Below are 130077 nucleotides of genomic sequence, written 5' to 3' on the forward strand. Positions count from 1 at the left end.
CTGCACCCGGCTGTCCTAAAACTCGATGTAGCCAAGGATGACTAACTCCTGATCCTCCTGCCTTTGCCTCTCAGTGCAGGGATAGCTGGTGTGTGTCAGGATGCCAGGTTAATGAGGTGCTGGGGGTGGAGGCCCAGGCTTCATGAAAGCTAAACACGCTTTGTACCAACCGTTTCCTGTTTCTGTTCCTGTGAGGCATGGCTGGTCTTGAACCCCTAATCACCCTGCTCCCACTTCTTTATGGGGTTATCAGAGTGGGCCACTATGCCCAGTTAGCTGGGGGGGCATTTCCCTGGAAGCCTCTGGGCCCTTGAGTGTGCACTGTTTTGCCTGCTGTGGAGCCGGGATGGGAGTCAGGTGGAGGAGGAGGATGGATACAGGCATCCCAGGGATTGGGGGGCTTACAGGGGTCCAGAGATTTGCAGGAGGCATGTGACAGGAGAGGACTTCCTGAAGAGAAGATAAAGTGCAGCCCCATGCAAAGGTCATTCTCCTGGTTTCACAATTACTGTCCGGTGTGACAGGAATGCTAAAACAGCTTTGAGAGTCAGGCCATATAAGCCTTTCTTCTGAGGCTGATGGGTAAAACCTTGGCTCCAGAGGCCCGGAAGATCACTGCAACCTCCTTCAGACTGGCCAGAGAAAGGGGGAGGAGGGCTGTCTCCCAGCATGACCAGTGGCACCCCCTCACCCCATCCCTACCCAGACTAGCCTCTACCCACTGGACAGTGGCAGAACCCTCCTTCCCCAGCCCCCACCCAGCATTCTTGGGATTTTGTTCCAGGCTGATTTGGCTTGTGAGGACCCTGGAGTAGTGATCTGTGATCCCTTACTTTGACCTGTGACCCTCTCTTCCACCCAGTGGCCCCAGTGGCCTGATCACCTTCCCTCCTCCACTCACCTGCCCCTAGCCAGCCCACGTCTCCTCCCCTCCCCCCAAGGTGGGCAGGGAATGGCGGGGAGAGAAGGGAGGAGGAAGGGGGGGTGACATTCCTTGGATTCCCTGGATGGGGGGATGTGAGGGAGTCAAGGAGAACACAGCAGATCCCATCACCAAAGAGGCCCAAGAGGACCTGGGAATTGAAAACCCATTACAGACAGGATTGACCCGACCAGTTCCAGGCCACTGCTCAGTCAGAGGAAAGACGCTTCCCAGCGTGGTGGCTCTAAAGGGAGGGCATCCTAGAGCACCCTGGGAAGAGCCAGTCATGCAGGACATACTACAGACAGAGGCCACACAGGCAACTAATTGTACCAGGAACCGCTGGTAAACAGCAACAGTTCACAAACCAGAGATGGTGGGCACCCTTGTAATCCCAGCACTTGGGAAACGGAGGCAGGAGGATTGCCACGAGTTCCAGGCCAGCCTGTCTCCAGCTACACCTGTCTCCGAAACGAAAACAAAGCAAACTAGCAAAAAGATCTACCTGCAGCTGGTGGGGGATGGGAGTGAGGGGTGGGGGTGGGCGGGGGACCCTTGCCACCATTGAAATGAGCCTCGAGGCCCTGAAGGGGGCCAGGAAGGAAGGGAGTGAGGGTCCCTGCGGTGTCCCTCAGATCCCAGCTCTGGGCACTGGCTAGACTGGCCGGTCAGGCCCCCGGGCCACGGAGGACAGCCGCGGGCGTGGGTTGGATAAGAGCGGCGCGCGCGGCGGTGCCGGCAGAGCCGGCGGGTCCCCGCGCGCGCGGGTGGGAGGTCCTCTCTGGGCAGTGGGAGGTCTTGGCCTTGCGCCCAGCCTGGGGATGGGGGGTGGTGTGGGCGTGGCCCTGGGCGTGGCCTCCGCTGCCAGCCTCACGGCGGCCGAGAGCCTCACCCGGGCTCAGTCACCGCCGCCACCGCCACCGCCGCCGCAGGGAACATGGAGCCCCCAGATGCCCGCGCAGGGCTGCTGTGGCTCGCCCTCCTCCTGGCCGGCCACTCAGGTATGGCTTGGAACTGAGAGCAGAGCTGAGACTTGGCGCTGGGATTTGTGGGGCTGGCTCCTGGGGTCCCCGGGAAGACGTGGGAACAAGCTCCCATCTCCCTAGGGAGAACAATCTAGGGATTCCCCACCCGAGAGGAAGGCGGGGAGGCCTTGGGATGTACCCGACTCGAGAGATGAGGACACCCCGACGCTGGAGCAGCGACCTGAAAACGCTGTCCCTTCCTGGCTCTCTGGGAAGTGTGCAATCTAAGCCCTGCGACCCCTAATAACCTTGGGTACCTGGCATCTGGGCTCTTAGTCCCTCAGACTCGAGTCCAGCCCAGCCGCCCCCCCATCCCCGCCCGTCCCGTCTCCTGCTTAGTGGAAGTAGTTTCTAGTAGCATACTGAAGATCAACATCCCAGAGCTGTCCTCTAAGTGATTAAGTTTGAGCTTCCTCGGGTAAACTGGGTCCTCTCCGGCTACAGCACTTCCTATAACGTGGGGTTTCCCCTCAATTCAGAGTTCAGGCTGCTTCTAGAGGACCCACCCTCTCTCAGAAAGGGAGTGTGAGCCTGGAGAGAACGTGGAACAGTGTTTCCGACTGAAAGGGCCCCTCTCCTGGGGCCTCTGATAAATCCACACACCTGCGTGTGGTGACAGGGGGAAGGAACAGGGGCTGGGGGACGCTGGGGACAGGGCGGAGAGGGATCAGGGAGGACAGAGGATAGCTATCTGCTTGCCTTGGGTGTTTGCAGCTCACATTAAGCCCTGGGTACCAGCCTGGCTCCACATCAGCTCCCCTGGGACGGGCTGGGGCCAGAGGTGGGTGCCTGAGAACCCAGGCTTCTGGCACAAGTGTGGAATATAGTTGGGGGGGTGGTGGGAAAGGAATACTGCCAAAATGCTATCCCAGAGGGTAGATTCCCATTGAGAACTATGCTACTACCCACCAGACCCTGCCAGGAGTCCAAGACCCAAACTTCCAGATCCCTAGGACCCAGAGGTCCATGTTTCCGGCATCCAGGCTCCGCTGCCCCAGGCTACTGGAGCCCTTTCTCCCTCAGGACCCAGGTTCAGTCCCTGCCCAGGTGACTCACTACCCTTTTCAAGCATCTCTTGTACAGAGATGGGAGGGGGGACATGGCCGGGAGCAGGTAGGGGGCTCTGGCGCCAAGCCGGGCAGGTCTCAGCCAGCCTGGCCCTCCCACATTCCTGAAACCTGCCCAGCCCTGTCCCCCCCCCTTGCCACTCCCACACACCCATTCAGCTCCTAGCCCAGCTGCAGCCCATACCCCAGCCCCCCACACATCAGAGAGCAGAAGGGCCCCAGGAGCAACCGGAAAAATTGGATGGGACTGAGAGCAAAGATAGCAAAAGACTTCTTCAGCCCCAGGCCACGTTCTGTCCTGGGTGCTGGCGGCCAAGGGGAGAGTCCGCCAAGGCCCTGGCTTGAGGGGATGTTTGCTATGCTGGGCAGGTGAGAAAAACAGGGCTTTCGCTTAGAGTGCTGGGGTAGGCTTGGCCTTAACCCTTGGAAGTCTCAGAGGCTGGGCCAGTGGCACAGGACTTTAATCCCAGCATTCAGGAAGCAGAGACGGCTGTTGTAGATCTCTGAGTTCAAAGCCAGCCCCTGCTTCACATAACTCAAACGTTATGGAGAAACACTGATGGGGCCCAGACTCTGGGAACCCAAGGAGGGAGAGAGGAGCTGCATCCGAGGGAGGAGGTTGGAGCCTAGACTCCTGTCTGAGGATGGAGGCAAGGATCTGGACCTCTGTCTAAAGGAGGAGAGCTGTGAGCAAAATCTTTCCAGTCTGCAGTCTGGAGGGCTCCCCCTGTTGGTAGCATTGGGTGGACACCTGACGCCTCCACTCCATCCTGCAGGTGCCCAGGCTGAGGTGCATGTGTCGGTGCCCCCTCTGGTGGAGGCGTTGCAAGGAGAGCTCATCACCCTGGACTGCAAGCCTCGCGAGCATCCTGACCATTATGTGCTGGAGTGGCTCCTTGTGAGTGCTCTTGGGGATCGGGATAATTCCGGGAGGAGGGAGGTAAGGACCCAGTGGCCTGGCCACATCAGTCCCACTTAGCTCTGCCTACGAAGAGCTGGAAGACCCCCTCAGGGAGCCGTCAAGAGCCCCGTTTCCACTGCACAGGTGAACAAGCCGAAAGCTAGGAAGGCACGGGACTCTGCCTGGTGCAAAGCCTAGCCCGAGGAAATGGTTCTCCTTCAGAGCTGGGCTCAGGAGAGGAAACCAGAGACAAGAGCAAGAGACAGCGAGACACAAGAGGAGGGCGGAGGAGGGACACGGGGAAGATGGGGAATAGGCCGGGACTTAGCAGAGGAAGATTGGCAGCAGAGAGATGAGAAAAATGGCAGGTGACAGGTGGCCGGGGCCTGTGAGCCCCGCAGGTCAGGACCGAAGAAAGGTCAGGTCTGTCTGCACTATGAAGTTAGACCTCATCGCTATATCCAAATTAAAGAGAAGGTTGAGGGGCTGGAGTGAATGCTTACCCCACATGGAGTCATCAAAACCCGAGCATTCTTTAGCACTTGGTTCTTTTCCTGAGGACCTGAGTTCAGTTCTCAGCACTCACAGGCTCCCAGCAGCCAATAATTCTAGCTCCAGAGGATCCGATGCCTTCTTCCGGCTGCCATGGATATGCGCACTCATGCGCGCGCACACACACACACACACACACACACACACACATATACATGCATATACACGTGTATAAATGATAAATACTTTCTTTTTTAAAAAAGATGGCTAGTCAAGGTGGTACACATTTTGAATCCCAGCACTCGGGATGCAGAAGCAGGTGAATTCCTGAGAGGCCCTCCTGGTCTACAGAATTCCGGGAGAACCAGGGCTACACAGAGAGAAACCGCGTCTCCAAAAACAAAAAATAAAAAGGATGAGAGTGTAGCTGGTAGAATGCTGGCCTAGAATCCCCAGTGAGGGGTTGGGGGTGTGGCTCAGTGGTAGAGCCCCTGTCTAGAATCCCCCAGTGAGGGGCTGGGGTGTGGCTCAGTGGTAGAGCCCCTGCCTAGAATCCCCCAGTGAGGGGCTGGGGGTGTGGCTCAGTGGTAGAGTGATGCTTAGCGTGTGGGAGCCACTAGGTTCTTTCCCTAGGCCCAGAGGATAAAAGTCTTGGAGGAAGACAGTAGTAAAGGGGGCTCACAACCCAAGCTAACCCTGTCCCCTGTACACACCCACAGGTTGATGCTTCCGGGTCCCGACATCACCTGGCTTCCGTGGAGCCGCAGGGCTCAGAGCTCCTGCGCACAGTTCACAACTCTCGGGGCCGCAGTCCCCCGTACCAGCTGGACTCCCGCGGTCGCCTGGTGATAGACAACGCCCAGGTGGGCGATGAGCGGGACTACGTGTGCGTAGTGAAGGCCGGGTCCGAGGGCACCTCCGAGGCCACCTCAAGTGTCCGCGTCTTTGGTAAGCGTCCCCAAAACTATACGGAGGAGCCACGGGGTAATCCGAGAAGGACCTCCTGACATGAACATCTCCCCAACAGCGATCCCCGAGGCTACGGAGGTGATGCCCAACAAAGGGACGCTGTCTGTGATGGACGAGTTTGCCCAGGAGGTAACGTGGGCTGGATGGAGACTCAGGGCTTTAAGTACGCCAGGCAGGTGCTCCCTGTCGTTGGGTATTTTCCTTGCTCTGTTTTTGTTTATGTTTGAAGGGTGACCTTATTATGTAGCACAGGCTACCCTGGAACTTTCTCTGTCGCGCTTGTACCTCCCAAGTACTGAGGTCCCAGGCGTGTGCCATCGTACCCATCTGTTTTTCCCTTGGTTTTGTTTCGTTTGCAACACTGGTCTCGTAACCAAGCAGGACCTCAGACCTGCTGTGTGGCTCTGAACTCCCGATCCTCCTGCTTGATTCGACTGCTAGCATTACACTCCTAGCTTGGGCTTGGGGTTGTGTGAAGTAGGGTGGCATGAGGCTCAGGCTAGTGTCGAACTGACGTTCCTATCTCAGCCTCTTGAGAGATGGGGTCACATTTGTGTGTCAACACGCCTGATCCGGGTTTATAATTAATTATTGGGGTGGGGCATGCCACAGCGTAAGTCAGAGGTCAGTTTTTAAGAACCCTTCCCTCCCATACCTCTACGCGGCTCCTAGGATCTGGCTCGGCTCTCCCATTCCTCCATGAGCACGCTTAGTGGCTGAGCCGTCTCACAGACCCGGGCTTTCTAGTGGAAGGAAGGGGAGCCAGTGAGTTCAGTGTCCTCTCCCGAGGAGAAAGAGCCCAGTGGACACGTCTGAAGGGGAGATCTGGGAAAGAGAACCAGGCTTCAGAGTCCTGGCACCAAGCCCAGGCCACGCCTGTCTCTTTCCCAGATCGCCACCTGCAGCAGCCGCAATGGAAACCCGGTGCCCCAGATCACGTGGTACCGGAACGGCCAGCGCCTGGATGTGCCGGTGGAGATGAACACAAGTGAGCCCGCAGTAGCCCGGGGAGGAAGGGGTTGGGGTGATGGCTGGCTTTGGAGGTTAGTCACCCCAACCTGCTGCCTTCTGCTCTCACAGAGGGCTACATGACCAGCCGCACCGTCCGGGAGGCCTCGGGCCTGTATTCCCTGACCAGCTCCCTCTACCTGAGGCTCTACAAGGAGGATCGAGATGCCAGATTCCACTGTGCCTCTCACTACAAGTTACCCTCGAACGAACACGGCCGCCTGGACAGCCCCACCTTCCACATCACTCTGCACTGTGAGTCCCCACGACCTCTGGCCCCGACCTAAGATCCTGTCCCAGCAAGGCCCAGCTCCAGTCTGTGGCCTCATCCTACCTTCTTACCTCATGCTGAAATGTAGCTGTGGTGGCCTGCTGACCTTTGGCCTCTGACCTCAAATAGTACCCCCAAACAATCGTACCGATTCTGACTTCAGCATAGGGCCCTGGACCCCATGGAATGCTCCATTCCTTCCCGCTGATTTGGGTCCCCATACAACACCTGGTCTTAAATCTCAAACTATACACTGACCTCTGACCCTTGAACCATCCTGTCAATTTACCTAGACCTCTGACCTTTGGTGTGTTCTGAGAGTGAGTCTGGACCTATCCGGTGAGGTGACATGTGTGCCCTGTCATCTCAGCACTGGGGAGGCTGAGACAGGAAGATGGAGAAGGCAAAACCTAGCTGAGCTACAGAGAAGGGGCCTGTGTCAAAATCAAACAGACGGAATAAGACATATACATCACACACACACAACATAAATCTAAATAAGACTTCTAAGTTTTAGAACTGTATCTCTTCCTTTAAAAGTAGAGCTAACAAGCCAGGTGGTAGTAGCGCACGCCTTTGATCCCAGCACTCAGGAGGCAGAGGCAGGTGGATGTCTGTGAGTTCAAGGCCAGCCTGGTCTACAGAGTGAGTTCCAGGACAGGCTCCAAAGCTACACAGAGAAACCCTGTCTTGGAAAAAATAAGTAGAACCGACCTTCCCCCTTGAAAGATGACCTTACTTCCTATCTTCCCACAGACCCAACAGAGAATGTAGAGTTCTGGTTGGGGAGTCCATCCACCACAGAAGGCTGGGTACGGGAGGGTGACGCCGTCCAGCTGCTCTGCCAGGGTGATGGCAGCCCCAGCCCAGAGTATTCCTTTTTCCGCATTCAGGTAACTTTGGACCCCACCTGATTCCGTGTCACAGTAACCTCGCCAACCTCTTATGTTTCATGGTGTGGGAGATGGACCCAGGGCCTACCTCACTGGGGGATTTTAGGCAGGGGCTCTGCCTCTGGCCCATACCACAGCCGCAACTGCTAATTTGACCCTGGGGATGCTTAGCTTCACAAGAACTCTTAATCTGAAGGATGTCTGACCCTGACTTAAGGTAGTTTGGAGGATATACCCACCTGGTATGACCCTTGACCTTTGGCTTGAACTGGCTCTAGCTAAGTATGACGCCAGCTTGGTGACCCCTGGGAGCCACCTCAGTTGCTCCCAGAACAGCGTCTAATTCTTGGGTCCATCCACTTACTCAGGGCCCCCAGGAGGAACAGCTAAATGTCAGCCTCAATGGGAGCTTCACCCTGGAGGGCGTGTACCGGAATCAGAGCGGAATCTACGGCTGCAGAGTAGAGGACTATGATGCCGGCGAGGATGTACAGCTTGTCAAGAAGCTGGAGCTGCATGTGGCCTGTGAGAGCTTTGTGGGGAGGGAGGGCAGGCTGGGGCAGGCTTCATCAGCCCAGGGTGCTCACCCTGGCTCCTCCAAGCGGCCTCACAGCTTCTCCAGAGTGCTAATTCCAGAGCACACACTTGGCTCTGCCCCCCTGTTTAGAACCTGCTGTGGCTCCCCCCAGCTTTACAGAGGAAGATCCAGATCCAGTCCCCTGTGCCCTGTGGAGGGAGGCTGAGGTCCCAGGCTCCTCTCTTCCTTGCTCATGCCTCCAGATTGTTACACCCGCTGGTTCTAACCTGGCTAGCCCCTGGGTTTTGTTTCGTTTCTTTTTTGATTTTTCAATACGGAGTTTCTCTGTGCAGCTTTGTAAGCCAGGCTGGCCTCAAACTCACAGAGATCCCTCTACGTCTCCCTCACAAGCGCTGGGATTAAAGGTGTGCGCCACCGCTGCCACCGGGCTGACCCGGCATTTCTAAGCACCTTCTGTGTTCACTCCTCTAGGAAGAAAGTGTTCTGTAGTGTGTGTGTGTGAGCTCATGTGCACACCTTCTGGGCTTGTGTGTGTCGGAGGCTAGAGGTCAATTTCTCTGGATTGACACTTTATTTTTTGAGAAGATCTCCTCATTGGCCTGGAGCTCTTTGATTAAGCTAGATTGGCTGGCCAGCCAGCATGCCCCAGAGATCTTTCTGCCTTTGCCTCCTTATTGCTAAGAATAAGCAACTACACCCAGCCCTTTATGTGGAATCTGGGGCTTCAGGGTGTACCTCACTGGGGGATTCTAGGCAGGGGCTCTACCACTGAGCCACACCCCCAGCCCCTCACTGGGGGATTCTAGGCAGGGGCTCTACCTCTGAGCCACACCCCCAGCCCCTCACTGGGGGATTCTAGGCAGGGGCTCTACCTCTGAGCCCACACCCCCAGCCCCTCACTGGGGGATTCTAGGCAGGGGCTCTACCACTGAGCCACACCCCTAGCCCCTCACTGGGGGATTCTAGGCAGGGGTTCTACAACTCTGGTTCCTATGTTTACACAGCAAGTACTATACCTGTTGAGCTGTCTCCACAACCTGGTGGTTGGTTTTAACTGAGGCAGCATCTCACGAAGCTAGCCTGGCCCTGACCTCATTATGTAGCCCCACTGCAGTAGCAGAGACGCACGGTAAGTGTTGAGCCAACCCCTTCTAGTCACATTAGTGACCACCATCGATAAGGTGGAGGTGGACTGTCACAGTCTGAGTTCCTGGAAGTGCCCGCAGCACCAGCTCTGCAGGGATTGTTTATGGAAAGTCTCCTGTGACCTGTGTGTTCAGAAGCAGCGGGAATGGGCAGAAGTGGGAGTTGGCTGTGATTTACACAAGGTCTTGGGGGGGGGGTGGCACTCCATAGTCATCTCCAGTTAGCATGAAGGACCTGTGCCTGTCATGCAGGGCAGGGGTATGACCTTGGGCAAGGGGTTCCTTGCAGTTGAGGGCATTCCCGAGGGCTGACAGCTGAAGGTTGACAGCTGCCAGCCCTTGCAGCAGCTGGGGGATTCAGTTGTTGGTGTTGGAAGGGAGATCCCCGAGATCCGGGTGTTCACAGCAGCGGGGGCTGGGAGGCCTCAGAGAGAGAGAAGGGGATAAGAAATGCAGTCAGAGAGCCGGAAGCCTCTGCTGCGGGCAGGGTGAGCCAGTGTGAAGGCCCTAGAGACGAACTTGGTTTTCTTGAGAAAGCTAAATCTAAAACCAGGGTCTCTGAGGCTAAGCAAATGCAGAAGTGTTCAAAGACTAGCTAGGCAGGCTCTTGTAGACTGTGGTAATTTGGCCATGGTGCCTAGGGTGCTGGGAGTCATAGCAGCATTTTTATGAGGAAGATGGACCAGTGCGTCCTCTGAAAACATCCTTTGGGATGCTCCGTGGAAGATGAACCGGGAAGACAAAAGTGAGGGTTGGGGCTGCCACCATGGCTCAGCCAGCCAAGGAGCTTGCCGCCAAGCCCAGTGGTCCAGCTGTGATTCTTGGGTCTCATGGGAAGGAGGGGGAGAATCAGCTGCAGCAGGTTGTCCTCTGACCTCCATCCACGTGCCATGGCACGCGTGTAGGCACTTGCATGCACACAATAAATGATAGGAATACAACTTTTAAAAAGTGAGGGATGGATAAGCCAGGCGTTGGTGGCGCACGATTTAATCCCAGCACTCGGGAAGCAGAGGCGGACAGAACTCTGAGTTCCAGGAGAGCCAGGGCTACACAGAGGAACATGGTTTTGGAGAACCAGAACGAGAGGGAGAGGGAATGAGTAGTGGAGAGATGGTAAGGATGGGGGGGGGGGGATGTGACAGATGAAGAGCAGTGGGCGAAACCCTTCTGGGGCAGAGACAGAAAAGTCGGGTCTTCTGGCCTCAGCTTGCCAAGGGCTGGGTTTACGGCCACAAACCACCAAACCCAGACAGAAGTTTGTGTTCTGAGGTGCTGGCATTTGGAACCATGCTAGACAAGCACTCTGCCTCTGGAGTTTACGCCCAGCCGTGCGCCCATCAAGTTGTCTGATCGTTTTGAATTATCCTTTCATTTTATTTATTTGTGCCATGCATGCATGTGTGGGTGTGAAGGTCAGACGATGGCTTGCAGGAGGGAGTCATGACCCTCTACCATGTGGGTCTAGAGGAGTAATACCAGGTTGTCTGGCTCAGTGGCAAGTGTCTAGTCACTGAGCCATCTTGCTGGTGCAAGCCCATCAAGGTTTATGGAGATGGCGTGAGGGTGGTACTGAGGAGAGAGAGAAAAATTGAGCTTAAGCTCAATGGTGGCATAGAGCTGAAGCAGAGCCCCTGCCTAGAATCCCCCAGTGAGGGGCTGGGGCATGGCTCAGTAGTGGAGCCCCTGCCTAGAATCCCCCAGTGAGGGGCTGGGGGCGTGGCTCAGTAGTGGAGCCCCTGCCTAGAATCCCCCAGTGAGGGGCTGGGGCGTGGCTCAGTAGTGGAGCCTGGCATGTGGCATCCTCAGCACTGTGAAGCCTCAAATAGCAGGTCTTTAGAGCAGCTCTCCTAGGTGTTGGCTGAAGGGCCTGGATGGAAAATGAGGATGTCACGGTATTGGGGAGGATTAGAAAGAGCAACACGGTGTGGTGTTGTCTGCCCCTGACTGGGCACTGGGCTGGGGAATGTGAGCGCGTTTTCTCCACTGCAGACCTGGACCCCTTGTTGCTGACCGTGCCCGAGGAGTTCTCCGTACCCCTGAACAGCAGTGGCACAGTGGTTAACTGCTCAGCCACAGGCCTGCCTGCTCCTGCTGTGCGCTGGACTAAGGTGACAGGGGACGGAGCTGTGGGGCCTGGGTGCTCCACCTCAGCCTCTCACGCACCACGCTCTTCCTTCCTGTCCCTTCCCTAGGATTCTGTGACCCTCACAAATGGCCCCAAGCTCTCTCTTGACTCTGTTACCTTTGACTCAGCTGGCACCTACACTTGTGAAGCCTCAACACCCATAGTCCCCCTCCTGAGCCGGACACGGAGTTTCCAGCTGATGGTCCAAGGTTTGGATTGTTGGGCGCCTTATGTGGGGACAGTGTCTGTCTTTAGTTTTCTTTTGTACGTGTGTGCATGTTTGGTGTGTGTGTGTGTGTGTGTGTGTGTGTGTGTGCGCGCGCGCGCGCATGCGTGCGCACCTGAGGCCAGAAGTTGACCCTAAGTGTCTTCTTCTATTTTTTGCTTGGGGTGGGGTGGAGGGGGTCGTGTTCTGAGACATGTTTTCTCGGGGTAACCCCTGGCTGTTCTGGAACTCACTCTGTAGACCAGGCTGGCCTCAAACTCACAAAAGATCTGCCTGCCTCTGCCTCCCGGGTGCTGGGATTCAAGGTGTGCACAGCTGTGTCTCGTGCTTATTTATTCCGGTTTGCAGTGACCAGAGAGCAATCGGCAGGTGCCAGTTCTCTCTCGTTCTGTCCTGTCAGTTCCAAGGATGGAACTCGGGTTGTCAGGCTTGGCAACCTGCACTTTTACCTGCTGAGCCTTCTTCTCCGCCTCCTCCACCTCTTTGAAAACCTGGACATCCCTGAACCGGAGTTCAGGGGACTCGGGGTGTCCTCCAGTCTCTGCATGTCCCCACCTGCGTGCTGCAGTGTGCACCCCAGATGTGCACTGCTGTGGATGCTCCTTAAGCTTGCACAGCAAGCCTTGTCCACGGATCCATCTCCCTAGCGCCCCCCCTTGGCAATCCTGTGTCTCTCCTTTCCCTGGAAGTCTGCTTCCTACTCACTCGGCTGTGGCCCCCCACCACCCACAGGGCCACCAGAGATAAAACCAAACGAGATAAAGCCTATATCGGGGAATAGCTGGACGGAAGGAGATGAAGTCATGCTGACCTGCTCTGCCCGAGGCTACCCGGAACCCAAACTCACCTGGAGTCAGCGAGGTGATACTGTAAGCGACATACCTTGCCACTCTGAGCCTATCCCAAGTTCCACAGGGGACCCTGACCCTCATCGATCCAAGCTTCGTATCCCCTATACTCTACCTCAGCCTACACCCCCAGCCCTTGATCCCTGGCCTGGCCTGATCCAAGCCTCCACAGCCAGCAGAGCCGCCCTTTGAGGGCAAAGGCTGGAGGAGCAGCTCGCTGATGGTGAAAGTTACCAGCGCCCTGAGCCGAGAGGGCGTGTCCTGTGAGGCCTCCAACATCCATGGCAAGATCGACCATGTCTTCCACTTCGGCTCTGGTGGGTAACGAAGAGGTGGGTGGACACGCAGGCCTCCCTGATCTAGTGAACTGAGTGTCTCCTTGCTGTCTTCTCCACACAGTGGCCCCCCAGACCGCCCAGGCTGGAGTGGCTGTCATGGCCGTAGCCGTCAGCGTGGGTCTCCTGCTGCTTGTGGTCGCTGCCTTCTATTGCATGAGACGCAAGGGGCGCCCCGCCTGCTGCCGGCGAGCAGAGAAGGGGGCTCCGTAAGTGTGGGCAGCCTTCGGGTCCTTCGACAGCCTCAGCCAAACCCTCCAGCTCTATTGCTAAAGGAGTCCCAAAGCCATCAGCTCCGCCCCCCACCTATCATCACCCATCTTCCCACCCAAGGATGGCTTTGCCTACCACCCAGAATCCCACCGAAGCCACCTTAAATCTCCTCCCCCCAGACCTAACTTCATCACGTCAACCCCGTGAGAAGTCTCTGTCTAACTGTAGCTCTATCCTTTTTTGTCTGAAGTATTGGAGCTGGAAACCAGACTTCACATCAGCTAAACAAAGCCTTTGTCCCTGAGCTATGCCCCTAGCAGGGTAGTGGTGCACTGTCTTTAATCCCAGCACTCGGGAGGCAGACGCAGGCAGATCTCTGAGTTTGAGGTCAGCCTGGGGCACCCAGGCCTACACAGAGACACCCTGTCTTGAAAAAACAAAAGAAAATGCCCTAGAGACTTGATCTTATGGAGGTATTTTCTCAGTTGAGGGTCCCTCCTCTCAACTATAACCTATGTTAAATTGACAGAACTAGACAGCACACTGGGGGATTCTAGGCAGGGGCTCTAACCACTGAGCCCCTCACTGGGGGATTCTAGGCAGGGGCTTTACATGAATCCCTAGTCTCTTTTTGACTATTCTGAGACAAGGTTACATTGAGTTGTCTAGGTTGGCCTTGATCTTCTTGCTTTAACCTCCCAAGTGCTGGGATTAGATCCCTGGTCCATGAAGCCCAGCTTCATCTCCAGTCTGTTTCTACCTCATTACTAGCCACACCCTGACCTGTTCCTTAAAGTCTCCTCCATCACAGATAGCCACATCCCAACAACCCATGTCTGCGTCTAGCCTCAAACCCAACTTCCTGAATGCAGCCTTCCCACGATTCACACCAGTAACCAACCATATCTATCCCCATCCTACCTCATCTCCAACCTCCCATAGCATCCTCAACTCTGCCCATAAGCATCAGGGACCTCTCTTTAAGGCTAGCCCGGCTTCTAACTCATCTCCAACCTCAGCAACCCTGCCCTTACCTCTTACCATAGAACCCAGGGCCATCACCACCCCTATGCCCACCCCAGTTCCATCTCTAACATTCTGCCATGCCACTGCCCTCCCCCAGGCCAGCCAGGGAGCCAGAAATGAGCCACTCTGGCTCCGACCGTCCAGAGCAGACAGGCCTCCTCATGGGTGGGCCCTCCGGAGGCAGAGGTGCCAGTGGGGGTTTTGGAGATGAGGTGAGTGATGCTCTGGGTGTCCACTGGGGAACCAGCTGAGTACAGAGTCAGCCTCGAGAGCTCAGCCTGAGCTGCCGGTTCTGTTACCAGTGCTGAGATGAAGACCTCCCAGAGGCCGTCTCTGGATCTGGAACTTGGAGCATCATCGGAGGACCGGCTCTGTGCACACGCCTCCGCCTCCTTCCTCCTCCAGCCTTGGCCCTCCCTTCCTTCCTCTGCCTGCTGCTGGATAGGGACCCATAGTGGCCAGCGGCCTCAGGGAGGGGGGCTGGGAGGGGGCCTTCCTCCAGGGAATGTAACTCTCCCAGGCCCCAGAATAGCTCCTGGACCCAAGCCCAGGGCCGGGCCTGGGACACAGCGCTGAGGGTCGGCAGGCCGGGTTATTTTTACCGCCTGCCTCCCTTGCTGGGCACTGCCCCCCACCTGGTAGCCTGCTGTGTAGTCGGACACTGGAATCCCCAGCCCACCCCCTCCCTGCCCATCTCCCCCAGCCCATCGTTTGTGGACACTGGATTCAGAAATAAATGCTGCCTGTCACATGGATACCTTCTTATGGTCAGGTGCTCTTCTGGGAGGGGTGGGGTAAAGAGAAAGGGAGGGTGTGAGCCATTTCCCCCTCCTCCTACTGCTGGCTGCCTGCCTCCTCACACACCCTCAGGAAAAGCCTGATGTCAAGGAGAAAGGCAACAGGCAGGAGCTAAGAGAGGGTGAGAGATGGCTGGCATGAGGCATAGCTGGCTGGTACTGAAAGAGTAACACAGGGGTCCAAGAACGAGCCTGGACTCTGTGGACCGTGCCCAGTGCCTGCGTAGGGGCGAGGTCCTGCCCCCTTAAGGAAAAATTCCCAGGTTCCCTAGGGAGCTGAAGCTAAGACTAGAAAAAACACTCCTGCCTTCCTGGAGGAGCTGGGGGCTCCCTGGGGAAGTAGGGTTCACAAAAGGAATGCAAAAAGGACCTGGGCAGAGTAGGGAAGCTGACAGGCTTGCTGTGGTCCAAAGAGATGGATTGGGGAGAAGGGCAGAGGCCTGGCATGGTGGCACGTGCCAGTCACCTGAGCGGTCTGGATGCTGAGGCTATGGCGCTGTGAGTTCCAGGCCAACCTGGGCTACATAGTGAGTTCCAGGCTGACTGGGACTGCAAAGCAAGAGCCGGTAAGATATCCTAGCGAGTAAGGGTACTTGCTACCGAGTCTGGTGACTCGAATGGGGTCATGCAGCCCAGGCTGGCTTTGAACTCACACTGTGTAGCTAAGATGGCCCTAAAATCCAGATCCTCTTGCCTCCACAAGTGGGCTGTGCCACCACACTTGGGCTTTTTGGTTGTTTGGTTTTTTCTTTTTTTGAGACAGGGCTTCTCTGTGTATCCCTGCTGTCCTAGAACTCACTCTGTGGACCAGGCTGGCCTCGAACTCAGAGATCCGCCTGCCTCAGCCTCCAGAGTGCTGGGATTAAAGGCATGCACCACCAACACCCAGCCTTTCAATTTTTTAATTTTGGGACAAGGGATTTGTCTCAAGATTCCAGTGAATTCCAGAAACATAGATACCACCAAGCATTATATACGCTGCACTTACACATATGCACTTACGGTAAGTCTCTCTTTACAAAGGTCAGTAAGAAATTAGTAGCTACTAAAAAAGCCAAGTGTGGTGGCTCACATCACAGGAAGCTGAGGCAGGAAGATTGCCATTAGTTCAAGCCCAGCCTGGGCTACAGTGTAAGAGCCTGTCTCACGAAGTTAAGGAAAGAAATAATAGAAAGAAAGGTGAACAATCATTGGTAAAAGCGGGGGGGGGGGGGCTGGGGAGACAGCTCAGTCAATAAAGTTTATTTTGCAAGCATGGCAATATGAATTCAGACCCTAGATCCCCACACAGAACACTAGATCCCCACACAGAACACTTTGGAAGTAGAGACAGGCTGGTTTGCTGGCCAGTTAGTCCAGCCTGTTTGGCAAGATTCCAGACCAGTGAGAAACCGTTTTTTAAAAAAGTTGGAACTAGAGAAGTGGCTCAATGCAATAGTTAAGGGTGTTTACTGCTCTTGCAGAGGTTTGGAGTTCTAGTACCAGTACCCACACGAGGCAGCTTACAACCTGCGGTAACTTCAGCTCCAAGGGATCTGGCACCCCCTTGTGGCCTCTGAAGTCATCTGCACTCATGTGCCCATACCCACACACAGACACATAAGTAATTACAAATAAAATATATTTTTAAAGTTTGATAGTGGCTGAGGCGCACCCGGGGTCCTCTGGCTTCCACACTCACACAGGCACACTATCACACACATGCACGCACACAGGTACACTATCACACACATGCACGCACACAGGTACACTATCACACACATGCACGCACACAGGTACAGTATCACACACATGCACGCACACAGGTACACTATCACACACATGCACGCACACAGGTACACTATCACACACATGCACGCACACAGGTACACTATCACACACATGCACGCACACAAATAGAATAAGTATGACACATAATGTACGGCATTGTTAAAAACAATGTTGTTTAAAATAAGTTATTTTAAACTTATGATTTATTTATATCTGGAATGTTCCATGAACATTTTTGAATGGAGGCTGACCATGGATAACTGAAACCATGGGAAGCGAAACTGGGTTAGGGAAGGACACCTCCTGTCAACAGACCCCAGGATTTGTTCCTGTCCCTCCCATGTCTGTCCCTGTTGGTAGAGCTCTCTTGTCCTCATTAGGGCAGAGTTGGAGATGGCAATTTTGCGCATTTGCTGGCTTGTTTGTTTGTGACAAGGTTTCAAGTAGCCCAATCTGGCCTCAAAGTCCATCCTCCTGCCTCACACTGCGGAATGCTGGGATAAACAAGCAAAGGAAGGTTGGGAGCTGCCCAGCAAGCAGGTAGGGATGCTTGTCCCCCAAGCTTGATGACCTGAGTTTGGTCCCCAAATCCCTCTTAGTAGAACAAGAACTACCTCATACAAGCTGCCTTTTATACAAGCACCTCGGCTCAATCACACACAATACTGAATAAACAAATACAGGGGGGAGTGGGATTTTCTTGTAGGTCCAGATAGGCGGCTGGAGAGATGGCTCAGTGGTTAAGAGCACTGGCTGCTCTTCCAGAGGACCTGGGTTCAATTCCCAGCACCCATGTGGCAGCTCACAACTGTCTGTAACTCCAGTTCCAGGGGAATCTGACACCTTCACACCAATGCACATAAAATAAGTTAAACAAACAAACAAAAAAAAAAAAACAGTCCAGATAGGCAACGATGGTTCACGCCTGTATTCTCAGTAGGACACAGAGTGAAGGCAGGACAACCACCTCAAGATTTGAACCAGACAGGGCTGTGATGCAGTGAGACCCAGTCTCAGGAAAAAAACAAACAAGGAAACACAGTGGTGCATGCTGGGAATCAAGCATTTGAGAGGCTAAGCAGGTGGTTCCCTGCAAATCCAAGGTTAGTCTGGACATGTCTGTAAGTGGAGTTCTTGGAGCTCCAGGCTAGCCAAGGCTACTGATTAAGACCCCCGTCTAAAAAGCACCCCCACCCCAATAAACTTTAAAAGTTAGATGTACAGCTGTGAGCTCAAAGGCAAACTATCTTCAGGCACAGTTGGATCCAGCAGCTCAAATCTACTTCCTTCCCTGAGACAATACCACTGATGGGGGTGTGGGGGGGGGTGTTGTTGCTGTGGAGCCTCAAATGCTTGCTTGACCAAAGGTAGATGGCTGCTGCTTCCTCTGTGCACAAAAGCAGGGTTGCTGGGCAGGTAAGTTACTTGGAACAGGAAGCCTTTGGCTTTGTGCCCAGCAGGCTTACCAGCTCTTGAGTGAAGCACTACCTCCGGGACTCCTTGACCCTGGAAGCTGACTTCATAGGCATGAGACCCACCCAGGCCTTTGTCAACAAACCAAGCTGATCTTAAGTTTTAAGTATGCCTCATAGGCATGTAATCTGGGAGCTCCACACTCCAGCCTGCACTCCACTGGCTTCCTGAGCCCGCCCTACCTACAAAGAGCAGCCAGGAGAGAGAGCCAAGCCCACTTGCTGGCAGACCAGAAGAGCAGGTGCAGAGGGGGTAAAAAAAGACCATCCAAAACACGGACTCTTTGACTCATGGGGGAAAGAGGGCAGGAGGAGGGAGTTTGCAAAGTCAATAGTGAAGCTGATGCTCACACCATAGACCTCCTGAATTCATCTTTAGCTGGGTTGGGATAAAACAGCCAGCGATGGTCAGCAAGGTAAAAGCTATGCCATGACCATCTTAGCTTGGTTTTTGGAATCATGATAGGAGACAATCAACTCCTTAAATCTGTCCTCTGAACCTCCAAGCATGCCCTCTCTACCATGAGAAGGAGAGAAGGAGTAAGAGAAGGGGAGGTATGAGGTATGGTCCGGACAGCTCAGCAGGTAAAGGAACTTACTGCCAAGCCCGACGGCCTGTGTTCAATCCCTGGGGATCAGAGACAACTGACTCCTGCAACCTGTTCACATGCTATGGCACAAAAACCCTTCCTAAACAAAAATTACTTAAAAATATAAATGCACATACACACACACACACACACACACACACACACAGACTCGATTGATGGTCAAGAGAACTCCAGGTTCAGAGGATCTGATGCTCTCTTCTGGCCTCCACAGGCACCAGGAACACATGTGGTGCACACACATACATGCAGGCAAGGCACTCTTATACATAAAATTAAATAAATCTCAAAAGTGGGGAAAAAATTATCAAGGCTCTGTGCATGGTTGCCCAGACTTTTAATCCCAGCACCCAAAGGCAGAGGCCGGCAGATCTCTGTGGGTTCAAAGCCAGTCTGAAGCTGCTGGTGGTGTCACATGCCTTTAATCCCAGCACTTGGAGGCAGCAGCAAGCAGATCTCTGTGAGTTCGAGGTCAGCCTGGTCTACAAAGCAAGTTTCAGGACAGCCAGGGCTACAAAGTGAGACTCTGTCTAATGGGGATGGGGGAGTAAATTCTTCATACAACTGACCTCTAGTCACACCTGTTCCAAGCCAGAGATGGCATCTGTCCAGGTTCATGCCTCATTCTGCTACTTCTTGGAAAGGTCCCATGCCTCAGTTTACCTTCCACCCACGGGGACCATTATAGTAGTGTCCCCTTATTGGGGCTCTTGTTTTGCTCCTTTTTTTTTTTTTTTTTTTTTTTAGACATAGTCTCTCTGTGCAGCCCTGGCTGATTGGAACTCACTCTGTAGACCATGCTGGCCTGGTTCTCAGAGATCCGCCTGCCTCTGCCTCCGGAGCTCTGGGATTAAAGGCGCCACCACCTCTTCCTGAGACTCTTGTGAGCGATGAATGAAGACACAGGGAGTTTTTGAATAGTGTCCATTCTGGACCTGCCTGTTTTGTAACTCTGACTTTGGGACCCAGTCACTTCCCCTCCCCATGACTCAGTTTCCCTACCTCCCCAAGTTTTGATGGGGGCATTATTTGCAGCAGGCTTAGTTGAGTGTCTGGTAGACAGAAAAGGTTTACAGCCTTTATAGTATCGTTAGTTAAAGGGATGTGAGGCAGCCCAGATTGGAGAGTGCTAGCTGGCCTCATAGTTCAATCCCAAACACTCCACATAGCCAGGAGTGTGACCCGGGCCTTGCCATCCTCGGCTTGATGGCTAGTTGCAAGCCAGCCAGGAGGACTACATGGGCCTCTATCTCATAAAAACCAAACCAACGTAGGCGGAATGAATGTCTTAGCAGGTAAAGGCGTTTGCCAGCAAGCCTGACCATCGGCACCCACTTCAGAAGCAGGCACAGCCTGCAAGCACACAAAATAATAAGCAAACAGACAAACGGTTTCCTTAACAAGGAGGTCAGAGGCAGCCTCCACTTCTTGGGCCGCTTGGGGGAGGCGATCCAGGTATGTTGCAGGCTGGAGAAGGGGCCCTGTTCCAGCCCAGGTTTCCCTCGGGTAGGAGCTGGATGTCAGGAAACCCCCGCAGCAGCTGAATCCCTTTCCTTTGCCTCCTGTACTCCTTCCTCACCCGGCCACAGGGACTTCACCAGCTCCCCTTAGCGGCTCTGGGAAAGTGAAGAGGCAGGTGGGTGGGGGGAGGGAGGACCGGAGCGTCCAGGAAGAGATAAAGGGGCCAAGTCAAAACCAGCCACTTAGAGGAGGCCGATGAGATAGAAAAAGTGGGACAAGGACATCGGGAGGGACTCATGGGGCCAGAGACCTGAATGACTGGTCCAGCCCCACCCAGCGGGGCTCGGCCTGTCGGGCTGGTCTGCGCTGCCCCCTGGCGGGAAGCTGCGATATAAAAAGGGATACTGGGTGGGAGGGATGCACGGACAGAATCGTTAAGAGTGACGCTTCGCTTCTATACAGAGAAAGCCACGAGGCAGAAAACAGAAAATGACTGGCGCCAAGAGAGATGCAGACAGACATTCAGACGCGCACAGTCAAAGGAACGCAACGAGACATAGGGACCAAGCGACACAGGCGCACGGACAAAGAAATACCCGAAGCAGAGCAACAGAGAAACACGGGGACTCAGAGATGATGGAGAGGGAGGTCAGAGGAGAAGGGCGGAAAGGAATGATGCGGAGGCACAAGAACCCAGCCGGGGCAGAGACCAGAAAGTGACCAAGTCCACTGAGAAGCGACCTCGACCGGCGACAGCAGCAAGGCTGGGGAAAGGCTGGGGGAAGTGGGTGTGGCCGCGCCGAGGGGCGGTGCCTCAGGAAGGGAAGCCCTATGAGAGCCCACATGCTCAGGCTAACCAGAGGGCAGGGGGGCGTGGTCTGGACGCGGAGGCGTGGCTTCTGCAGGTCGGAGCCGACCGGAAGTTTAGGAGGGGAGGGATGTGACCGCATCTCAGAAGAATGACCAGTAGGGGGCGCAGTGGGACTTTCCCGTGGCCTATGGGGGCGTGGTTCATTGACAGTGGGCGTGGCCGATTGCCGAAGGGGCGGTGCTTAATCCCAGGAGAGGGCGGAGATAGAATCGTGGGGACGGACAGGTGTGGGACTCGAGAGGGGTGGGGTCACAGCTCCGGGAGAGGGCGGGGCCTGAAGGCCAGGGTTGGCTTGGAGAAGAGGGGCGGGGCCGGTGACGTCACGAGTCCGGCCCGCTGGAGCTAAGCGAGGGGCCGGGGGGCGCGGATCCTGAGAGCCAGGCGGGGAAAGCTGGGCCAAAAGAGCTGATCCGGGGAGCCGTGATCGGCGGGAACCGGCCTGGAGCCGGGCACTTCAGGCCCCTGACCGCCCTCGCAGCCGATCGGTGAACGCGGAGTGGCCCCTAGGCACCCCCTGCCCGGGCCCAGTCCCTCCCCGGGCCCCCCATGGCCCGGGCCGCAGTCCTCCCGCCGTCCAGATTGTCACCGTCGCTGCCGTTGTTGTCGCTGCTTCTGCTCCTGCTCCAGGAAACAGGTGAAAACGCGCGGATGCCGTCCTCCGCCCTCAGAGTGGAGGGAGCCGGGGCATCGTCCCCCATCTCACTGCCATCTCCCCGAGGCCCCTTCCCTCGTGTCCCTTTCCAGGCTGGCCGTACTGACCCAGAGAGCCCCCCTTAACACACCCTGCTCCGACTCTGACTCTCCTAACCTCCCTCTCTGCACCCCCCTCGTAATCACAAGTGCCCATCCTAACCCGCGTTTCTCTGTCCCCCTCCACCTCCCTCGGGGTGGAAGGGGTTAAATCCTCACCACCCAGCGCCGATCACTTATCCGGAATCTGGATTTCCGTCTCTGCCCCCCCTCAGGAATGTGAAGAATGTTCCCCCCACTCACACTAGCTGGAGGGTCGTGACGGTGAGGAGGGGCGACACCCTCCCCTCTTTCTTTTCCTCTGGGTAGGCTGGGCGGCTGAGGCCCGGGGAGAATTGGGCGCGAGGGGGCCCACAGTCGAGGTCCCTTAGACCAAGGGTGGGGGTCTCGGGTCTTTGGGGGCCCTGGCAAGCCATTGGTGAGAGTTGGGGACACTGGGGGGGGTACTGAGTGCCAGCCTCAGGCCTCGGGGAGTTTACAGGCACTGACCACCCGTTTCTGGAAAAATTGAGAGCTGAGAGGTTCTGCCTCCAGAATCTCAGAAGACGATCCTAACCCGGATCGAGGTAGAACAGGGGGGAAAGGGGTTCAAACTTGTGGGTCTTGGGTTTAACTGTGCCCAAAGAGCTCTGTTCGCTGGGGGTCCAGGGACAGTTAGGGGCTGAGGCACTATCTTGGCAGCTTCAGATTTAACTGTAGGTAATGGAATTTAATCATCTTTGGCCTTCAAATAGAATCACAGGCTAAAAGGCTCTGCCTAGAACTGGGGACTTCGTCGGCTGTGTCCCAGGTAGAGTCGGAGTCTGGGAGGTTTGGGTTCTCCCCTTCCCCCTTCCCCCGTGAGCGCCTAGTGGCGACGTCCCTGGGGAAGTTTTCCGGGATCGCTTTCACCTAGTTTGGGAGGGGCGGGGCGGGGCTGGAGCGCTCCGAAGGTCCTACTCCCGGTTTCGGGACCTTATCTTTCCTCTGGTGACGCCTTTGTCCTCGAAGCACTTGGAGAGGTAAATGGGAGGAGTCTCCTCTCAGGCCCGCGCCCCTTCCCACCCCCAACTCCTGGAGGGGAAAGGCCCCCGGAGGAGGCTGGGGGTGGGGTGGCAGAACAGGTGTGCTAACCCCGCCCCGCCCCGCCCCTAGCAGGTGACCCAGCTGTTCCTTCCTCACTGCAAACTATGGTACTGGGTGATGGGAAGTTTCCCCGAGGGTTTCCTCAGGAAGTGGGGTCAGGGGGATCTTGGGAAGAATCGCTTCTTTGGCCTAGTTTTCCTTCCCTGATACCTTCGAGGTCATCAAACCTTGACCGCCATGCTCCCTGCCTGTCTCAGCGATAGATGGGATCAGAATCTGCCATTCTGGGTGAATTTTTCAAACCCGCCGTACCCTCCAGGCCAGGCTTTGATTTGAGTGAGCGTCTACAGAAGGTCCCACAGAACCCCAAAGCAAACTGTGCTCCTCTTCCTAGCCTGCAAAGTGGGGAACAGGAAACAAATAGTCTTTCCAAAGGTCCACTCTGTCCCTTGGAGGCCTTTGGAAGCCAGCAATGCAGTGGGCTTGCTAGGCAAGTTCCCTAAAGTACTTCCTGTTTCCTAGACCTAAGGCGATTGGATGGATTGAGCCCTGTCTGCAGGACCTCCAGGGGTTCCCATGCGCTGGGCAAACCCAGAGCAAGCTGTGAAGGGGACCTGGCTCTTCAGCGTCCCAACCTGCTCCAACCTCCTCTTCCTCATTCTCTCTCTCCCTCTTCCATTCACAACTCCTCTTCATCCCTTCCCATCTTAATCTCTCCTCTCCTTATCTCCCTCACCTTTCCCTCCATCTCTGGCCCCTGGCCGGAGCTCCTCAGCCTCCCCCTCCCTCCCCTCCCCTCCTGGCCTCCTCAGGGAATGGGGCTTTTCACCACCTGGACCTCTTGCCTGAGCGCCTCCCTCCCACCCCTCCCCATCTCTCCGCTCATCCACGGCTGCCCAGGCAGCCCCACACAGCGGCGGGGGAGGGGAGGCAAAGGGACTGCAGGCCTGGCTGTCTCTTCTTGTTAGGGAAGGGGGACTGAGCAGAAGAGAAATGGGGGGACAGGGACAGGATAGAGAGCAGGAGATAGGGACAGAAGCCAAGAGAGGGAGGGAGGGGACCGAGAGCCAGATCTGAGGACGGAGTCATGCACAAAGAATGAAGGAAGATCTGTGAGGGGGAGGGCAGAGGTGTAGGCAGGGGCACTGGTAGGGCCAAGAGGTTTGCTGACAGGAACGAAGGCCAAAAGACCCCCAGCCAAGGGACCGGAGATCCTGTGACCTGGAGAGGTCAGAGCACTGGCCAGTCTCAAGGCCAGCCTGTGTGGAGGGGCCACCGGGAGTTAAAGATGGGGAGCGACAGGGAGTCTGGCACAAGGGCCAGCTCCCCTGCCCCCGCCTGGGATGCTGTTACATTTTTAATGTCCCAGCAACGCTGAGACACGGAGCAGGAGGGGGAGGAGGAGAGGGACCCAGAGTGATGGCCCAGGCAGTGAGAAAGTGTGTCGGGAGATGTGGAGAGGTGTGGGTGCAGGACACGCGGGGACACGGAGATCCCAGGGTCACAGAAACAGAGACCTTAAGGTAGGAGTGCTGTCCGTTCACCTGTGACGCCAGCACGCGAAGAAGGCCGAGGCAGGGTTACAGCCCGTTCCAGGCCGGGCTGAGCCGCATCGAAAGACCCTGTCTCCAGAAATAGTGGTGGAGGCAGACCCGTAATCTTAGCGCCAGCACGGGGGAGGCTGAGGCTGCAGAATCTTGAGCCCCAGGGCCAGCCGTGGCCACAGAGCTGAGGAAGGAAGAGAAAGAAGAGAAGGAGGTGGGCTGGGTCGTGGTTCAGTTGTAGCCTGATCACCTAGCCCTGGGTTCCATCACCACTTCCTAAAGCAGGCCCGGTGGCCAAGACTGCAATCCAAACATGAGTTCAAGACTACATGGCTACATAGTGAGACTGAGGCCAGCCACAGCTACCTGAGACGTTCTCTCAGAAAAGCGGAGGGGGCGGAGGGGGCAGCGCTCGCCTAGCATGCCTGAAGCCTGGGGTTAGATCCCTAGCACCAAGTGAAACACCCTGTGGTGGTGTGCACCTGTAATCCCGGAAATGGAAGGTAGAGACCAGAACGTCAGAAGTTCAAGGTCATCTTTGGCTGCATTTGGCTACATTATTAAATTCAGGCCAACCTGTACGACAAGTGACCCTCTGTCAAAAAAGAAAAAAAGAGTCGTTATTTCGTGTTCTAGTGGCCTTTAATCCCAGTACTCGGGAGGCAGAGGCAGGCTGATCTCTCTGAGTTCAAAAGCAGTCTGGTCTAATCAGAGAATTCCAGGGCAGCTAGGCTCCCTGTGTGTGTGTGTGTGTGTGTGTGTGTGTGTGTGTGTGTTGTGCGTGCCCGCGCGTTCGCAGGAGTCTGGTACTATGGAGAATGAGAAGCCAAGAGAAAGGGACAGAATGCACAGATTCTGGAAGTAGGACCTGGACACAGGCGGAGACCGGAGTCCCCTGGGACTGATGGACGCTAAGGTGTCCACTCTCTTGGCAGGGTGTGGGAGTGCTCTGTCCCGAGGCCCATCCAGGAAGAGCCTTGGAGAGCTTCACCATGATGACTTTCCCCTTCACGAAGCGGTCCTCTGGAAGCTGAGCCCCTGTAGCCAAGGAAGGCTGTGCATCCAAGGGGCCAGAGGGACCCCGAGTAACCCCCAAGTGTTAAAAACCGAGGCCGCATGGAAATCCAGACACAGCCCAGGCCTTGTACATTCTCATGAGTGCTCCTATTCTCACCCCTCAGATAGGCTCCGGATGTCCGCCGTGGGGGTGGGAACCATGATTAATGTAATTAATTAATTAACCAGGTGGCTGAGGCAGCAGCTGATGCCAGTCTCAAATCACTCCGGCCTTGAAGGGCTTGTTCCAGGCCTGCCCCGCCCTGCCGCGGTTGGGGGTAGGACACACCAGGTTTTATAGGTGTGCAGGGACCAGCCGAGACTTGAGGAGCCAGCCAGGCGGGACTCAAAGAAGCCAGGGTCCAGACTCTTCACCTTACCCCTTCTGACCGGGCATATAGGACCCAGTCCTCCTCCCCCTAGGCTTTCCTTACGCTCTGACCTGCTGGAAGCCTGCTCTTCTAGTCCTTAGGGAGAGGAAGTGTGTTTGAGGACCCAGCTGACATCTCTGGAGCTGGGAGCTGTCACCAGTCAGCCCTGGAGGAAAGCAGAGAACCAAGTGTTCCCACGGGCCATTTTCTGGCCACTGTCTCTGGGGTGTGGTGTTGGCTGTGTCCCTACAAGGTCACGCCGCAGCCACCTGCCATGATGCCCTGTACGAGATGTTTCTCTTTGGTTTTTTGGAGACAGGATTTCTGTGTATTCTGCCAGGCTGTCATGGGACTCACTCTGTAGCCCAGGCTGGCCTTGAACTCGCAGAGATCTGTCTGCCTCCCCGTGCTGGGGTTAAAGGCGTGTGTCACCAACGCCCGGTCAGGAGATGCCTTTTTTTTTAGCCCCAGCCCTGGAATCTTCCTGCCTTCATAACTTCATCTCCCCTGCCTCCCCAGCGGACACAGAATCCCCACATGCCCCCACCCCACAGTCTTCAGACTCCCAGGCTCCACGAGTCTCTCTTCCTTCCCAAACCCAGTCTCACGCTCTCATTCCTGCTTGGGAAGAAATTTCCCGCCTAGATCCTTCCCCATCAACACAGCCCCTACACTGACCCAGGAACCTTTTCTTAAATGTCACTGATCTTTCTCAACTTTGGCCTGCCCCTTCCTCCCCCGTGTTTACGCTCCCGAGGCTCCCCACTAAAAGCCCATTCACTTCAATTCAGTCGAGGCCTGTGAGACCCAGCACAGTCTGCTGTTTGTAAGACGGATGTTCACTACGTAGCTCTTCCTGTATCAGTTACAGGTGTGTGTACCTCCATACCTGGTGGTCTAACACCGTTTTGACTGCCCATTCACATTTGCGCGTTTACAGAACACCTTCGGAGTACCAGGCACTGTTCCGGGCTCTGGGATGTAGGGATGATTGAAACAAAGACCTCTTGCCCTCGAGGCTCTGCTGGAGATAGGTGGTCGATGCTGTGTTGGGGTGAGGGAGCAAGTTAAGAATCCTTGTTATTACCGGGCAGTGGCGGTACACGTCTTTATCCCAGCCTGATCTACAGAGCTAGTTCCAGGACAGCCACAGTTGTTACACCTGTCTTGACCCCCGCCCCCATAAAGAATCCTTGTTATCAGTTATGGTGATCAGAGCTGACCTCGCTAACCAAGATAAGGAGGGAGTCTTGCTGAACTTCTGGGAAAGGGAAACAGTGCAGGGGCTAAGGTAGGACTTGTCCTCTGGGCCAGAGGACCAGAGAGGAGCCCCGATGGGAGGGGAGGGGCTACCGGCTACCGGAGTTCCTCTCTGGCTGTGTGTGGGGACACACCCAGGAGGTGACCCACGCAGGAAATGCTGGTCCAGCTGAAGATAAATTGTAAAGATGGATCCTACAGAGATGGGCTTCCTGGTGACTTTTACTCGGGAGATAGGAAACAATGAATCAAGCTTTCATCCTGTGCCTTCTACTGAGGTTTCAGATGGGCTACTCCTGGTGGTGGGAGTGTGGGTGAAACCACGTGACCCCAGGATCTCGAGTTCCTGGCCAACAGGGCCCCACCCATCTCCAAAAACAAAACTCTGGGCAGTGTCACCACGCGGCTCCAAGCCCCTCACTCAGGAGGCAGACGCTGTTCATCCCACAGACCCCATTCTTCCTTTTGTTTTGTTTTGTTTGTTTGTTACTGTTTTTTTCTGGGCAGGGTGTCTGTGTGGCCCTGGCTGCCCTGGAACTTGCTCTGTAGACCAGGCTAACCTCGATCTCAGAGATGCGCCTGCCTCTGCCTCCTCGTGAGTGCTGAGACTAAAGGCGTGTGCCACCACCGCCCTGCAGCCTGCCTGGTCTTTTACTTAGAATTAGAAACTTAGTCTGGAGGTCTCGAGGCAGGAAGATCTTTGTTATTTGTATTTTTTCCATTTATTACTGATTTGAGGAGACCTCCCTGTGTAATGCAGGCTAACTTGGAACTCTCTGGCCTTAAATTCAAATTCACCTTCCCCGTGTTTCTGCCTCCTTAGTGCTGGGATCGCAACTGAAGGCCTCGGACTAACTTTTAGCATTTATTTGGTGTGTGTGTGTGTGAGAGAGAGAGAGGTGTTTGCGAGAGAGCGCAACATGTGCAGTGGACAGAAGCCAACTTTCAGGAGTATGTTCTCTTCATCCGCTATGATGGTCTCGGGGTTCGTACTCAGGTTAGCAGTCTTGGCAGCAGTCACCTTTACCCACTGAGCCATCTCACCAGCCCCTCACTGACGCCGTTTCAAGGCCATTTTCTTGTCTTTAGTGTGCTTGCTGTCTAGCTCCCTGTTCCGCTATAATTCACGGTTGCAAGGATGTGTGATCCCGGTGCCTGGGAGGGTGAGGCAGGAGGATTGATGTGAATGCAAGGCCAACTGGACCTACACAGCGAGGCCCTGACTAAGTAAGCAAAGTAAAACCTCCGCCCTGGCTGAAACAAATGCAAACCCTGCCAGATGTGGCCGGTGGGGACAGGCACTGACCCCGTGACCTGGCCTGCAGAGTGTGTCAGGTCTTTTACTGGAATTGTCCCAGGGGACCCTGCAGGGTGGCTTAAATGTCTCCATTTTACACATGGAAGAACTTGGGCTTGAAAAGGTCATCCGGCCCAGAAGCAGCAAACAGCAGGAAGCTAGCCTCTATCTATGTTGGATTTCTGCTAAAAAGTACTTCTGCTCCAGCAGCCTGTCTGTGTTAGTGCTGAAACCCAGGGTTTCCTATATGTTATGCAGGGGCTCTACCCCTGACTCACACCCCCACCCCTAATGGGGGGATTCTAGGCAGGGGCTCTACCACTGAGCCACACCCCAGCCCCTCACTGGGGGATTCTAGGCAGGGGCTCTACCACTGAGCCACACCCCAGCCTCTCACTGGGGGATTCTAGGCAGGGGCTCTACCACTGAGCTACACCCTAGCCCCTCACTGGGGGATTCTAGGCAGGGGCTCTACCACTGAGCCATGCCCCCAGCCCCTCACTGGGGGATTCTAGGCAGGGGCTCTACCACTGAGCCACACCCCAGCCCCTCACTGGGAGATTCCAGCCAGGGGCTCTATTAACTAAGCTGTCCTCTCCTCAGCCTACATAGATCTGCTCTGCTGGAGAACATGGAGCCCTTTTGGTCGAGGTGGTCTGGGTTTGAGGGCATATTTGGAGATGGTGTGAGTCTTTTAAGCCTTCACTAGCTGCCACTTGTCCATCCTCCCTGGCACTGTGTATACACAGTATTGTGTTCTGCCAGATTCCCTCATCAGGCGTTCTTCATTAAAGGTTATTTTTTGAAGTGTTTTGGTGTCGTGCCTACACAGTGTCTGTACACCGGGTGCACCTAGCGTCTGAGGAAGAACCAGAGCGGTAGATGGTTGTGAGCCACCCTGCGGGCACTGGGAACCCAGCTCAGGTCCTCTGCAAGAGCAAGAGGTGCTCTTAACAGCTCTGAGCCATCTCTCTCCAGCCCCTGACACAGTCTCTCTCTCTCTCTCTCTCTCTCTCTCTCTCTCTCTCTCTCTCTCAAGCATTGGCTACCACACCTCGGTTCCCCTGGGCTCTTGTGTGTGAGGAGGGCCGGGACTGCACACACCCCTGCGTGAGGGCAGCTCTGCCCGGCTCTCTCCAGGTGGTTGTGAGCTGTTGCTCATGGAGACAAGTCATGAGCTGTGTCACTGAGTCCCCTACCCCCTGGCTCATTGTCAATGGCCGCTTGTAATTATCAGGCCTCTTTGTTTGTTTATCAAGGTCAAGTTTCCTGTGGACTTAGGCTAAAGTGCTCTTCGAGCATTCCTTGGTCCTCATAACACCCCTGGGGGTGCGGCACTGTCATTATGTCCTCGTTACACAGCTGGGAAACTGAGGCACAGGGATGTAAAGAGCCTGGATTTTAAGCCCACGTATTATTGTGCCCTGGGTCATCATGGAGTACTTCCTCCCAAAGCCAAGACACAGGCTTCCTTGTTTCTGTGTTTGTTCAAATTGGGGAGTAGGTACTGGCGAGATGGCTGGACAGTCAGAGAGGACTTGTTCCCTCTCCAGGACAACTGCCTGTAACTCGGGTTCCATAGGACTACTGCCCTCTTCAGGCCTCACTAGGTACCTGCACACACGCCACAGACACACACACACACACATAACGTGAGCATTTGGGGCTGGAGAGTTGGCTTGGTAGTTAAGAGCACTGGCTGCTCTTCCAGAGGACCTGAGTTCGAGTCTAAACACTCACATGGCAGCTCCGTTGTCTGTAACTCTAGTTCCAGGGGATCCAATGCCCTTCTCCGGACTCCACAGGAACCAGGCACACATGTAGTGTACAAACATACATGTAGGCAAAACACCCCGTACATGTCAAATGAATTTTTTGTTTGGCTTGGTTTTTTGAGACAGGGTTGCTCTGTGTAGCCTTGGCTGTCCTGGAACTTACTTTGTAGACCAGGCTGGCCTTGAACTCACAGAGATCCACCTGCCTCTGCCTCCCAAGTGCTGGGATTAAAGATGTGCACCACACAACATCAAATAATTAAAAAAATAAAATAAAAATAAAGTCAGGCACAGTGGCACACACCTTTAATCTCAGCATTTGCAGAGGCAGGTGGATCTCTGTGAGTTCAAGGCCAGCCTGGTCTACAAAGAGAGTTCTAGGACAGCCAAATCTATGTAGAGAGAGCCTGTCTCAAAAAGAACAAAAATGAATAAGTGGGAAAATAGGAGAAGGGTCTAGCAAGACCCCATTCTCAAGTTGATATTGGCAGTTAATGGTTGCTAAGGGAAGGGGAATCATTTTCTTGAGTGGTCTAACCTCAGACTTGTTACCTGTATCCGGGTAGATAACCCACTGCCCTGCTCATGCATGGAAATTAGACTTGATGGATCACAAAACAAAACACATCAATGTCATAGGAAGAGCCACAGGGGATGGGAATAGTTGCAGTAACCAAACTGCATTGTATACTCATGTGAAACCATCAGGGAGAAGGGACTGTAGCTCCAGGGATAAAACACTCACCTAGCATGTGAAGCCCTGCGTCAACTCTCCAGCAAAGCAAAAGTAGGCAGAGGGCAGCGCCGGGGAGACAAATCGATGGACATTTATGAAGAGTTTAATCTTCATAACCCGTGTCAAAAGCTAGGTACAGTGTTGGACATTGGGAATCCCAGCACTGGAGAGGCTGAGACTGGGGGATCGCTGGGATTTGTTGGCCAGTCTAGCTGAACCAGTGAGCTCAATTGTTAAGAGCACTGCCTGCTCTTCCAGAGGACACCTGTTGAATTCCCAGCAACCACGTAGAGGCTCAAAGCACCTGTAACCCCAGCTCCGTGAACTCTGTCGCCCCCTTCTGACCTCCACTGGCGCTGCATGCACATGGTGCACAGACAACACAGTGGCAAAACACCCATCAGATTAACTGGGAAAAAAATGTAAAATTTAAAAGACAAGGAGGGGGAGTCAGGTCTGGCGGCGTACAATTTTAATCTTAGTGCTAGGAGGCAGAGGCAGGCAGGTCTCTGAGTTTCAAGCAGTGTTGGGCTATAACATAATGAGACCCTGTCCTGGATGGATGGATGGATGGATGGATGGATGGATGGATGGATGGATGGAATCTCATCTCTGCTGCGGCACTTCGAGTCCAGGAGACTGCTGGCTCGTCCCCTCCCTCGGTAACTGACCTCTTTATTCTCTTCCCTAGGAGCCCAAGATGTGCGCGTTCGAGTGCTCCCAGAGGTTCGCGGCCGCCTGGGAGGCACCGTGGAGCTGCCGTGTCACCTGCTCCCACCCACGTCGGAACGCGTCTCTCAGGTGACCTGGCAGCGCCTGGATGCCACGGTCGTGGCCGCCTTCCACCCATCCTTCGGCGTGGACTTCCCCAATACTCAGTTCAACAAGGAGCGTCTGTCCTTCGTCAGAGCGAACCAGGAGACAAATGCAGACCTCCGGGATGCCACGCTGGCCTTCCGGGGACTGAGGGTGGAGGACGAGGGGAATTACACCTGCGAGTTTGCCACCTTTCCCAACGGTACCCGCAGGGGGGTGACGTGGCTCAGAGTCATAGGTGAGTGGGGGTCAGCATGAGAGCCCCTCCCCTGGCCCTTCCTCCTTGTCTCAGCTTCCATGTTGGCCGCCCCTGATGTGCAGTCAAATGGCTCTTGTTTCTGCTGATTGAGGTCTGTGTGTTTGTTTTATTGAGAATGGAAACTCTAATTAAGGCTGGCCTCAGACTTTCTGGTTTTTTCGAGACGGGGTCGGTTTCTCTGTGTAGCTTTGGAGGCTGTCCTGGAACTCCCTCTGTAGACCGGGCTGGCCTGGAACTCACAGAGATCCGCCTGCCTCTGCCTCCCGAGTGCTGGGATTAAAGGCGTGTGCCTGCCTGTGTGTGTCTGTCCTGCAGGGTGTGGCGGTCAGAAGACAACCTTTGGGAGTGTGTTCTCTCCTTATATCTTGGGGATCCTGGGGATCAGACTTGGGTTGTCCAGTGTCAGGTTCAGCAGCAATTTATGCTGAGGTGCTTGCTTTTGCCAGCCCCGGCCTCAAACGTCTATGTGATCGGGATGAGCTGGGGCTTTTGATTCTCTTGCCTCCATCTCTACCTCAGAGCCATGCAGGTAAGGACTTGAGCAAGCCAGATCAGTTCATTTGGTGCTGAGAACACAACCAGCACTTTGAGTGTGCTAGGCGAGTCCTCCATCAACTGACCTTAGCCCCAGTTGTCAACTGACCTTAGCCCCAATTTTATTATCCTTTGTTTTGTTTTGTTCTTTGTTTTGAGATAGGGTTTCTCTGTGTACCGCTGACTGCCCTGGAACTCGCTCTGAGGACCAGGCTAGCCTCTGCACCACCCCTGCCCGTCCCGTCTCCTCCCTTCCTTCCTTTTACGAAATGTAGCCCAGGTTGGCTTGAACTCTAGCCTGCATCTCCGAAGTGCTAGGATTACGGGAGCATGCCAAGGCTTTGATCAATGCTTATTTGTCACCTACTGCGCGGGACGTGCTTATTCTGTTTACCAAGGACAAGGCAGACAATAGCTTTTCTTTTTCTGCTTGAGTCAGGACTCAATGTATAGCTCAGGCTGAGACTGTGGGTCATTCCATTCTGCTCTGCCTTTGCCCTGAGAATGAGAGCTGTGGAGGTTCTTCTGAGCAAGCAGGGAGCTGTGATTTGGTGAGGTGTCGTCCTGAGCGTTGTAGACAGCTTTGGCTGCTGGGTGCAAGAAGTGGAGAGGTAAAATAGAGGAAGTTTTGTTTGTCCCCGGGATGGGGGACACCCATGGCGCTGAAAAGATGGCCTGGTGGAACAGAGCACTGGCTCCTATCTCATGGGACCTGGGTTTGATTCCCAGCACCCACATGGCAGATCAGTCATCAATAACTCCACCCCAGGGGACCCGTCACCCTCTCTTCTCCTCTGTGGAAACTGCAGACATGTAACACGCAGACACCACACCCATACGCACAAAGTAAAAGAGAGGGCTCCTCGCCTGCTGGCCTCGACAGCAGGCGACTGACACAGCCAGTTGGCACAATGGCAGAGATTTCTCACTAAAACTGGAAAATCCCCTGCACAGCACCATCCAACCCTCCAGACACCACGTAACCCCAGGTTACTTCCCCCTTTCTGGCTCCAGAGAGTTGGAAACCTCCCTGTACATTCTGGAACAGAAGGTTCCCTTTCCAAGGGAACACCAAAAGAGCTGCTTCCATAGTTCAAAACACAGCTCTTGCCAGTTCTCGGGAAGTAGGTCTGTCATCCCGTCACTCAGGGAGCTGAGGAAAGCCACAGACTGAGTGGAAGGCCAGCCTGGACAACTTGAGACCCATTCTCAAAATCACAGGATTTCACTGTGAGTTCCAAGATAGCCAGGGCTACACAAAAAAGGAAAATAAGTTCTTGCTAAGAATGAAGCTCTATCATCTGCCTAGAATCCCCCAGTGAGGGGCTGGGGTGTGGCTCAGTGGTGGAGCCCCTGCCTAGAATCCCCCAGTGAGGGGCTGGGGTGTGGCTCAGTGGTGGAGTCCCTGCCTATGATCCCCCAGTGAGGGGCTGGGGCGTGGCTCAGTGGTGGAGCCCCTGCCTAGAATCCCCCAGTGAGGGGCTGGGTGTGGCTCAGTGGTGGAGCCCCTGCCTAGAATCCCCCAGTGAGGGGCTGGGGTGTGGCTCAGTGGTGGAGTCCCTGCCTATGATCCCCCAGTGAGGGGCTGGGGCGTGGCTTTGTTAACAAAGTACCTGTCTGGCATGCAAAAGCAAGAAGAAGCAGGGCTGGAAACAGGCTTAGCTGATAGAGTGCTTTGTTTGATGTGATGTACAAAGCCCCGGGTTGGATCCCCAGCACCACACGAAACTAGGAATAAAGGCTCATGTCTGCACTCCTAACACTTGGAAGGTAGAATTAGGATAAAGAGAAATTGAAAGGCATCTTCAGGTGTATAAAGTGAGTTGAGGCCAGTGGGTCTACATGAGATCCTATCTCCCCCACCCACCCCTTCAAATAAAAAGGCACACACACTGCAAAGTCCTTCTCCCACAACTTATGAAGCTCTCTGTTCTTGTGCAGTAGGTTGAAGCTGGATCATGAGGCCGAGGCTAGCCTGGGCTACACAGCCAGACCCTGCTTCAATGCAGAAAATAAAATAAAAGGAAAGGAAAACTGGAGTTCTAGCTCTGGAGTTCTTGCTCAGCAGCTAGTACTTGCCTGGCATGCACAGGGTCCTCGGCTGTGTGTCCCAAGGCTGTGGAACTGAAATGACGGGCGAGGAGGGAGAGGAGTTTGGCTGTCATTAACAAGGTCCCAGGTTCCCTCGATAGTACTGAAAGATGGAGGAGGGGTCAGGCAAACTTTAGAATCAGTCAGAGCACAGGCGTCGTGGGAAGAGTAGCCTCTGTCTCTGTGGAAAGGCTGGGCCACAGAGCCCAGAAAAGCTCTATTGAGGAAGTTAGCCTCCATCTGCAGAAGAGATCTGGAGGGTATAGAACCCCCAACCTGGGGCCGTGCACCATAGTCAGGAGGATCTGGAACGGCCCTATGGCCACTGATGGACAGGTGCTCTCTGGTGGTCAGGGGAGGGGACTGATAGCTCAGGCAATACCTGTTCAGGTGGGTGGGTCCACTCGGATGCAGAAGACCCATGAGTCCCGGCTCCAGGGACAAAACTGGTTAAGAGACACGCAGGGAGTGTCCTTGCTGTCTCCTTGAGAGGTTTTCCCATGTTTTCTGGGCGGATAAGGTGAAAGGGAAAAAGTAATGAGCAACTGGGGAATCCCTGTTGTTGATGTGTCTTCATCCCGTTTAGGAAGCACAGTACAGTGGTGACCGCAGGGAACGAAATAGGACCCTTTGTCTTTTCCCTTCTAACCGAGCCCGCTCAGACCCTTACTGGGGGATTCTAGGCAGGAACTTTGCAACAGAGCCCAGCCTCTGTCTTTAGACTTTCCTCTCTCTCCCTCTCTCTCTGTGTTCTTTTGTTGTTGTTCTTTTTGAGACAGGTTTAACTGTGCTGGATCCTGATACTCACTCTTTAGACCAGGCTGGCCTCAAACTGAGAGACCCACCTGTCTCTGCCTCCCGAGTGCTGGGATTAAAATTGTGTGCCTGGCTCAAACTAGACTTTCTTATTTTTATTGTTCACATGAACCACCCACTACACTCCTCTCACTTCTTTTATTGATTCAAAGTCTGACTATGATGTAGCTTAAGCCAGCCCCAAACTCACCATCCTCCTGCCTCAGCCTTTCCGGTGGTGGGATCACAAGTATGGGCTACCACCCCTGGCCTGTGTCTCTTTCTGATGGGGCATTGTGGATACTGTAAAATGTCCTACACAGGGTTGGTGGTGCACACCTTTAATCTCAGCACTCGGGCAGAGGCAGGTGGATCTCTGGGAGTTCTAGGTCAGCCAAGCACACACGGTGAGACCCAGTCTCATCACAGGCTAGGATAATGTGTGCCAGCAGACAGGTCCTAACTAAGCACTGGGTATGTTCTTTGATCCATAATCAGTCCCGTGAGTGGGAACTTGGGCTACTCTGACACTAAAGAAAATGACTAAAATGGCCTGCCCAAAGTTGTGCACCTGCTAGACGTGGGAGCTGGGACCCCTACTGGGGCAGCAGAGCCTGACCGTGTCTCCATGCTCCATGGCCACTGCTCGGATCTTTGTTGAGTGACTGCAAGTCGTGAGTCACACGCTTCTTTGTTCCTCTCTGTAGCCCAACCTGAGAATCATGCTGAGGCTCAGGAGGTCACCATTAGCCCTGAGTCCGTGCCTGTCGCCCGCTGCGTCTCCACGGGAGGCCGCCCACCTGCCCGGATCACCTGGATCTCGTCTCTCGGTGGAGAGGCCCGAGATATTCAGGAGCCGGGGCCACAGACTGGCACGGTCAACGTCATCAGCCGATACTCCTTGGTGCCGGTGGGCCGAGCGGATGGCGTCAAGGTCACGTGCAGAGTGGAACACGAGAGCTTCGAGGAGCCGCTCCTGCTGCCGGTGACCCTCTCCGTGCTCTGTAAGTGTGCCAGGAGGTGGCTTTCCCTCGCCCGTGCTGGCCCAAGTACATCAGCTTGCACCAGCCAAATCTCTCCTGTTGCTTGTACTAGTTTCTGGGGGCCTCGTGTGTGTGCAGCCTCCATAGTCTACACTGGGATTCTTCTTTGTAAACCAGACTGGCTTGCAACACCACCTGCCTTCTGGCCTCCCAGGTATTGAGATTAAAGGTGTTCGCCATCACGCCAGGCCTACGCGGGCTTCTATGGGCTCCTGCCTTCCTGCCTGCCCGCCCCCGCGATCAAAGATAAGCTGAGAACCCTTAGGTTCACTTTGTTTCCAATCGCTGAGGTGTGAGGTCAAACGGGAAAACAGAAAAATGAGACGCATACGCTGTTCCACCTCCCAGACTGGGTTTGCCTGTAAACAGCCCCACCCCTCGCCCCATTGACTTCTGGTTACCAGGGACGCCAAGTGGCACACGGTCCCCTGATAGTCTTCATCAGCTATCCCGGGCCACGGGCCGCGTCCACGCTGACCACCGCAGCAATGTTGTCACACTGTTCGTCCATTGATTTACTTTTGGGGACAGAGTTTCACAGAACCGGGTTTATCCTCAAACCCCAGAGGGCTGAGGCTGACCTGCTCACCCGCAGCCTGCAGCCTGTGAGCTCCATCTCCGCCCCGCGGCTCGCCTGCCGAGTGCTGGGATCACAGGTGTGGAGCACAGGGCTTCCATAGGCGAGCATCATCCTCGTACCACCCCCACCTCCCCACCCCCGTTTAAACTGCCTCCCTGAAGCATTCCACTGACCCCTGCTCCGAAGTGTTATTTCCTTTGGGACCCTGGGGTTCCCCAGCCTTCCCAAAGTGTGCTGGGCTAGCTTCTTCAGAAACTGCCTACAATGACAACCCCAGGTTTATCTAGAGAGACACCCTAGCACTCTCCACACAATTCAAGTGGCTGGAAATCTACCTGCTTTGTTTTTGTTTTATTTCGAGTCAGGGTCTCGCTATGTAGCCCTGGCTGGTCCGGAACTTTCTGTGTAGACCAGGCTGGCCTCGAACTCACAGACAGATCCACCTGCCTCTGCCTGAGTGCTGGGATTAAAGGCATGCACCACTCAGCAAGGCTGTTTTGTTTCTTAAAGACTTATTTTACTACTTATAATTTTCTGTGTACCTGTCTGTGCATATGAGTGTAGGCCAGCGGTCTTAGATGCCCTGAGTTGGCAGTTGCCCGATGTGGGTGCTGGGAACAGAATTCTCAGTAAGAGCAGACCGTACAGTACCGAGTCACCTCTCCAGCCTTTGTTTTTTGAGAGGGGGTCACATACCTGAGGTTAACCTTGAGCTCCATGTAGCTCAGGATAGCTTTGCCCTCCCTCGACCCTCCTGCAGCCATCTCCTGGGTGCTAGGCTCTCCAGCACGAAGCGTCCCACAAAAACCTAGTATCTTCAGCTCTACTTTGTCTTCTCGGGGTGACAACTGACCCAGGGTTCCAGTGGAATAATTGTGCCCTCCACTATGAGGTAGAGTCCCCTGCCTCATCTGCAGTGACTCATTCCAGCCACATTTATAAGTGAGCCCCTGACTTCCCATCTGGATATACTGTCTCCGGTGCTGACCAATCTAGGCATGTTCAATCAGGAGCATGCGCATGCGCGCGCGCGATACCTGTAGTTGTTTTCTTGGCGACTTTCAAGTGGCTGCCTGGGTGGGGTCCACGCTGGTCAGAGCATACAGTGTGGCCTACTAACCTCAGTTCATTGTGACTGCTGGGTCTCCCGCCGCCTGTGCTGCTAACTTGTCCCCAGTTCCGGAGTCTATGTGTCTCTGAGTCAGCCGTCCCTTCCTCTCAGACCCTCCCGAAGTGTCCATCTCCGGCTATGATGACAACTGGTACCTCGGCCGCAGTGAAGCCATCCTGACCTGTGATGTGCGCAGCAACCCAGAGCCCACAGGCTACGATTGGAGCACGTGAGTGACGTGGGCCCAGGCTTGGGTGTGGGGAGAAAGCACTGGGGTCTGGACCCCTGGGTCTGAGGGGTGCAGTCTCCCGGGTGCCTGCAATGCTGCTGACCTCACCCCACACCCTCAGGACCTCGGGCGTCTTCCCAGCCTCTGCGGTCGTCCAGGGTTCTCAGCTACTTGTCCACTCTGTGGACCGGATGGTCAACACTACCTTCATCTGTACGGCTACCAACGCTGTGGGGACAGGCCGTGCTGAGCAGCTCATCCTGGTCCGAGGTAAGGAAGTCTTCGCATTTGAGTATCAAGCCCAGTGGTTTCTCCCTTTGGGGCTTGGGTCCACTTTGGGGTGTCGCTGATGCTGCCCTAGCATGGGAGGGAGTCAGACCGCCTCACTTGCGGCAGAGGAAGGTATACTGTAGCTTCTCCATTTTGGCCTGCAGGTGTAGGCTGTGAGCAGAGGCTGTAATGGGGGCAGAGGGGAGGGTTGGCAGAGGAGGCCTGCACTGGGGTATCTTAAAAGTCAAGGCCTAAGCTGGGTATGATGTGCGTCCATAGTCCCAGCATTTGTTCAAGAGACTGAGGCAGGAGGATTACAGTGAGTCTAGCCTGTGCTACACAGTGAGACCTTGTTTCAAAGCAAAAAAGCTCCTAAGTTCAGGGAGAGAAGGGAATCAGCCAGCAGGCTCGAGTCTGCGGTAGGATCAGGGTCTAATGATCTCTGTAGAACTTTGTCCCAGACTGCGTAGCATTAGTGTGCCTGGTTCTTGTGGCTGCTGATGTACAGACCCACACAGAGGGAAAAATAGCTTGCTCAGTCATGAGAACCACAGCCAAGACTCACAGGCTGGAGATGAACCCAAGGCTGGGAATTCTCTTGAAGTCACCCAGATGTAACCTTATATACTCACAACCATTGTCACCGAGACACACCCCAAGAAAGAATGGCACGGGCCAGGACCACAGGAACCAGGAAAGAGCTGTTCTTAGAAATACCCTTAGCCAGACCTGACGGAGGGTGAGGCAGGACAGTGACAAGTTCAGAGCCGAAATGGACTACAGAGTGAGTTCTGAGCTAGCCTGGGCTATAGAACAGAACCATAATCTCAAAAATAAGATAAACCAGAAAAGAAAAGAAAGCAAGAGGACTAAGGAAATGGCTCAATGGTAGAACACTTACTTAGAATCCCCCAGTGAGAGGCTGGGCGTGGCTCAGTGGTAGAACATCTGCCTAGAATCCCCCAGTGAGGGGCTGGGGCTTGGCTCAGTGGTAGAGCCCCTGATTAGCATGTTGGGAACCTTAAGTTCAATCTTTAATATCAAAACAGAAAAAGAAGCCTTAGAAGTAGGAGAGGAGACACCACATAGTTTGCCTATGCAAATACCCGAATCTGAAATAGTGACCCTACCAAGCAGAACTTGAGCCCCTCAGAAACACAACAAATGGCCTAGAGAGAAAATGAGCTAAGTAGCCCGATCCTGTGATGCAGTTGGACACACCCTTCTTGAGAACACACCCTTGCTGAGACACACACTTTTACCCCGACACCCAAAGGCAAACTGATTTGCCTGTAGGAAGAGAAGCTTGCCTTGCTCATCAGCTCTGAACCCTTGGGATATGTCCTTGGAGGAAAACACTTGTCAGACCACAGTTCACATACAGAAGCATACTTCCTTACACACCTAAAGAACATTCCAGAAGATGTCTCTGCATCTAGAAACTCCACTGCAGAGATTCTGAGTCACTGGGTCACCTGCTAAGCAATACATATTGAGGTTTCCTTAGTTCTTTAGTATCGGGGGTTTGATGGCCAACACAGAGGTGCAGTCTCCACTCTAAGTTTTACCCAGAGGACCCAGCTCTGCCCACTGGGAGACGTGCGTAGCTGGAAATACACCCTCAAGTCTCTACATAGACCCTCACACTCAGGAGGCTCAACCCAGGTTTGGGCCTGAGGAATACAGGGTACAGACGTTCTCTCTCTCTCTCTCTCTCTCTCTCTGTCTTACCCTTCAGATTTTTTTACATCAATTTTTCAGTTAGTTTTCATTGTTGTTATGAAGCAATGCTTGATGCAGTCTTCTTTACAAAAAGAGGTTTCTGTCAGCTCATGAAGCTCTTGCGGGTCTCACCTAGTCAGCCTTCTTGCTTAGACATTCAAAGACAGCTGGGCGTCACAAGGCAGAAATGAGGAACGAGGGTACATGTATGTTCCTTTCCCTCATGTTTTGCGACAGGGTCTGGGATGTAGCCCAGGCTATCTCTGAATCGCCCAGCCTCTGCCTCCAAAGTGCTGAGGTGAACTGCACCTGGCTTACTTAGGCCAGGCCTTGGTTAATAGATTGTCTGCTATATATATAGTGAGACACTCCTAAACCCCAAGCGCAGAGAGACGTACAGTTGGGTTCACGGCACCCATGTTGGGCGGCTAACCCCTGCTTCTGAACTGCAGCTACAGGGAGACCCTCCATTGGGTACTTGGCACACATGTGTTCATGCATCTGTATATACACGCACAGACACACACACAGTGTTAAAAATTAAAATCATTAGAAATCTCAAACAACCCAAGAAAAACTGCATTATAAATAAGTTACCCTTGTACAGGGAAACCCTGTCTCCAAAACAAAAACAAAAAAAAGTCACCCTTGACTCCCATAAAGGTAGCCATGGACCCACCTGTTGTGGGACACAAGAGCAAACATAGGGAATGGGCAGCACCACCACAGTCCAACCTGGTGAGCCCATGAGTGGTGCTGAGGTTACTTACAGGAGCAGCATTGACAGGGACAGACGCTGTGACATCCTACCTAGCCCACCGCAGCATGGGTGACAGCTCCCAAAGCTGGGGCCTGGAGCTCACTGCACAGCCCGAGGGCAGCTCAGCTCGCTCCGCGCAGCATGGGGAGCTCAGCAGGTCTGAGAGTCTCCCGGCCTTTCCTACCTCTTAAATATGCTTAGAGAGGGAGTGGGCGGCCTTTTCCCAACTTCCTGTAACCTTTGAGCAGTTTTTTTTACCGAGTCTAAGGCATTTCCCTGGGGATGGAATGCTCCGCCTCCTTTTTAACACTCAGCTGTGTGAGTCCAGAGCCTGTCTGTGCAGCCCGAGGCCCCTGTCTCAGAAAACCAAACAAGCTGGGTGTGGTGGGAAGGCCACCTGGGAGACACAGGCAGGAGGATTTCTTTGAGTTTGAGAACAGCCTAGTCAACATCGCAGGTTCCAAGCCAGCCATATCTTTTAAAAGGGGAAGAAAGGAAGGAAATAAAGCCATATGGCAGTCGTTGGAGGGGTCCACCGGCCGGGGGAAACCAGGCTTCTGGGCCCAGCTGCTCTCCAAGGTACTGACTTGTACAGCCTCAAAGCCCCGCCCCCCAGGCACGTACCCCATAGTTCCCACACACTCACGTTCTCACTATGGCATGGACTCTCTACAATGAAAACACAAATGGACCACGTGTGGCAGCAGCTCACATCTTTTGTTTTGCCTGGTTGGTTGGTTTTTGGAGACAGGGTGGATGCCCTGGAGCTCACTCTGTAGACCAGGCTGGCCTCAAACTCAGAGATCCGCCTGCCTCTGCCTCCCGAGGGCTGGGATCAAAGGTGTGCATTGCCACCGCCACCACCACTTTGCAGCTCTCAATCACTGAGTCACGTACAAGGGAGTAGATTCTGCCCGAGCTCCAAAGTTCCTCCCCACTTCATGGGTGCACCCACATTTCTGATGAAGACTGAGGGAGCGCACTGATCAGCACTCCGAGTTCTCTGTGCAGTGCTTAGAAACAGACATGGTGTCGGGGCCAGGGAGATCACTCAGCTGTTCTTCCAGAGGACCAAGGTTCAATCCCCAGCACCCACATGAGGGCTCACAACTTTCTAACTCCAGTACCAGGGCTTCTGACACCCTCATACAGATATACATTTAGGCAAAAGCACCAATACACATGAAATAAAAAGATTAAAAAAACAAAAAGAAGTCGTACTGTCAAAGTCTCCTTTCAAAGACCACCCCCACCCACTCACCCCTGCAGATGCCGGTCCTCATATAAAATAACATCCTGTTTGTGTAGAACTTCCACACAACCCCCCAAAACTGTTACTTTATTTGTATGTTTTTATTTTATTCAATATGGGGTTTTTTTTTTGTGCATGTGTGTTGTGTTGAGGCAGGGTTGTACTGTGTTGCCCTGGGTGGTGGGGAGCTCACTCTAGACCAGGCTGGCCTTGAACTAACAGCTCTGCCTGCCTCTGCCTATTGCATGCTGGAGTCAATAGCATGCAATAACTGCTTAGCATGACACCCTATTTGAAAACATTATTCAGAAACTGGGTGTGGTAACCCAGTCCTGTAATTTCAGCACTTGAGAGGATGATTTGAGATACATGGAACCCTCAAAAACCAAAACCAAATCCTGAAAGTAACCACACTGGCCAGGAGAGTAGCTAAGATGTAGAACCGCTGCCTAGAATCCCCCAGTAAGGAGTTGGGGTGTGGCTTAGTGGTAGAGCCCCTGCCTAGAATCCCCCAGTGAGGGGCTGGGGGTGAGGCTCAGTAGTAGACCCCTCTTCAGCATGAACAAGAGTGTGGATTCGATTCCTAGTGCTAGGAAAGAAAACCGGAAGTGTTGGCTGAAAAATCCAACTTGGTCAACACAGACTGGAGGTCTACTATGCAGCATCTGTCAGGGAAAGCTAATTGGTTACCTGGGAGCCAGCAGTTTTAACACCTGGCCACCAGCAGGCTCACTGGTCAGGAACCTTCAGGCCCCTGGTAGGTGGGCAGCAAGGCTTCCCACCCCCTGGACTGTTGATTTCCTGTGTGTTCCCCACCACGGTGGGGAGAGGACTATGGGAGGTGGGCACGAGGCTGCCAGAATGCAGGGAGCCCTGGGGAAAGCAGCGTGGGTGGGGGAGATGGCGCGAGACTCCCACACCAAGAAGATGCAGGGGTGGTCAGTGCCTCCTCCCATCTCCACGTTCTGGACCTAAGTGGGAGGGCGCAGAGAGGCTCTACTTACACCTGCCTCTCATCCTGCACCCCTGCATACAAGGGGCTGGGACCCCACTCCCCGACTATGCGTTATTGGTTTTTTTGTCTGTCGCTTGTTGTTTTGAGGGAGGGTTGGAGACAGCCTGACCTCAAATGTGTCATTTTACCTTGGTTTCCTCAGGTGCAGTTTCAGGTCACATAGACGTGGGTGGAACCCTTAGTGTTTCGTAATGGAATACGGGGCCTTGAACATGCTAAGCAAACAAAAGTTCTACCACTGAGTGTTACCTCCCTCACTGGAGGATTCTAGGCAGATGCTCTACCACTGAGCCACACCCCAGCCCCTCACTGAGGGATTCTAGGCAGGGGCTCCACCACTGAGCCACGCCCCAGCCCCTCACTGGGGGATTCTAGGCAGGGGCTCTACCACTGAGCCACGCCCCAGCCCCTCACTGGGGGATTCTAGGCAGGGGCTCCACCACTGAGCCTCTCACTGGGGGACTGTAGGTAAACATTTTACTGCTGACCACCATCCTCAGCCCAGCAACTTTTCCTTCTCAGAATTTTTAGATAGAGTCTCACTGTGTGGCCCAAGGTGACCGTGATGGCACCATCCTCTTGCCTCATCCTCCCAAGTGCTTGGATGGCAACCTTGTGCCACCACACCTTGCTGCGGTCTTCCAGGACACTGTGGGTGTAGATAGCTGTCCAGGCAGCATCAGCTGGCAGCGTCTCCTAAGTGAGGGTCATGCATACCCCTTGCTCTTCGTCCTTTCTCCTCCCTTCCCAGCCCGTCACCTCCTAAGTTCTGGTCACTAACCCGTGTCCTGGGTCTCCCCCATGCCCTTCCCCCCTGATGTGGCCTCTTGACTCCCTCTCTCTCTTTTTCTCTCTCCTTCCTTTCTCCTCAGACACCCCCCAGGCCTCCCGAGATGTGGGTCCGCTGGTGTGGGGGGCCGTGGGGGGAACATTGCTGGTGCTACTTCTGGCTGGGGGGTTCCTGGCCTTCATCTTGCTGAGGGGGAGGAGGAGGCGGAAGAGCCCTGGAGGAGGCGGAAATGATGCCGACAGAGGATCCTACGATACAAAGACTCAGGTGTTTGGGAACGGGGGTCCTGTCTTCTGGAGGTCATCATCTCCTGAGCCCATGAGGCCAGATGGCAGGGAAGAGGAAGAGGAGGAGGAGGAAGAGGCGAAGGCAGAGGAAGGCCTCATGCTGCCTCCACATGAGTCACCCAAGGACGACATGGAATCTCATTTGGATGGCTCCCTCATTTCTCGGCGGGCAGTTTACGTGTGACCCCCACGACATAGACACTGGACACGTAGAGAAGCCTATTCCCACCCCCACCGCCAACCACACCAGCGCCAGCCAGCAACGGGACGGCTAGGGACCGGTTGGACTGGTTCTTCTGGGGCACACTGGAGTTGGAAGGCCACCTCCCCCGTTTCTGGACTAAGGACAAGTGGAACCACACACCAGACTCCTGTCTCCAGGCCCTCGTGGATCCCCAGAGCGCCATGGTGCACACTCAGGACTCCTCAGAGCTTGCTTTCGGCCCCAGCCTGGCCCTGGCCCCGAAACACTCAGGAGCTAATAAATGCCTTGTCAGAAAAACTTGGGGGTGTTTTGTAATACATCAGGCCCCTTTCTTTGTGTCCTGGGGAGGAGTGGGTGGGACAGGGACCTCTGTCCTGAGGCTTGGAAAATTGGGACCCACACTGAGCTGTCACTCCACCTGTGCCCTAGATCTCTTGCAGCTTCCATAGCTTAGGGGGTCCCTGACTTTGAAGGGAAGGGGGACTTGAACTCTTGGGCCCCAGGACAGGTGGTTAGCAGACTAGCTTCAGATCTGAGCTCCTCAGGGAAAGGCTGTAACTACCTTGACCCTGGGTTCTAATGGTCTGTGGGGCGGAGGGAGCACACAGGTCTCGTTTCTGTGTGATGGAGGACCTCCAGGCTGTAGAGACCGGTGTGGGCAATACTCAGGTGACCCCACCTTGATGTCCTGTCCTGTGTGGCTGTCTGCCACCCTCTTATGAGGGTTTGGTCCCATGGGAGTTACCAGCAATTCTGATGGACCTCAGCACCCCCAAATCACACACACACACACCAAACATACATACATACACACACACGCACACACATGATCTTCCAGGTAGCAGTCTGATTCCAAGGGTCCTGAAGCATCAGCCCTGGGGAGAAGGCGGTGAGCTTCTGTGACTTCTCTGGACACTAGGATCAGATGGTGCCTTCTGGGTGGGTGGAGCAACTAGGAGGCCTGGATCCAGGCACTTCCTCAACCAGCATTTACAGATCCCAGAATGCCAAGCCTGCATCCACCATGCTGGGGACACACGAGTCACAACCCTGTCCTGTGGGAACATGGTCAGCCAGGAACAATGACAGGAAGGACTGAATGTTTGGGATGACCTTGTGTGGTGCACCCTAGCTAGTCACGCCTCCCCGGTGTGTGAGAGTGAGTGTGTGTGTGCGCACACACACTCACACACACTGGAACCTTCTGGAGAACACACCCAGCAGGAGAGCGGATTCTGACTGTATGCCCCGGGCAGCTTACCCTCCAAGAATGGGAAGCACACTAACCAACCTCACTGGTGACTCCTAGGGTTTTGCATCCTTGCCTATCCTGGGTGTTCGGGGTGAGGCCCACCATGTGCTCAGCCACGGAGGGTAGGGCGAGCAATTTGCTCGAATTCCGTCTGCACACAGATCCCCTCTAACATGCCAGCTGCGTGTCAGATCTGTGGCGATGGACGTAGAGAGGAAGCTGGTCTTTGCTCCAGGAACTCCGCCGTTAGAAGCACACTGGGCAACTGGGAAATAGGAAGCCGTGTGAGCTCTCGTGATAGGCCAGAAAGCATGACGTTCCCATAATAATAATGAGGGGTCCGCTCTTAACACCTCAGCCTGCCCTCCACTTCCTTCCCTCTTCACTCTGGCCCAGGATCACTGTCTCCTTGCTCTTCCTGTTTGTCTTTTCTTTTTAATGAAACAGTCCTCAAATGCTCACTGCCAAGGCTGAACTTCAACCTCTTCCTACTGCTTCCCCCCTGTGTGCAGAGGTTTTTGTTTTGTTTTGTTTTGTTTTAACAGTCAAAAAAAAAAACCCTGTAATGCTGACTGTCCTGGAACTCACTGTAGCCCAGGTCGGATTCATACTCTTTGGCAATCCTGCTTCAGCCTCCTGAGTGCTTTGGAATTATGAGTGTCTAAACTGTCACAACTGACTCTCCTTGTTCCTTAGAAATAGCCCGAGGCTGCCCCAGGACCTTTGCACTGCCTCTTTCTCTGCAGTACACCTAGAGGACTCAAAAAACGCCCCTTCACAGATAAGCCCTGGTGCCTGGCTTTGTAGGTCTGTCTTTCTGTCTCTCTGTCACTTCCTCGTCCCCTTCTCCACTCCGTACGTGTGTCTGTTCAGGCTTGACTTGGATAGGATCGAATCTGTTTGTTTGCTGTTAGCCAAGGCCAGCCTGTGCCACCGTAAGACCTGGAGCAGTGAACTTCTCAGCTCCATGAGGGTGGGGACTTGGTGCATGTATTTCATTTCCACATCTCTTCCCATCTGCACAGGACAGGTGCTCCTGAAGCAGGCGCACAGGGCAGTCGGATGCTGCAAAGCCCCTGGCCATGGTGGATTGTACTCAGACACAGGAGCACTTGCCTAGCATGCTTGCGGCCCCAGAGTTAGTTTCCTGCACAGCCGAAGGAAAGAAGCAGGAGGACAGAGGCATAGATTAAGCCTGGCCTACGTAGAGAGTTCCGGCCAACCTGGGCTACATGTGGAGACCCTGTCCTGTGAGGAGCAGGCTAGAAGCAGCAGCTGTGAGTTCTCATAATGAGCCCTGTGCTGTCTTTGTCCTAACAGAGTCACCCAGCACAGCAGGAGCAGGAGCCACAGGCGGCATCATCGGAGGCATCATCGCCACCATCATCGCCACTGCAGTGGCCGCCACAGGCATCCTCATCTGCCGGCAGCAGAGGAAGGAGCAGCGGCTTCAGGGGGCTGATGAAGAAGAGGAGTGAGTGACGGGCCCGAGGAGTGGGCGGGAGGAGAGGGGTGAGTGACAGGGTCCTGAGGAGTGGGCGGGAGGAGAGGAGTGAGTGACGGGCCCGAGGAGTGGGCGGGAGGAGAGGGGTGAGTGACGGCCCCCGAGGAGTGGGCGGGAGGAGAGGGGTGAGTGACGGGGCTCTGAGGAGTGGGCGGGAGGAGAGGGGTGAGTGACGGCCCCCGAGGAGTGGGCGGGAGGAGAGGGGTGAGTGACAGGGTCCTGAGGAGTGGGCGGGAGGAGAGGGGTGAGTGACGGCCCCCGAGGAGTGGGCGGGAGGAGAGCGGTGTCACAGTCCGGGAGCACAGGGAGGGGGCTGAAATCTCTGAGATGTCATCAGAGCCCAGGCCCCAACTCTCTTGTTACCCCACCTTCCCCTGAGCGTCCGCTCTCAAGGGCTGCTAAGTGTGGGTTCTCGGCACTCGGGTAGAAGTAAGGATCAGAAGTTCAACTTCATGCTCCCGCTATCACACGACGCTCTTGTCTCAAAATGGCGTATACCTTTAGTCCCAGCACTAGGGAGGCAGAGGCAGGCAGGTCTCTATGAGTTCGAACCTGGTCTACAGACTGAGTTCCAGGACAGGCTCCAAAGCAATACAGAGAAACTCTGTCTCGAAAAACCAGAAAAAGAAAAAGGTTCTACAGGAGCCAGGGAAATGAGTTAGTAAGAACTTGAGTTCTAGCTCTACAGCATTCGTTAAAAACAAATAATAAACCAGCCAGGTGTGGTGGTGCACACTTTTCATCCCAGCACTCGGAGGCATAGGCAGGCAGATGTCTGAATTTGAGGACAGCCTGGTCTATAGAGCAAGTTCCAGGACAGCTAGGGCTACACAGAGAAACATCATGAAAACAAGAAAAAGAGAGAGAAAAAAAAAGGTTTATTTTCTTCTTATTTATGTGTCTGTCTGTCTATCTCTGTGTATGTATGTGTATGTCTGTGTAACTATGTGTGTGCCCCCTCAGAGGCCAGAGGACCTTGAACCTGGGAGCTTGGGTTACTGACCATTGTGAACTTCCCCGTGGTGCTGGGAACAAAATAACACAGACAGGTTCTTTGGAAAGACACCAGTGCTCTTACACACTGAGCCATCGTTCTAGTATGCACGTGTGCGCGCGCATGCATGTATGTGTGTGTGTGTGTGTACAAGCATAATCAAGTATGTGTTACTGAACACATGTTTATACATAGAGCGGGCAGAGGACAACCTTGGGTAGCATTCCCCAGGCTCCATCCACCTCGGATTGTTTGTTTTTGGTACAGGATCCCACTATGTAGCACTGGTTGGCCTAGAACTCATCACTCAGATAGGGCTGACCTTAAACACAGAGCCCCTCCTTAGTCCTGGGATTGGCGGTGTGTGGCACATGCCTGACTCACTGCATGAGAATTCTTTGAATTCTTCCCAGAGGGGCCTGGGATGCCAGGACTGTGTATCACTCAGATTCCTCCCTCACTGGGGTGGGGGCAGAGATGTTGCTGAAAAACAGAGAAGAAAAGAAAAGAAAGCATTTTGACACTTACCAAGCGACCAGGGGGAGCAGATGAGGACAGGGTGGCTTACATTCCTTGATCTGACTCCTACCCCTGACCCTGCAGACTGGAAGGACCTCCCTCCTATAAGCCACCAACCCCCAAGGCCAAGCTGGAGGAGCCAGAGATGGTGAGATGTTAGCCCGAGCTACCCTGCCTCTCTTCCCACTTTTCCTCCCTGGGGCTGGGCCGGGATGGCTGTTGGGGCTGGGACAGGGCTGGCTGGGAGAGGTCACCATGACGGGTCCTGACTTAACCCTTATGTCATGCCACAGCCCTCCCAACTCTTCACTCTGGGGGCCTCGGAGCACAGCCCCGTGAAGACGCCATATTTCGACTCGGGTGTCTCTTGTGTTGATCAGGTGAGACTTTCCGGGTAAACCAGGGTGCGTTTAGGGCTGGGTTTAGGATCAAGGGTCAAGGCTGGGTAGAGTAGAATCTGAGTTGGCCAGGGGCTGTGCCTGCAGCAGAGATAACACCATGAAGCCATTGCTTTGGAGTCCCCTCTATGATGGAGACATCCCCCTGCGGGCCCCTGGATGGTCAGCTGTCAGGTAAGGACGACAAAGCATATTGAGGTTTGAGGACCTGACTGGCACTCAAGGTTAAATAATGATTGAGGTCAGAGCTTGGTAGCTCCTGTCTGTGATCCCAACAGTTGGGAATCTGAGGCAGGAGGATCACCATGAATTAAAATTGTGGTGGGTTCAACCAACCTGGGCTACATAGTGAGTTCAAGGCTAGCATGAGTTAGAGTGAGACTTTGTTTCAAAACAGCCAAGAGCCCTAGGATTGATGACGTGGTTTTGGACCAGAGCTGGAGTCTGAGGATGGAGTCACATACTAGGCATCCTCAAATACCTGTGACTCCAGCTGGGAGGGTCAAATACCCTCTTTAGGCCTTTGTGCTCACATGCATGTGTAAGTGCATCCACACACACACACACACACACACACACACACACACACACAGAGTTGGGAAATATTTTCAACAATCAAGAGAAGAGACTGAAGCCAAGCCTGGAGTGGGAATATACACCTGCAACCTCAGTACTTGGGAGACTGAGGCAGGATTACCACTGTTGGAACCCAGCCTAGGCTGCATAGTGAGACCCTGTGTTAAAAGAAAAAAGTCGCCGGGCGGTGGTGGCACACTCCTTTGATCCCAGTGCTCGGGAGGCAGAGCCAGGCCAATCTCTATGAGTTCGAGGCCAGCCAGATCTACAGAGTGTGTGCCAGGACAGCCAGAGATACACAGAGAAACCTTGTCTCAAAAAAAACAAAAAACAAAAAAAAAAAAAGAAAAAGAAAGAAAGAAAGAAGTCAAGTTGATGGCAAGAGTGCACATTTGTCCCAGCACTGAGGAAATGTAGGCAGGATGATGAAGAGTTCAAGGTCATCCCTGGCTACAAAGTGAATTTAAGGAGACCATATGCTATTTGAGACCTTGTCTCCAAACAAACCAAATGATTGAGGTCAGGCTAGGTTATAACTCAATTGGCACAGTTTTGCCTAGCATGCACAATGCCCTGAGTTCAATCCACAGGATTTTGTAATTGTGGTTCCAGACCTGTGCTTCTAACACTCAGGAGGCAGAAGCAGGCAGATAGATCTCTGTGAGTTCCACTCCAACCTAATCCACAACAGTCAGGGCTACATAGAGACTGGGAAATCAGAAGTTCAAGATCAACCTGGATACATAGTATGTTCAAGGTCAGTCTTCTATACAGGACACCTGGTCTTCAAAAAAAAAAGAAAGAAAGAAAGAAAGTCAGGTGGTGATGGCATATGCCTTTAATCTCAGCCCTGGGGAGGCAGAGGCAGGTGTTTCTGTGAGTTCAAGGCCAGCCTGATCTACAGATTTTGAGTTCCAGGACAGCCAGGATTGTTACCCAGAAAAACCCTGTCTCAAAAAAAAAAAAAAAAAAAAAAAAAAAAAAAAAAAAAAGGACTAGGAAATAAACCAGGTTTGATGGTTATGCCTTTAATCCCAGCACTTAGAGACAGAGGCAGGTGAATCTCTATGGTGTCTGTGAAGGCTGTGCTACTTATTGGTCAGTCAGGACTACACAATAAGACCCTAACTGAAGCAAAACAAGCCAACTATGCTGGCATATGCCTTTAGGTTCAGCACTCAGGAGGCAGATCTGAGTTCAAGGCCAACATGGTCTACATAGTGAATTTCAGATCAGCCAGAGCTACATAGTGAGACCCAGTCTCGGAAGGAATTAAGGAAGGAAGGAAGCAAGCAAACATACCACAGTAGAAGTCAAATGTTCTTGTGTAAGGATTTGGGATCAGGGAAGAAGATGGACAGGGTGAGGAAATCAAGCTGGGTAAAGGTGGCCATAGGGAGTGGGCTAGTTGGGTCTGTTTGGCACAGGACAAGGAGAGCCAGGAATCTTGGACCAAGGAGCAGATAGGGGAATACCATCCTGAGACTCGGGTGACCTAGAATTCCTTCTCGCTCTCCACTTCTAGGACATGCCTCGGTATCACGAGCTGCCCACCCTGGAAGAGCGGTCAGGGACCCTGCTTTTGGGGGCCACGGGCCTGGGACCTTCTCTTCTGGTACCTCCAGGACCCCCTGTTGTGGAGGGGGTTTCCCTGGGTCTGGAAGATGAGGATGAAGATGAGGAGGAGGAAGACTTCCTGGATAAAATCAACCCTATTTATGATGCCCTGTCCTACCCCAGCCCCTCTGATTCCTACCAAGGCAAAGACTTTTTTGTGTCACGAGCCATGTATGTGTGAGGCACAGGGGCTCTGACCTTTCACCCTTGGCCCCTCAGCTCTCCACCAGCGATCTAGGATGCTCTGACTTCCAGCCAAGCCAGGCTCAGCTATCAACCCTGCAATCCACCTGTGTGTGACTTCTTAGTAGTTCCACTATGACCTCCGACCCTGAAAAACCTGCATGACTGGGAACCTGGGAGGGAGCTGAGAGGAGCCTTCTGCATCACCTCTGACCCCTCAAGGACTCTTGAGGCTCCTAAGACTGCCACCCTCTAATCATGCCACTCACTACCAAAAAAAAAAAAAAAAAAAAAAAAAAGAAAAACAAACAAAAAAACCCAAAGAAGAAGGGACCTCGGACTTGTCCTCAGACAATAGAGTCCGCACAGGTCTGCAAGAACAGGGTCAGGGGCTACCTGCTGCTCAGACCTGAGCCCTCCAGGCAGCAGAAGCTCACCTGATCCCTCCCCACCCTCCTCCCCAAAGGTGAAAAGGAGAGGACTCCCCTGTGTCAGGTAGGACCTCCCCATCTCCACCCACTCCTGCAGGCAGGAAACTCAGGGTTCACACCCTCTCCTTATCACCCGGTACCCCAGTTCCTGTCTCCAGAGCATGAAGCCTAGGCCCAGTGCTGGAGGGGAGAGCCTAATGCAAGTGTGCCTTGCCACCCCGTGTTTGAGAGATTTGCTCTTATCTTGAAGACTACTGAATCCTTTTAACCCCTGCCCAGTGGGAGGAGAATTATACGACCCTCTTTAGGGGGTGGAGGGGGGTTGTGTGAGATGGAGCATTTGGGCATCTGGGTTGGGAATTTGGGCGATGTTATTTTGTAAGCATTTCCTACAAAATATGAGTTTATACTTTGATAAAGTCTTGTGTTTTCTGTGAGGAATTAAGGGATTGGGGTAGGACATGAAGGAAAATGAGTAAGGGCTGGAGCTTTAAGTACCCAAAGACTAAAGATACCCCAGAAATTGATAATAGGAATAAGCAAAACCACATCAACTAAAACAAAACGACAGGGATGCAAGAAGCGGTCTAACAAGCACGCTGCATTTAAAGCTTTATTGAAAGAACGGTTGCAACAGCTGCCAAATGGTTAACAGCTCAAAGTAATGGAATCAGAGACAAACACACCAGTAACCAGTCAAGAGGGGCTTAGGTTTAGTAAGTCAATGGCAATTAACAGGTGCTTGGAGAGGCTGTGGCAGAAAGATCACTCACAATTCAAGACCAGCCTGGAATAATTACACAGCGAGTTGGGAGCGAGGGTCATTAAAAAAAAAAAAAAACATCATGGGGAAAATATTTTCAAAGAAGCCCCCAAGGCGCGATGGGTAAGGTAGCTAAATGAATGAGCCAGAGATAAAGAAGAGACAAGGGCTGGGGTAATGGGAAGTAGCCAGGAGGTAAAAGATTGCAGGACGAGACGGTTGATCAGAGAAAGGCGGGAGGATGACGGTGGAAACGAACTGGCAGAGATGCGCTAAACCGAGCCGAGAAGAAGTGGCGCAATGAATGGGGGCGAAGAATGCTGGGTAATGGGAAAGGAATGAATGGGCCAGAGACGGAAGCCGCCGTGACGCGGGGCAGACGGCATCATGGGTAACGGAGGGGGTGGGCTCGAGGCAGCGGCGGCGTTAAGCGGGCATTGTGGGTAAGTCGGAGCGGGGCACTGTGGGAAGGGGCGGCCCTTCCGGCCTGGCAGTGGGCGACCCAGCCCCTCCAGCGCGGTGCCTGGTGGGGCGCGAGGCCTGACCTTGCTGCCTAGCAGCGCCTGCAGCGCAACGCACCTCTACCCACGTCCTTCGACCCCGGCACCTCAGCCAATGAGACGGCTACCAGCAACGTCACCGGGGCCGGCCAATCAGAGCGCGAGGGGGAATCGAAGCGCACCAATGGTCGGCGCGTTCGCCGGGGCGGGGCTCCGCTCCTCCAGGCGGGTGGGCGGGGCGATGGGCAGGTAGGCGTTGCAAAGCCGGCGGGGTCGACGAATAGCGAGGCAGTTCCAGACCCGCGGCGTCGTGAGCCAATTGGCTCGCACATCCCGAGCCAATGGGAAAGGCGGGGACGCCGCACGGCCCGGCCGCGAATAAGGACCAATAGAAATGGCTGTTTCAATGAGATGGGTGGTACTTCCTGCCAGGACTCCAATAAAATGCGTGTCTTCTTGGGCTGGTGGGCGGGGCCCGGAGGACAATTGACCAATGGACTCCACGGGGCGGGGAGACGGCCGCGGCGGCGGCGACAGTGGGTTCGGTTGCGCGTAGCGCACGGGGTAAGAGCGCAGCCCAGGCCGGGAAGAGGGGCCGCCGCCGCCGGTGAGGATCGAGGCTGAGCTGGGTGGGAGGTGGCCGGGGCCGCATCCGGGGCCGCGCGTGTGAGTGGCCCCTGACCTCCGCACTCTGACCTCGCCCCTCGCAGATACCATGGGGAACGTGTTGGCCGCCAGCTCTCCGCCCGCGGGGCCGCCGCCGCCTCCGACGCCGTCGCTCGTGGGGCTGCCGCCGCCGCCGCCTTCCCCGCCGGGCTTCACGCTGCCGCCGCTCGGGGGCGGCCTGGGCAGCGGGTCCAGCGCGGGCCGCGGCTCGGAGCGGACTCCCGGGGCTGCGGCCAGCGGCGCCGCGGGGGCCTCGGACGATGGGGGCTGCGGCTGCCTGCCCAACCCGGGCACGTTCGAGGAGTGCCACCGGAAGTGCAAGGGTAAGGGGCGCCGGGCCGAGGGCCCAGGGCGGGGAGGGACCCCCGAGGATTGGCGCGCATCGGTGCAACCATGGGACAGGACGTTAGGACGGGGCGGGCGGGCGGGACGGACGGACGGCGGGGCCGTGGACTTGGGCTCAGAACTGCATCAGATGGTGAACTCTCTGGGGAAGAATGCCGCAGCAGGGCCGAGAAGTCTTGGGCACTGAGAGCCCCGGGACCAAGCCAGCCACACTTAGTGTGATCAGGAAAGGAATTACGTGTGGCCCAAGGTCACAGTGTCGGCAAGGTGTGCCCCAGTGGTTTGTGAGGGGTGCAACCCAAGGGGTCTGGATCCTGGCCTAGGACCGTTTTGGTCATAAGAGAGGTACATTCTTATCTTTGGTATTCAAATATGTGCTGATTTATTGACTACTTGGAACAGTTCTGGATGGTGAGGACCATTGTAGAGACGAGAAATTTGACAAGCAAGTTTCCTACATCCAGGGGGTTGCACTGGGTTTTACAAACAGCCAAAGGGCCTAGCTCCATTCACTCAGACAGTATTTCCTCTAGTGGTGGTTTGTTTTGTTAGATGTAGGTCTCTGGAGACAGCTGGGGACGGGAGGGAAGGAGGGGGGAGGGCTTGAGGTTTGACAGGATCTCTCTCTTGCAGAGCTGTTTCCAGTTCAGATGGAGGGTGTCAAACTTACAGTTAACAAAGGGTTGAGTAACAGGTTCCAGGTGAGTCTGAGCCCTGACCCTCCAGAGGTCATTAACAGCTATCCGCTTCCATGCGTACAAATCCCCTCACTCTCTTAAAGGCATGGGCTTTTTGGTCGGTAACAAGACTTAGATAACATTCCAGTAGCATACAGACTCCTGGTCCTCGCATTGGCGGGGGATGAAGCAGCAAGATCTTATGCCTCAGACCATCCTGGGACGATGCATAGCAAGACCCTGTATCCAAACATAAAAGGGAAATGAACCATAAGACTCATACATTCCAGGATGACTCCAGGGGGAGTGGGAAGTTTGGGTTTAGGGGCCCAGAATTCAGAAGAGCCTCTTACCCTGCAGCCTCAAGCAGAGGTGCAGTAGTGGGTGTGTAGCCCACCCTAGCTTCACATCTGATCTCGTCAATATTGCCCGATGTTTACTTTATCTCCTGGGTTGGAACCCTGAGCTTTGATGCTTAGCATGGCTTGCCGCCCAGTGTTCACTCCCCAACCCCACACCCCTGGTTTCCATCCCTTGCCGAGCCCAGAAGCTCTGTCTGCATCCTCAAGTGGATAAGCCAGCCTTGCCAAGACCCCCGCAACTCACTCTCTTCTCCCAGGTGACCCACACAGTAGCCCTCGGCACAATTGGAGAGTCCAATTACCACTTTGGGGTCACGTACGTGGGGACAAAGCAGCTGAGTCCTACGGAGGTAAGATTCCTTTGGTCATTCTTACATTAAGGGAACCGGTGGACGAGTGACAGGCTCGGAGCCCTTGGAGGGAAGCAGGTGTTGGTGCACAGGTGATTCCTTCCTATGCAACATCACAGACATACTGTCCATTGTCTGGCCCTGGGCTGGGTCATGGAGGGTAGGGTGGGGTGGGGGAGAGGGGACCATGGGTGGAGGGAATCACACAGTGGTAACCCAGATGCTGGGAGCCAGTATAGGGCCTAGAATGTCAGACTCTGTGCTGGGGTATCCTCTAGGGGGTGCTGGAGAGCCACGGAAAGATTTGACAAGGGAGGAATGGCAGGTCAGGTGAGGGCTTCCGGTGTGTTCTCATGCTGCCCTAGCAGGGTTGGATACTGGGATGGGGAGGTTTCGGAGGGGTGGGAACCGGTCTGAGTCTGCTTTTGTTACCTGTTCTGGTTTTTTGTTTCTGGAGACAGACTCTCATGCGCGGCTGGGCTAGAGCTGTGCCTGGGGATGATCTTGGCCCTTCAGTCCTCCTGCCTTTACCTCCCCAAGGGCTGGAGTTTCAGGTCATCATGTGTAGTTTTACTGGGGCTGGGGATCGAACCCAGGGCTTGGGAGACAAACACTCTTTCCAACTGAACTACGTACATCCTGTGCACCTTTTACTTAAAGTATGTGTCTGCAGGCACCTATTCCCACCTTTGCATTTGCAAAGGCCAAAACAGGGCCTGTGATGTGGAAGCTCATCATTTAGGCTAGACTGACCCACCAGCCACCGTCTGCAGTGTTGGAGCAATGGGCATGAGCAGCCATACCTGGTGCTTATGCAAGCACTTTGTGATTTGAACTTGGGGGCTCATGCTTGAGTGTAGGAGAGCTCAGAGCACTGGCTGGACTGGAACACTATGTAAACCAGGCTGGCATCCAACTCAGAGACCTTCTTGCCCACCTGCCTCTGTTTCCCAGGAGCTGGGATTAAAGGGGTACACCGATGTGCCTAATACTTTTTTCTTTTTGTAAAATCTATGCTGTCTGCCTCGAGCAGGTCAGCAAGGTCCCGATGCTGACACGTATGATTGCCTCCTACAACTGCTTTGCAGTAGCAAGGGGACCCTTCTTGGCAGCACCCATCTGTAGGAGGCTCCTGGCGTCGTGAGGCAGAAAGGGTGTAGGCTGCACTCTGACTTAATGTTGATTTGTGTCAGGAGGGCCTGTGGGGGCCAGAGGACAACTTTCCAGTGTGTTCTGGGGATTGAACTCCTGCCCTCAGGCTTGGTGACAAGTGCCTTGACTTTCCTACTCAGCTATCTGGTTGGCCCCTTGAGGTGTGTTTTCAAGAGGGGAGGAGGGTAGTTAACCCAAAGTCAAAGCTGAACTGTGGCAGTTTGGAGATTGTGAAGTCCCCAGGTGTGGGGCACGTGGCCTGTAACAGTTGGAGAGGAAGTATACCATCCTGGTAGAGAAGACATGGAAGGCCCCCATGAAGGTCAAGTTGTCAGTCCACAAGTAGAGGCTGCCTACAAAAAATGAATTCAAGCTCAGCTGGGTGTCCTGGCACATGCTTGTCACCCTAGCGCGTGGGGAGGCTGTGGCAGAAGGAAGAGGAGTTGCAGGACAGCCCAGGCCACATGGCAAGACCTGCTGCCATAAATAAGCAAGCAAACATACAATGACCTGTAATCCAGGCCACGGCACCCTGTGCCACATAGCTGGTGTGCTGGCTGGTTTCGGTCAGCTTGACGTAAAGTCCGGTCATCTGGGAAGAGGAACTTCAGTTGGGAATGTCCTGAGTGGTGATGGATATGAAAGGCCAGCTCGCTGTGAGTGCTACCCCTGGGCGCTGTGAGCAAGGACGTGAGTGTCACCTTCCGGGTCCATCTCACTTCCCCAGTTAGGGTTCGGGCTGGTGTTCATCTCAGCAATGTGTTCCTTTGAGACTCCTCAGACCTACATGATATCCTGTCTCTCAAGAGGAGCAGTAGCCAGGCAGTGGTAATCTCAGCAGCACTCAGGAGGCAGGGGCAAGCAAGACTCTTGAGTTCAAAGCCAGCCTGGACTACAGAGAGTGCCAGGGCAGCCAAGGCTACAGGGGAAACTCTGTGTTGAAAAACTTGGCTCGTCTGCCTTGCAGTGTGCAGTGGTAGTCAGGGGCAGCTGTGTCACTCAAGTGACAGATGGGCACAGGAGAAGCACTGGGAAGGCTTCCTGGGACATGGGTGCCGGCATGGTGCTCCAGGCTTCTTGCTGAGGCCTACTGCTGTGTCTCACTCCAGCTCTGGCCTCTCAACTGCCCTCTGCCCCACAGGCCTTCCCCGTGCTGGTGGGTGACATGGACAACAGCGGCAGCCTCAACGCACAGATCATCCATCAGCTGAGCCCAGGCCTCAGGTCCAAGATGGCCATCCAGGTGAGCCATGCGTGGGTGTGGCCTGTCAGCCTCACGGGAGCGCCCTCATCCCTGGCCCTAACCCTGCCCCTTGCCCACAGACCCAGCAGTCGAAGTTTGTGAACTGGCAGGTGGATGGGGAATACCGGGGCTCCGATTTCACGGCGGCTGTCACCCTGGGCAACCCAGATGTCTTGGTGGGTTCAGGTAAGAGGTGGAGGGGGGCTCAGGTGTTCGAGAGGCCTTGATCCAGCTTCCCTTTCCCCACAGGGCACGGGCTTTGTCTCGGGGTCTTCCATGCTTATCTGAGAGGTGGCAGGGTAGGAAGGACGTGCGACCCTCAGGCGTCCACAAGCTTGTGATCCCCACGCTTGCCAGGCTAAGGCAGGGCGGTCATGAGTTTCCGGCAGCCTGAGCTAATTCCCTTCCTCAAAAAAAAGAAAAACGATACAAAACAAAAGGCCAGGTGTGGTTACACCTGTAATCCCAGGACGGGGGAGGATCAAAGATCAGGCTGGAGCCCTTTTAGGGAGGGTGCGTGCCTTTTTCTTTTAAACTTTGATATGTGTGTGTGTGTCTATGCACTTGAAGTGTGCCTGTTGCCCTAAGAGGCCAGAACAGTGTCCAGTCCCTTGAGCTGGAATTACGGACCACTGTGAGTAAACTTGTGGTGATGGACATAGATCTGGGTCCTCTGAAAGAGCTCTTAACCACTGAGCCGTCCCCCTAGCCTGGTGGCGCAGGCCTTTAAGCCCAGCACTAGGGAGACTGAGGCAGTGAAGGCCAGCCTGGGCTACATAGTGAGACTATCTTTGAAACAAAGCGAAGGAAAAAATGTGGGAGAGGGCCAGGCAGCGGTGGTGCACGCCTTCAATCCCAGCACTTGGGAGGCAGAGGCAGGCGGATCTCTGTTGAGTTCCAGGCTGAGGGGCTCCAAAGCGACAAAGAATCCCTGTCTCCAAAAACAAACAAGCGAAAAATGGGGTGTGGTGATAGAAACCTGTTCTCGGTCAGAAAGATCGGTGGGGCTGGAGATGAGCCTTGTGTGTTGTCGTTCAGTTGCTGTGATAGAAACACCATGACTAAAGCAATAGGGTTTACTCAGGCTTACCGGCCCAGACGGTTTGTCATGAGGCAACCGCAGAAGCAGGAAGCAGAGAGACCCCCGGAAATGGCATGAGGCTTTGAAACTTCGGGGCTGTCCCCAGTGACATATGTCCTCAAGCAAGGCCAAGCCTCCTGGGCCTCTCCAAACTGCACCACCAATTGGGGTGCAAGTGTTGGAATGCCTCAGACCGTAGGGGTGTTCTCTCTTTCAACTGCCACACCTGTGTACGCGGTGAAACCCAGGATCCCCAGAGAAGTGATCTGGGGAGCGCATGTAGAGCACCGATTCACAGCCTTGATTCTGTCTCCATGGAGCAAAACGATTTATCATTAGACAGTGACCATGGTGATGGGTGCATCATCCAGCCTGTACTGCTGGGCACCAGGAGATAAAACTTCTCAGTGTGGGACTTGGGGAAGTGGCACGAGATGGGGCACATGGTGGCCATGTCCAGGCGAGGTAAGACAAGGCAGAGGCCAGGGTAGGTCCTAATGAGTCTTGATGTCTGGCCCCTTCTGCTCTCTCTGCGTTCCTTCTTGGTTGCAGGCAGGGTTGCTGCTCACCTGTGTGCCTGCCCATCGGTTGCCAGGGTGCTGAGCCTGCCCCGTGTTTTTACTCACTGGTGATGCCATAGTGAACAGAACTGAGTGCATCCCAGCACGGACCTCCAGATAAAGAGGACAGAGAGATGGCAGGCGTAGACAGATGTGGCTTAACACCTGCCTAAATCCGGCAGTGAGGAGTTCAGAGCATGGCTTGGTGATGGAGCACTTGCAAGGTCCTGGGTTTTAGTCCCAGCACCATAAAAAAAGTGTTTTGTTCTTGTTGGCTGGCCTGGAATTCTTGCCTGTCTCCTGAGTGGTAGGATTGGTGGCCACTCTACCTGGCAAATAAGTAATTTACCCCTAAACATTTGCACAGTGTTTGTTACCGTCAGGATGAGTCCCACTGGAGTGAGCTCTGATGACTGATGGGTCCTTTCTTTTTCTTGTGTGTGAGTGCGTGCCGTGGGTACAGTTGGAAGTCAGGACAACTTGAGCTGATTGTCCTTCCACTGGGGAACCACGGATGGTAACCGAGAGGCTCGGGCCTTCCGGACCATCTGGCTGGCCCAGCTGTGATGGCTTCTGACATGGGGCCTCGTTTTTTGCTGGAGTGTCCCAGACAGCTTCTCCAGTGCCAGAGCCTCAGCCCAGAAGCGGGGAGAGGAGGGGGGAACCTGTGAGGGAAGGGTGGTTTCCTGGCAGGCCAGGAATGAGGAGGTCAGGCTGGATGGAACACAGCTGCCAGCCCTCCAGACATCCCGCCTGTGCAGAGTGACTGTCAGTGGGGCACACACCTTTAATCCCAGCACTCTGGTACCAGACAAAGGCCGATATCTGAGTTCGAGGACAGCCAGGGCGGCACAGAGACTCTCAAAATAAACAACTGTCAGCTCTGATCAGATTGGGACCTGGTGGGACCTTACGACTGGCCTTCCTCCACAGGGACCCTGTCTGCCTTCCTGAGGCCTGCTCTTACTAATCCTGTTGTCTCCCTTGGGACCACTTGGGTTCGTCCACTTGCTTGACGTAGGTGATTTTGTTGATCACTTCTGACATGCCAGGCTCCATGTTACTCGTTATCTATCTGCTGCTAAAGATGGGAGCCAAGGCCTCAGATGCTAGGCGGGTTCCCCACCCCCTATGGGGGATCTAGGCTGGGTTCTACTTCAGGGCGTTCATCCTCAGGGTGGGACTTTAGCCAGGCTGTTCTTGGATGGGTTGGTGTCGCTTGACAGGCCCTCCAAGTTGTGCCCATCATGAATACCCTTACACATTGCAGAAGGCCCTCAAAACTCTGTCCCGATGGGATTGCTACAGTGGGACCATTGCACACAAGCATGGTAGGAAACGCAGGGTCTCCTAGGCAACCCCAGTGGATAGCAAGAATCTGGATTAGGGTGTGGCTTGGGGTCATTGCACATACTTGATGGCAGAGCACCTGCCTGCTGATCTGAGTGCTTGCCTGGCGTGTACAGAGCCCTGCGTTCTGTCCCCAACCATCATACTAACCACTCACTAACCAGAGCGGGGAGCAGGGACACCCCAAACCCCAGCACTCTTACCCAGTCCCTAGAAAGGCTTTTGTCTCAGCCTGGCTGAGCTGTGTGGGTCACCACTATGATCCTAGCATTTGTTTGGGAGGCTGGGACAGAACACCAGAAAGTTCTAGGTCGTCCAGGGTTACACAAGTCATAACAATGGCTAAGAACAGGGTGAGACCAACAGGCTGTCTTAGCAGGGAAAGGCACTTGCTGCTGTCCCTGGCTTCTTCCTCCTGAGTTTGATCACTGGGCCAAACACGGCAGGAAACCAGCTCCACAAATTGCCCTCTGACCTATGCACACGTGCACACTTGCATGAGCACCTACACATGCTTGCACAGCTCCTGCTGGGGGTGAAGTCTTCGTAGAGTGTACTGGCACACACCTGTAATCCAGTTACTCGGGAGGCCAAGGCAGAAGGATCACAAGTTTGAAGCTAGCCAGGGCTACATAGCAAGACCCTCTGTTAAATCGGTGTCTCTATGTAGACTAGGTTTGGGATTAGGGTCACACCTGGTGTGGGACCCTATTCTTTTTTGCTTGTTTGTTGGAGACAGGGTTTCTCTGTGGCTTTGGAGGCTGTTGTGTAACTAGCTCTTGTAAACCAGGCTGGTCTCAAACTCAAGAGATCCGCCTGCCTCTGCCTCCTGAATGCTGGGACTAAAGGTGTGCGTCAGCACTGGTTTGTTTTTTCAGAGAGCCCAGGTCAAATTCTCAGAATCTAAATGTCAGTTCATAAGCACCTGTAACTCCAGTTCCAGGCATGTGTGTCACAGAGACATACGTGCAGGCAAAACACACATGCACGTAAAATCTGCAAAAAATGTTTTTACCTCAGTTAAGGCCTAAGCTGGGCTATGGTGGTGCCTATAACCTGGCTGTATATTAGGCAAAAGGACCACGTGTTCAAGGCATGCCTGGGCTACATGTTGGGACCCTGGCTGGAGGAAAAGAGTAAAAAGAGATACAAGCCCCTAAGAGGCAGTACTGTAATTCTGAGACTTTGGATTCACCCATTAGGAGAGGGCTGGGTGGGACAGGTTGGCAGGTGTCCCATGGCACAAAAGAGGGTCAGATCTGGGGCACACCTTGTAGGTGTTTAGCCAGCTGGCTGGAGGGAAGCTTCAATGACTGGCTATGTCAGAGTACAAAGCTCTATTTTGAAGCTGGAGCCAACCCATAGATTATTGTGAGCCTCCCCGATCTTCCCAGGGTCCTGGGGAGCTATGGCAGGTTCTCAGGAGAGAACAGTCAGGTTTATGATTTGGGATCTGGAGAGGCTGTGGGTAGAGAAATGACTTAGGGGTTGATGATGCCTCGGAAATTAAGGATTGTTAGAGAGAGGCAGCTTAGGGGTGGGTCAGTCCTTACTCCTCCTTCCTATAGCTATGGGGGAGGGGGTTCTACCCTGAGGTTGCTGTCTGTACATGGCCACTCATAGGACAGTGGCTCTCAGTTACTTATTATGGTGATGGGAGGTGAGCTGGGACAGTGTTGATGTGTCTGGAACCTGATGGTCCCCTGCCTGCTGAGGGAACACTCACGCTGGCTCCTGAGCCCTGGTACCTGCGTCTGTCCTAGCCGTGGTCACACTTCCCCAGAACACACCCAGGCCCCAGCGCGGACTCTGGGCCCTACCTCACACATCCTGGGCCAGGGGCTTAGCCCCTGCACAGGCTGTCCTTCACAGTTCTGCCACTGTACTGCCAGATGCTGGAGCAAAGATGGCTTTTTGACACAGGCCACTGTGTGCCTCCCTGGCCTGGATCTCCCTCTCTCCCCCAAGGACTGGGATGAAAGGTGTGCATGCTCCCGTCCGCGGGACTGCACCCCTGCTCGCTTAGGTTAGGAACATGCTTGCTGCTTGTACAGGGTCACAGGCCAGCAGAGACCGGGCAAGGGGAGCGCCTCAGAGTGGCAGAAACTGTCTAAGGGTTAGCAGGAAGATCCCCAGAGCCTGACCACCCTCTCCTCCTGCAGGAATCCTGGTGGCCCACTATCTCCAGAGCATCACGCCATGTCTAGCCCTGGGCGGGGAGCTCGTCTACCACCGGCGGCCTGGAGAAGAGGGCACTGTCATGTCTCTAGCTGGGAAATACACACGTGAGCCTGGGACATGTTTGTGGTCCGAATGGGGAGGCTGTGGGTTTCTTGATGCTGCGTCCCCTTGACACCCAGCCCTCGCCTACCTCTGCTCTCCTAGTGAACAACTGGTTGGCAACAGTAACACTGGGCCAGGCAGGCATGCACGCCACATATTACCACAAAGCCAGTGATCAGGTGAGTTGGAGGGGGTGCCAGGCTTTGCTGGTGCCCTTGGTATACCCAGGAGCCCCATTGGGCTCACACGTGTGCCCGACCCTCCCTCCTCCAGCTGCAAGTGGGCGTGGAGTTCGAGGCTAGCACCAGGATGCAGGACACCAGCGCCTCCTTCGGGTACCAGCTGGACCTGCCCAAGGCCAACTTCCTCTTCAAGGGTAAGGAAGGCCTCGGTTTCCCTCCTGGAAAACAGGCCAGGGCTGACCTGTGTGGTGGGGGCCTTTGTACACCTCTAAATTACTCAGGGAGGCTGTCAAACAGTGGGGACCCCAACCTGGCACATCTGGTGGGTGTGAGGAGCCACACTTCAAACTCTTCTCCCTTTTGCGCTTAATGAAAGGCAGCGTGGGGAGGAGCTTCTGGCCTCCCGTTCATTCTTGCTGCGATCAAACACCAGGACCGTAGACAACTTGGAGGAAAGAGTTTATTTTGGCTCACAACTCCCAGGCCCCGCTCCTGCCACTGAGAGAAGTCAGGGCAGGCCCTGAAGGGGCAGACGGGAAGTGCTGTTTACTGTTGCCCCCCCCCCCCCCCCGCCCGTGGCCCAGGACTCCCGCCCCTGCCCTCAGCACCCTGAGTGGGGTACTCTCAGCCAATCACTAATTAAGGAAATACCCTGCTTGCTTGCCTACAGCCATGTCTTAGGAAGAAGACATTTCAAATGAGGTTCCCTCAAGTGACTAGCTTGTATCAATCTAAGACTGTTGGAGTCTCAGTGGTGACTGACAGATCCAGAAGCAGCTCTAGGCAGTGACCCGGTCTTTTCAAACCTGCCTGGTGCTGAGGCTTAGTAAGCTGACTACATTGCACTTTGGGACCCATGATGCTGATATGGGGTCTACTTGTGACAACACCACAGTCCCCTTCAGTTAGGGGACAGCTGAGCTGGCACCCAACCCCTGAGGCTCACATGCACCTGTGTATTCAGGAAATTGACATTCCCAGAAATCAGGGCTATAGAGGCCTGTGCTTGACATGCAACAGGGCATGTACTTAAAGATCTGGTGTGTGCAGGGCGTTGGTGGTGCACACCTTTAATCCCGGCACTCGGGAGGCAGAGGCAGGTAGATCTCTGAGTCAAGGCCAGCTTGGTCTATAGAGCTAGTTCCAGGAGAGCCTCCAAAGCTACAGAGAAACCCTGTCTCAAAAAACCAACAAAACAAAACCAAAAAGAGGTCTGGTGTGACCTGCCACCCTCCCCACTCTGACCCGCAGGCTCTGTGAACAGTAACTGGATCGTGGGCGCCACGCTGGAGAAGAAGCTGCCTCCCCTTCCCCTGACCCTGTCCCTCTGCGCCTTCCTGAACCACCGCAAGAATAAGTTCCTGTGCGGCTTTGGCCTCACCATCGGCTGAGCCCTCTCGCCCTTGCCCTTCCTCTGCAGACCACCACTGGGCCGGCCGCCCTCCCCTCCTCTCCCTCCCTCCTGGGGTCAGGGCAGCGGGAAGGAGGGGACCCACCTCATGCCAGAGGATCCCCAGCGCCAGGGGACAGTGTCCAAGGAGCCTGGGGTCCCGGAGGGAGTTCTGGAATTTGAAGGGCACTCGATTATGAGCGCCCTGGTAGAGGTGGCTGGACAGGCTCAGGGACGAAAGACGTGACGTGACGTCCCTGTCCTCCTGAGGGCGGCAGAGGAGCGCCCGGCCGCCCGTCACTTTTCCCCTCCACCCTCCATAGAAATCATGTTTATAAGTTATGGAAGAACGGGACATTTTACAGAAAAAACATAAAAAACAAAAAATGCACAAGGAAAAAAACTGATCTGAGGCATTGGTTTTCTGCACTTGCAGAGCGCGGCCGCCAGCAGGGGGCGCCGAGGGTCGTGGTTGCATGGAGGCAGGGTGTGGACAGCCTGGCCAGCCTCACACCCTCCACCGGCGGGGACATCACAGGCCTGGCCTCACCGGGAGGGTGGCTCCAGGTCACTGGTCCCTGTGCCGCCTCGCCCGGAGAGGTGGCAGAGGACTTTGTCTCTGCAAACAGGGTGGGGGCAGGGAGATGGGGCTCCAGAGCCTCCCTGATCCAAAAAAGGGCTGAGGTGGTAGCTTGTGGCGACTTTCTCCTGGTGGGAAGGTCAGAGGTCTCCGAAACTTCAGGAAGAAACCAAGTTCCTGGAAGAAATTCAGCACAATAAAGTTAGCTCTCGGGAAGGAAGGGGCCCTTGGACCTTCCCAGATGGGAACAAAGGAAGTGTCCTGTTTTATTTTCTGCTGGTTGAAGTAGTAACTGGGCCTCCCGAGTCAGGCAGGTGCTGGGTCGCCAAACTGCGTTTCCACAGGTCTACATTCCACCCCCTGCTCTGATGCAGGGTGTAGTAACAGCCTCAAACTGGAGCCTGCCTGGGTGGCTGGGCCCAGTCGCTTCCCATGGCACCCTGCTGGGAAGTGTGGGATTTTGCAATGCGACGACTCATAAACTGATTGATGTCCCTGTAGACAGCAGCAGCCCTGCGTGGTCTGGGGATGTCAGCTGGCCAATGGGGCTGACCCTTAGTAACCCACGGGAATCATCTCACCACACCCTACTCCTTGCCAGTGTTCTCTGAAGCCAAAGTTAACAGGCCTGGGCCTGGCCAGGCACCCTGCACCCTTCTTGGAATAAGGTGTTCCCCTGTTGCCATCCTGTAGTCATGTGCCTGCTCAGTCCGGTGCCAAACCTTACTGTGTGGCTTCCCCTCCTACGGCCACCCTCTCTGGGCAACAGCTGGGAATGGGAACTTCGGTGTTCCTGGCAGGGACTCCAGCAAGCTTGCTAGTGTGGGAGCCCTTGGCGCAACCTGACAGCCCAGGTGCACTGTCTCCTCCCCACTGTTTGTTGTTAGCTTGAGGCTTCCTTTGTTCTGTTGTCTAAGCTCCCCCTGACATCCTCCTGCCTCAGCTTCCCAAGTGGCTGGCACTACAGGCACACATAAGCAAAGAAACGGCTCAGGAAAGCCAAGTGTGGGTGCAGTGACACACACCGGCAAATCCCAGCTTGCAGCAGCGGAGGCAGAAGATTCTCTGAGGCCAGCTGAGGATCCTGTCTCAAAAAACACAAAACACACATCGGGCAACTGTCGGGACTAAAGTACCGAAATTTGGTACTTTACATCCCTTGATGTATTGCTTCAAACCCAGTGGCAGACTCCACGCAAACACCTGGAAGAGCAGTTTTCCCAGCCCAGGGACAGGGGAGTTCACCTTGTTTGTACGTAAGGAATGCACAAAGGGGGGGGGGGGGCAAGGTTAAAACTCAGCCCAGAAGCCTAGCCTCCTAACAGACAGAGACATGGTCCCCCACAGGGAAAAGTGGAGGAAGGCTCCAGCACCCCCTACGGAGAAAGATGCCAGGATTATTCGACAGTGTCAGCTCCCTTGTTGGGGGATAGGGGTCACAAGGCCTCCAAACTCCACCTCTTTCCTCTGCCCTGCTGTGAAGGGGGGTAGAGAACAACCCACCTCGTGACAGGGGGCTGGCTCAACCCGCCCCAGCCCTGAGGAGGGGGCGGGACAGGGGGAGCCCTATAATTGGACAAGTCTGACATCCACTGCCCTGCTCAGCCCCGGAAGGCTAAGGACTCTGAAGGCGCTGGTAAGGCACGCTGGGCTGGGGACTCAGCCAGGGACCTTGGGAAGATGTAGGCTGGAGACCTTGGGATCTCCTGGCGTCCAGGAGACGGGCAAGAATTGGAAAAGCAGGAAGCATGATAGAGGCATTTGGGGACAAACTAAGGACACAAAGTGACTAGCCATTGCCAGGGACACATGGAGGAGATGGAGGGGCCACCTGCAGTAACGTGGTGCGTGGCATCCCAGCACACCTGGTGGGACCATCCTCTAGAGAAAGAATCGGGGATGAGCCTTAGGCTGTATTTAATATAAATACCCACTGGTTCCCATCACAGTCCCCAAGTAGCCCGGACTGCCCTCAAATTGATGGTCCTCACGCCTCAGCGTCCTGAGTACTGGGGTTATGTGAGGGTACCACCTCCATGGGCTGCAGGATGATTAAAAACGGGTTAAATTGGCATCCAAATGGAAAGCAGGGCTTAGCCGGGAAGGTAGGAAGGAATGTAAATGGGACTACCCGCTGTGGCTTGGTGAAGTGGAATCTGAACCCTGGGAGAGGGAGCTCGAATTTTTGGCAGTGAATCCACCCAGGGATGCAGATAGCGAACTCAGGAGGGGGAGTAATCAGGCCTTTGGGAAGTGCTGTGCTCTCAGACCTGAGAAAGGAGGCAGGGTGGAGCTCTCTGGGTGGGCTGGGTGGAGTACCCTTCCCCCATCTGTTCAAAGACCATTTCTCCCTCTCCCAGACTGGCCACTCACATTCGGGAAGATGAAGGCTCTGTGGGCCGTGCTGGTGGTCACATTGCTGGCAGGTATGGGGACAAGGGCTTGCTCCGGTGGCTCTCCCTCTGCTCCTCTCTGGACCCCTTCCTAGCCCCGGGTCTCTCCTGCTGCCCGCTGGTGGGATGGAGGCAGTTCTGAGGTCCCTCTGAGACTCAAAAGCCTGGAGCGGCTGTTTTATTTACTCTTCAGGCCTTGATTCGATTCTTTCCCCCTATTATAAAATGAGAAGATGGCTCAGGGGGTAAAGGTGCTGGCCACCAAGCCTGAACACCTGGCATCTCCAGGACCAATATGGTGGAAAGAAGGAAGGAGAGAGCCGATTCCCTCTAGCTGTCTTTTGACTTCCGAGCTCTCTCTCTCTCTCTCTCTCTCTCTCTCTCTCTCTCTCTCTCTCTCTCTCACACACACACACACACACACACACACACACGCACCTGTTTTAAAGGGGAGGTATATTTTTCTAACTCTACCCCTGCCTGGTCTGTGCTCTGTACTATATCGGATACCAAAGCAATATATGCTTGTAGTAACGGAACAGACTCCAACCCCTCCCGACCCACTGTCGCTCCAAAGAGACCCAAGAGCACTGTAGGTCCCGACCCAGCCTTGAACTTACCCTGCACAGGATGCCTGGTCGAGGGAGAGCCCGAGCTCGAGCCGGAGGTGACTGAGCAGCTGGCATGGCAGAGCAGCCAACCCTGGGAGCTGGCCATGAGCCGCTTCTGGGACTACCTACGCTGGGTGCAGACACTGTCTGATCAGGTCCAGGAAGAGCTGCAGACTTCACAAGTCACCCAGGAACTGACGTGAGTGCCCAGCCCCGTCCCTTCATCCTCTGCACCCACTGAACATCCAGGCCAGGGGGTCCCCACTCTCTGGGCACCTACCCCAGGCTGGCCTTGAACTCTCAAGCTGCCGTCAACGGCTCTGCAATTCTCCTGCTTCACCTTCTCAACTTCTGGGAGTACAAGCAGGTGGCCACCACACCTGTCTTGCTTTCTTGCCCACCTCACCTCTCTCTTTGGGTCCTTCTTTCTTGGTCTTCATCTCCCTTGTGTGTTTCCTCGGGCCTGCAGGGTACTGATGGAGGACACCATGACGGAAGTGAAGGCTTACAAAAAGGAGCTGGAAGAACAGCTGGGCCCGATGGCGGAGGAGACCCGGGCCAGGCTGTCCAAGGAGGTGCAGGCCGCACAGGCCCGGCTCGGGGCGGACATGGAGGACCTCCGCAACCGGCTGGGGCAGTACCGCAACGAGGTGCAGACCATGCTGGGCCAGAGCACAGAGGAGCTGCGGGCACGCTTCACCACACACCTGCGCAAGTTGCGCAAGCGCCTGATGCGGGATGCCGAGGATCTGCAGAAGCGCCTGGCGGTATACAAGGCCGGGGCCCGCGAGGGTGCGGAGCGTGGCGTGGGCGCCATCCGTGAGCGCCTGGGGCCACTGGTGGAGCAGGGTCGCCAGCGCACAGCCAACCTAGGCGCTGGGGCTGCCCAGCCTCTGCGCGATCGTGCCCAGGCTTTGGGTGAGCGCATCCGAGGGCGGCTGCAGGAGGTGGGCAACCAGGCCCGTGACCGCCTGGAAGAGGTGCGTGAGCAGATGGAGGAGGTCCGCGCCAAGGTGGAGGAGCAGACCCAGCAGATGCGCCTGCAGGCTGAGATCTTCCAGGCCCGCCTCAAGGGCTGGTTCGAGCCGCTGGTGGAAGACATGCAGCGCCAGTGGGCAAACCTGGTGGAGAAGATACAGGCCTCCGTGGCTACCAACCCCGTCCCTGCCTCCTCAGTGCCACAGGAGAGTCAATGAGTGTCCCTCTCCCACCCGCTGCAGTGACACCCATGGCCAGCAGGTGGCCCTGTCCCCAGTACCACTCTGGCCCTCTGGCGGCCCTTGCTTAATAAAGATTGTCCAAGCACCTGTTGGGTCTCCTGTGAGTGATTCCACACAGCTTCAGTCTCGGTTTATCTATTCCTTCTCACATTAGTCATACATCCCGCGACACTGTCGCTGCTTGTAGGGCGGAGGGAAGCTATGTGCTTTTGTTTCAGCTCTAGTTTGGTTTGATAGCTTCTGCAGCAATAGAGATTAAGCCTAGGACCTAGCAATTTACAGGACAAGTGTTCTACCACCGAGCCCCACACCCAGCCTCTCACTGGGGGATTCGAGGCACTGGGGGCTTTTACTTGTCGATATTACTGCCCTTCTTTTTATTCTGAGATAGGACCTCAACTGAGTTTCCTTGACCTCTAAAAGTTTCTACACCCCAATAAGCTTCTCGGCCAAACCAAATTAGAAAAAGCCCACGTTTGGCGCACGCCTTTAATCCCAGCACTCCGGAGGCAGAGGCAGCCTGTGAGTGAGTTTGAGGCCAGCCTGATTTACAGAGCGAGTTCCAGGACAGTCAAGGCTACACAGAGAAACCCTGTCTCAAAAAAACCAAAAAAAGAAACAGCCCACGTTTAATGGATACAAGGCTCCCGGATGGCCTTCCAACCCCCCCCCCCACCCCCCAGAGAGGAGACCAAAGGGAAACTGGAAAAACCACAGTCTAGTTTCTTCTGGGAGGCAGTTCAAATACCCTGTGGGAGTGGTCTTGAGCATCTCTGGGGGAGGGGCCGTCATTTGGCGGCTTTCTGAGACGCAGCAGGGTTTGGAGGGAGATAGTGGAGGGGGCTTGGGTGGGACTTGCAGCGGAACATCCCAGACTCTTGGGGTGTATGGGTGCCAGGGGCTGGGGCGAAGCTTCCACCTTAACAACCTCCAGCCCAGGCAGGCCTTGAATATTTGGAACTTTGTCCCAGCCTCCGCCGGTCCTGAGAAAACAGGTGTGCACCACCCTCTCCTTGCTGGGCTACTTTTCCCAACTTACACACCTGCTACACAGTGACGCTGAGAGCCCACATGTGGGAGACCGGAGGGTGCCGGCGGTGTTTACCGGTGTCCCAGATGGTCCCTCCCCCGCTGTAGTCTTATCTGATTCCCTCTCCTGGCTTTGTCTCCTCTCTGTTCCCTCCTAGGCTTCCTTTTCTGGCTTCCTGTTTTCCTCTTATCTCGCCCTCCTGCAGTTTCTTTTGCTCTGGGTCTTTGGTTGTTTTGTTCCCTCTCCTTTCTCCTTTACTCTGAAGGTAGCTAGGTCTTCGCTTCCTCTGGGTCCGGCTTCAGGCTGCACCTAACCAGCCCTTCCCCCACACACACACACGCATTCACCTTGTGCCTATAGGGAGGGAATGAGTTAAGGCTTGGGACACAAAGATGTTTTCTCTGTGTCCCTACAGGCGTCTGTTCAGGTTGGGAGCTGGCACTTAGAGGGGTCAGGGTAGGAGCTGGAGAACCCCTGGCTAGCTTTCCCTCCCGCCCCCTCAGTTCTCAAGAATCTAGCAGGGCTCCCACCAACAGGGGCAGGCCAGGGCTTGAGCTGTCTCTCTTGGGTCAGGCCAGCACTTCAGTCCCCCACCGCCTCTGGCACACCCCGAGCCTGGAGCTTGTCCTGGCACCAAATTCAGCATTATCTGGAGGCGGGCACCACCACTCCCACAATGATTCACGGGGCCCAGTGACAGGAAGGGTCAATGGGCTGAGTGGCAGGGTTCAGGGCAGCCACACTACACGTCCATGGGGCATGAACCACACTCTCGGAGCCTCGGGAGACCCTGTCAGGCGTGTCTCCGACTAAAGATGTGAATTGTTCTGGCATTATTTGAGCCACGTTGGCCTTGAACTCTGAATCCTCCTGCCTAAGCCCCAAATGCTGGAAATGCTGGAAATACAGGTTTGTGCCACCAGATCTAGCTGAGAGCTCAATTTTGAGTTCCACAGAGAGATTTTGTTTTTGTTTGCTTGACACGAGGCCTCTATGTACCCAGAGCTATACTCTGTATAGCCAAGGATGACCTTGAACCCCTGATCTTCCTGCCTCCGATGCCTGGGTGCTGGATAGATTTGTACTGGTCTATGTAGAGCGACGGACAGCATCCAGGCTTTCCCTCGTGCCAGGCAAGTGTTCAGCCAACGGAGCCACGGTCCCCTCCGCCCTCTGTTGTTGTTTATGCATCAGGAGCTCACCTAGCCCAGGCTGGCCTCAAGCTCACTGTATAACCAATGCTATGCTTGAAGTCCTGATGTTCCTGCCTCTGCCTTCCAAGGGACGGGATTACAGGAATGTACTAGCAAGGGCAGAGAGTTGTAAGCAATGGAGGAGCCCCACCTCTCCATCACACAGGTCAGACCCAGAGGTGGGGTAGGGGCCACAGGAAGACATAACAGAACAAGGTTTGTAGGGGAAACCATGGCGTCAGTTATCTTGGAGTGTAAGAATCAGCGCTGAGCCAGGTGGTGGTGGTGCACGCCTTTAATCCCAGCACTCGGGAGGCAGAGGCAGGCGGATCTCTGTGAGTTCAAGGCCAGCCTGGTCTGTGCAATGAGTACCAGGACAGCAGGGTTACACAGCAAAAACCTTGTGTCAGAAAACAAACAACAACAAAAACCTCAGAGTCGATGACTAGTAGCTTAAAGTCGAGGCTCCTGTTGCTAAGGAGAAGATGAAATTGGAAGCCCCCCGGGGTGGAGTAGGGGGAAATCTGTCTGTTACATTATTCAGCCGGCTTCAGGGTTGAGCTGTGCTTAGTTCAGGAAACAAGAGGGTCGGGCCTGGCATCCACAGGGACTGGACACTGTGAGCTGGCCCCAGAGATGTTGCAACCAGCCAGGGTAGTCTGCCCCACCCCCTTCTTACCCCCTCCGGTCACACCCCCCTCCCTAGAGCTGACACGTGGGCTGCAAGGGGGGGGGGGGCAACGGGCCAGCCAACCTAGAGTCTGGGGCCCACAGCCACCAGCTGCCAAGGGGTCACTGGCGGTCAACAACAGTTCTGGGGGAGGGAAAGGCCTTGGACTCCAGCCTCGGAGAAAGGATGTGGTGAAGGGAGGGGGCGGGCAGGCAGACTTGGGGCCAGGATGGGCCTGGAAGGCCCAACAAGGCTAATAGTGTCTTGGGGACAGGGGGTGGGGGTTGTGCCAGTTGGGGGCCACTGTGGAGCTTTGCAAGCCCCGAGGCTCTGCAGTTTTGCTGTAGAGGCAACTCCTAAAGAAGGGACATTAGGGAATGGCAAATTAAGACCCCCGAGAGGGCATCAAAGGGGGCTTGGGTACCCAGATACAAAGGCATTGGAGGTGAAGGGAGGCAGAAGCAGGCCCCCAGCACCCGACAGAGACCCTAAGCTGAGGTTCCTGGACAGAGCAGAACTAACCTGAGCATACAGTTTGGGCTGGGGGGGGTGAGATTCGGAAGGGGGGGGAGTTGTTTCTAAGACTCCTAAAGTGAAGCCTCAGACCGAGTGAGGGTGCTAATCAGTGACAAGTCTTAGGCCTAAATGATGGGCCTGGGTGGGGCCTGGCTCCCAAAAGCCAACAGAATGGCAGAAGCAGATGTGCTGGTTTTGGTCGGCATGCCTGTAATCTCAGCACTCACTAGAGAGGCAGAGGCAGGAGGGTCACAACTCCCGGGCCAGCCAAAGAGCCTATGTCAAAGAAAAAAAAAAAAAAGTAGGTGGGCACAGAGGCCAAGGGGAGGCTCAGGAGGAGGGCGATGAGCCTGCTCCGCCCCCGCCCCAACCTGTTAAACTCCTGTGCAGGATCGTCCCACCCCTGCGCTACTCCTGACAGGTCCTCAGATCCAGGTTGGTGCCGGGGAAAGTGCCCCCCACTTCCTGCAGCCAAGCGGTTGGGGCGATGGGATCATGGTGGGAGGTGGGGAGTGCTAGTAATCGCCCCCGCCCCCGTCTGCCTCCAGGGTGCTCCTCCAGCCACCATGAGGCTCTTCATCTCTCTTCCTGTCCTGATAGTGGTCCTGGCCATGGCTTTGGAAGGTAAGAAAGGGGCTTGCAAGTGTGGAGCTGCTCGTGGGCCCGGGGACCACGAGACTTAGAGGACCCTCGAGGGAGCTCTGAGGTCCCTTTCCTTAGCGCGTTCCACCACCGCCCTCGGATGGTGCCGCACCCCACCTGCCAGACGGCTTAGTTTCTGTCAAGGTGGTACAGCGGGAGGCAAGTCTGTCCAGAGGAGCCCTAGCTACCGATGACGTAGGCTCTCCCCGCTCTGGGATTGGCGGATCTTCCTAGAAGGGATGGAGTATGGATGGTGCAGGTGGGCAGTGCATTGGACGACCAGTGTCCCTACACCCCGAGTCCAGCCGGTCACTGCGAAACCCTCCCCCATGCTAACAGGTTTGCTTGCAACCCTCTCGCCGCCCCTCTCGCCGCAGGCCCAGCCCCCGCCCAGGCAACCCCTGACTTGTCCAGCGCATTTGAGAATTTCCCGGAAAAGCTGAAGGAGTTTGGGAACACTTTGGAAGACAAGGCCCGGGCAGCCATTGAACACATCAAACAGAAGGAAATTCTGACCAAGACTCGGTTAGGCCCTCCCTTTCATGGCACGGGGGTTATGGATGGGGGCGTGTCTGTGTAAAATCCCTAGTGGGGAAGTGATTGACACCTGCCCCTCAGGTCTTAGAGCTAGGTCTCCAGATGCTTGGAGTCGGGAGCAGGCCCTGTAACTCCTAGCCACATGTTAGAGGGTTTTCCAGATGGTAGTGAAGGGTCCACGCTAGGGAGCTAGCAGGCTGCCTTAGACCCTGAGCTTTCTCTGTGTGTTCCTGAGACAGGACATGACCACGAGTGTTGGGGACAGGGACAGAAATTAGGAGAGCTAGGATGGGAGTCACAGTGGGGGCTGTGCAGGCCAGTGGCTTTGCGATTCAGACTAGCTAAAAAAAGGAGGTTAGGGATGCTGGGGTAAGACCTCAACAACTAGCTGGGCGACGGTGGCACAGGTCTGTAATCCCAGCTCCCGGGGGCAGAGGCAGGCGGATCTCTGTGAGTTCGAGGCCAGCCTGGTCTACAGCGTGAATTCTAGGCCAAAGCTACACAGAGAAACCCTGTCTTGTGGGGGAGGGGGACGACAAAAACAAAAAGACCCAAGAAACTTAGGAGGCTGGAGGAAGACAGTCAGGAGTTTGAGACCAGCCTGGGCCACAGGGCAAGCCTCAAAACAGAAACAGAAGGAAAAAACTGGAAGAGGGGGCGATTTTGAGGAGGAAATGAAGGGGTCTTTGAGAGGCGTCTGGTATGGTGTAACCAGGCCGGTTAGCCAATCTCTGCTCGTTTTGGCAAGTAGACAGAGCATTCGTTTGGAGAGGTCTGAGTCTGATTACGAATACCCAGCCAGGCCTAAACTTGGCAGGAAATCGTCGTGTGGAGAGGAAGTGCAAAGGCCCTGGGTAGGAAGATCCACAGACAGGCGAGCACGGCCTGCTAGACAAGGGGAATAACTTGGGCCCAGCAGGGAGGCAAGGAAGAGGACGTGAATGCTTAGGCAAGCACAGGCTAGAGAAGGGGTAGGCCTAGAGCAGGAGATGGCAGGCCCTGACGGGTGTGGTAGCATGTGTTTTAATCCCTGCCAAAAAAAAAAAGCAAAAGCTATCACGGAAAGCAAGATGGAGGAAGGGCTGAGGGAAGATCATTCATTCAGTGTGTAAAATGCCCGTGAGGACCTGAATTTGATACCCAGAATCCACATTTTTAAGAAGTCAGTCATGAGGCCCGGCAGCGAAGAACCCTTGTCTCAGCCCTCTCGGTACCCACGCCAGGTGGCTCACAACAGCCTCAGTCCAGCTCCAGGGGATGAAGCGCCTCCTCCTGGCCTCTGCATGCAAGCAAGCACACGCATTCATGTGTAAAATAAAGCCTAAAAACATGCACACGTGAAGCCCGGCGGTGGTGGCTCACAGCACTCGGGAGGCAGAGGCAGGCGGATCTCTGTGAGTCCGAGAACAGAGCGAGTTCTGGGACAGCCGGGGCCACACAGAGAAACCCTGTCTTCAAAAACTAAACCAAAAACAAACGAAGGAATTGTAAGTGAAGTATGGCTGCTCCTTCTTCCAACCCCATTGGTGGGGCTGTAGAGATAGGCAGATCCGTGGGGCTAGCTGGCCAGCTGAGCCTACATCAGGGGGATGTGGCCTGAGGGGCAACACCTGAAGGTGTCCCTTGTCCTGTGTACACTCCTGCTCTCCACCTCTCACACAGCCGCTGGCTTTGAAAGAGGAGTTCTTTTGCTGTTTTGTTTGTTGAAACAGGGTTTCCCTAGCTGTCCTGGAACTGGCTCTGTAGACCAGGCTGGCATCGAACTCACAGAGATCCGCCTGCCTCTGCCTCCCGAATGCTGGGTGTAAAGGTGTGCCGCCCCACTGAAAAGAGGAAGTTCTTTGACTTCTGATTTCATGATGCTCAAACTGGGCAGATGATGTGGCTTGCCTCGCACACAGGAAGCCCAGATTAGTCCCTGGCACCACATAAAACTAGGCATAAAGGTACACACCTGTCATCCCAGCATCCGGGAGATGGAGGCAGGAGGATCAGAAGTTCAATGTCATCCTTAGCTACCTATCAAGGTTGATGCTAGCCTGGGCTACATGAGACTCAAAACACACACACACACACACACACACACAGAGCTTTGGTCTATGTGAGAAAACAGGCAGAGAACTGAAATCCCCCCCTACTCCCAGGATTTTCATCCTACAGTGTGGGTGGGGACTCAGGGAAGGGACGCTAAGGGAATAGGAAGCAGGGATCTGGGCCCCTCGGAGGGCTCAGGAAACAGTGACCCTGTCCTCATCTCTCTCCAAAGGTCCTGGTTTTCAGAGACATTCGGCAAATTGAAGGAGAAGCTCAAAACTACGTTTGACTGAGTGCCCTGCGGCCTACCCCACACAGCAAGGGGTCCCTCCTCATCCCATACCAATAAAGAGATTACAGTGAACAAATGCTCCCTGGAGTGCCTGAGTGGTGTTGGGGGAGGGGTGCTGAGGGACAGTACCGAGAGTGGGTCCACGTGTTTGTTTAGCTGTTTATCTTTACATGTGTGGGTGTTGTGCCTGCATGGATGCATATATGCAGGGCCCACAGAAGCCAGATGAAGGCGTCACCACCCCTCAAGCTGGAGAAAGTGATGAGCCACCATGTAGTTGCTGGGAATTGAACCCAGGTCCTCTGGAAGAGCAGCCAGCGCTCTTAACCTCTGAGCCATCTCTCCAGCTCCCTACCCCTGTCTGCATTGCATTAATTTAATTTTATGATTCCCCTAAAGAATCTTCATAAGAACCCTATTCATTGTAACTCAGAGAGGTAAAGTTACCAGGGCAAGGTCACACAGCAGGGAATTGGGCTGAGTGTACAGCTTGGCATGATTACGGGTTTGCACTTTTCTGGTTTGGTTTAACCCTGCACGGAGTAGGTGCTCATTAAACTGTCAGTGGATAGTGAAGGGAAATAGGAAGCAGATTAGCAGGGACTGGGAAGGGTATAAGAGAGAGCCAGAAAGACAGACGCAGTACTCAGTTACCAGGCTTTAGTACCTGTGCCCCCTCCTCCAGGAAGCCCTCCCAGACTCCAGGCCGGGCCAGGCTTCTCCATTGCAGCTCTGCCAACTCTAGCTGGCTACCTCCTGGGAACTATTACCATGAGCCCCCCAGGAACAGAGCCAAGACCATTCATTGTTGCCAATGGGTCCACAGTCATTGCCCACCTAGAGCAGACCGCAGTGCCAGCGTTTAATAATATTTGGTTGAAACAATGATTGCTTAATTTAGACACATCATTTTTTTGGCTTTGGGTTTTTTTGGTTTTTTTTTTTTTGTTTGTTTGTTTTGTTTTGGTTTTTTTTTTTTTTTTTTTTTTGCTTTGGTTTTTTGAGGGGGTTACAAGACATGGCTCAAGAAGGTTTGTAGACCAGTCAGACCTCACTCAATAGCATCCTGCCTCAGCCTCCTGAGTGTTTAGGTGTGTGCCATCATGCTAGGCTTGTCTTAATACACGGCATTCCCATAAAACTTAGGGCCTGACACACGCTGTGCAGGGGCTCTAACACAGAGCCACACCCCAGCCCCTCACTGGGGGATTCTAGGCAGGGGCTCTACCACTGAGCCACACCCCAGCCCCTCACTGGGGGATTCTAGGCAGGGGCTCTAACACAGAGCCACGCCCCAGCCCCTCACTGGGGGATTCTCTAGCTTCCTTGTCGGGTTTGGGAGAGCAAGCCCCAGGGGAGGGGGGTTGTCGGGGAACCCCAGACCTAACCTTCCCTGTCACCTCCACACCTTTGCCCATACCCAAATGGGCGTGGTCAGCGCAACAGGTTCGGGTGGGGTGGATATCTCACTACAGAGAGGAGAGTCTGGGCCTGGGAGGTTCCCGCAGGAGGGTCACCAAGAGCTTGAGACCAATCTGGCTTTGGTGTGACCCTGTCTCAAAAACCAAAAAGAAGATTAAAGGAGTTTCTGTTTGCTGGCACGCCTGGTGACGCGAAGGACAGTTTGGGTCTCAGGGTTGCCGCCTGGTGACGCGAAGGACAGTTTGGGTCTCAGGGTTGCCGCCTGGTGACGCGAAGGACAGTTTGGGTCTCAGGGTTGCCGCCTGGTGACGCGAAGGACAGTTTGGGTCTCAGGGTTGCCGCCTGGTGACGCGAAGGACAGTTTGGGTCTCAGGGTTGCCTCTAAGTCCTCAGACGTACACCGCTGTATTAGGGTCACCAGCCTGCCGCGTTCCCTTCACCATCCCGTTCCCCCCCCCCCCATCTCCTCCCTGGGGCATTTGTTTTTTAGTTGCCCCTGATATCCACCCTGGACGACCTTCAGTCTGTTCCTGTCCCCAGGATGAGCAAACATTGCAGGCACCAAATAGCAAACAGCCCACAGCCACCCTGCGTGCTGACTTTGGACTAAGGGCAGAGGGCAGAGACCTTCCCCAACCCCAGCCCCACTGCCTTAGCTTCCCTCTTGGGCTGTAGGGTTTGTATGGGGACAATCATAGATTGTCCCAGTGTGGTGAACTAGATTCAGAACCAAGCAACAACTACAGTCTCAGTTTCCACATGTGTGAAAAAAGAACATGGCTCAGTGGTAGAGCCCCTGCCTAGAATCCCCCAGTGAGGGGCTGGGGTGTGGCTCAGAGGTAGAGCCCCTGCCTAGAATCCCCCAGTGAGGGGCTGGGGTGTGGCTCAGTGGTAGAGCCCCTACCTAGAATCCCCCAGTGAGGGGCTGGGGGTGTGGCTCAGTGGTAGAGCCCCTGCCTAGAATCCCCCAGTGAGGGGCTGGGGCGTGGCTCAGTGGTAGAGACCCTGTCTAGGCAAATAACGCCCTGGGTTCAATTTTCAACAATGGAGAGGGAAAGTACCTAACCTCTGGGGAACAGCAAAGCCACTCCCTCTGGGCCTGACACACAGTGTGTGAAAGGAAATCTGGGCTAAATAAAGAGGATCACACTGGACTCAGCTGGTAGAGCACACTTACCTAGCATCCTCTTGGCCCTGCATTCGATCCCCAGGCCTGCACAGAAGTAGGCATGGTGGCACCAGTCTATGATCTGAGCACGTGGAAGGCATACACAGGGTGATCACAGCTCCAGGCACCCAGTGCTACATCGGAAGAACCTTTATTCAAAAACAGTCAAAGCCTGGCCCGGGGCTGGTGGTGCACGCCTTTGATTCCCGCCTTCTCAGTGTAGAGGCGGCAAAGGCAGCCTGGTCCACATAGAGAGTTCCAGGCCAGCCAGAACTACACAGTGAGTGATAGTGTCAAAACAAACAAACAAACTAACCAATAAAAATAAATGGTGTGGTGACTTAAAGCTATCGTCCCGCCTCTGCTTTCCGAATGCGGGATTGTAGGCCTGCACCACCGTGCCTGACTGTCAAATCTGGTTTTGTTTTTGTCTTTTTATTTCAACAATGAATAAATAAGTAGCAACCGACTTAGTCGCACAGTGGGGCTGCCCATCTCCTGCTGCCCGGTCCTGTCTGAGGCCAGCCTAGCAGCCAGGAAATTAACCCATCGTCCATCAGTGTGAAGCAATCAGCCCACACAGCTTCAACAACGAGCTCCAGGCCTCAGTGCTGAAGAGAGCTGGGCTTGGCTATTAACCTGCACAGCTCAGGCTCAACAATCCTCCTGCCTCAGCTTCTCAAGCTCCTGGGTGCCAGCCATGCACCGCCACGGCCATGTCTGGCAAGAGGTCCTTTGTCGTAACAAGACATGGGGATCTGTGGTGGCTTAGTTTGTGCTTCAGTTTTCTTTCTTCTGTTGTGGAAAGAAAAAAAAAATACAACAAAACCACAGAACACACAATTTACCGTTTCAGCTACTCTCAATTGTTTAGGTCAGCAGTGTTGGGTCTGTCCATTACAGTGTTGCGCAACCAGCCCCAAAGTCTATTCCTTAAATGTTTGCATCGCGGCAAACAGCAGCTCTGCCTGATTTTTTTTTTTTTTTTTAACTGACATGTGACACATGTGACGGACGGGTCAGCCCTCAGCAGGCGTCTGGGTCAGGGTTGCTCTGCTCGCTCAGGCTGCAGCGGAGACGCCATGTGGAGATTGGCTGTGCGGAAACAGTGTGCTGGGCATGTGATCGCGGGTCAACCCGGCACTGGGAAGGTAGAGCAGGAGATGGAGAAGTACAAGGCCAGTCAAGGTTGCCCGCCAGAACCTGACTCAATAAACAATGAACAAACAAATGAGCAGGAGGCCAGAGTGTTCGGTTTCCACTTCAGATGAATGGGCAATGTTTGAAGACTGACTTGGTGAAATCCCCAGATCTGGCAACATTTAAGTTAGTTTTCCCGCTGGTGTGGTTTACTCCTGAAACCATAGAACTCGAGAGCCGAGGCAAAGCGGTCAAACAAGATCTTGTCTTATTCAGAGAGAGAGAGAGGAGGAAGAGGGTGAGGGGAGAGAACCCACTCCTTAAAGCTGAAGTTGTCCTGTGACACACACACACACACCACATACACACACACACACACACCACATACACACACACACCCCACATACACACACACACCCCACATACACACACACCCCCACATACACACACACACCCCACATACACACACACACACACACCCCACATACACACACACCCCACATACACACACACACCCCACATACACACACACACCCCACATACACACACACACACCCCACATACACACACACACACATACATACACATACACACATATATACACACACACCCCACATACACACACACACACACATATACACACCCACAGACACACACACCACATAAATACAAACACACATACAAACATAGACACACACACCCCACATACATACACAGCCATAGACACACACACACACCACATACATACACACCCACAGATAGACACATACCAACACCACGTACATACACATCCACAGACACACACACCATGTATATAAACACACAAAGGAATAAACATAGCTAAAAACAGTTAAGGATTACTGGAAAGGCTTAGACATTACAATTATCCTCCAGAGGGCTTGAATTCGATTCCAGCACCCATATCAGCTGGGTCACAGCCAACTCTAGGGGAGTCTGACACCTTTGTGGGCACTGTACTCACACGCTCAACGTGCACACACCCCAACACAGACACACACACACACACACACACACACACACACACACATAAGTAAAAATACACTTTAAAAATATTCCCGAATAGCCAGGGCTATGCAGAAAAACCCTGTCTGGAAAAACCAAATATATATATATAAGTTAACTAAAAGAACTCAAAAGCCACACATTGATAAAAGCCTTTAATCATGGCTACTCCAGACACTGAGCAGGACGACCACTATTCATTGCAAGGCCTGCTTGGGATGCTTAGTGAGACCTCATTACAAAATAAAAATTACACCGGGCGTTGGTAATGCACGCCTTTAACCCCAGCACTAGGAAGGCAGAGGCAGGCGGATCTCTGTGAGTTCGAGGCCAACCTGGTCTACAGAGCGAGTTCCAGGACAGGCTCCAAAGCCACACAGAGAAACCTGTGTCGAAAAACCAAATAAATAAAATAAAGACTACAAAGGAGGGGGCTCAGTGATTAAGAGCACTGGCTGCTCCTCCAGAGGATCTGGGTTCTATTCCCAGCACCTGCATGGCAGCTCACAGCTGTCTCTTACTCCAGGTCTAAGGGATCTGGCATCCTCACACCAATGCACATAAAATAAATTATTTTTTGAAAAAGTACATAAGAGAACCATGGTGGCACAGGCCTGTAACCCCAACATCTGGGAGGTGGAGGCCGGATAATAAGGATCCTACATCATTCTTGGTGATGTATTGAGTTCCAGGCCAGCCTGGGTACATGAGACCCTGTCTCAAAATAAAACCGAATGAACCACCTCCCCCAACACACACACACACACACACACACACACACCAATTGATATCGTGGTCTCAATTCCAAAGGGAGAAACTGAGTCCAGGAAAAGTCTGGTGGAGACAGGATTTTAATCCAGTCTTCTGTCAGGCCAGGGCAGCACCCTGGGAGGGCAGGCAAGGGTGGAGGTGGCCTTTGACTGTCAATGTCACCAGGCCCACCTCTTTGAAGCTCTGCCAAGAGGAGGAACTGTGGCAGAGGGAGGTCTCTTTCCAGTGCTGCCTGTCCCCTGTCCCTTCCCAGTGTGGAGTGGAGGACACCGGGACAAAGCGGTCACGTCCCCAGAAATGGCCCTCCTGGGATGCAGGATGCAGGCCCTGCCCGCACTCTGCCTCTCTGTGATGCTCCTGGCCTGCCTTGTAGGTGAGGAGCTGGGCGCTTGCTGGAGATGGGGTTCTCTGGGTGGGCTGTGACTGGCTTCAAGTGGGTCAGTAGCCATGTAAGACGAGTCCCTCTCTCTCTCTCTCTCTCTCTCTCTCTCTCTCTCTCTCACTCACACACACACACACACACACACACACACACACACACACACACACGGAACACAGGGCCTTCAGATGCCAGGCAAATATTCTACCACGGGCTGCTCTGTTTTCTTCTTTGGTGACACGGACTCATGTAGTTCTGGCTGGCTGTGAATTCCAGCTACAGCTAGGGATGATCTTAAATTCCCAGTTCTGCCTCCATCCCGAAGTGCTCAGACTGTAGGCATGTCCCTACCACACCTGCTTCATGTGGTGCTCGGCCTCAAACCCAGGGCCCTGTGCATGCAGGACAAGAACCCTCCCAGCAGAGCCTTATCCTTAGCGGCTCCGTCCCAGCTGAGCTGCAGTTGTGACAAATGTACAAGTCCCACAACGGGCGCCACCCGTACGCTTTTCATTGTTGCTGTTTAATAATGTTTATTTGAGATTTTTTTTGTTGTTGTTGTCAAGTTTTTTTTTTGTTTTGAGACAGGGTCGTCTCAGATTGCCCAGGCTGGCCTTGAACTCCCGATTCTCTTGATTCTACCTCCCAAGCACTAGAGTCACAGGTATGCAATGCTCCCAAGGTGGGCATGTCTGTGTTTGTGGCTCTCTGTAGGGTACATGTATGCAAAGTTCTAAGTGTGTGGACACTGCTTCTGTGTGCTCACACGTAGCCTTTTATTTCGTGCAGGCATTCAAAATTGTATCTCATGAGCAGAGTATGTTGGTGCAGGTCTGTAATCCCAATTACTCAAAGACTGAGGCAGGGGGATTGAAGGTTGGGGTCCTCCTGACAGTTTATCAATACTCAGCCTTAAAAAAAAATACAGAAAATGGGGACTTCCGGGCGGTGATGGCACAAGTCTTTAATCCCAGCACCCGAGAGACAGAAACAGGTGGATCTCTGTGAGTTTGAGGCCAGCCTGGTCTACACTGTGAGTTCCATGTGAGTGAAGGTTATACAGTGAGACCCTGTCTTAAAATATACATGCTTCAGGGCTGGAGAGATGGTTCGGCACTTAAGAGTCCTGACTGCTCTTCTAGAGGTCCTGGGTTCAATTCCCAGCACCCACATGGCGGCTCACAACTGTCTATATCGCCAAGATCTGACACCCTCACACAGACATACATGCACATAAGATAAAAATAAATATACACACTTCTCCCATAGTTAGTGCTGATGGCTGCCAGGTTCCTTCCCATGTGCTCCTCACATGCTAGGCTCAGTGTCCCCTTCACAGCATGGGAGGACGGTGTCTTAGAGTGGTGAAGTCATAGGTGAAGCTCATGACAGCAGGTGACAGAACTGTCTCGGTACTAGAGTGCATGTGTGGTCTGGGTATGGCGGCACGTGCCTGGGACCCCAGCACTTGGGAGGTGGAGGCAGGGGGATCAGGAGTTCGAGGCTAGCCTCAGATACACAGGAAGATGCAGGGCAAGCTGAGGATGTGATTTAGTTGGTAGAGGCTTAGCTAGCACACAGGAGGTCCCGGGGTCCAGCCCTAGCCCTGCATGAACCAGGACGGGAACACAAACCTATCAAGCCACTGCTTTGGAGGTGGGGTCAAGAGGCTCAGCAGGTTTTGGAATTCTGATCAGCAGACCAGAAGTTATCAACAGCTCCAGGAGACAAAAGACCTGTCTTAAAAAACAAACAAATAAACACATCAGAGGCTGAAGGGATGGCTCAGTGGTTAAAGACACATACTGCTCTTGCGCAGAGGACTGGAGTTCCGTTCCCAGGCTCACAACTGCTTGGAACCCCAGCTCCAGGGGATGCATACTCATACAGACAGGAGCATATACACATAATAAAAATACATCTTCAAAAAGTGTTAAAACAGGTCAGGCGTGTTGGCACACATCTTTAATCCCAGCCCTCGGGAGGCAGAGGCAGGAGGATCTGTGTGAGTTTGGGGTCAGCCTGGTCTACAAAGCGAGTTCCAGGACAGCTGGGGCTACACAGAGAAACCCTGTCTCGAAAACAAAACAAAAAAGTTAAAACAACAAAAGACTCACAACATGTGTGTGCTCCTATACTGTATGAGTCCCTATCTAGGTGTGTGGGTGCTAAACCAAGAGGTGTGTGTGAGAGAGACAGACAGACAGACAGATGGACATACACACACACACACAGGAAAGGAACGGTGACTCACTCAGCGGGACTCCAGAGGGACTTAAAGCAAAGCTGAGGGACGATGGACATCTACCATTGTCCTTGGCAGCTGACGGGTTAAAGTGAGCGTTTCCTTCTGTGTGCATGGAGGCTGCAGCTGCTGGTTTTGGGGGGAAGAATTGAGAGGCAGGGGCTGTTCTGGGTCAGGGGCCACTCTTGGGCGATCAGAGAGCGTTACCACATGGGAAGGTGTGGACTGAGCAAGGGAGGGGCCAGTGGCGGGGAAGGGGAGATGAGCAAATGGGCAGGTGAAGGCAATGGCGTCAGGGGTCGATAACGGAGCTGGTGGACAGGGATGCGCAAGGGCGTGCAAGACACAAGGCAGTTTCCTGTTCCTTTTGCTTCTAGGTGGCAAGGTAGCCCTCAGACGGGAAGTCATTGTGTCCCTTCCTACGGGATGGGAAACTGAGTCTAGGGCAGGGGAAGTCAGGTGTGGCCTAGCATGATGGGTGACAGGGGTGTCTGGGAACAAAGGTGAGTCACACGTAGGCAGAGAGGAAGGGGGCTCTGGGATCCTGGCCCACTCAAGCTCCGCTGTGATTTTCCCCAGCATCCGTGACTACAGAAAGCCTGATCCCCACGCCTAGTCCTGAGAGCAGCCGTTGGAGCCTAGTAAGGGCCAGGGTGATGGAGATGGTGAAGCCGCTGGTGACCAGGACCAGGGACAGATGGCAGTGGCTCTGGTGAGAGAGTTCTGGTACACAGCTGGGAGGGAACACCAGAGTTAGGGGGAAGAGAGCCTGGGTCCCAGGGAGGAGGCTGGGCCTGGACCCCTGGGTCTGAGGGAGGAGGGTCAAGAGTCTTGAGTCTGATGATGAGAAGTAAATGGGCCAAACCCCTGTGGCTTCTATGGCTTCAACTCAGATGTCCCCTTTACACAGGGGCCCCGGGGCTGTCCAGGGCTTTGTGCAGACCTACTATGAAGACCATTTGAAAGACCTGGGTCCCCGCACTCAGGCCTGGCTGGAAAGCTCCAGAGACCAGTTCCTGAACAAGACCCAGAGCCTCTGTCCTAGGCTGCTCTGCGGGGACCGGACTCAGGGTTAAAGTGCCACACACCTCCCCTGAGCACCTGCAATAAAGCTGTTTGTTCTTAATCTGTGTCACCAGCTGAGTAGCTCCTCTCGGGGCCAGAGGTCACTCCTCGTCATATCCAGGAGTTAATAAGTGGAAAAGTCATCACCTGTCACCTGGCAGGGGAGGACACTGGGAAAGCATTAGGGGAAGGGGACAAAGTGACAGCCCCCACCCCCAAAGAAAACAGTTCTGGCTGGAAGTCAACAGGAGACTTCCAGGTGCCTGATCAGATCCAGGAGGCGAAGTCTCGAAGGTCGAAATGGGTCAGAGGAAACATCCCCTTGCTTCCTAGACCGGGAAGATCTTAAACCCTGATCTAAGGGATTCGACAAATCCAAAATCCCCTCTACAATGCCCAACCATCTCTCTCTCTCTCTCAGGATTCAGGGGGTTGTCTCTCTTTCTTATGGGGGAGGTTCTAGGAATTGAACCTGGGGGCTCACATGTGCTGGGTAAGTGCCCAATCACCCAGCCACATCCCCAGCCCACTTTTAAAACTTACATTTATGCTGGGTGGTGGTGTCCCACGCCTTTAATTCCGGCATTCATGAGGCAGAGACAGGCAGATTCTCTGTGAGTTCCAGGCCAGCCAAGGCTACACAGAGAAACCCTGTCTCAAAAAACAAAACAAAATTACATTTATTTAGGAGACATTCACGTAGCTGAGTAAGGCGATGGTCTGCTAAGAATTACATTTATTTGTGAGTGTGTGTGTGAGTGTGTGTGTGAGTGGTGTGTGAGTGTATGTGTGAGTGTGAGTGTGTGAGTGTGTAGGTTGTGTGTGTGAGTGTGTGAGTATATTGTGAGTGTGTGTATGAGTTGTGTGTGAGTGTGTGAGTATATTGTGAGTGTGTGTATGAGTTGTGTGTGAGTGTGTGAGTGTGTGTGAGTTATGTGTGAGTGTGTGTGTGAGTAGGTGTGAGTGTATTGTGAGTGTGTGTGAGTGTGTGAGTATATTGTGAGTGTGTGTATGAGTTGTGTGTGAGTTATGTGTGAGTGTGTGTGTGAGTAGGTGTGAGTGTATTGTGAGTGTGTGTGTGAGTGTGTGAGTGTATTGTGTGTGTAGGTGTGAGTGTATTGTGAGTGTGAGTGTGTGTGAGTTGTGTGTGAGTGTGTAGGTGTGTGAGTGTGTGTCAGTTGTGTGTGTGAGTAGGTGTGAGTGTATTGTGAGTGTGTGTGTGAGTTGTGTGTGAGTGTGTAGGTGTGTGTGAGTAGGTGTGAGTGTATTGTGAGTGTGTGTGTGAGTTGTGTGTGAGTGTGTGTGTGAGTAGGTGTGAGTGTATTGTGAGTGTGTGTGTGTGTGTGTGAGTGTGTGTGTGTGCTCAGTCCAGTGCCGTTTGTATATGTAGAGGTCAGAAGACAACTTTCAGGAGCTGCTCTCTCCCTTCTCTTGGGGACTGAACTCAGGTCGTTGGTCTTGGTGGCAACCTCCTTCCCATGATGGGCCAGCTTCCCAGAATTCTTTTTACCTTCATTCATACATACCTTGTGTGAACAAAACCCAAACAGAGCCTTTCTGTTTTCAGATAAAACCTTGGTACGGTGTCCAGTGATTCTTTGTTTTGTTTTGTTTTGTTTTTTGCTTTGTTTTTCGAGACACGGTTTCTTTGTAGCTCTGGAGGCTGTCCTGGAACTCCCTCTGTAGACCAGGCTGGCCTCGAACTCACAGAGCTCCTCCTGCCTCTGCCTGCCGAGTGCTGGGGTTAAAGATGTGTGCCCTTCCCTGCCAGCTTGCCCAATGGTTCTTGCACTCACTCTGAATTCATGATCCTCCTGCTCAGCCTTCTGAGGGAGCTTGGGGTCACAGCTCTGCCCAGTTTATGGGTAGATTTTTCAAAACGGGGCTTCCCTGTGCTTTGGCCTGGCAGGGAGCGTCACTGGCCACTGCCCGTGCAGCCCTGCCCCCCCCCCTCGGTGGCTCTGTTGGCTAGGACTTTGGCCTAGGACAGAGGAGCTGATATGGAGGGAGGGGGCCCTCCAAACCTATAAAGCCTGCCAGCCCACTGGAGCAAGCAAGGACAGTCCCAACCTGCCCGTTACATTCAGGTAAGAGAGGGACAGGGCGGGTGGGTGGGGACTTCAGGGGGGGGCAAAGACGCCTAAATCAGAAATGACAGGCATCACCTTGTTAGAGGTCCGTCTCAGAATCAGGGAATGGAAGGATTTCTATCTTATGTGAGACAAGGTCTCTCTATGTAGCCCAGGCTAGCCTTGAACTTTTGACCCTCCTGCTTCAGCCTGGTCAGGCATGTTCTGTTGTGCTTGAGTAAAACCATGGAGTTGAGATTTGGCAGTCTGTCTGTTTAGTATGGCTCTTCTCCTGGGCTTCACCTCTACCTTTTGTAAAAAGAGCATCTCTTATTTACCTATGTGTTTGGATGCTTTGTGCACACTTAAGTCCATGCACCACGTGTAGGGTTGGCTCCCGAAGAAGAGAACATTGGATCCCCTGGAACTGGATTTACAGACAGTTGAGAGCCACTGGGTGGGTGCTGGGAATTGAACTTGGGTCTTCGGGAAGGGCAGCCAGTGCTCTTAACCACTGAGCCATCTCTCCAGCCCTGGCTTCAGGCTGTTGCTGTCTCAGTTTTCCATTTCCAAAGTGTGGGTCATGACTGTGTGCCTTGGTCATGCACAACCCTTAGGAAGTAGACAAGGACTGGTAAGAAAAGCCGGCAGCAAGCTCCAGGAAGTAAGGACATTCGAGTCACAAGTGCTGGTGTGAACTCTGTCCCAGGAGGCCTTGAGGCCTTTCCACACTGTGCCCTCTCTTTCCTTCCTTCCTTCTTTTTTTTTTTTTTTTTTTTTCAGAGACAGGGTTTCTCTGTGTAGCTTTGGAGGCTGTCCTGGAACTCACTTTATAGACTAGGCTGGCTTTGAACTCACAGAGCTGCCTGCTTCTGCCTCCAGAGTGCTGGGACTAAAGGTGTGCGCCATGCCCAACTAATTTCCTTATATCTTATTGTTTCCTGTGTATGTGTGTGTGTGTGTGCGCGTGTGTGTGTGCGTGTGTGTGCCTCGAGGCACACATGTAGAGGCCAGAGGACCATATGCAGGAGTTGGTTCTTGCCCCCTACCATGTGATGTGAGTTCCAGGGACTGAACTCCGGTCCTCAGGCTTAGCGGCACACGCCCTTACCCACGGAACCATCTGCACAGAATGCCCAGCCTCATCCTCCAGGTTTCAGCAAATGGGTTTGTTTTAAAACGGTTTGTTTATATTTCCTACTAATCCAGACCTTTCCTGACACTCATCACCTCCCGACTGCTTTCCTGTGTGTGTGAATTAGCGAATGGAGAGGTTTCTCAGTTTCCTTGTCTGGGCTTCACTAGCGTATAGAAGGCTCTGAGTGGCAACCCTGCTACTTAAAAAAATATGCCCTGACACTGTGGTACACGACAGTAATCTCAGCCCTGCAGAAGCAGGGGATTATTGTGAGTTCAATGTCAACATGCTCTACTTAGAAATATCCTGGTTTTTTTGTTTGTTTTCTTTTCTTTTCCTTTTTTCTTCTCTCTTTGTGTGTGTGTGTGTTTGAGGCAAGTTTTTCTGTGTAGTTTTGGAGCCTGTTCTTGTTCTGGAACTCACTCTGTAGACCAGGCTGGCCTTGAACTCACAGAGATGCCTCTGTCTCTGCTCCAGAGTGCTGGGATTAAAGGCGTGCGCCACTATTGCCCGGATTTACTTTTGTTTTCTTCTTAGAAAAGGAAGAAACAAGCCAGGCGTTGGTGGCACATGCCTTTAGGCCCTACACTCTGGAGGCAGAAGCAGGCAGATCTTTGTGAGTTCAAGGCCAGCCTGGTCTACAGAGCTAGTTCCAGGACAGGCTCCAAAGCCACAGAGAAACCCTGTCTTGAAAAACCAAAAAAAAAAAAAAAAAAAAAAAAAAAAGAGAGAGAGAGAGAGAGAGATCTACCTGCTCCTGCCTGTCAAGTGTTGGAATTAAAGTCATATGCCACCATGTCTAGCTACACGCACGCGCGTGCACACACACACACACACACACACACACACACACACACAGGCTTGGTGGCACACACCATCAATATCAGCACTTGAGAGGCCAAGGCAGGTGGCTGTCCGAGTTCAAGGCCAGCCTGGTCTACACAGTGAGCACCGGACCAGCCAGAGCTGGTATCTCTTCTAATAGACACCTCATCTGAGTTATTAACAGGTTAAAAGTCCTTGTGGGGCAGGCGTAGGGACAGAGCAGGGTCCCAGCCCACCCCCAGAGAACAGGACCTAGTGACACACTACCCACTCCTGTCTCACACGACAACTGCCCTCAGTACCCCAGGTCACAGACGGCAGGCATGAGCTCTCGGTTCCTCCTGGCTCTGTTCCTTGTCCTGCTGGTGCTGGGATTCGGTGAGTGGGGCTGCAGGGTGGTGGTGAGGGGGTCGCTGAGGAACGGGCGGGGTCATCTTCCCACCTTCCTCTGTCAGTCCTCTTCTTCCTCACACGCCTCAAATCTGACCATCACCTCTTGTGTCCCAGCAGAGGTCCAGGGGGCCCCGCAGCTCCAGCAAGATGACCCAGGCAGCCAAGCTCTGTTTGGCAAGGTGCAGGAGTCCATTTCCAGTTACTGGGACTCAGCTAAGGCGGTTGCCCAAGAACTGTACCAGAAAGCATACCTGAGCAGTGTGGATGAGAAGCTCAGGTGCGCCCTGCCCAGAGGGGACACATCCCGGCCTCCTCCCTCAGTCACTGGAGTCTAGGCTGATCCCTCTGGATACACCCCGGAGCCCCAGCTCTGCCCCTCCCACCCAGACCCAGCAAGGCAGACTCCAGCCTCCCGCCTCGGATGCTTGGGTCCCTGCCTAAGCCTTGCTCTCTAGGGCCTGCCTTAACTCTCTTTCCTGAGTCCCAGAAGGAAAGAACTCTGTCTTCTGTAGACTCCGGACCATGCCCTTCTCCCTCACACCAAGAGGGTCCGTCCCATCCCTCAGACCTAGGGCTCCGGTTTCCAGACCGTTCCTCCAATCTCCCTGTGCTTTCTCTCCAGGGACATGTACAGCAAGAGCTCAGCGGCCATGAGCACTTACGCGGGCATTTTCACCGACCAGCTTTTCACTCTCCTAAAGGGCGAGTAATGCCCTGCAAACGCCAAGTTAGGGAACGACGGGAGAACGGGCCTTCAACCTCTTTGTTCCCATCACCTGACCAGGATGGTCCTCCGTCCCCGTCCCAGTGTCTCCCCCCCCCCCCAACTCTGGACTGGATTCTTTCAGTGAGCGAATAAATCAGTTCCAGTTCATTGACTTTGGTGTGGTTTTTATTGTTTCCTGAGGCTCCCAGAGCCGGGATGGAGGGCCTATGGAATCTCGCCATTATTTGGTTGAGTGTGGTTTTATGGTTAGCACCCTCCGTGAACCCCTGCATGTCTGGGGCTTTACTCCGAACCTGGTCCGTTGGAATGAAGGGGTGAAGACAAGCCAGGCATCTGGATTTGAACCTGGAATCCTAGCACCTGAGACCTGAGGCAGGAGGGTCATAGCAATTCTAAATCCTGGGCTGCATAGTGAATTTTAGTTTTCTTTTTAAACTACATTTATTTATTTAGTTTTTTCAGACAGGGTCTCTTTACATAGCTCTGACCATCCTAAAGCTCACTCTGTAGACCAGGCTGCCTTGAACTCACGGAGATCCTCCTGCCTCTGAGGAACAAGTACTAGGATTAAAGGCCTGTGCCACCACACCTTGCTTTTTCCTTTTTTTTTTTTTTTTTTCTTTCTGTCTTTTTTTTTATACACAGCAGGATTTTTGAGGCCAGCCTAGGTGGCAGTGTAAGATCTCTCTGTCTCAAAACAAACATACAAACAACACACACAGAGACACATACATGCACACATATACAGATAGCCACACACAATTAAAAAAAAAATAACAATTCTAACCTCCCCTGCGCCCCCTCCCTGCAATCCAGATGTAGCAGTTGGAGCCTTTATTTACAACACTCCCAAAGTCCCGGGGTCTCAGCAGGGAAGTCAGGACCCCAAGATCATTCTTCGCTGTATAGTGAGTTTCAAACCTGCCTGGGGTACATGAGACCCTGTTTCAAAACCAAACAAAACCAAATAGGCAAAGGAAAGCAGGGGGGATTAGGTGGCTCAGAGATTTCAGGTGTAATCCCCAGAATCCACATCAAGTTGGGAGAGGAGAATCACTCCACAGAGTTGCCTTCTGGCCCCCACAGGCTTGCTGAAGTGGTACATGCACACTGGCACACATTCGTATACACACAATAATAATAGCTCAGGGCTAGTCAGGCAGTGATGGCGCATGCCTTTAATCCCAGCACTCAGCGGGCAGAGACTCTGTGAGTTCGAGGCCAGCCTGATCTATACAGAACGAGTTCCAGGACAGCTAGGGCTGTTACACAGAGAAAGCCTGTCTTGAAGAACATAACAACACAAAACAAGCCAATAGTTGAAACCATTTTGATGGTTATAACTTTGTCATATGTTTCATTTGTTTCTCCACGCGAGGGTCTTACATGTAGCCTAGGTCCTTCGGCCTCACCCTTGTGTGAGGTCTATGCTCCTCATGCCTGTGCCCCACGGAGGACCCATGGCCTGGATTTCTCTTAATCTGTTCGGTAGTAACCTACAGCCAGTCTTTCGATTCTCCCCGGGGCAATTTTCCCAGGTCCTGAGGCTGGGAGTCCAGTAGAAAACGGGGACTGGGAAGGAGGGGCGGTGGAAGGCTCCCAAGTCCCCAGGGCCTGGGAAGAACTGAGGCTGCCAAGCTCTGGGGGTGCCTAGGAGGGGGAGACACGCAGGGGGAACAATTCCCACTTTGTGCAGTGTTTCCCACGGACTCAAGCCAAAGGGAACCACAGCCCAGGCCAGTTCTGCTCTCAGCCAATCCCGGCGCCACCCCCAAATTCCTTTCTTTTTCAGATCCCCACCACCTCCTTTTAGGACCCCACTGTCCAGGCTCCCAGATTCTGTCTCTCGAAGAACTGAGTGATTGCAACCCTAGATTTCTCCTCTCTCAGACTTAGGACTCAGGATCTTGAGTCCTGTCTCCTGAAGACTTAGGAGATGGGGAGGGCCAGGCTCCAGTCTTGAGAATCTGAAAACACAGTTCCCGGTGGAGTTGGGTGCCCCCTAATGGTGGACAGAGTGAGTCATTCTGTGATCCACTTAAAGTTAACAAATCGAATGGGCGCTGAATGCAGGCAGAGACCTGTAATCTCAGTTTGGGACAATTCCTGGCCAGCCTCCACAACACAGTGAGAACTTGTCTCGACAACAAAAGCCTAGTTGCTTATTTGTTTGTTTGTTTTTTGGAGGCAGGGTTTCTCTGCATAGTCCTGGCTGTCCTGGAAATTTGTGCTGTAGACCAGACTGGCTTTGAACCCACAGAGATTCATCCACATGCTTCTGCCTGGGATTAAAAGTGTTAAAAAAGCCTGGTTTTATGCAATGCTGGATATTGAACCCACGCATGCCTGCTAGGCCAGCTCTCTACCAACTACACCCTTAGTTCTCACTGCAACATTACAAAATTTTAAATTTAATTTTATGTGTTTGAGTGTTTTGCCTGCATGTATGTGAACCCAATTTGGTCAGAGAGAACATCAGGTCCTCCAGAACCGTCATTATTGATATTATTGAACTGCCATGTGGGTTTTGAGAACAGAACCTGGATTCTCTTACAGAGAAGCATCCAATGCTCTTGACTACTGAGCCAGCCAATGCTCCAGCCCTCATGGGCCTGCCTCTGCCTCTCAAGTGTTGGGACTAAAGGCATGTGCCACAGCCACCACCACCATCCAGTTCCATCTGTACACTGTACAGTGTCTCCTTTCATTGTGGTGACCCTTAAGTATGCTACCTTCTGCACACAGAGAGCTTTTTTTTTTTTTTTTTTTTAAATTCATTGATCATCCCTAAGTCAGTGCTGGGGACAACATCAGTGACCACAGTAATCCCAGTCTGGCCTGTGCAATGCAGACAGACACACTCAATAGTGGGAATATTGACAGTCAGTAGGCATAAGTGATCAGTGGGGGAACAGGAACTAGAGAGCCTGGAGCACTTCCTGGAGGAAGAGGTACTACCACAAAGATAAAGGAGAAGAGGGCAAGTAGGGTATAAAATGGTAGATGCTTACTTTTTTTATTTTTTATATTTTCAAGACAGGGGTTCTCAGTATAACATCCTGGAAGTCACTATGTGGACCACGCTGGCCTTGAACTCACAAAGATCTGCCTCCTGAGTGGTGGGATTAGAGGTGTGCACCTAATTTATCTTTACTTTATGTACATTGGTGTTTCACTTGCATGTAAGGGTGTCATATCCCCTGGAACTGGTGTTGTAGACATAAGCTGCCATGTTGGCGCTGGGAAATAAACCTGGTCCTCTGGAAGAGCAGCCAGTGATCTTAACCTCTGAGCCATCTTTCCAGCCCCTTACAGTAAAGATATTTTGGTTGGGACTGCGGAGATGGCTCAGCTGCTTTCCCAGAGCACCTGGGTTCTATTCCCAGCATCCACCGGGCCACTCACCGGCGTCTGTAACTCCAGTCTCAGGGGACCTGACGTCCTCCTCTGGCCTTCAAAGGCACTAGGTACATACATGCTTCACATCCATATGTGAAGACATAAAATAATCTTTAAAAATTTTTAAAGAATTTTTTTTTTCAAGACAGGATTTCTCTGTGGCTTCTGGAGCCTGTCCTGGAACTAGCTCTTGTAGATGAGGGTGGTCTCGAACTCACAGAGATCCGCCTGCCTCTGCTTCCCGAGTATTGGGGTTAAAGGCGTGCTCCACCACTGCCCGGCAAAAGTCTTAAAGAATTTTTAGTGAGGCCGGAGAGATGTCTCAGAAATTAAGACGAGTGTTCAGTTCCCAGCCCTCCAGTTGGGCACAATTCCTTGTAATAAGGTGTAGTAGCTATGTAGTGCCAACACATCCAGTCCTTGATTGTGGTCTAACGGTCCTTTGGGAGATATTGTAGCTAATCCAAAATTTGAGAGATTTTTGTAGCTAATTTGCTAACTTTGTAGCTAATTACAATCATGTCGTTCTAGTTTAGTGTGCTGAGATACAAACCTGTAATCCCATTAGCACTCGGGAGGGTGATGCTGGAAGATGTCGAAATTTCTATACCCACACAGCCAGGGCTTAATTTCAAGACCGTTCCATTTCCCCTTACTCATCAAAACAAACAAATATAAAACAGGGAGGGTTAAGCTCATGGGTCATGTCTGTATCCGCGGCACTCCGGAGCCTGAGGCAGGAGGACGACGAGTTGAGGCTAGCCTGGGCTTCAGTATCTGATCCTGTCTTAAAAACAGTAATTCGTGGCGCACACCTTTAACCCCAGCACTGGGGAGGGAGAGGCCAGCCTGGGCTACAGAGCGAGTTCCAGGGCAGCCAGGGCTACAGAGAGAGCCTGTGTATCGAAAAACATACAGGAAACAAGAAACCCTGTCTCTGGGGAAAAAGCAAAATCAACCGAGCAGCCTCGAAACACACACATTCGTTTGCGCCCACGGGGTGGTGAGCGGCTGCAAAGCACAGACCCCTAGGGGGGCGCACGTCAGGCTCAGCTTCCTCCAAGGGTGGCGTCGGTAAGACGCCTGACAGCGGGCTTCTCAATGCACCCAGAGCCCACCACCCTGGGGGTTTGACGGCGACGGCTAGCACGAGGGAAAACGCAGCAGAGCCCGCCAGCACAAGCGAGCGACCTCCCACCCCGAGGCTCGGAGAGCGGCTTCGCGCCCGGAGGGGCGTGGCTCCAGGGGGTTGTTTTTGAACCCTACGGTGGCCGCACGGGGTCAAGAACCACCATCGGCTGTAAAACGCGCGAGCCTGAGTGGAACAGGATTGCTCGGAGCGACCCGACAGTCCGAAAAGACCAGCCCACTTGGCCCAGGGTAAAACGTAGAACACGTTAGACTTAGAAAGTTAAAGCGCTTCAGAGCACTCATTCCTGCTAGATCAAAAAGACAAAAAAACAAAAAACATTCTGCGGCGAAATAGTAGGGCGGAAGCGGAGTACGGTGGCCCTGACGGGCCATCCAAGGGGGGGAGGGGCGTGGCTTCGGGCGCTCTCTGTTCGGGTACGGTGGCCTGGCGGGGCGGGCGAAGGGCGAAATCTCGCGCGATCGCGCTGGTGCCGTCGGGGACGGGGCGGGGCTGGAGGCGGGGGCGGGGACCCGGAGCGGGAAGATGGCGGCGGCGCAGGAGGCGGACGGGGCCGGCAGCGCCGTGGTGGCGGCCGGGGGAGGCAGCTCTGGTCAGGTACGGAGGCCGAGAGGTGCCCGAGGGGACTCTTCCCCAGCGGAGGGCACTCCCGCGGGCAGCGCCCTGCCCTTTCTGGAGGGATCGGGTGCACCGGCGGCTCCATGCCCCAGAGGGACCTTGAATCTTGGGCCCAGGCAGCGCTCGGCCGCCCCGGAGGCCGGACGGTGGCGGGAACCGGGCTCTGGTGCGCGCCGGGTGCCTGCAGGCTCGCGCCGGGCGTCCAGCAGACTCGTCCTCGAGCCGCGGAGAGAGTGGGGCAGAGGGGCGCAGACTTGTGAACCCCAGGCGCCCGAGGTTCTCGACTGTGCCGTCCCGGGCTCCGGTACCGTTCCTAGAGAGCTCTGGTGTTCCGGGTCCGCTCCGCAGGGCCCGACATACGGGGCAGTGGTTGGTTAAATGGCACTTCTGTAGCTCTGGAGAAATACAGTAAATACGGTGGGTAAAGGGCACGGGCCGCGGAGGCCGACAGACCCATTTTACAGACAAGGATCCCAGGGGCAGCAAGACGAAGAAGAAGAAGGTCACCCATGTTAACTTTTGCACCCGCTCCATTGAGAAAGCTGACTGTGGGTCGTCTGCCCTGAGGTTGGAGGCTTTTAGCCTAAACTGGTCACATAGAGGAATTGGTCCAGATGCATTTGCCTTCTAACCCATTACTAAACCGAGACCTCAGAGCATGCCAGTTGGCTCGGGCTCCTTGCAGGCTTCTGGGGGAATTGATGGAGTGACAGCAAGGTGCCGTGTCGACCCACCCACCAGGATGTCACTGACATGTAGGAGGCAGCTCAGGAGTACCGACTGGGAGGGATGATGCACGGAGCTAACTCGGTGTGACCTTGGACAAGTTTCTTTTCTTTGGGCCTTTATTTCCCCAGTAGTTAATGCAGGAGTTGGATGGGAGGGTCAGCCTTGTGGACCGTAACGATGGACCGTTCCAGCCATGTCCCTGCAGTCAGGAGAAGGGGAGAGGAAACCGCAGTGTAAACAGTAGGGTAGTGACAGAAGTCTGGATGAAGGACGGCCGGACCTCCAAGACGGGGCAGGTACACTCTCTTGGGGGAAAATAGCAGGCTAAAAGTTATGAGATAGAGCCTAGCTCTGGGGTGCAGGCAGCTCAGGGGATTGTTGGTTGAGTCCTTGCTGGAATGGGTCTGCAGGGACTTCCTAGTCTCTGAACTGTGGGCCTAGCTCCTTTAAATTTCTATGGGTTAATGGATGCCAATGGCATGAGAGACCCAACACTTACAGAGTGTTGAACTTCCAAAGACGTCTGGAGCCTCTCTGGTTTCCATCTCTGCTTTAAATCTTTTTGCTATTTGAATCAGGGTCTTCCTAGGAAACTCAGGGTGGTCCTGAACTCACCACCCTTGTGCTTCAGCCTCCCAAGTGCTGGAATGACAGGCACATGTCGCTAGCCTTAGCTCTTGTTTGTAAACTTTGGCCTTCAGGATAAAGTATGCACTTTTTTTTTTTTTTTTTTTTTTAAGCAGATCAAGACTTGGCATGAACTGGATTAGACTAGGCTTCCTTTCTTTCTTCCTTTTTCTTTTCTTTTTAGGTTCTTTTTTTTTTTTTTTTTTTTTTTGAGACATGGTTTCTCTGTGTAGTCCTGGCTGTCTTGGAACTCATTCAGTAGATCAGAGATCAGGCTGGCCTTGAACTCACAGAGATCTACCTACCTGCCTCTGCCTCCTGAGTTTTGAAATTAAAGGGACCATTGCCTGACTTTTTTTTTTCTTTTTGAGACAGGGTCTTACTGTGTAGCCCAGGCTTGTCTGGAACTCAGTTTCTGCCCGCCCCCGTCACCCAAGTGCAGGGATTAAAACTGAGCCCACTCTGCCCAGCCTTAGTCTAGGCTTTTTTGTTGTTTTTTGTTTTTTTGAGACAGGGTTTCTCAGGGTTGCTTTGGAGCCTGCCCTGGAACTCACTCTATAGACCAGGTTGGCCATGAACTTACAGAGATCTACCTGCCTCTGCCTTCCCTAAATTAGGCTTCCTAACACCTTTACTTACTGACTCCTTCAGTGAGGGGCTGCACCATGCATTTTAGGGTGCCTAACCCTGCCCCCGTATTTGCAGACTGTCAGTAGCGTGTATGTGCCTTCCTGATTTGACAGCCAAAATGTCTCTAGACATTTCTGAATGTTCTTGGGGTGGGGGCAGGGAGAAGGAGAGCCAGGGACCGGAAGACTGTCATCTACTGCAAACCTTGCCTCCTAGGGTGCCTCCAGCCTTCTTCCCCAGGTCTCCTTTACCTGCGCCTAGTCTTTGGTCTGTGTGTCTGCTCTCTCACACAGTCCCCAGGAACATCCACTAATAGTCTGGGAGGGGGCTATCAAGGCTGGGTATGTGCAGGACCCACAGGGGGCGGGGCAGATTTTTGTTTTTGTTTTTTGTTTGCTTGAAGACAAAAGTCTCTCCATGTATCCCAGGCTGGGATTGAATCCCAGATTCAAAATCCTTCCGTCTCAGCCTCCTGATGGGAGCCAGCATCTGGATGATTTACTAGTCCTCCGATCTCAGATTTCCTCGCCCAAGAAAGAAATCCTCTCAGGTTGGGTCAGGCGTGTCCCCTGGGCTCCCAGGGCTCCGGTGGCCCGGCCACTCTGTTGTGACTCTTGGTCAGGACTGTAGCACTAGCCCCTCAGCTCAGGCTTGCGCACAGAGGAGACGCCAAGTTGGGGAAGGTGGTGTTGGCCCTGTTTTACTATAGGTGTGGGGTGGGACCCAGGGTCCCTGCATATCAGCAAGCCCTTCACAGTGAGCTGCACCCAGCCCGTCCCTGGCAGGTGTGCTGCACTGACTCACTCGTGTGGCAGTGACCGCGGGTTGTGCCAGAGGCTGGGCTGAGGTGTGGTGTGGGGTGGTCCTTGAAGGCATGCTCCTTTACAGCCTTGCCTTCACAGCTGCCTCCCAGGCTGCTGATGTTCCTGGAGTGGGGAGCCTGGACCGGGAGCTGTCCTTCCTCCCTACTGCGTTCACACTCTCCCGCGCCCTCCCCCAGGCTGCTGGCTTAGCTGGGAGCGCGGGCCCTTCATTCCCCGTGCACGTCACGGCAGCCGCTTCTGGTCAGGGTAGCCCTGCCACTCATTCCCTCAGCTGACATGCGACTTGCTGGGGACACGGTTGTGGCTAAATCAGGCTCTGCTTCCCTGGTCCTTGTGTGCCCGGTAGGGGGTGGGGAAGCCCAGATGAGGGCCCAGCAGACATAAACCCCATCTCAGGTGGCAGTGACTTGGACAGTCATACAGCTGGGATGTGGAGAGGGTGTGGTGGGTAGGTGGAAGAGCTGCCATTGAAATGGGGTCTTGGGGAGACTTCTGAGAGGAGGTGGCACTTATCAGGGACCTGAAGGAGGTAAAGGAGAGAGTCACAGCCTGTGCAAAGGCCCTGAGGTAGAAGGAGGACACCTGGCGTGAGGAGGGACATCGGCGAGGCTTAGCATCGTGTCCAAACAGGTAATGGGAGGGGAGAAGTGAGGAGGCATGGCGTGCCAGGCTCCTGTGAGGGTTTGGCCTTGATCGTGAGGGCCGGGGAGCCACAGGAGGGCCACCTCGCTGTCGAGGTCTACCTTGGGTACCCTCACAGTTGTCTGAGAGCGATGCTTTGATGCACTCTGCAGTGTGAGGCCACCGTTTGGACCAGTGTGTCTCTTTGTGTCCACAGTGGCAATGTTTCAGGGCTCCCCTCTTCAGTAGCTGAATCTCAGATGCCCAAGTCCCTGTGGTGGAGTAAATAGTGTCTGCATGTAACCTGCATGCCCCGAGTTCCATGTCTGTGGAAGTACTGCTGGGTTGTACTGGTTAGGAGCATGTGACAGGAAACAGCCTGGAAATGTGCAGGACAGAGCGATTTGTTCTTAAAATTTTGTGTGTTTGTCTTCCGAGACAGGGTTTCTGTGTAACTGGAACTAGCTCCGTAGACCAGTGTTTAGCCTACATGTATGTATATGCACCTCGTGTTTGCCTGGTGCCTACAGAGGTCAGATCCCTGGAACGGGTTGTGGGTGTGGGTGCTGGGAACCAATGGGTAACTGCTCAACCATCTCTCCAGCCCTGTGTGTTGGTTTTTGTTTGTTTGTTTTGAGATAGGGTCTTGCTATTATGTAGCTCTGACTGTCTCAGAACCCAGGCTGGCCTTGAACCCACTCAGCTGCCTCTGCCTCCCAAGTGCTGGGCTTAAAGGCGTGCGCCACCACCCAGCTTTCATATGTAACCTAGGCTGGCTTCAAACTTAAGGCGGTCCGGTCCTCCAGCCTCCTTCAAAGCGTTGGCGTTGGAGGTCTGCACCGCCATACTTGGTGTAGATGCAGTTGAAAATACTGTGGTTGGGGAGGCGGGGGATGGTCCAGTAAGTAACGTGATGGTCACATAAGCCTGGCAGCCAGAGTTTGTTCCTAGACCTGCATAAAGGTGAGCGAGAGCTGACTCTGTAGAGTTGTCCTCCAGGCTCCGTGCATATCACACACACAGTCACTTCCGCGCACACACACACACACACACACACACACACGCACACGCAACAAGGATGAATACTCATGTGTTTACTTCTCTGAGACGGGCTCTCTGTGTAGCCCTGACCGACCCAGAACTAGCCTTGTAGACCAGGTTGGCCCCAGACCCACAGAGATCTATCTGCCTGTGTCTGCTTTCTGAGTTGCTAGGATTGCAAGCTTGCACATCTCTCGGGCTGGAGAGCTGGTTCAGCCAATAAGAGGCTGCACCACTTTTGTAGGAAACTGTAGATCGGTCCCCACCACTCATTGGGCAACTCACAAGTAACTGCCAGTAAGTGCTGCTCAGACTCAGCAGCCTGCGGGGCCCCTGCACGCAGATGTATATAGTGTGTGTGCATGCGTGTGTGCGCATGCACGCGCACACACGTACATGCACATGCATGGATGCACAGTTAAAAAAGAAAAGTCAGGGGTGGTGGCGCACATCTTTAATCCCAGCACTTGGAGGGCAGAGGCAGGGGATTTCTGTGAGTTTGAAGCCAGCCTGGTCTATATAGACAGTTCCCAGACAGCCAAGGCTATACAGAGAGACCCTGTCTCAAAAAACTAAAACTGCAGTGTTTAGAGAAAGAGAGAGAGACAGATAAGAAAAAAATCTTTGGGTGGCTCAGCAGTTAAGAGCACTGGCTGCTCTCCCAGAGGACTGGGTTTGGTTCTTAGCACCCACATGGTGGCTCACAGCTCTCCGTAAGTCCAGCTCCAGGGGCTCTGATGACCGCATCTGACTCTTCCAGCACTGGACATTCACATGATACAGACATCCATGTGGGGAAAACATTCATATACATAAAGAATACATTTTTGAAAGGGTACTTGTTGCTCTTGCTCATTCACGTGTGAGAATGGTCAAGGGGCCAGCGAGATGGAGCAGTGGACAAAGGTGCGCATTGCCAAGCCAGACAGCCTGACTGATGCCTGGGATCCACACGGCAGAAGGGCAGAACTGACTCTCACAGATTGTCCTCTGCCTTCCACATACACGCTGTGCACACATATGGTCTCCACTCCTAATAGGATGAAAGAAACATTAGACGCAAAAAAGAGGCCAGGCGGTGGTGGCGCACACCTTTAGTCCCAGCACAGGGGGGCAGAGGCAGAAGGAGCTCTGTGAGTTCGAGGTCAGCCTGGTCTACAGAGCGAGTTCCAGGACAGACAGGGCTACACAGAAACCCTGTGGCAAAAACAAAAAACAACCCCACCCCGCTCACCCCCAAAAGAAAAAAGAGACGTTTACATTTACTTAATTTCATGTGTATAAGTATTTGCCTGCATGCATGTTTGTGTATCACATACATCGCTGGTACATGTGGAGGCCAAAAGAGGCTATCAGATTCCTGAACTGGGGTTATAGACCGTTGTGAGAAATGGGGGTTTTCCCGTCTCTTGACTCAAGAATCTTCCATGTACCCCCCAGTACTGGGGATGGGACCCAGAGTCTGGTGCATCCTGAATGCTGGGAGTACTGAGTTGTACACCCCCGCCCCAGGCATCGGTGAATTCTAGGCAGGCGGTAGCTCAGAGCCTGCCCATTTCCCCACATCCTGGCAGCACCTGGAGGGTTTTTTGACCGTGGCCATGCTTGTGGGTATGAGGCAGCACCTCATGGGTTTTTCTGCTTTTCTACCTACCGAGGCTTCCCAGCTGGATTGCCCATTACTGTGGGGAGAGGCTGGTGTGACTCCAAACCCCGCCCACTTCCTGACTCTAAATAACCAGACTTGCTGGGAACCTGAGTTCCACCTTCAGCCTCCTCAGTAAGGGCCAGTGGAAGGTTGTCACCTTGTAACCACACAGGCCTACTGGCCCTCATACATTTCCCACCTTTAAAACGCCCTTCCCTGGCTTCCCCCGAGACTGCCTCTGTCCCAGCCGGAGAGGCTCGCCAGGTTGTTGACCCAGTGTGTGTGTGGGTTCCTACCTCGTCCTGGTGGCTGTCCGCCTTCTGCTTATTTCTCCAAAGCATATTTTTTGCTTGTCTTGGCTATTTTTGGAAGATCATTGAGTGTACCACAGGAAGGGTTGGGTAGACATTGGGCTACCGCCTAAATCAGATAGCTGGGTGATGGGTTGATAGATAAGTTTGATGGGTAGGGGAGTAGAGGTGAATAGATGGTAGATAGGTAGGTAGGTGATAGTTTTACTTTTTTCTTTCACCCCGTCCTCCGAGTGTTGGGGTTTAGGCGTGTGCCTGGCTTCTTCACTATTTGCTGTTCTGCAGGCATGTTTCTTTGCATCTTGACGCTGTAGCGTGGGCCACCAAGCCCCTGAGCTTAGTGGCTGCCACCCAGCTCAGGGTCTGGCGCACAGTGGGTATGCTGAACAGTTAGGAGACTCCAGAATCGGTTTACTCTGCGTCAGTATTTTCACAAGTCTGTCCTCGGGGCAGGGAGCGTGACATGCCTAAGGTGTTTCAGGCAAGAGCCACGGGAGAAGGACAGAAGGTGGCTGAGGGCCACCGGAGCCCAGAGTTGTCCCCTCCCTGCCACCTCGGTGCTGTCCTGCCTGTTCTTGCTGGTAATGGGGACAAAAGGTAACAAGAGACACCTGTCCTGCTCCACGGCTGCTCTGTCTGTCCCTGCTGGTTGGTGACAGGAGAGATGTGGAGTTCAGGGACCTGGGGCGAGGGCTGGCAGTGGAGCTGGGGACCGTGGGTGTGGGTGCCCAGAGACAGTGCGCACTGTATCTGTTGACCTCGGGTGGGTCAGGTGCCGGGTCTCCACAGTGCCCATGCTGTGCCCTCCTGCCCCACCCACTTCTAAAGATACTTATTTTATACATCTGAGGGCCCTGCCTGCATGTACGTATGTGCACTATGCATGCCTAGTGCCCGTGGAGGTCAGAGGAGGGTGTTGCACCCCCTGGAACTGGAGTCATGGGTGGTTGGGAGCCACCGTGTAGGTGCTGGGAACCGGGGGGGGGGGGGTAGCCTGTGATCTGAAGTGCTGAGCCCTCAGATCCTGTCCTTTGAATGCTGACGGGGGTGGGGGGTGGGAGAGACGGACAGACGGACAAGGACGAGATCAGGAAGCCAGCAGAGTCCAAAGAGAGGCTTCCGAGATGGTCAGATGGTTGCACCCTGGTCTCTCCCACCTGGCTGTCGGAGTGTCTCTGATATACCTCTGCTTCTAAGAGAGGAGCCTTGTTTTCAGACAGCCTAGGCTGGCTTTGAACTCCCGGTACTCCTGCTTCCACCTCTCAAGTAGTGGGGTTACAGGCATGTGCCACTCTGCCCAGTGAGAGACAATCTTTCCTCATCACCCCCACTCGACCCCTTCTCCCTGATGTCTTGCTCCTGAGTAACCCAGACAAGTGTCCTAACCTCTCCGAGCCTCTGCTCAGTTACAGATGCAGCTGTTCAGAGCTTGGTGTCGGGCTGGGTGCATGGGGATGGATGTTTGTGTGCCAGCTCAGCTCTCAGCAGTGAGGTTCTGCACCAGGCTGCCTGTCTCCCCGCTGCAGAGCTGGAGAGCCGGCCTCAGAACCCTCATGCCCAGGGAAGGGCCTTGTGCATCAGCCACAGCCTCCTTTAATGTCAGCTGCAGGGTCCCTGGACAGCCCTCAGCTCACACTGTTGGTTGTCCGCCAGCTGCTGGTTGCACCCGGGCCCCGCCGCAGGTGCCCTCTCAAGGCCCTGCTTGTCAGCGCTGATGGGCAGGTCTGTCCGGTTCGCCACCATCACCCCCACAGGTGCCCTTGGGGAGCAGTTTCCTCTGGAGCCCCTCCTGCCTGGGCGCTCTGCTTGTGCCTCCCCTGAGGGTTGACAAAGCCCCGGCGTGCTCAGCCTCTGCAACTCAGGGTGCCCAAATCAGCCCCCTCACCCTACACTTTGTTCCCCACAGGTGACCAGCAATGGCAGCATTGGAAGGGACACGCCTGCCGAGACCCAGCCTCAGAACCCCCCACCCCAGCCAGCCCCCAACGCCTGGCAGGTCATCAAAGGCGTGCTGTTCAGGTGAGCAGGTGGGCTTGGGGTTCCCGCTCTGCAAAAAGCAAGACCCGGGGGAGAGGACGGTGACCAGGGAGGGCGCGTGGCTGCGCTGGCAGAGAGGCTGCGCATAGAGGCCTTGGGACCTCCTTGCCCAGAGACGGACCTTGTGGATAAGCCCCAGCCTCTCAAAGTGCTGCCCAAGTAACTACCTTCTCTAATGCTGGCCGCTGAGCCCTTGAGAGCCCTCCTGGACAGCACCCAGCCTAAGGTAGACTTGTTTTGTTTGGAGACAGGGTCTTTCTAATATGCAGCCCTGGCTGTCCTGGAACTCACTCTGTAGACCAGGCTGGCCTCGAACTCACAGATCTGCCTGCCTCTGCCTCCCGAGTGCTGAGACTAAAGGCGTCCTTTTTGGTAGTGTGTAAGAGTTGAACCTAGGCCCTTGTATGTACTTGAGCCACACCTCAAGCCCCTTCTTCCAAGGCAGGGGCTTACTAAGGTGCCAGGCTGGATTTGAACTTGCTGGTAGTTCATGCAGGCCTTGAAATTTTTTGGGGTGGGGGTGGGGTGTTGAGACAGGGTTTCTTTTTGTAAGAGCCCTGGCTGTCCTGGCACTTGCTCTATAGACCAGGCTGGCCTTGAACTCACAGGGATCCTTCCGCCTCTGCCTCCCGAGGGCTGGGATTAAATGCACACACCCCCACTGCCTGGCTGAACTTTTGTTTTTTAAGATTTATTTATTATGTATACAGTGTTCTGTCTGCGAGAATGCCTCCATGCCATAAGAAGGCACCAGATCAGCTGGGTGGTGGTTCGAGGCCAGTCTGGTCTACAGAGTTAACAGAGAAACCTGATCTTGGAAAAAAGTGTGTGTGGGAGCACACCAGATCTCATTACAGTTTGTTGAGAGCCACCATGTGGTTTCTGGGAATTGAACCTCTGGAAGAACAGCCACTGAGACATCTCTCTAGTCCACCCCCCCAACACACGCCCAGCTCTTTTATTACATTGACTTATGGGGTGTAGGAAGGTGTGACCATGGACCATGACAGGGTGCATGTGAAGGTCAGAGGACACCTTGCAGACTCATCCAAGGGATCGGACTGGAGCAGGCGGGCTCTATGGCACACACCTTCACCCACCGAGCCCTCGAACCTTTGATCCTGCTGCCTCAGCCTCCCAAATGCTGACAGGCCTAAAGCAAAGTCTGCCCGGAAACCACTCTGCATCCTGGGAAATGGAGTTTGGCCAGGACAAGATTTTATGCGGCCAGTAGAGCTTTTGTCTTAGTAGGTTTTTCCTTAAACTTACGTGTGCCCTTGCACAACACAGTGTCCTGTGTGGCCGTAAGCACATGCTTGGGTCACTTGTGCATAGCACACGCCGTGTCCTCGCATGTCAGCCAGTGTTCTGTAAATAGCACTTACATTAACAACAAAAATGTGTGTTGTGGCTGTGTGCTGTCTCATATGTGCCTCGCTGGCCCAGGCCTTGCTCACGGTGGCCCTCCTGGCTCACAAGGCCTCAGTGTACCCTCCAGCTTGCTCAGGGACCAATGTAGTAAGAGCTTAGCCCCGAGGAGAGGCACGCAAGGGAGCGTGCTGGTTCTGAGCAGGCCTCACTCTCTGGTCTTTCCACATGACTGTCCTCCTGCCGAGTGCCAGGGTTACAGGAGTGAGGCGCCAGGCCTAGCAGGCCCATCTCATGTTGACAGACATTGGGAGGACAATGGATTGACTGACAGTTTGAGGGGCCCGGGAGCTCAGTGAACGCACAGCAGCGGCCTTTCAAGGCACCGCCACTGCGCTGCTGGGCTGTGTTTTGTTTTACAGAGGTCTAAAGACAATTCATCTGTATTTTTAATTATGTCTGTGTCTGTGTGTAAGTATGCCAGCTCCCTTGGAGTTGTGAGGTGCTACATGGGAGCTGGGGATTGGAATCGAGTCATCTGTAAGAACAGTATGAACTTTGAAAAATATTTTGAGATTTGATTTTAAAAAATTTGTAAAAATTTATTTCATGTGCGCTGGTGCTCTTGCCTGCACGCATGTCTGTGTGAGTGTGTCAGATCCCCTCTGCGTGAGTGTGTCAGATCCCCTCTGTGTGAGTGAGTGTGTCAGATCCCCTCTGTGTGAGTGAGTGTGTCAGATCCCCTCTGTGTGAGTGAGTGTGTCAGATCCCCTCTGTGTGAGTGAGTGTGTCAGATCCCCTCTGTGAGTGTGTCAGATCCCCTCTGTGTGAGTGAGTGTGTCAGATCCCCTCTGTGTGAGTGAGTGTGTCAGATCCCCTCTGTGTGAGTGAGTGTGTCAGATCCCCTCTGTGAGTGAGTGTGTCAGATCCCCTCTGGGTGAGTGTGTCAGATCCCCTCTGTGTGAGTGAGTGTGTCAGATCCCCTCTGTGTGAGTGAGTGTGTCAGATCCCCTCTGTGTGAGTGTGTCAGATCCCCTGGGACTGGGTACACACAGCCCTGTGGGGCGCTGGGAGCTGAACATGGCCCAGAGCTCCTAACCACTGAGCCACCTCTCCAGTCCCTCCCCTCCCCCCTGTCCTCCCCCTCCCCTCCCTCCCCCCTTCCTTCCTTCCTTCCTTCCTCCCCTTCCTCCCCCTTCCTTCCTTCCTTTCATTCATTCATTCATTCATTCATTCATTCATTCATTCATTCATGTTTTCATTAAAAGAAAAAGGTTACCAGGCTGTGGTAGGGCACACCTTTAATCTCAGGATTGGGAGGCGGAGACAGGCTGATCTCTGAGTTCAAAGCTACCTTGGTCTACTGAGTTAGTTCTAGGATAGCCAGACCTTGTCTTGAAAAACCAAATCAAAATAAAAAACCCCATGAGCATAAGGTCTTTTAGATTTGTGTTTGTTGTGTGTTTGTGTATTGGTGTTTTGCCTGTGAGTACTGTGTGTGTGTGTGCACTAGGTGCCTACAGGGGTCAAAAAGAGGGCATAAAATCCCTTGGGACTAAAGTTAGGAATAGTTGTGAGCCACCTTGTGGGTGGTGGAGACCAAACCCAGGTCCTCTGCAAGAGCAGCCAGTGCTCTTAACCACTGAGCTGTTTCCCCAGCCTTATATGGATTTTCCTTCTCCCCCTCCCCCTCCCCCTCCCCTCCCCTCCCCCTTTCCCTCTCCCATTCCCTTTCCCTTTCCCTTGAGACAGGGATTCTCTGTGTAGCCCTGGCTGTCCTGGAACTCACTCTGTAGACCAGGCTGGCCTTGAACTCACAGAGATCCTCCTGCCTCTGCCTCCCAAGTGCTGGGATTAAAGACGTGCGCCACCAACGCCCAGCTGGCCTTGTTTTTTTTGACAGGTGTTGCTCGGGCTGGCCTTGAACTTGGGACAGTCTTCCGGCCTGAGCATCTTGGGTGCTGGTGCTCCAGACTGGTGCCACCATGTCTAGTTCCGTTGATGTTCTTTTCTATCGTAAGCGTGGTCTCATGGAGTTCAAGCTAGCCTCAAACTCAGTGCTGAGGGTGACATCCTCAGCTTCTGTCCTCTTGCCGCCACGTCTTACAGGGTTCTTCCATGGCAGTTACAGGCATGTGCCACCATACTGTATGCCGTGTGTGGTACTAGGATTCATGTGTGCCAGGCCAGTCCTCTGCTAACTGAACTACGCTCCCAGCCCCTTATTCCAATTCTCGTGCCTCAGTTTCCACTTCAAGTCCTATGCTGAATTCACCTTAGGGACCCCATGAAGATCTGTCACCAGAGGTACGGAGATGTGTGACAGAGAAGGGGGTGGCTGCTGTTTCAGAAGGCAGGACTCATGTAGAGTCCTCACTTGGTATGCTTGAGGTCCCAGGTTCTCTTCCCAGCACTGCAGAACCAAACCAAACCAAACCAAACCCTTATGGCGTCCATTGCAGTCTCCAGTCACATTCAGGGTCATTCCTGCCATTGGTGCCCCAGGCTTCTCCGCCATGGAACCCTGTTCCTTATCCCTTCTTCCCATCTTTCCTCCCTCCTGCCCGGTGCCTTCAGAGTTTCTTATTATTCGAGTGTGTGTGTGTGTGTGTGTGTGTACATGCGCACTTCCATTCATTTATTGTATGGGAATGCATGTTGTGGATACGTGCGCGCGCACATGTGTTTCCACATTTATTTATTTATTTATTTATTGTATGGGAATGCATGTTGTGGATACGTGCGCGCGCACATGTGTTTCCACATTTATTTATTTATTTATTGTATGGGAATGCATGTTGTGCATGCACAAGTATCTTACGAAGAAACTTGTGGGAGTCTGTTTCCTCTTCCTGTCATGTAGGCTCCAAGTATTAATGCCGGTCCTTAGACTTGGTGGTAAGTATCCTTCTGCTGAGCCATCTGCTAGGCCCTCTTTATTACTATAATCCCAGCACTCAGGAGATAGGAGTTCAAGGCCAGCCTGGTCTAATAATTCTAGGACAGCCAGGGCTGTTACACAGAGAACTCTGTCGAAAAACAAACAAAACCAAAGCTTTATAAGATCATGTTTACTGATTGTGTGTATGTACATGTGTCATGGTGTGTACACGGAGGTCAGAGGAAAACTTGGAGTGAGCTCTCTTCCACCACCATGTGGGCCCTGAGGAGTGCGCTCAGTTGTCAACATGGCCAAGCCTCCTTTCTAGCCCTTTTAAAGATTTACTTATAAGAGACAAGCCTGAAACTCACTATGTAGACCAGGCTGGCCTCACACTCCTAGAGGTCCCCGGGCATCTGTTTCCTAAGTGTTGAGGTTAAAGGTTTTATTAGCATATATTAATTATGCATAATACTGGCCTCCCTATAACATTTCATATCTAATGTATTTTGATCCTATTGAGCCCCCGTCATAATTCCTTGCTCCCCCAGTTCATGCCGTGTTGGGGAGCAAGCTCAGGGTTTCAGTATGCTAGGCGAGCACTCCATCCACTGAGCCACATCCAGCTCCTTAGGTTTCCTTGCTCATCATCCCTTTGTCCGTCTCTGTCTCTCTTTGTCTCTCTCTCTGAATCAAGGCAGTGTCCCTGTATGTAGCCTAGACTGGCCTGTAACTTGGGACAGTCCTGCCCCCACTCCCTGAGTGCTGATCCCGAGACCGAGCCATCACATGTGGCTCACTTTCTGCTTTCATGCTCCAAGCGACCAGACAGGACAGGACCTTCCCTTCATTTCCTGAAGCCTGCGCCGCACCCTCCCGTGCTTTTCATTAAGTGCATATCTGGAAATCTGTGCCTCAGTACTGAGGGTGCCTCCCTGTGAGGGGGCTCCGATCCAGCCAGCCTCTGCAGGCAGGCTCATTTCCTTCCTTAGAACTAGCGGCAGCAGACACCAGGAGGGTGTGGGCGGCTGCTCGTGGACCATCTCATCTCAAGTCCTGTGTGTGTGTGTGTGTGTGTGTGTGTCTGTCTGTGTCTGTGTGTGTGTGAGTGTCTGTGTGTGAGTGTCTGTGTGTGTGTGAGTGTCTGTGTGAGTGTGTGTGTGTGTGTGTGTGATGAAGGGCCACAGTTCTAGGCATTGAGGCTTGTTTCACACTCACACTGTTGGCGTGTGGCACGTATGTGCTGCAGTAAGGGTAGGAATGGAAGGCAGAGGACGCTTTGCACACAGACTTAGTTTTGCATGGTCTCCATGCTTGCACAGGGAGACACTACATACTGAACCATCGATTGCACAAGCCCTAGAGTTGGAATTTTCTTTTCTTACTGAGACAGAACCTCACTATGTAACCGCCTCTGCCTCCCTGGTGCTGGGACTAAAAGTGTGCATCACCACACCTGGGCCAGATTTTTTTAAAACTTATTTTTATTTATGTCTGCATGAAGGTGTCAGATCCCCGGGGATTACAGAAAGATGTGAGCTGCCATATGGGTGCTGGGAATTGAACTTAGGTCCTCTGGAAGAGTTAACCGTCTCTGTAGTCCCGGGTGTCAGTTTTTCTGGAATAACTAAGTGGTGCCCAGAGCTCTCTGAAGCGGATTATGTGGCAGTGGCCCTCTGTGGTATGGTGATGTCCATGGATTCGAACTCACCTTCCACCTGCATTGGTGTTTCCTGGACTGGAGCTGGAGGAGTGGGGGAGGCGGTTCTCACTCATGACTTTGCAGAGAGAGTGTACATGTGTGTGCTCGTATGCACTTGTGTGCATGTGTGTGCACATGTGTGTATGTCCACCTGCAAGTGCTTCCCCTCTTGGCTTTACTTTTTGACAGTCCTGGGGATTGAGTGTAGGCCTAGCTATGCCAAGCTAGTGTTCTACCTCCTGAACTACAGCGTCGTCCGTCCGTCTGTCCGTCCGTGTGTGTGTGTGTGTGTGTGTGTGTGTGTGTTGTGGCTGTTGTTGTTTGGTTTTTGAGATAGCAACTTACTACGTTGCCCTCTGATTGGCATTGAACTCACTGTACTGCAGGCTGGCTTGGTGGATCCTGTCTGTGTCCCGAAAGCTGGAATTAACACTTATAAGCTGTTATACTCATATTTGTTTATAAGCCTTCTGAACTTATGATTATAAAAGTAGCGGTGGAGGCGGCACACCTTTAATCCCAGCGCTCAGAGGCAAATGCAAGCAGATCTCTGTGAGTTCGAAGCCAATCTGGACTACATAGTGAGTTCCAGGACAGCTAGGGCTACACAGAGAAGCACTGTCTTTAAAAACAAAACAAAACAAAATAAATAATTTTTTTTAAAGGAGGCTATCTGTAGTGGGATATAGGATTTACTGAATATTTTTCTGTTCTCTTTTGGTTTGGTTTGAGACAAGGTCTCACTCCATAGCCCGGTCTGGCCCGGAGCTTGAACGACCCTCTTGCTTTTCTCTCAGGTGTTGGCATCCAGGCATGACCCTGGATTTACTCAGGTAGACGGAAGGCCTTGGGAAGGCCTGGGTGCATAGAGGAAGGGCTTTGGTGCACAAGCCCTCTGAGAGGCTCCTGAGGTGATGTGCTATGTGCTCACCTCCGCTGCAGGTGATGGGCCTGAACCCGGGGAGGAGCTGGTCCAGCCTGCCGTGTGTCTTTCACAGTGGGGACAGAAGGCTGGAGGGCTGAGAACCCACGGGCCCCTCTCTGAGCAGGGCATTGCTGCTCCTGTGCCCTCCCTTGGAGTATTTACTGAAGCAAGAGCTCATGGAGGCTGCAAGGGTCCCCAGAGAACTCTGGCTCCAGACCTTTGTCAGCTTTGTGTATCTGGGAGCAGGTGGCTCAGCTGGGCTGCAGCCCCTGAGACCCCAGACCCCACGGCTCCTCGGCTTCAACAGGCAGAGGCACGTCCCTGTGCCCGGTCCTGCCCTAATGGGGCCCAGCCAAGAGGTACCAACCCATCGAGCATTCGCTCATAGTACTTTTCCAGTTAGTGTTTTGTTTTTTGCAGCGCTGGGTTTGAAACCCAAGGCCTTGCATATGCCAGGACAGCCTCTGTCGCTGAGCTCCACCCTGAAGCTGTACATGCCCTTTTCCCTGATGAAATAGTTGAGTGGCTAACACGGGGTGGGTACCAGGTTCCGTCCATGTAATGCTCTTCATGCCCCACTTGTAAGGTCACAAAAGGTTGAGTCTCACCCTGATGGAGATGGGGAGGGCCTCGCTGTGCCAGTATTATTGCAAGTAGCACATATATTGATACAGTGCGTGTGTGTGCGTGTGTGTGTGTGTGTGTGTGTGTGTGTGTGTGTGTGTACGCATGTGTGCGCGTGCACGTGTGCAGACAGACTGTGTGAAGTAGTAGAGAGGAACTTAGGGCCTGGCACATGCTAGGTAAGCTCTTGACCACGGAGCTGCATGCTCTTCCCATAGATTGTTTAGTAGATAGTAATTTTGAAAAACTATATTGTTTTATTGATTGATTTTAATTTTTTGTTTTTTTCTTAGTTTTAAAAGGAATTCTGCGTGTGTGAGAGAGAATGAGTGTGTGTGTATGAGTGAGTTTGTGTGTGTGAGAGTGCACATGTGGTGTGTGTGGTGTGTACATCGTGGTCTGCGTGGCAGCGTGTGTGCAAAGGCCACGAGAGGGCACACCCTTTAGAGCTGGGGTTGCCAGTGGTGTTAGTTACTTTCTTTCTGTTGCTGGGATAACATACTCTGACAAAAGCAACTGAAGGTAGAAAAGGGTTATTTGGCTTATACTTGGTCACACTGAGGGAAGTTAGGGCCGGAACCTGGAGGAACAGTGCTTGTTGACTAACTGACATGCTTAGGTCTTTTTTTTAAAAAAAATTATTTATTTGTTATGTATATAGTGTGCTATCTGTATACATGCTTACATGCCAGATCTCATTACAGATGGTCGTGAGCCACCATGTGGTTGCTGGGCATTGAAGTCAGGACCTCTGGAAGAGCAGGCAGTGCTCTTGACCTCTGAGCCATCTCTCCAGCCCAGATGTAGTTTCTTACACAGCCCAGGATGACCAGTTTAGGGTGGCACCGCACATAGTGGACCCTCGTGTATCAGTTAGTGATGAAGAACCCTCCACTGGCATGGCCACAGGCCAGTCACAGGCAGGGCCACTGGCATGGCCACAGGCCAGTCACAGGCAGGGCCACTGGCATGGCCACAGGCCAGTCACAGGCAGGGCCACAGGCCAGTCAGGCCGTTCCTCAGCCGTCGGTGTGACTCGTTCTGTTGTTACGTATTTGCAGCTTTATTTTCTTTTCTTGGGTTATTGTTGTTCTTGCCTTGTTTTGGAGACAGGGTGTCACATAGCTCTGGCTGGCCTTGATCTCACTGTGTTGTCAAGGGTGACTTTGAACTCATGATCCTCCCGTCTCCACTCACTTGTTAGGATCATAGGTGTGCACCACAGTTGGTAATCAGCTTTATTAAGCCTTTTTTGTTCTTTTGGTTGGGAGAGTGAGCCTGAAAAAGTTGGCCAAGCTAGGCCTGATGGCCAGGCCAGGTGATCTAAGGTGAAGAATTCTCAAGTTCTAGGCCAGCTTAGACATCTGAATAAGATCCTGGCTTGAAATGAAAAACAATAAAATGGCTGGGGATACTGCTAAATGCCAAAGTCTAGAACTGGCTCCATGTTAGAGCATTTTTCTACACTCCAGTGGGAGGCTTGAGGCCTGGCTCAGTGTTACAGCCCCTGCCTAGAATCCCCCAGTGAGGGGCTGGGGGCGTGGCTCAGTGGTAGAGTCCCTGCCTAGAATCCCCCAGTGAGGGGCTGGGGGCGTGGCTCAGCGGTAGAGCACTTGACTACCATGTAAAAAGCCTCAGTTCAATGTCTTAATACTACAAAAGAAGAAACCACCATCACCAAACCTAGCTTTCTTTGTCTAAAGAAGCTAGTCTAGTACCTCCAGCTTTTTAAGTCTGCCATTGAAACTGGAGAGCAATTGTGCTGAGGTTTTATGCCTGTACAGTGGGAAGAACCTAGATCTCTGGATCTTCCTTAGGCCTCCTAGGGCCAGAGCACCTGACTGCCTTAGACTCCCACACCTGAGCCTGAGTGTCTGAGCCGATCCGTTGGATGTCAGCATAGGGGATAGACCCTTACCCACCGCTGCTTCCTTCCTCAGAATCTTCATCATCTGGGCCATCAGCAGCTGGTTCCGTCGAGGGCCATCCCCTCAGGACCAGTCAGGACCCGGAGGAGCCCCACGCGTCGCCAGCCGCAACCTGTTCCCCAAAGACACTCTAATGGTACTGTTAGGTGGGAGTGACTCGAGGGGCTGGGAGAAGGGAGGGCAGGCAGGGTGGGACAATTCCTGGATGCTCTCAGCCCTGTGGACATGTGGGACTTGGATGCTCTACCCCATTAGTGCAGGCGACTCGTGCCGCCCAAGAGACGGGACTCTGGGGAGCTCACGCGGCAGTCTTCCTGGTTGTTGTGCACCTATTGCAGCAGGGTCCCTGGGCGCTTTCTTCCAGAAACATGTTTGGCCTTCGTGGGTTGTGGGTTCCTGAGCTAAGGGCACAGTCACCAGAGCCGTCACCCTCAGCCTCCCAGGTCCACGCTCGTTTGGACTGTGCTGCTGCATCCCCCAGCCTGTCCCTAGGCCACTGCCCAATAGTGGACCCTGACGGGGGGGGGGGGGCTTGCGCTGAGCAGGGAGGGCTCACCAAGCTTACTTCCCCTCGTGCTAAGGTTTGTCATTGCCAGGCCTGGGCGTCTTGATGTCACAGCTCAGGGCAGAGCCAGCAAATGAGAAAAGCAAAAGTTGAGTTTATCAGTTTCTCCCTGTGCTGTCCACAAATGCCATCATCCCGTGAGCGCCGGGCTGGTGGCCCCACGCCCTCCCTCATACTCTCCACAGAACCTGCATGTGTACATCTCAGAGCACGAGCACTTCACAGACTTCAATGCCACCTCGGCCCTCTTCTGGGAGCAGCATGACCTCGTGTATGGTGACTGGAGCAGTGGAGAGAATGCGGATGGTTGCTACGAGCACTTTGCTGAGCTTGACATCCCACAGGTACCCTGGCCGGTCCTCCCAGCCACTCCCAGCCACTCCCAGCGTACCAGCGTAGTGTGGTCCCCAACTTCATCCAGTCCACCTCACTGTCCCCGAAGGCCTGCTCAGCACAGTGGTGCCAGACAGCATAGCTTCGGGGTTGTCCAAACACATGGGGACGGCCATTGGCCGTGTGGCCCTGAGCCAGGCTGATGCATGGAAACCTTTGTACCCCGTAAATTGACAAGTGTTGCAGCTGGGTGTGGGAGCACTCCCCTATAGTCCCAGAAACTTGGACAGCTGAGGCAGAAGGATTATCATGAGTTCAAAACCAACCTGGGAATTATAGGAAGACCTGTCTCAAGACAGAAGGCAGCTGTTACTGCCGCGTGTAACTGCCACTCTGCTGTCGTTGATAGATGAAACTTGGCTTTCCCAAGGTCAACAGCTGGTGGGAAATTGACTCGGCTCCCTGGCTCTGGGTCCAGCGCCTCCTCCTCCTCCAGGAAGCCTTCTTAGCTCACAACCTTGGGTTTCTGTAGTCCAGGCTAGGCTTGCTGGGTCTTCTGTCTGGGCACAGATCTTCCTCACAAATCCTTGAAACCATAGGAGGGCAAGGCTGGGCTTAACAGTGTCTGTATTCCCATCACTGTCCAGCAGAGGACTGGGCACACACAAACATTCAGCAATTTTTTTTTTTTTCCCGAGCCAGGGTTTCTCTGTAGCTTTGGCGCCTGTCCTGGAACTCGCTCTGTAGACCAGGCCCAGGCTGGCCTTGAATTCGCAGAGATCCGCCTGCCTCTGCCTCGTGAGTGCTGGGATTGAAGGCGTGCGCCATCAGTGCTCAGCTATTGTTTTTTATTGTTGGCAGTTGAACCTAGAGCATCTGTCTTGTACACTGTGTAAATAATAGAGAGCTGAGCTAGATCCCCTGCCCATGGTTTTATTTTTGAGGGTCTTGTGTAGCACAGGCTAGTCTTGCTATGTAGCAGAAGCTGGTTTTGAACCTTTGAACTTCCTGCCTTGATATCCCAACGACTTGAATTGTAAGAATGTGCTGTCACATCTGACCTTGGCACCCCGCTTTTTACTTTGCATGTTGAGATTGGGGCTCTGTGAGTTGTTCAGGCAGACTTTGAGCTCACGGTGTGTAGAGCTCCTGTCCTTTGTGCCCATCGGGTTTTAGGAATTGGGGGGGAGATGCTCCACCTCTTGAGTGGCTGGGACTGAGCATACACAACCCTGTGACTCCAGTGATACTGCTGGGTATACTGGGGACCAGTGAGGTAGTCCCGGGGACTTAGGCGTCACCTCCTAAGAAGGGGGCTTGGAGGGCAGGGCCCAGTGTGGTCCAAGCTCTTCTTGAAGGTCAGACAGAGAAGACTCGGCCCTCCTTTTCCTTCCCAGTGCCCCGCTCCGTTCACTTCCCCCCTTCCAGCCTGGGCTTCCTCTCCTAAAGTCCCCACCCCTGGGCAGTTGGGAGAGCTAAGTGAGGAAAATTTTGTTCAGAGAGGCAGCGGGAGGTGGCAAGGAGGGGCGTGGGCTCACAGACTGGTTATTTTCTGTTTTGTTTTATCATGTGAAGTATAGAGGTTGTTTTGTGGTGTGCTAGGGCAGGACTGGCCAGTGGGCAAGGTCCTTGCTGCGGTGCTGGGATTGCCTGCCCTCCGTGCCAGGCCCTCAGGAAATAACTGGAGAGTCTGAGTAGGTGGAAGCTGCTGCAGGCAGGTGACCGCTGCTGACCTTGGCATCTTCGACTTCTCGCCCACTGGCTACCTTCTCTTGCAGAGTGTCCAGCAGAATGGCTCCATCTATATTCATGTCTACTTCACCAAGAGTGGTTTCCACCCAGATCCCCGGCAGAAGGCCCTGTACCGCCGGCTTGCCACTGTTCACATGTCCCGGAGTAAGTGACTCCCGTTCTGATCCCGGTGGACCCTCACTGGCGTGTGACGTGTACTGTGTGAGGTCCTGTAAAGCAGCACAAACTCTGTGCTCTGGGGATTGGGGACTGACGGAGGGTACTGGCCCTGTCCATCTGTCGCTAGCTCTGGGACACACAGGGACGTGCTAGTGAGAACAGGTGAATATGGGTGTGCTGGATGCCTGGAATCCTAGCTAGGGAATGGCGAGTTTGAAGCGAGCCCCGGTGAAGCAAACGGAAGAAGGCAGGGCAGGTGGATTGCAGAACTGCTGGGAAGGTAACAGTGCCCATGCTGGGCTGGATTGGAAGGAAGGGGCTGATCAGAGTTAGATGTGAGCAGTGGGTTTGAAAGCTGGGGCCTTCGGCTGGGGCTCAGGTGGCCGAGTGCTGGCTCAGCATGATTCCGGAAGCCCTTGAGCAACAAGCCAGGTGTAGAGGTGTGCACTGTGATCCCAGCATTGGAGGCTAGAGGAGGGTCAGAAGTTCAAGCCTACCCTTGCCTACTGAGGGAATTCAAGGCCAGCCCGGGCTGTCCCCCAAAAAGAAAAAGAAAAGCAGCCCTCTTCTCGAAAGACCTGGGGTAGCGCTGTCTGTGCAGATAGAGCTTCCTGCTCTATCCAGTAGAGAAGTAAAACAACCACCTGACCAATAGTAACGGCGCCAGGAGTGGACTGAGCACACGTGATAGTAAGTGCCCTAATCCCAGCACCTGTGAGGCTGAGGCGAGTGGACGGTGAGCTCAGGGCCCTCCTGGGATACATAGTAAGTTCCAGGCCACATAGCCACATGACATCTCAAAACACATAAGCTGTAGCCCGGCCGGTAGATATCTCTGTAGTTGAAGTGAGGACGAGAGTGTGTCCCTGGCATCTGTGTAAACTGCCTGGGTGTGCAGATAAGGTAGACAGCAATGCATGTCTTTCTCAGGCCCACACACTCACACGCATCACACCAAGAGAAAAACAAGGTCGTAATACTGAGTTTGCGTATTATTTCATCATGGAATTGGGGGGAAAGAACAAATATGATACTTTTCATTGTTTTAGGGGACAAGTGTCACACCCACAGCTTGTGCCTGGTTGTACCTGTGACCCCATGCTGGATGGAGCAGCCTGACTGGGGCATTTCTTACTAGAATCCTTTTTGGCTTTTGAAGACAGGGTTTCTCTGTGTAGCCCTGGCTGTCCTGGAACTCACTCTGTAGAGCAGACTGGCCTCGAACTTAGAGATTCTCCTGCCTCCTCTGCCCCTTGAGTGTTGGGGTTAGAGGATGTGTGCCATCTGGTCCAGCTTTTTTATATATATATATATTTAAACTTTGTTATGTTACCCCTGCCTGTATGTATGTGTACCATGTGCATTCCTAGTGCTTGCAGGGGTCAGAGGGCATCGGATCCTTTGAAACTGGAGCTATGGGTGTAAGCCATTGTGTGGGTGCGTGCGTGTGTGCGTGCGTGCGTGCGTGCTTGCATTCAGGTCTCTGGTTGGTTTCATCAGCCCTGCCTGTCGTTTGTTCTCTTCAAAGTTGACAGACAGCCTCTCTGCTCCCCGGCGCATGTCCCTGGAGTTATCCCCTGAGGTGCCCAATTTCAGGTGCTTGCCACTTCAGCTGGACATGCGGGCCGTTTTCCAAATAGTTCGTAGAGAAACAATGGGGATAATGTTTTTGTTTGGTTTGGTTTTTCGAGACAGGGTCTCTCTGTGGCTTTTGGAGGCTGTCCTGGAACTCACTTTGTAGACTAGGCTGGCCTCGAACTCACAGAGCTCCACCTGCCTCTGCCTCTGCCTCCCAAGTGCTGGGATTAAAGGCGTGGGCCACCACCACCCTGCTTTTTTTCCTTTTGGCAGTGGGGATAAGGATGACGATAGTAAGACCCCAGGCCCTGAAAAGGTGTGGGCTTTGTCTTCAGGTCTCCATGGTAATGACAGGTTCAGGGAAGTTAGCTCATGGTCATCCCTTAACAAGAGGTAGGATCTTAGCCCAGCACTCATGTTGGCCAATTCCCTGTTCCCATGCAGGGATGGAACAGGACAGCTCAAAGTGATGGCCTTCTTGTTGTTGCTTGCCTTCTAGAGGTGGAAACCAGGGCTTCTTACACACTAGACAAGTGCTGCGCTTTCACCTACACCCCAGCCCCTCACTGGGGGATTCTAGGCAGGGGCTCCACCACTGAGCCACACCCCAGCCCTCACTGGGGGATTCTAGACAGGGGCTCCACCACTGAGCCACGCCCCCAGCCCCTCACTGGGGGATTCTAGGCAGGGGCTCTACCACTGAGCCATGCCCCAGCCCTCACTGGGGGATTCTAGGCAGGGGCTCCACCACTGAGCCACGCCCCAGCCCCTCACTGGGGGATTCTAGGCAGGGGCTCTACCACTGAGCCATACCCCAGCCCCTCACTGGGGGATTCTACGCACAGGTTGTACCATTGACAATCCTAAGCCCATTTTTATCATTGTTTTAATTTTTTGTTGTTGTTATTACTAGTGTTTGAGACAGGGTCTCTTTGTTTTCCTGGCTGTCCTGTAACTCACCAAGCTGGCCTTAAATTCACAGAGATCTGCCTACCTCTGCCTTTTGAGTGTTTGGATTAAAGGCGTGTGCAGTCACACCCAGCTACCTTTGTTCTAGATTATTTGATTTTATGTATTTAGGTGTTTTGTCTCTGTATATGTGCGTGCACCCCAGTGTGCTCACCATCCAGCTATCTTTCTAGCTGCTGTTTCTATTTTGCGAGGGTCTCACTAGGTTGCTTGGCCTTGAACTCACTCCGGCCCTCTTGTGTCTGTCATTAATCCCCTGAGATTACTGGCTTGCATGGCCAGGTCCAGCAAGGCACCAGTTTTCCGTCTCAAGATAAATGAAAACTGGCGGCATCCAAGATGGGAGGGCGTGGTCAGCCCTTTGCTGTTGTCTCAGGCAAGGTGGCGGGAACTCTGGCTGGCCTGACCTTAGCAAGAGGAAGTGAGTCCACTTGTGGCTGGGGATTCACAGAGTCAAAGTTCTGGTGTTTGCTTCTCACGTGCTGGCCCCAGGCCTTTGGGATGGTCCTCTGACTCCGTGAATACCGGGCGTGCAGTGGCCTGCCCTGGAGTACATGAGTGAAGTAGGAGGCGCGGGTGTGTAGTGATGGAGGACCGTGAGGAATCAGTGTCTAGGAGAGGGACTGCATAGCCTCCTTGAGGATAGGTCCAGTGTGGCAGCTCATGACTGTGACCGTAGCTGAGGCAGGAGGATGGCCTCGAGTTTAAGGTCAGCCTAGACTACATAGTGAAATGCTATTTTAGAAAAACAAAGTGGCCACGGCCATTCAGGAAGGAGGCCTTGAGGAAGGGCACAGCAGGCTGGTGTGGGGTCCAGGCAGATGCATCTGCCCTGCTGGTCAGTGGCCAGCAGGGCTTGCAGGAGGGAGCCCAGCCCTGTTTTCTGCCTAGGTGACTGTAAGCGCTCCTTCTCTGTAAAGGGGTGGTTGGGGCTGCCCAAGTGACGTCAGCAGCAGCAGGAACCAGGGCACAGCTGTCATGGGGCAGCACTCTGGCATCCAGGCTTTTAAGCATTCCTGGGCCTCACCCACCTCCTTTTGCCTACAGTGATCAATAAATACAAGCGTAGGCGATTTCAGAAAACCAAGAATCTACTAACGGGAGAGACAGAGGCTGACCCGGAAATGATCAAGGTAAGCAGAGGTGGGGCTGGTGGGCTCACAGTGTCTGTCACCTAGTTACAGACAAGATTTGGTCAGGACGGGCGGCCGCCACCTCTGTGACCTTCCCTGGGATGTGGCCACTGCAGCAGGAGACTGTAGACAGGGTTAGCACAGGCCGCCTCAGGTGGGGACCCTTGCTCCAAGTTACGGTGGCCGCAGATGGACAGGCTACGTTGACACCATGCAGCTGGCATGGAGCAAGCGGGGGAGAAAGACGGTGGGCTGAGCACACCAAGGTATTGCCTTTCCCCATGCTGTGGGCGGGAGCCATAGTCCCAGAGCCGAGGGCTCCACTGAGAGGGCATGCAGAGACGCCGGGTGTGGGCCAGGCGCTGTTTCCTGCCCATGGCCAGCCTGCCTCTCTCCCACCTTCAGGTGAGAAGGTGGGGGATGGTGGGGTCTCAAGTCTGCTGTCAGGGTTAGTAGGTGATGGGCGCCAGTGTGCGCCTCCCAGACATGGCTGTGGTGGCTGCTCTTGTGCCCAGCTGTCATGGGAGGGCGTGAGCACCCATAGCTATGGGGCCGCTGTCTGCCCGAGGCCCAGCCCTCATTCTTACCTCCCCACAGAGGGCTGAGGACTACGGCCCTGTGGAAGTGATCTCACACTGGCACCCCAACATCACCATCAACATCGTGGACGACCACACACCATGGGTGAAGGGCAGCGTGCCTCCCCCTCTGGACCAGTGTAAGCCTGTGGCCTTGTGTTTGTCAGCCCCATCTGAGACGCTCCTGACCACCCTGAGCCTCAGTCCTCCCCCCCACTCCTGTCAGGAGCCAAGGCTGGGCCACCGTGGGCGGGAAAGGCTGCAGACCTACCCTAGAGTATCAGTCACACATGGCTTCTCACTTCTGTAGAGCCGGGGGTGCATGGCCACCAGTGTTAGCCTTCATTCAGAGCCACGCCCTTTGCCGCTGTGTCCCCGTGTACGGGGAGAGACGCTATGTGGCATCTCGGGAGGCCGAGCCATGCCCACCCTGTGTGCCCACAGACGTGAAGTTTGACGCAGTGAGCGGCGACTACTACCCCATCGTCTATTTCAACGACTACTGGAACCTGCAGAAGGATTACTACCCCATCAACGAGAGCCTGGCCAGCCTGCCGCTGCGCGTCTCCTTCTGCCCGCTGTCGCTGTGGCGCTGGCAGCTCTATGCCGCGCAGAGTACCAAGTCACCCTGGAACTTCTTAAGTGACGAGCTGTATGAGCAGTCGGATGAGGAGCAGGATTCGGTGAAGGTGTGTGGGGTGGCGGGGGACGGGTAGGGACCCACCCCCGCCCCTGCCCCGTGCTCCCCACCCCGCCCCGTGCTCCCTCACTCCCCCAGAGCTGCTTTCCCAACTGCCTAGGCTCCCCAATCCAAGCAGGAAGTGGGCCCCGCCTCAGTGACCTGGCCCCCTGAGTCCTCAGCTGTCTCCTTCTCTATCATGTGTGCTCTGGGGCTGGGTGTGGCTTATGTGGGCTGGGCTGCAGGTGGGTGCCATTCCATGCTGTCCTTCTCCTGTGTTAGCTCGCTCTCCCGTGCCCTCCCTTCGCCTGCTTTCCTTTGGCCCTGAACCCTTTCTCGGGGAGTCCCTAAAGCGGGTCCACAGAGGTCTTAGCGGGTCCTGCCTGGGATCGCAAGGGACGTGTGGGAAAAGGCAGTGAGGTTCCACAGCAGGGCTAGGACAGTGCTCACAGGCTCCCCTCCCCAGGTGGCCCTGCTGGAGACCAGCCCGTATCTGCTGGCGCTCACCATCATCGTCTCCATCGTCCACAGTGTCTTTGAGTTCCTGGCTTTCAAAAATGGTAGGCATGGGGCCCCGGGACATCAACAGAGGCAGTCCCTGCTCCCTGATCCCTCCCCTGCCTGGGGTCTCAGCTGCACCCCAGAGGCCCCGTGGGCGTGACCCCAGCAAGCACACAGCTGAGGGTGGGGCTGGGCACCAGGGAGCAGATGGGGAACTCCGAAACCAAGAGAAAGGGAAGCCCCGGGGCTGTTCCCAGTATCCAGCCTGTCCGGGAGGCCCCCACGTGTAGCTACCCACTTCTAGAACAACCCCTCGCTATCTTCCACTGCAGGTGAGGAGGCAGAGGCTCTGTGAATGAAACTGCTGGCTGCCACTGCACAGCTCTGCAGTGGCGGTGACTCCAGCTGCTCTGTCAGCTTCTGGGCCTGTGGCCCACAGTGCAGGGGTTGGGAGGTGTCCTGATGTGCCTGCGGTTGGCGGAGTGATGGGCACCTCTGTCCTGCTCACATTGCACGATGGAAGCTGCCATCCATAAGAGTATAGTGGATAAACTAGAAGGTTCTCAGGGTGGCCTCTTGTGGAAGGCCTTACATGGGGAGGTTCCCTGTGCGCTACTGGCTCCCGATGGAGCCGAGGCCCAGCTGGCCTAGCTTGTGTGAGGCTCTCGATCCATCCCCAGCACCACAAGACAAACCCTAAACGACAAAACTGATTCAGCACAGCCAGAGATTAGTGAGGAGCAGGTGTTGCCACGCATGTGAGCTCGACTTTGCCCCTGTGCCAGGTGTCCCCCGATCCAAGGAGGGATTCTGTCCACTTGGCCTCCAGAGTCCTGTCTCCAGACCCTTCCCCATCGTTCTGGGGGATGGATGACCTTGTGAGTGGGGTGTGCTAAGCCCCAGGTTTGGGCGTGTGGGCCAGGGTCCATGCTCCTGTGTCATAAATGCCAGGGGTCCTGTGGTCCAGATGACCTCTGGAGGCCAGGACTGAGGATAGATAGCCCACAGTTGGAGTGGGAGGCTAGAAAGAAAGGTCCCCAAGCAGGAACCCTGGACCGTCCTGTCTAGGGGAGGTAGGACGGCATTGAGTGATGCTGACCTTGTCCTGCTGTGCCAGGCTGTACACCTTAAGGTTGCTACACTTGTGCCGTTAGCACCCGAGCGTCCTCACTAGAAATCCAGGGACCAACCCCCCGGGACAGGGTGTTCCTGTGCTATGCGGCCATGGGAAAGTCCCGTGTACCCTCTGCTTTTGTGGGAGAGAGCCACCCAGGTAAGGTGGCTGACTGTGTGCCCACGCCCTCTGCAGACATCCAGTTCTGGAACAGCCGTCAGTCCCTGGAGGGGCTGTCAGTGCGCTCCGTCTTCTTTGGCGTTTTCCAGTCCTTTGTAGTTCTCCTCTACATCCTGGACAACGAGACCAACTTTGTGGTCCAGGTCAGCGTCTTCATCGGGGTCCTCATCGACCTCTGGAAGATTACCAAGGTCATGGACGTCCGGGTGAGTCAGGACCCAGGTTGCTGTGGGCTTGCAGGGTGAGAAGGGGGTCGCTTGCCCAGCCAGGCCCGCCTTGGTCTCTAGGGGTTTCCCGACGTCAGCCTGGCTCCCAGGACCTAGGGGATTTTCACAAGAGGGGATTTTTTTGGGGTCACATTAGGGCAGGGGAACTGGGAAGAGCGAGGAAGGGCAGGGACCGTTTCTGGTTGGGGAGTGGCAGGAGCCAGGTCCCAGCTGACCTTGACCTCCTTCCCGGTTACAGCTGGACCGGGAGCACAGGGTGGCAGGGATCTTCCCCTGTCCAACCTTCAAAGACAAGTCCACCTACATTGAGTCTTCAACCAAAGTATATGACGATGTGAGTGCCCCCATGACCCTGGGGTGCCCCAGGCACCCACACGAGAGACAGGCTGGGCCGTCTGTCCTGCCTGCTGGTGTCACTGCCAGGCCCATATCACACCCTGTATGCCCTGCCTGCCACATCTACTTCCTGGCCGAGTCCAGAGTTCCCAGAGCCACCTGGAAAGTCCCCTGGCCCAGCCTGCTGGACCAGGTGTGGGTGGATCAGGACGAGAAGTCGGGCCACTGAATGGCCTGCAGAGCCAGCCCCACCCCGTCCTGTGACCCCACAGATGGCGTTCCGGTACCTGTCATGGATCCTCTTTCCGCTGCTGGGCTGCTATGCCGTCTACAGCCTTCTGTACCTGGAGCACAAGGGCTGGTACTCGTGGGTGCTCAGCATGCTCTACGGCTTCCTGCTGACCTTTGGTGAGCAGGCCCAGCTCTACCCTGCCTGGAGGGCCTGCCAGTGTCGGGGCCCATCGTTCTTGTAGGCCACAGCCATGACGCTGGCCGTGTGGCCTGGCTTTGCCCCACCTAGAGGACTGGTGCCAACAGGTGCTCTCAGGCCCATGTTCTCGTGCTACAGTGAGCGTGGCAGCTGAGCCCCGGCCTGGGGCTGGTAGGGGAGGCAAGTCCACTTCAGAAGACCGTGCCCATCCCGCGTGGGCACACATGGGATCAGGGAGCCCTAGGGAGGCTTCTGGCCTGGTCAAAGAGAAGAAGCCAGGCCCTCACAGTGGTGATAAGCACAGGCAATAAGGGGTGCGCTTCGGTGGGGCTTAGGAGCCACTCGGGGAAGGCTGCCTTGACAGTACCTAGAGGTGACCAGGAGGGACCACACAGACTCAATGTGATGACTCATCTATATACTGTCACACTTGGCAGGCTGAGGGAGAAGGATCTGAGGTCAAGGCCATCCTGGCTATAGCCTAAGATCTGTGTCAACAGAGAAAACAAAAAGTCATTAGAAAGGCAATGCAAAGATCCCGGGGTAGGCTGTGCCAGGCAGGGGTGCAGAGCGGGCTGTGGTGACTGGCCTTGGTGTCCTTTGTCTTCCCTCAGGGTTCATCACCATGACACCGCAGCTCTTCATCAACTATAAGCTCAAGTCTGTGGCTCACTTGCCCTGGCGAATGCTCACCTACAAGGCCCTCAACACCTTCATTGATGACTTGTTTGCCTTTGTCATCAAGATGCCTGTCATGTATCGGATTGGCTGCCTGCGGGACGGTGAGGCCCTGGGGACCCAGGGACATGGGATGCAGTGGGCAGGAAAGAGCCTCATTCTCCGGTGGGGTGGGCCATGTCCTTTACACAATCCCTTCCCCCAGATGTGGTTTTCTTCATCTACCTCTACCAACGGTGGATCTACCGCGTCGACCCCACGCGTGTGAACGAGTTTGGTATGAGTGGAGAGGATGTCTCGGCATCGGCATCCAGGGCCCAGGCGCCCACTGCAGCAGGGGCTCTCACACCAGCGTCCAGCACAGCTGTCACTGAAGAGGATGCCTCCGCAGTCCCAACGGCCACTCCTGGGGCCAGCACTGCCAGCCAGCCCCAGGAAGCCTCTCCAAAGCCAGCAGAGGACAAGAAAAAGGATTAGCCACTTGGGTCCTCCTCATCTGTTCCTGGTGACCATCACCCACCTCCCTGGCAACTCACCTCCCTTCCCTGTCGCCCTCTTCCTGGACAGATCAGGCCGGGGCGTCAGGAGGCCCCCAGGGGCCAGGGCCCAGTGTGTGAGATGGGGCCAGGCAGGCCGGGGCTGGCTGTATGTATGTGGAGACACCGTCGGTCGGTCGGTCGTCTTGTCTATCCGTCTGTCCTGTGTGTTTGCAGACATCTCGCCCTGCCAGCCCAGCACCATCGGGAATCATGGTGAAGCCAGTACGGCGCCGAGGGTGGGCCAGGCGGGGAAGGGGCCAGGGCTCCTCTGTGGGATGCCCGTGGTCCTCCATCATCTTGTCCCTCATCCTCTGACCACCCTGCTCCCAGACCGCCACCCTTTAACAGTCTGGATTTAATAAATTCATATGGGTGTTTAACTTAAGCTCAACCACGGCACCTCCTCTGCCTTCCTTGCCTGGAACAGGCAGCTGGCTCAGGTCTGAGAGGGAGGCCTGGAGGTGAATGGCAGGGCATGGGGCTCGGCAGTTGTCCTTTCCCTTTCTTAACCCTGCTTACCTAGCGTGAGTGAGCACGGCCTAGCACTGTAAACCAGTCATGGTGGTGCGTACCCATACGTCAGAACCAACCTGGGCTACCGGTGACCCTGTCTCAGAGATGGTAAGCGGCTCAGTGGTTGAAGAAGGCATTTGCTGTGCAACCCTGGCCACCAGGGTTTGCACCACTATTAATGTGCCACAAGGCTACACAGTGCCAGTTGATCACTAGAGCAGACATCACAGTAAGGCAGAAAAAAGGGAGCCAAGTGGGGTGAGTTTGCCTATGCGCACGCGCGTGCACACGCGCGCCCCGTGGCACACATATCCAAACACATGAATCTGCCTTGCAAGGGGACTCCCAAAGATTTCTTCCATCTTAAACTTCGATGAAGCTGCTGACAGAAAGCATCCCGTGTCCCTGTGTTGAGCTGTATGGCGCCAGGCAAGGCCTGGGACAGTAGACACTACTAGACCTGTCCGCGCGTGAAGAGGCCACCACCAAGAGAGGCAGCTGTACTCGACACCCCTCAATGGAATGGGGACACCTTAACGGGGCTGTACCAGTTCACCCCTGGAGCCTCAGCAGGGCAGAGTGAATTCCCTAAATATCGTCCCTAAATAACGTTGGCCTCAAGGACCCATCTGAGTTGTCAGTGTGCTGAACCGAGTCTGTTTACCTACTCCAGAGAAGTGACAGCCACTGGACTGTTTATGTCCCCATTTTTCTGTAGTCGTCTATACTGCACGGGGTGCCTGGACCAAGGGCCACCAGGGTTCCTCTTGTTCCTGCGGCCCCAGTACCCTCAGAAGCCTACAAAGGGGCTCGTGCATGTCCCCTGGGACACAAGTACCCACAGGGTAGATAAGTTGGTGTTTCTTCAGGACACCTCTTACCCTGTCCTCAGGTTCTTCCAGCAGCTCTGCCGACTGGTGGATACATCATGGCAGAGTGCCTGTCCCTTTACCGCACCAAGTCCTACTCGTGAGAACATGGCTAGGGTTGTCTGCCATATCCATTTGTTTTCACAGACATAGGAGCATATTTAGAGCCCTTGCTGGGGTGCTGGTGGATGGGTCTATAGTGTCAGGTCAGCAGTTTCCAAGCCTCTTGGCAGAGACGGCACAGGACAGGTCTGTATACACAGTAGGGGCCAACATCATTCCACAGCAGTGCTTTGAAGCTCATAACCTGGCAGGGACCCTAGAAACTTGTGCTCAGTGGCCACACCTCATCCTTGACTTTGACAGGCCGAGGCAGGAGGATTTGAAGAATTTGGCCAGCCCGGGCTATACAACAGGACTTAGCACAGGGCGATACACATGCAATCCCAACACTTGGGAGGTAAAGGCAGTAGGGTCAGGAGCTCGAGGTCATCCTCACCGCCTGTAGATGTGTGAGTCCAGCCTGGGCTGCCAGAAACTCTGAAACACAAGAAGACTGCATGCACTTTATGCTGTCAGCCCCTTTGAGAACAGTGCCCTGCACTGTTGAATTATGTAACAATTTTCTCATGTTCACAACAGCCCTTTCAAGTTTATGCTGCTGTTTATCTGTACCTTCAGATGAGAATCTCAGAATTTCCCCAGCTGGGCATGGGGGTGTACACCTTTAATCCCAAGCACTCAGGAGGCAGATGCCAGCCTCGACTATGTAGCCTGACAAGGAGTTAGTAGTTTGAATGGTGCGGGGGCCATGGAAGAGCTATGACGAAGGTCAAGTGTACCGTGTCCTTATTGAACCCTCAGCATCCTGTTTGGGGAAACTCAAAAGTCCAGAGTGGAGAAATCAATTGCGTGGAGTCAGAACTGTCCAGAAAACCTAGGATTTGAGCACAAGAAATCTGACTCAGGACCCTGAAATTACAACTTATTTTAGGAAACTGCATTTTTTGTTTGTTTTTTGAATCAGGGTTTCTCTGTGTAGCTTTGGAGCCTGTCCTGGAACTCTGTAGACCAGGCTAGCCTCAAACTCACAGAGATTTGCCTGCCTCTGCCTCCGCAATGCTAGGATTTTTATTATTGCTGATTTATTGATTTTTGAGACGGTTTCTCTGTGGCTTTGGAGCCTGTCCTGGAACTAGCTCTTGCAGACCAGGCTGGAACTCACAGAGACCCACCTGCCTCTGCCTCCCAAGTTCTGGGATTAAAGTTGTGCTTATTTTTCGAGGCAGGGTCTTGCAATAGGTAGCCCCGATTAGCCTAGAACTCATGGCAAACCCCTGCATCCAACTTTCAAATGTTGACATTCCTGGTGAAAGCCATCTTGCCTGGCCCTCAGATTTGCTCTTGAATTCACAGTCCTACAGTCTCAGATCCAAGGCTGGTGTGAACAACCCTGCCCAGCTCGGCACTTGCTTTCTTGATGCTGGGGAACCAATCCAGGTCCTCTTGTGTACTAGGTAGGAGCTCTACCACTGAGCCACACCTCCCCGGGCCCTCACTGGGGGATTCCAAGCAGGAACTCTGCCACTGAGCCACACCCTATTCCCCTTATTTTATTTCTCCTCTTTTTTGTTTTGTTTGTGTTGAGACAAGGACCTACTGTGCAACAATTGTTGTCCTGGAATCCACTACTTGCCAGTGAATCGTCCACCTCTTCCTTCCCAGTACATATACCTGGCTACAGTATTTTTGCATGCTGCTGAGAATACAGCCTAGGGGTCTCATACATGTTAGGCAAGCATTCTATCATAAGCCACATTCTCAACCCTACAGTTAGGAAACACTGGTGTGGCTGGTAAGCCTGATGATGAGCTTATACGATGGGAGATGTCTACCCCAGGCTTACATAACACACTGGTACGTAACCCTCCTGGTGCAAAAAGAAAAAATATATTCTTTCCTATTTAACCTATTCCCGTTTCCACTTTCATCAAATTATGCTCTATTAGAAAGCAGCCACACTCCCGATTATGTATGGACTCTGGCTGTTTATGTACAATGGAATTTCGACCATATGGTCCTCAGTGTCTGGGTCTGATGTGTTTCATTGCAAGCAAAGATTTGCTCTTAGCTGGGCATGATGGTAGGTGCTTGTGATCCCAGCGCTCAGAAGACTGAGGCAGGAGGATTGTCGTGGGTTCAAATGCCAGCCTGAGCTATCAAAACCAAAACCGTTCTTAGCTTGCCGTGTAGCAGTAGTTAGCAGTGCCATCCGCCATCCCATTCACTGCTGCAGCTTTCTGTCTCCTGGGAGCAGGACCTGGGCCTGGTTTTAGGAACGCTGTGCCCTAGTGTTCATTACAGGCTGTAGCATGCAGCAGGTGCTCTGCTAAGCATCGCTGCAGGAACCATCGATCACACCGGACCGAGCAAAGTAGGATGGAACACGCACATCTTTACAGAAGCTGCCATAAAGAGATCGCCAAGGGGCTGGGCCTGCAGCTCAGTGGTAGAGTGCCTGTCCAGCCCGCGTCAAGTCCTGGGTACGGTCCTCAGTATTGCTCAAACCAGGTGGTGGTGCATGCCTGTCGTCCCAGCGCTTGGGAGGTGGAGGCAGAAAGACCTGAAGTCCAAGGTCATCCTTAGCTATAAGGAGAACTGGGAGCCGGTCTGGGTTAGATGAGACCCTATCTCAAATTGTTTTAGGTTAAAAAAATTATCATCGATGGCTGCTAACTTCCCGCTCCTGGCTTCCTTTTCCAGCCTGGGAAACAGCAGGTTTAGGTCCTAGTGAGGGAGCAAGGGGTGCCCGTTTCTCAGC

At 54.0% G+C, this 130077-nt stretch overlaps 8 protein-coding genes across 9 annotated transcripts; all 8 read left to right on the forward strand.

Moving 5' to 3' along the window:
- Window positions 1-1833: 1833 nt before the first annotated feature.
- On the forward strand, window positions 1834-14764 carry Bcam (basal cell adhesion molecule (Lutheran blood group)). Its single transcript, XM_051207594.1, has 15 exons — window positions 1834-1923; window positions 3791-3912; window positions 5127-5355; window positions 5435-5505; window positions 6268-6364; window positions 6457-6639; window positions 7412-7548; window positions 7917-8073; window positions 11224-11342; window positions 11427-11568; window positions 12318-12454; window positions 12606-12750; window positions 12833-12977; window positions 14105-14219; window positions 14310-14764. Exons 1-15 carry the CDS (start codon window positions 1860-1862, stop codon window positions 14313-14315), a joined length of 1869 nt encoding a protein of 622 aa, XP_051063551.1. The 5' UTR covers window positions 1834-1859; the 3' UTR covers window positions 14316-14764.
- A 6532-nt stretch (window positions 14765-21296) lies between these two features.
- Nectin2 (nectin cell adhesion molecule 2) lies at window positions 21297-52492 on the forward strand. 2 transcript variants are annotated; one of them, XM_051207597.1, is made up of 9 exons: window positions 21297-21620; window positions 31532-31894; window positions 36043-36339; window positions 38181-38298; window positions 38420-38568; window positions 47172-47325; window positions 48953-49016; window positions 49162-49248; window positions 51368-52492. In XM_051207597.1, exons 1-9 carry the CDS (start codon window positions 21533-21535, stop codon window positions 51638-51640), a joined length of 1593 nt encoding a protein of 530 aa, XP_051063554.1. In that variant the 5' UTR covers window positions 21297-21532; the 3' UTR covers window positions 51641-52492. The 2 variants fall into 2 exon arrangements, with proteins under 2 accessions (XP_051063554.1, XP_051063555.1); XM_051207598.1 differs by lacking the exons at window positions 47172-47325; window positions 48953-49016; window positions 49162-49248; window positions 51368-52492 and adding an exon at window positions 44190-44896 and having other exon boundaries at window positions 21300-21620.
- Window positions 52493-53848: 1356 nt separating this feature from the next.
- On the forward strand, window positions 53849-65384 carry Tomm40 (translocase of outer mitochondrial membrane 40). The gene is made up of 10 exons (XM_051207604.1): window positions 53849-53943; window positions 54047-54325; window positions 54981-55048; window positions 55644-55736; window positions 58030-58131; window positions 58212-58317; window positions 63285-63407; window positions 63508-63584; window positions 63679-63781; window positions 64839-65384. The coding sequence occupies exons 2-10, from the start codon at window positions 54052-54054 to the stop codon at window positions 64976-64978; spliced, it is 1086 nt and encodes a 361-aa protein (XP_051063561.1). The 5' UTR covers window positions 53849-53943; window positions 54047-54051; the 3' UTR covers window positions 64979-65384.
- A 2479-nt stretch (window positions 65385-67863) lies between these two features.
- Apoe (apolipoprotein E) lies at window positions 67864-69868 on the forward strand. The gene is made up of 3 exons (XM_051207606.1): window positions 67864-67983; window positions 68580-68760; window positions 69031-69868. Exons 1-3 carry the CDS (start codon window positions 67941-67943, stop codon window positions 69755-69757), a joined length of 951 nt encoding a protein of 316 aa, XP_051063563.1. The 5' UTR covers window positions 67864-67940; the 3' UTR covers window positions 69758-69868.
- Window positions 69869-73523: 3655 nt separating this feature from the next.
- Window positions 73524-76736, forward strand: Apoc1 (apolipoprotein C1). Its single transcript, XM_051207610.1, has 4 exons — window positions 73524-73625; window positions 73739-73814; window positions 74210-74357; window positions 76636-76736. The coding sequence occupies exons 2-4, from the start codon at window positions 73757-73759 to the stop codon at window positions 76694-76696; spliced, it is 267 nt and encodes an 88-aa protein (XP_051063567.1). The 5' UTR covers window positions 73524-73625; window positions 73739-73756; the 3' UTR covers window positions 76697-76736.
- Window positions 76737-82492: 5756 nt separating this feature from the next.
- On the forward strand, window positions 82493-85969 carry Apoc4 (apolipoprotein C4). Its single transcript, XM_051207608.1, has 3 exons — window positions 82493-82592; window positions 85423-85555; window positions 85754-85969. Exons 1-3 carry the CDS (start codon window positions 82517-82519, stop codon window positions 85917-85919), a joined length of 375 nt encoding a protein of 124 aa, XP_051063565.1. The 5' UTR covers window positions 82493-82516; the 3' UTR covers window positions 85920-85969.
- A 4294-nt stretch (window positions 85970-90263) lies between these two features.
- On the forward strand, window positions 90264-91078 carry Apoc2 (apolipoprotein C2). Its single transcript, XM_051207609.1, has 3 exons — window positions 90264-90318; window positions 90451-90610; window positions 90956-91078. Exons 1-3 carry the CDS (start codon window positions 90264-90266, stop codon window positions 91041-91043), a joined length of 303 nt encoding a protein of 100 aa, XP_051063566.1. The 3' UTR covers window positions 91044-91078.
- Window positions 91079-96095: 5017 nt separating this feature from the next.
- Clptm1 (CLPTM1 regulator of GABA type A receptor forward trafficking) lies at window positions 96096-126265 on the forward strand. Its single transcript, XM_051207592.1, has 14 exons — window positions 96096-96206; window positions 104565-104677; window positions 114136-114259; window positions 114874-115032; window positions 116800-116917; window positions 120527-120612; window positions 121210-121330; window positions 121635-121879; window positions 122336-122429; window positions 123680-123870; window positions 124130-124225; window positions 124500-124635; window positions 125272-125439; window positions 125541-126265. Exons 1-14 carry the CDS (start codon window positions 96135-96137, stop codon window positions 125810-125812), a joined length of 1995 nt encoding a protein of 664 aa, XP_051063549.1. The 5' UTR covers window positions 96096-96134; the 3' UTR covers window positions 125813-126265.
- Window positions 126266-130077: the final 3812 nt, after the last annotated feature.

This window comes from Phodopus roborovskii, unplaced genomic scaffold (genome assembly GCF_943737965.1).
Source record: "Phodopus roborovskii unplaced genomic scaffold, PHOROB, whole genome shotgun sequence".
In the NCBI taxonomy this organism is placed as follows: Eukaryota; Metazoa; Chordata; class Mammalia; order Rodentia; family Cricetidae; genus Phodopus; species Phodopus roborovskii.

Coding starts and splice junctions, on each gene's coding strand:
- Bcam (XM_051207594.1), top strand. CDS start 1,860: ATGGAGCCCCCAGATGCCCGCGCAGGGCTGCTGTGGCTCGCCCTCCTC. Junction 6,640..7,411: donor CTTCCACATCACTCTGCACT/GTGAGTCCCCAC, acceptor ATCTTCCCACAG/ACCCAACAGAGAATGTAGAG. Junction 12,455..12,605: donor GGAGTCAGCGAGGTGATACT/GTAAGCGACATA, acceptor AAGCCTCCACAG/CCAGCAGAGCCGCCCTTTGA.
- Nectin2 (XM_051207597.1), top strand. CDS start 21,533: ATGGCCCGGGCCGCAGTCCTCCCGCCGTCCAGATTGTCACCGTCGCTG. Junction 36,340..38,180: donor GGTGACCCTCTCCGTGCTCT/GTAAGTGTGCCA, acceptor CCTTCCTCTCAG/ACCCTCCCGAAGTGTCCATC. Junction 38,569..47,171: donor GCAGCTCATCCTGGTCCGAG/GTAAGGAAGTCT, acceptor TTGTCCTAACAG/AGTCACCCAGCACAGCAGGA.
- Tomm40 (XM_051207604.1), top strand. CDS start 54,052: ATGGGGAACGTGTTGGCCGCCAGCTCTCCGCCCGCGGGGCCGCCGCCG. Junction 55,737..58,029: donor AGCAGCTGAGTCCTACGGAG/GTAAGATTCCTT, acceptor TCTGCCCCACAG/GCCTTCCCCGTGCTGGTGGG. Junction 63,585..63,678: donor ACCACAAAGCCAGTGATCAG/GTGAGTTGGAGG, acceptor TCCCTCCTCCAG/CTGCAAGTGGGCGTGGAGTT.
- Apoe (XM_051207606.1), top strand. CDS start 67,941: ATGAAGGCTCTGTGGGCCGTGCTGGTGGTCACATTGCTGGCAG. Junction 67,984..68,579: donor GGTGGTCACATTGCTGGCAG/GTATGGGGACAA, acceptor TACCCTGCACAG/GATGCCTGGTCGAGGGAGAG. Junction 68,761..69,030: donor CAAGTCACCCAGGAACTGAC/GTGAGTGCCCAG, acceptor TCGGGCCTGCAG/GGTACTGATGGAGGACACCA.
- Apoc1 (XM_051207610.1), top strand. CDS start 73,757: ATGAGGCTCTTCATCTCTCTTCCTGTCCTGATAGTGGTCCTGGCCATG. Junction 73,815..74,209: donor CCTGGCCATGGCTTTGGAAG/GTAAGAAAGGGG, acceptor CTCTCGCCGCAG/GCCCAGCCCCCGCCCAGGCA. Junction 74,358..76,635: donor GAAATTCTGACCAAGACTCG/GTTAGGCCCTCC, acceptor CTCTCTCCAAAG/GTCCTGGTTTTCAGAGACAT.
- Apoc4 (XM_051207608.1), top strand. CDS start 82,517: ATGGCCCTCCTGGGATGCAGGATGCAGGCCCTGCCCGCACTCTGCCTC. Junction 82,593..85,422: donor GCTCCTGGCCTGCCTTGTAG/GTGAGGAGCTGG, acceptor GATTTTCCCCAG/CATCCGTGACTACAGAAAGC. Junction 85,556..85,753: donor GACAGATGGCAGTGGCTCTG/GTGAGAGAGTTC, acceptor CCCTTTACACAG/GGGCCCCGGGGCTGTCCAGG.
- Apoc2 (XM_051207609.1), top strand. CDS start 90,264: ATGAGCTCTCGGTTCCTCCTGGCTCTGTTCCTTGTCCTGCTGGTGCTG. Junction 90,319..90,450: donor CCTGCTGGTGCTGGGATTCG/GTGAGTGGGGCT, acceptor GTGTCCCAGCAG/AGGTCCAGGGGGCCCCGCAG. Junction 90,611..90,955: donor AGTGTGGATGAGAAGCTCAG/GTGCGCCCTGCC, acceptor CTTTCTCTCCAG/GGACATGTACAGCAAGAGCT.
- Clptm1 (XM_051207592.1), top strand. CDS start 96,135: ATGGCGGCGGCGCAGGAGGCGGACGGGGCCGGCAGCGCCGTGGTGGCG. Junction 115,033..116,799: donor CTGAGCTTGACATCCCACAG/GTACCCTGGCCG, acceptor CTTCTCTTGCAG/AGTGTCCAGCAGAATGGCTC. Junction 124,636..125,271: donor CGGCTTCCTGCTGACCTTTG/GTGAGCAGGCCC, acceptor GTCTTCCCTCAG/GGTTCATCACCATGACACCG.